This window comes from Netta rufina, assembly GCF_964035555.1.
Source record: "Netta rufina genome assembly, chromosome: 3".
Taxonomy (NCBI): Eukaryota; Metazoa; Chordata; class Aves; order Anseriformes; family Anatidae; genus Netta; species Netta rufina.
Window position 1 is genome coordinate 96,759,049 of NC_140125.1, and position 142,782 is coordinate 96,901,830.

Here is a 142,782-nt window from a genome sequence, read left to right on the forward strand (position 1 = left end):
GGAGCTGTTTGTCAACCAAAACCCCTGGGTCCTTCTCCTCAGGGCTGCTCCCAATCCATTTTCCCCCCAGCCTGTATTTGTGCTTGGGATTGCCCCGGCCCAGATGCAGGACCTTGCACTTGGCCTTGTTGAACCTCATGAGGTTTACAAGGGCCCACCTCTCCAGCCTGTCCAGGTCCCTCTGGATGGCATCCCTTCCTTCCAGCGTGTTGACCACACCACACAGCTTGGAGTCATCGGCAAACTTGCAGAGGGTGCACTCAATTTCACTGCCCATGTTATTGGCAAAGATGTTAAATAGTGCTGGTCCCTCTAAATGCAACATTTAAAGATGAACTCTAGACATGTAATCAGAGGGAACTACTTTATTGTTATTGTTGTATTGCAATAAAATGCAGTTGGATGCTTCCATTTTTTCATTTTTTGTTATCCTCAGAATATCATTGTAAGAAAGGGAAAGGCTTCTGTATCAGTCATGCTGACAGGGTGATGGAAATGCAGAACATGGATTTGACCCACATGTCCCAGGCCTTGGGCACAGACCTTGCCCAGTTTCTTCTGGCTTTCCTCTAAATTTCTGTGTGAAAAGAATTGCAAATCAGACTGAATACAATCAGATGTTTTCATTTTCAACCCCTGACACAAAATCCCCTGCCTTTGGCAGAATGAGGCTATAAACTGTTTCTATGTGCAAGATTATGGGCTGCTTTCTAAAATGTGCTCCTAAATGCATTCTTGTTATTTCTAAACAAAAGAAGTACGTCAAAATGCTGGTGATAGAAAGCACTCCAGCGGAGTAAGGTTTAGGAAATACACTCCAAGTAATTTTATCAAAGATTTTCTTTCCTCTTCGCCTTTGTGAGGTTTACTAGCCAGTGTGTCTGGTACTCATGGAATTTTTTTTCTGTTTCACCTCAGTATAGTCACTTAGGGCTTTTTAAGTTCTTATGGCCAAGGAGTTACAACAGGACTATCTAATCTTTTACTTTATTGCACACAAAATGTAGTCCCTACGGTGTGTCTCGGCCGGGGGTCAGCCTGTCCATGCCAAGGTAGCAGCTGCAGGGTGAGGGTCCAGGAGAGGCAGGGGAGGATGGGGAGGTGATGTTGTATATGTCAGAGAAAAAAATGAAGAAAGCCTGCTGGTGTGAGATTAAAAATGGATGCAATCAGTAATCAAGGCAGAACATAAGTAGGATGTTAATGCTGCACATCTTAAAACCCTAACAATTTGAACCTGACTCTTGTGCAAGCAATGTCCTGAAGACTGGAAAAAAGCAAATGTCATTCCTACCTTTAAGAAGGACAAGAAGTCTGAGGAACTGCGCAGAGGGGAGGCTGGGAGCCAAATGACTGGAAAATTGCTGAGAAAGACTGAGGTCCTGGTGAATACAAAGCTGACCATGAGCCAGAAATGCATCTGTGTGGCAAGAAAGGCTAAGAGCCTTCTCAGGCAGTGTTACCAAGTGGTGCCCATGCCCCTCTGGGTGTCCATGCTTGAGCAGGGGTTGGGCCTGATGGGCTCCAGAGGTCCCTTCCCACCTCAGCCACTCTGTGAGTCAGGGAACAGTTACTCTATCAGACGGAGCTCTTCTCAAGCCAGTTGCAGTCTCCAGATGCTTCTGCCTGAATTAGCCGTGTACCATGTGGCACATCTGAAAAGCCATCCAGCAGCCTGACTTACTAGGGTCACCCCAGGCAGCAGGACACGGCCTTTGTGGCCCTGCAGTCAACAGCAGAAGCAGTCTGAACGCCATAATCATCCTTTGCTCTTCTTCTTGGATTCCTTGATTTCTATGAGCAACACAAGATGATCTTCTGGATGAAGATCAGTCCCTTCGGAGGACAGAGCAAGCCAGGAATGTCTCTGACCAGCTTTTCACACTCAGTTTATTCCTTCTGTTACAAGCTAGTAAATGAAGACGCAAAACTGCCTTGGAGGGCTAGCCTCAGACGCGAGTGTTCCTCATTTCTCAGAACCAGTTATGCCAAGATTCACACTGCAATTCCTCGCATTGTCTGGCAGCTGTATCATCAGTGATGTGACTCAAGTCTTCTGTTACCAAGCATTGCCCAATCTGTTTGCTCTTCTAAAGACAGTCATAAATAATACAAACCACAGCACGAGCAGTGTCCCCTTTTGCTTGTTGCTTTCTGTGCTTGACAGAAACTGTCAGGCAAAGGCCAGAGCCACAGGGCAACTGTGCATCCAGCTCCTTTTTGCTTCTAGAGGAGATAGCAAATGCCTGAAGCAGGATCAGGTCCCTCACCCCCTGTCCCTAAGAACGTGTCCCTACCAGGACATGGTGGGCACCAGCTGGTGGGGCCTTCACCTGCCCCAAACACCAGGTGAGGAGTGGAGGGGCGACCATGTGCTGCTCTCAGCACATCTGCAGCCCCAACCCTGGCTCCTGTGGGACCAGGGGTGGCAGGGTGAGGTGCTGGCATCCCAACCTTACCTGGAGAGTGCTTAGGCAGCACGCAGGCCCTGACTGCAGTGAGTAAAGGCTACCACGTACACAGCTGTGACCAAACTGTGGATACTGTAAACACTAGGCGTTGTGGAAGGCTGTTTGCTAAACGTGCAGTTAAACTTTACACACAGCTGTACTGACAAATGTAAGAAAGCAAGGCTTATCTTCAGCCATAAGAAGTAAATCTCCATATCCATGATTTGCAGGAGAAGCCCTCTCAAAAACATGTCTGCAGGCCCTCCTCTGCTTGGTGAGGCTGCAGCCTCTCAGCAGGGCTGAGATGAGGCATCCTGCTGCAGGCAGCCAGCGCTCAGCCCTCCTCAAGCTTGTCCCTCTGCTTTCCCTGCTCTTGCCCAACTCCTTGATAAAGCACGCAATTTGCTCTTTCCTGTAAAACTTGAACATTCCTGTAAAACCAATGCTTTCTCAAAAAGGTCCCTCCCGGGTGCCAAGGGAGCGCTTTGGTATTTTTAAATGTTTGGTCTCTCAGAAGCCCTGTTCCCGTAAGAGACGAAAACCTCATTATGCAGCACTGAGCTTCAAGTTTTTCTAAATAGATACTTTAAAACACTCCCAGTGAGTACCTGCATCAAACCTGTCTGAACACAGTATAATTGAAACCTTGGTCACATTTATTCATTACCTGGTCAGCAGGTTCAAAAGTTATTGATGAAAACAGTCATACTGACAGCATGACTGGGTAATACTTATTTTTATTTATTTATTTATTTACTTTTGAGGAGGAGGGGAAGAGCTGGCTAAAAAATTGATCTGCTCTCACAGGGCTTGGAATCCAAGCACACGTCAATACCAGTTCACTGAAAAGTGAGTGCAGCAGATATTGCTGCTGCTGCAAGAAGTTGTGATTGTGCAGACAAGCTACATAATGTGGTCTTTTTTTCCATCAAAATACCCACCTCATCTCCATGATGACCATAACGTTACCAGCTGTTATCCCTTCTTAGTACTGTTGCTAGCTAAGTGCAGAAAAGGGAGCAAAAAACTCTCTCACTAAGATCCTTGCTCAGGATCTCCTTTTTCTTTCCAAAAAATGCTAGTCACGGCCCTGCAAATGGCAAAGTGGCATTAGGAATGACAGGTAGTTGAGACAAACTCCCTCTGGAAAACTATTAAGGAAGCAAATGTAATTTCTAATTGCCAGTGACCCAGAAAGTCCTGATTTACCTTATCCTAGCCACGCAGGCTGTTTGCTCTTATTTAGTAGGAGCAGAGCTGGGGGAGTTTGAAACCACCTCCAAGGAGCTCACAGTCCCTGCGTGCAATTGATGGTAGCTGTATAACCACAGCTTAATGCTCCTTCAGTTTTGTAAATAAGTTATTCTCTGTGTCTGGCTCTTGGTCATTCAAGCACTCAAGCCTGCTTGAGGCCTGGATTTCGGGAAAGCTCTTGATCAGAACGAGAGCAAGCTTCGTTCACACACATCTCAGTGCAGGCCAACATCACTTCTAGATCACTTCTACCTGCAAAGTGGGTAGTTTGGGATTGTCAGCCAGGTTCTCCATCATTAACCCCAAAACGCCTCATGACAAAGGCATACAGCCAGTGCCAGGGTGACCAGTCAGCCAGAGTGCCCCAGAGAACAGCCCAGCGCCTTGCACAGCAAGAGACAGAGCGGGACCCATCCCCATGGGCTGTCCCCACAGCTCCAGGGCTGCTCCGTCCCCAGGCCATGGGAGCATGCAGAGATGTGGGTTTTGCATCATTGTGCTTCAACCTACCCTCCACGTCACTATATGGACAATGCCCAAATCAGCAGGCATACTCTGAATACGTCTGCAGCACAAGGGCTCCTGAAAAACTGAAGACTCCTACTTTTGCTCACTTTTTTCAGTCTTTTATCACTTTAAAACCTCTGCAAATAGGTGTGATTTTAGCATAAGACAATCAGAAATGCTGCTGTGTGGAAGCTCAGAGATCACCAGCTGATCATCAGGAAGCCCCATTGTGATTTCTTTGTCCCAGTGAGGGACAGTAATCACATACTATCTGCTGTATGATTTGGGTTTCATAAAAATGTTTCTAAATTAGAGTCCCTTGAAAGGAAAGAAGAAAAACTTGATTCACAGCTTTGCACATACCCAGACAAATATTCATCTTATCATCAGCTTAGTTTTTGCTGTAGTTTTTCAGGTTCTACAAACTTTTTTTTTCTTTTTCTGACCTACCTTCCTTCCTTCCTTCCCTCCTTCCTTCCTTCCTTCCTTCCTTAAGTTTTAAAAAACCACACTCCTTAAAAAGGGAGCAGGTTCCAAAGGAGACTGCTGGCAACAGTTTTGTTGGCTGCTACAAAAGTTAATGCTCCTCCCCCACCCCCCAGCCTCTTTCCTCTTTATTACTACTGGGAAATGTTGCTGACTTTAATATCTGTAAGTTTATTTTTCCCAGACTTTGCTTTCCAGATCACCATCTGTCTAGACACTGTCAATTACTAATATATGTACTCAAGGTGAGTTTAAGGGTATTCAATATTTTCTTCTCCATGTGATTAAATTTCCAGGCAGTACAGAACCAACCCACTACATTTGTGTTTGTCATTTCAGGCAGATGTCACATAATCTAAAACAAATTAAAGACCTTTTCATCGATTTTTGCTGAAACCAGCATAGAGAGGTTGTGGGAAGTACACTGAACTTCAGAGGTCTTCTGGAAGGTTTCAGCTATCTTTGCCTTGGGCATCCCCTTCCTAACAATGCTGAGGTGGAAGAACTACAGTAAAGATGCCTCCTCCCCTAGTTGTCTTGATAGCAAAGTCACCTGTTTGTGGGACCACAGTTCCAGTCAGGAGACAAGGATGCCAGGTTTTAGGGAAAAGAGAAGAAAATGATCCAATATTTTGTCTCCCTCTTTCAAATATGCAACTGCTGGCTGATGAAGGTTAACTTCTCTGTAACCAGTTGTCCAACCCAGGTTAATAAACACTGAAGCGTGAAGTACTGGAGCCAAACCTTAAGTTCTGTGCTCGCCAAGTGGCAGTGTTGAAATTGCACTTCTGTACAACGTACCATCCTTCATCGTTTAAGGATGCTGCCATTTAGCACATCTTCTGCTTTGCTTCCCATTTAGAAGCTGTTCTGGAGTTTGGGAAGCAAATTCAGGACTGAAAACTCCACTCAGATTCAGATACTGAAAATCCCTTAGAGGAGCTGGCTTACCTCTTTATCCCCATTCAGCTCCCTTATCACGGACATCTTACAGTGCAGAAAGGCAAGGAGCTGAACGCCCGGCAGGCTAAACCTACAGCTTGTTACATTTTCTCTTTTTCTGGAATGATCTCAAGTTGCAAGGAAAAAATAAATATTAAGTACCCAAGAACACTTCCAACTGCAGCGTGCCACCTAATGGCCAAACTGTGTGCTGAGAGCAGTAAGGACACACCACACATCCCAAAGCTCTTCTTCCTCATAAACCACCTGCACGGAGGGGTACCACTGCTGGGGTGGAGGTGGGGAATCAAACAAGCACATTCCTTTGCAAAAACAAATAAAGTTAAATTAAATCAGGCAGAATTTCTGTTTTAGCAACTTTTGCTAACATAAAAGCTATATATAAATATATATATGGTTGGTTGTTGAACAGACCTACGTGCTATGCTGTTTCATTCTTTATTTGTGGATTATACTAGTTAATATAATTTATTTACCATCATTTCCAAAGTGAACTTGTGGCCTGTCTTATCACCTTTCTCCACTGGCTCAATGTTTATGGAAAAGCAGTTCCATGTAGCTCTCTACAATTTTGTTGTTTAATACATCATAAAATTATGCATATGCTGTCAACAGTCTTATTAAAAGCAAATGTTCCATATTTTCATTCTGATTTACTCTTTGCATTATATATTACCAGACGTCCTACCAGCTTGTAGACAAGGTATCTTTTATAAAAGAAAGTTGTGACAAGCAATTTTTACATTATTTACTACTGTAGAATCCATCTAGCTATTTTTCTGTTACTGTAATGGAAGTAGAATTAATGAAAATAAATTTATTTGGGGTGTAAATTTAGCCTGGGAACACGCAGAGTTAAGCATTTCTACTTACCTTCTCAGGGGATGATCCATTAATTCAGAAACAAAAATGTGTGAAAAGGTGTCTACACATCTTGGCTCTCCACACTGAAGAATAATTTGCCAGGATTTACTCGTCTCACTTTTCTTAGCTCTGCATCTTACCCAGCTATTCCTCACAGAGCACTCTGAGGCTAAATTATTAAGCGTGCCCCAGAACTATTCGAAAGATGCCGGAATACCTGCAGCTGCTGAGGTAGGAAGGTTGCCAGTCCTGAAATATGTAAGAATATTACCCTCAGAAGCACTTTTTTTTTTTTTTCTTTTTTCTATTCAGAATGTGTGTTCTATTAAAAAAACACACAAGACTACAGTGTAATTTTACCATCTCTTACTGCCTTGAATGAAGAGCACACGGCAGCATGGGTACACCTGGACCCCTTCAAATGGGCTACATTTGCCGTTTCAATGTTGACAAAAGTTTCCAAATATACTGGCATACATTCCAGTGGAAATTTCTTGGGTTTAAAAAAAAATAATAAAATTAAAAAATATATATTCCATTGTATTCTTTCTTTTAAAACCTTGTATAAATGTGTGTTTTTGAAGTTCTGACTGGGTTGGCTCCAGCTTTCTGAGAGGGGAGCTGAGCTCAGCGACTGGAAAGTGTCTGCAGATGATCACAGAATCACAGAATTTCTAGGTTGGAAGAGACCTCAAGATCATCAAGTCCAACCTCTGACCTAACGCTAACAGTCCCCACTAAACCATATCCCTAAGCTCTACATCTAAACATCTTTTGAAGACTTCCAGGGATGGTGACTCCACCACTTCCCTGGGCAGCCTGTTCCAATGCCTAACAACCCTTTCGGTAAAGAAGTTCTTCCTAAGATCCAACCTAAAACTCCCCTGACGCAACTTAAGCCCATTCCCCCTCGTCCTGTCACCAGGCACGTGGGAGAACAGACCAACCCCCACCTCGCTACAGCCTCCCTTGAGGTACCTATAGAGAGCGATAAGGTCGCCCCTGAGCCTCCTCTTCTCCAGGCTGAACAAGCCCAGCTCCCTCAGCCGCTCCTCATAGGACTTGTTCTCCAGGCCCCTCACCAGCTTTGTCGCCCTTCTCTGAACCCGCTCAAGCACCTCGATGTCCTTCTTGTAGCGAGGGGCCCAAAACTGAACACAGTACTCGAGGTGCGGCCTCACCAGAGCCGAGTACAGGGGGACGATCACCTCCCTAGCCCTGCTGGTCACACTGTTCCTGATACAAGCCAGGATGCCGTTGGCCTTCTTGGCCACCTGAGCACACTGCTGGCTCATATTCAGCCGACTATCCACCATCACTCCCAGGTCCTTCTCTGCCTGGCAGCTCTCCAACCACTCATCTCCCAGCCTGTAGCTCTGCTTGGGGTTATTGCGCCCCAGGTGCAGGACCCAGCACTTGGCCTTGTTGAACTTCATGCAGTTGACCTCAGCCCATCGGTGCAGCCTATCCAGATCCTCCTGCAGAGCCTTCCTACCCTCAAGCAGATCGACACACGCACATAGCTTGTTGTCATCTGCAAACTTACTGAGGGTGCACTCGATGCCCTCATCCAGATCATCGATGAAGATATTAAAGAGGACCGGCCCCAGCATCAAGCCCTGGGGAACGCCACTAGTGACCAGCCTCCAACTGGATTTGACTCCATTCACCACGACTCTTTGGGCCCGGCTATCCAGCCAGTTTCTAACCCAACAAAGCGTGCGCCAGTCCAAGCCAAGAGCAGCCAGTTTCTTGAGGAGATTGCTTGCTTAGAGCACTGAATCACTCTCCCTCCTTCTCCCCACCTCTACAGACCAGCATCACACACAAAGGTTTAATTGGCTTTGATTAGACCAAGCCAAATTAGCATGGCATTTGGTCATCCAAGCACCTTCTCCCCACAAAATTTGCTTAGCACTTAGACTGTTTAACTGTACAGTGGGGGTGTGGTCAGAGTGCTCTGGCAGTGCCATAATCTGTTTTACTCCCTGATCTCTGTTAAAGAAAGCAAAAACAGGTTGTGTTTTTAAGTGTAGGCTCATTCCAGTGTAATGCAGAAATTGCACAGACTAAAACAGCTGGCTAAGACTCCACTTTTGCTAGCATGAAGCGAAGGCTCCAGAACATTATTCTACAGAGTTCCTTTATCGGGACCAAGAAGTATTTCCATCAGTAAAATGTTGGGCTGCAAAGACCTCTTCAACAGCACAAAAGGCTGCTTGCTGTCTTCAAGCCAATGCAAAAAAAAAAATAAATAAAAAATAAAATAAAAAAATAAATCAACAGCTCTGAAAATCATGATTCTGTTCCCTTTCGTAGCCCTCCTTCCGTTTATAAGAGGACTTGTCTCACCCCAAAAAAAAGTCTAGGGAAAAAGGACTGCACAAGTGTGTATCCCTGATTCTTTCATTAGAGGTACTAATGTAATTAGCCAAGGACAATTTGCCAGCAGTAAACTAGTTACACCAACTAGTGTCTTTATATGGTAATTAAAAGGACAATAAAACTAAATCGTAAGAACAGAGCCTCTGGCTATTAAAGCCTTGGACTATTAAAAATTCCTACATAGAACAGAGGAAGAACAAACACTCACCCTTCTTTGTTGAAAGAAGTACTATCTTAATAGTCGCATGTGACCAGACAGCAATAGTGTTTGCCGATGGTAAACCATTTTGAAAGACAAACTAGCTCAACTCTTACTGCTAAACGTTAGTCATAGCTCCATCTCACAGGAGGCTCATGTAACTTTCCTGGTGAAGGAGCAATTCACATATACCTTAAATAATTGCCAAGACTTTTGCTGAACCAAGACCTCAGTTTATAGCAGGACCCTAGCTAGTTTCTCCTCTGTGCCCAGAGTATATTTCAAACATACAACAAAGGCAGGAAAAGAAAAAGCTCAGAAACAGCAGAAATCTTGATCTGAAAAGGGCTTTGAATTGAAAGGGAGTTCTACTCCATGGAATTTAGTTACTGGACAAAACTAATAATGAGAACCATCTTCTGATTCTTGTCACAAAAGCTTTCTAAGTTTCTCAGAAGACAGAATCAGATCCATACCACCATCAACAGAAGTGCAGGTAGCTAACATCTTTTCTCAATTACAAATTTGGCAATATTTCATTACTCATCTTCAAAGCATGAAGCCAATGTTCTAAGCAGTTGTGTTTCCCTTTAACAATTACAAGAGTACAATACACTTGTTCTGTTGTATGACATAAGAGTGCAAGTGCAGCCCTGGAGCCTAAGGGCATTGGCCAAAGGGTTGTAGGCAAAGTCTCATCAGTCAGCTACAAAAGACTAGCTCCTTACCCAGAACTCATGTACCTGAAAGCTCCTCTGCTTTTCTGAGAACCTGAAAGTGGCATAATAAGAAGTCATTAAGAGATTAATTCTGTCAGTCTTGCCTAACACGCAGTTCATCCATGGTAACTCCTAAGTAATCATCTTTTATTGTATGAAAATAATGTTTTCTTGGCAAAATAAGAAATTGCAAGGGATTGTGTGTTCAAAATCATGATTTATTGATGTATTTTTAATCGTGTAGCTTCTTGCAAAGATACACTTTATAAATTATGGAACAAGAATAGTTCTTTCCGCAGCTCTTTCAGACTTCAGTCCTCAAGTCCAGGTCTGTATTTCGAAATGAGATGTTCAAAGGCAAATTATGCAAAATGGCTTTAAAAAACTACACTAAAAAGCTTCAGCTCTTTCAGAACCCGAGATACATATGGTAAGCTGTATTACAGTGTCTGCACTACACCCCCAAGCAATATATGCAGGAGAAGCAGCATACGGTACCTGCACCAATCTCAAGGTACACTTCATGATTAGCAGTACACAGCACCTGAACATCTACAGCAGCCTCACAATTTATCTTAGTACAACAAATGCTCAAAGGATTTACAGCATCTGTAGCGAGGTTAGATGAAGGGTTATAGCACATTACAAACACGTTTAAGTGAGGCCTGCTTACCCGTGCAGTCAGACCTTGCCGACGCAGAAGCAGTACACACACAAACATTTCACCACCGCACTGTGACACTTCCCAAGCAGAGCCGCACACCCTGCCAGCTCGGCCTACAGTACAAGAGGACAGCTCGCTGCCCACGTCCTTCTCCCTTTTACGTCCATCCTGTTGAGAAGGCAGGCTCCACTGAACTTGTGTAAAGCTCAAGTTACGTTTAAGACCAGCTGGAATCACTGCATTGGTGGGGATGTACCTCTGCATTTAAACATTATATTCGTGACTGCTTGCCCTGGATTGTTTTTTCCTTAAGGTTGATGTCGACATAATGCCAGATCTTGAAGGCAAACAAAATAAATTTAATTTAAAGAAAACATTTATTTGAAGTTCTTTTAAGTCACACAGCTTAACAAATATAAAACAGCTTCCTCCCCTTCACATGTCAAGCCTTCACCAGAGACCACAAGCACTGTCCTGTGGACAATGAGATTTTTCTATAACAATTCCTTTTGGACAAACCAGTGTCCGGGCAGATGAAGACTCACATTTTAAGCAGACTGATTTATAAAATCTGTTTAAAAAAAATAAAAACTTTGTTATCAAATTCTTGTCACAACATAAAGGTGTTTAAGCTTGATCTCAAAACGAATCCCCAGCCATAATCAAATGGAACATACTGCCTTCAGAAAAAAGAAACAGAAAAAACTACCAACCCCAGAATTTTAAAATGCTCCAAATATATACACATTTATAACTTAAGTGCTCATTAGCTACAACCTTTTATTCATGCAAGAGTTGTGAGAGGAAAAGGCGTTTCTTAGAGCGGCTTTTCTGAGAATGCAGTAAAACTCTTCACTCGTGCAAAGAACAGCGGGGTGTACATCTTGTCAATGTCAAAAGTAGTAACTGCTGTCTCACCAGTCGATCTGCAAAGAGCATTAGAGAAGTTAAATCAGACCCAAGTTGCCATTTAACTCCCTCAATTATGCAGTCAAGTTCCACAGTACAGCACGTGCAAACTACAGCTGGAATGCACGTATCTTTCACACCGCCTTGTTCTGAAAGCACGTGAATGTTGGCTAGGCCACACCATGCAGAACACTTTGCACGGCTGGATTCTGTGGTCTGCAAGCACCAGTGCCCACACAGTGGGTGCAGGGACCCTCACATAGTGGTGTTTATAGCTTGCACGGTCACAGAGGAACAGAGATAGGCCTTAATGAATATAGGCTTTCCACACACTTTTATTGGCATCACAATGAAGTCATTTGAACCATGTGTATGGATCCTTTAAATGGTTACAGTGCTGCAACTCAGCTACTCAGTGCACTTACCATACCACTAAAAAAAGTTATTCAGATCTTGGGATTTCTTAAAGTTCACTACAATACATCAAATCAGGACCAGCTACTGTTTCCAGGACATTTTGTTAAAGCCTCATCAGTCTCAGAGCCTACACATTTTCTGAACCTAAGTTCTGGACAAATTCACGTCACATGTGTTTCTACAATTAAGTATCCTTCTTTGATCTCACTCTGCATTTACTTACTTGTAAGTTATGTGACAAGAATGATGTATCCAAACCAGTTTGTTGAACCTCTGGCGCCCACTGGAGCACAACTGCAGCCCTACATGAAAACTGTGATCTGTTTCTTGTACAGGAACACGACGGAAGTACCTGTATTTGTGGTAGTCAATTGGTTTCTGTGCAAAGAAAAAAGGTTTTGAATTTAGATGGTGATTATAGAAGTTTTCACAGGAAAATAAGAATGGAAGACACCACCCAAACTACATCAACTCGCTGTAGAGTAAGGTAACACTACTAACTCATTTCTTTTCATTTAATGCTGTGCAACATCTACATGCATGGTCAAAAACTGATCTCAGAAATGACCTCTTTCCACCCTTCCCTCCTGTTTGTTACAAACTACCTAACAGCACCTCACATGGCAATTCAGCCTAAAGGGGAGAACCACTGCTCAACTGTGAACCAAATATTTATCTGTCTTAATCAGGATTACTACAGATTCCAGGAAAAAAAGATAGTTCATCACATTTATGTATTTATGTTAAACATTTTAAAACATTCATTTTTCAGTCCTCTGGTGTAATACAAATCTTCGTGAGCCTTAAAATATTCAGTCTGAGACTTATTAAAAAGCCCTCTCCTTAAATTACTTTTCTCTATTCCGTGTTCTACCAACCTCTTCCTTTTTCTTCATTATTACAGCAAATACTTTGGTTTGATTGTCCGTTTCCTGGGAAAGTCGATAATGGCCAAGTAAGATTGCATCCGTTCTGGAAGGTTAAGAGGAGGATAGTGTCAAGGGCAAATAAGTTTGTTGTCCCAAAAGAGTTTTCCACAAATGTCAGTAACAAAAATACAACTATGTATCGTAATCCAGGAGACCTATTTTTATTTGCATTTGGTAAATACCAGGCTCATTCATAGTACGAAACCGAGAAATCATTTTTGGAAGGCTGCTTGTAAATTTTCCCAGATAGAACTGATTAACTTATTGTTACTGTCCTGTCCAGCCTACTGCTAAGTATTTTCAGGTTTCTGGTGAACAGCTCAAGCCTGTTGTGAAGTCCCAAATGATTTTCTGTATTTTTAGTAAGTTCATACAAATATCAAAAAGAAATCAGGCAATAATTTACACAAGTCCCACCAAAAACTTCACTGTCCTTCACAAACACAATCAAGAAAGGGGAGAAAGCAGTTTTTCTCAGTAGTTTTTGTACAACATTACATTTTTACCCTCGTTTTGCTAAGCCCAGATATGGAATTGGACACAAAAGTAAGTAGAAATTGCCAGGGAGAAGCAATAGGGAAATTGTACAGCTAAGTATTTTCTTTCACTAACCTTGTATTTTTAGTCCGTAAGCGAGGAACGATGGATTGAGGATCTTCAGGAGTTGTTAGCATCATAACTTGACCATCTGGAAAGAATCTCAAATACCTGCAAAAATATAAATTACACAATATAAATATAGATTTATTTATTTATTTATTAAATCACTGGATGTTTCACAGAAGGAGATAGCAGAAAAAAAGATCAAAACCCAAAAGGCAGTTTTGAAGATTAAAAGACCAAGTTATGAGGAGTTATGAAGAAGGACAGCAATTTGGGAGCTTCGCCAGCTCTCATTAAAGCAAGGAGGCTATCCTGGAGTCAAAACTGACCTCAAGAAAGTTTTCTCCATTCCCAGCACCCATTGAGAGAAATGCAATAAAATCTTAAGTACAGTGTTAGTATGGAATGGACAATGTCATATGGTCTTTTTCAGGATCTGGGATCTGATTAATTTTTACACTACCCAGATACCATCTTGATGTTTGAGAGACTCTATTAATAGCCATGAGATTCAACAACTTCTATTAAGTTTCCAGCCTCGGAAGAGACAGTGGAGTGGAACAAACTTAGTGAACAGCAGAATGAAGGACAAAAGTAAAATAGCCCGAAGAAACCAATAGCAAGGTATTTACAGTCACTTGAGAAAACTCAGCCTCTGGATTACTTAAAACTGGTTACAAATGAGTTAAAAAAACAGCTCTCGTATAATCACTTGTTTTCCCTTTGCTAAAAGCAATTATTATATCAGAAATGTAAAACAGAAGTGATTTGGGGAATTAAGTTTGTGTATTAGTGTTATTACTGTTGAACTTCTATCCACGTGAAACAGCATAACCAAACATGAAATGTGTTTCTAAGCCCGCCTCTAATTATTGTAACAGGCACTATTTCTTAACACCTGTTCTCAAAAAAATATATATATAGCCTTGCACACAGTAAGAGCTCCACTGGGTTTTACAGGGTGATTAATGTTTGAGATATCAAGGGCTGGATCTAAAGAACTTAAGAGAGAGAAACATTTCACTCACTCATTGTACTACAGTTCTACCTGTAATATTCCACTTGGTGCCATGCTCTATAGAAACCATCAAGAGATTGTTCTCCTTGGCGTATGTACGTTGTCTTGCTGATGTACACACCTACAGGAATGAAGGAAATAAGAATATGAACGAAAATGAAATGCATAAAATATTTAAGATTAAAAATGGTAACCCAAAACTTTTGAGTTTTTGTTACTTAAATACATGGAAGTTTTTGTGTTTGTCCCGTACACCCTCCCTTTATTTTTACAGATATTCTACAGATTCGTACAGATATTCTACAGTTTTCACATGATTTCTGTGGGATTTTGTACATATTCATACAGATCCTTGGCCCACAGAATCACAGAATGGTTGAGGTTGGAAGGGAGCTCTGGAGGGCACCTGCTCCAAACCCTCTGCTCAAGCAAAACCACCCAGAGCTGGTTGCCCAGGACCACGTCCAGGTGGTCCCAACAAATTCAGATCAGGTCTAAGAATGTCAAACACAAACCCCATCTGATTGTTCCTGTCATGGTTACATGCAGTAACAAAAATCTGTTTCCCAAAGTACACCTCACCATCAAATCGAACGCGAGGCCTTTCCAAAAACATTTCCCTCCAAGAGGAATATGGAACAAGCTTATTGCAACTCCTGCCCCACACTTTCAAACAGACTTGGTGCCAGATTTCAGGATCTCTAGTAAAAATAAGAAAAAAGTAAAACTTTTAACTCAAAACTTTCCTGCAAACTTTATCTTTTATGTATCATAGCAACAAATGCCTTTAATTTGGTTTGAATGCAACTGAAATAAACTTTCTTGAGTTACTGTGGCTCATAGAGTACCATAATTTAACATCGTTCATTCCCTTAATTCTGGAGCATTTGAAAACCATTTCCTTTTCCTCGAGAAACCCAAGAACACAATGTAATTTTCAGCCAAGTACAGAAGAGCACTTCAGCAGTCTGGCACTCCTCTGTGTGGCCACGAGGATAATGACAAAACATATGTTCTGGAGACCCTGCAACTCTGACTTTCAAACAAGGCAGAAGAAATAATGCTTTCAGCAACTATTATCACAATTAAGTCATCTAACATACTAATCAGTGGCATTCTCAAGTGCTGATTAGCATTGTGAGGAGCATAACACAGTACTTGCCATGGGAAGAAAATGCAGGACATGGTCCTACATGTAAGATTTAGTGGGCTGCATGAAAAACAAACCAATGAAAGAAAACAAAAAACCTGATCCCTTCAATATTGACAATTTTGTTCTATGAATTTGTCATCCACCTCTACATACTGTTTATATATGCTTGTGCATAAAACAACTTTTTTCTTCCTTAGAGAAGAGAGAAGCTTTACTCTAGATAAATTATCTACAATACCTGGCACAAATGTAAAATCCTCGGCAAACAAGAGATAATTGCTCTAATGATCTTAGGTCCAAGTCACTCGAAACCACCCATCGGAAGATGTACATTAGTACTTCCAAAGGCAACGCTGCGAGTAGAAAACAATTTCTTGTTAGATGGTAATGTGTAAATCAATAGTTTGTCTGTATTTCAGTTACTGACATTCTGACTTTCCACAAAAAAAAAAATAAAAATCTGTTTTTCCACACTGCAGCCAGATACCAGGGAGGCTACCAAGAACAGCCTCCTTTAATAAGGAAGTTACAATATATTAGAAAAAAGTAACAAAATGGGAAAAAAAAAATCAAAAGTTAAGACTCAATTGCATTATGTTAAAACAACAGGATGTAATGTTAGACTACAAATACGAGTACCTGTAAGGTACCAAATTCCACATCTACATTCCACATTCAGTGTCTATAAAGCTGCTTTTTTATTCCAACTGATCTAAAGTGTAACATTACCTCAAAGCATACTGCTTTGGCAAGACAAGATCAGATCACGTTCCATATTGGATAAGACATCCTAAGAACAATGTATCCACTACAAAATTGGTGTCAAGTCGCTCTGTATTTTGTGATACAAGTCCAGTGGCATTATGAAAATGTTATCACATTATAAAACGTTATCACAGAGCATTGTTTAAAAATGTCTTCTAATGTACTACAAGATAATGACAGAATCCTCATCAAAGCTCCACAAGATCATATGAGAGTTTTCCTAGTATTAGAAATTAGTGAGAATGTCCTGAGAATTTTGGTTTCATTTCCTTCTTATAACATTCTGCCTCCCTGTGTTTTCTGTTTCAGTTGTAAATAATCTTGTTTACTGATCTTCTATTGTTAGGGATCGCATTTCATTTATTTTCAACAAGTGCTGCTTTCTGGGGCCTACAGCTTGACCTGCAGCACCACATCCACAAAAGACTCAAGGACTTTCCTCAGTGTAACAGCTAACAGCTTTGAGCGAAATTCAAGAGAAAATAGCTGAGGCATAAAGGCATATTAAACAGTAACTACCTGTAAATACCATGGCAAAGATTGCAGTTTACTAGATTTTTGGCTTTTAGTGTAAAATCAAGCTTCTTAAAAAAAAATGTTGCTGCACTCCCACAAGTGATAACTGATAGAGAATCAGGATAGAGAATCAGATAAAAAACAGGAAATACAGAAATACACATCCTTTCACAGAACAACACCTCTCTTACTTAAGAATTGTAATAGATATGTGTAAACAAAAAGGACAACACAAACCATAAAAAATACATTAAAAAACATACATACATTAGAAATACAAAAATACATTAAAAAGGTTGTAGGTTTAAGGCAAACCCATCCATGAAAAAGTTAGATATAACTAATAAAGTAAATAAAGAGATATTGCGTACATTTCTGTAAAGTTAGCTTTAGAATGGAAAAGGTTTTAATAAAGTGGGAGTGAAGCATTAATAAAAATTCTTCCCCTGAACTCCTGAAGTCCACCTTAACTCATACCTGAGATATGGGTCTGATTAACATCAAGCTCAGGCTGACAAAGTTTGACAGAAGAGTCCTGAAGAGTTAACTGCTGCTGGAAATCTGACAGGAGATCTGCCATTTTGCCATCCTCTTCGTTATCCTCAACACTAGAAAGAGAGAATACCAAAACTTTGATATCGGACATAACAACAGGTGTACTTATCTTTGCACCAATTTGCTGGATCATATTTAAGTTGTATGTTGCAATACGATCCTTTAACAGGCTCATGCTTGCTTGCACAAAGTAACCACAAACTACACAACTCTCCTCCATCTCATCACAAAATACTTTCCTTCTCCTTTATTGGGATACAAAGTTGCTAAACAATCTTACAGTCACTTTTTAGTATCATTTAATTCTACTCCAGACAAGATTAATGGAATGAGCTGAGAATAAAGAGCCCAGTCAGCAACTAGCAGACCTATCAAAGGGTTTTAAAACATATAGAGAGGGGAATTATGTTTGGGCCTGTCGTGACTAAAACCATAGCAAGATGTTACACTGAACAAACCTTCCTTTATTTTGATGACTACAATGGAAAGCTCTAGTACCTACAGGACACACTGTAAATTGTTTTACTCAGATTTCAATACTCCTATGCACTTCATTAGTAAGTTTTCACACTTACCACCTCTTTCCAACTCCGTCACCATCTGGGGACCGTGTATAGGTGATCCTAAACTCTATGTCAGGTACAAGCTGCATGGCTAGACGATAAAACTTGATGGCTGAAAACAAAAGGTGTAATATTTAAATGTGTCTGATGCCTATATTAGCTTACCAAAGCAAACATTTCTTTTCAGAGAGATGACTTTGACTAAAAGTATTGAAAAACATGGGAAGTGTCTTTGCATAGTAAATCCTGATTAATCTAACCTGATTAGGTGTAAACGCATTACAGAAGAAAGACAAATCAAACACTGTCAAAACTAAAAACTTCATATACTCTTCCATAATAACAATTTCTCACATTTCAGCCTTTACAGATTTGCCTTAACCACTAAAAAAAAAAATCAGTCATGGAGTACAAAATTTTACAGTGCATGCTGTAAGTCCTCATTTTGTTTGTTGCATAGGACTTAAAGTTTTTCCAATAAGCCATAAAGCTTTTAAGCATTGATGTCATAAATAACAAAAAAAAAAAAAAATTTAACATAAATTTGATCATAAAACCTAATAAATAAGTTTTAACATAATAACTAAATTTTAACATAAAACCTAATTTGAAAGATGTAGGTATACCTTAAATTCCCAATATAGTACAGACAAATATTCAGACATACATGACATTATATAGGTGAAATCTCACAAAATATTGTTGTATGTTTAAAAAACGTCAACAAGAGACCCAAAAGAAATACATTTTACCATGGAAGCTACAGAAGGCACAGGAAGCCACTCAAAACTCTGAGGATGGGGAACCTGACTGCTTTGAAAGCAGCCTTTTCAAAAAGCAAACAAAAGACTATGGGATGTGAGAGAACTGACAGCTGGGGCTTCATCCAGCACTCAGGAGAAAGTACTTCTGTCTTTAACACTCCAAAGATGCTACAAGCACTGAGTAGAGAAAGAGGCAAAGGAAAAACACCCTCTGTGAAAGAACTGTTACTTAAGCTGCAGCATGGCTTTCTTCTGAGTTAACTCTGTGGATCCTTCTGAAGGCAAGTTCATTGTACATGCATACGTGGTCTTAACACCAGTATTAAAAAAGACTGTGTTTATATGCCTCTTTACATCCCCACATGATTACTCCCACGTGATGATACTAAGGCCAGATGGCCATTCTCCATCAGTTTGGACCTTTAAAAAAGAACCAAACCAAACCATTGGTGAGTTTGGAGCTCAGAACTTGTTACACTAATGAGTCTGAGAAGCCTGAGTTTGGGGCAAGTGTTCGTGTTCCCTTGAGTACTTGTCAGTGCTGGTGACTGACAGCTAGTATCCTGTGGCTGGGGAGGATAAGGAATAGCAGCAGCCTCAGCTGAACAGATCATTCTTAGCTTTAGCATTTAGACTCCAAGCTAGGCTTGTACTGTACTTGAGCACGAAGAAGCTGCCTCACATAACTGCCTCACAAACGTCAGGTATCGGCAGACATCAGAAGCAGGCTTAAAATGTCACTTGGATTCTGGAGAACTGGGCCAGGTCAGCAGATAAAAAGTGTGGTCTGAAAACAGCTGTCCCAACACATGCTCAGTAATTTATCTGTCTGGTGTAGGACCTTGTTTCTCAGGTCTCATATGGATGCACGTGTAGGAACAGTCCTCCCAAACAACAGCTACACGTATCGAGGCCCTGCTTCTCATGATACGGCTGAGCATCACTTGCTGGTGGGAAGTGGAGAATAATTGTTTTCTCCTTTTGATTCTGCGTGCCTTTTTTTTCTTCCCTTTAAGCTAATGCTAATACTTTTATATTTCAAAATACACTCATGTTTTGTCCACAATCTAGAAATCATTTCCTTGATTCTTTCAAGCTTAGATCCGTGATATAACGGTTCCTTTTACAGCAAGGTTGTTTGCTTATCCAAATAATTCTCAAATTACTGTTAGCCTTCAGTTTAAGTTCACTGTACTGTCATCATGCACTCTTTCTCATAAATTAGTAGGTTAAATTATTCTGTAGCAAGGGCACTCACTACAGACTTCCTACTACCTTCATAAAGGGCCCCGTTTTGTTCTTCTTCTACCGCCTTCAGGAAAAGTTCTTTTGCCTGCAGAATAAATTACACAGAACACTTAAGTTGGTTGTAAATACAAGAGCAATGCAATTTGATTTAAAATTATTTTTCATCTTAGCTACTATACTCTACAAAGGAGTAGAAAATAACTCTATGCTTAAAATGATAGAGCATATTCATAAGCGACAAGCCAGAACTGAAATTCCCAAACAACAATCTCTCCAAGTTCTTTAAAAAAAGTTTTAAACAAGTTTAAAAAAAAAAAAAAAAAAAAAAGGAAAAAAGTCCCACCAGCCTGGACCTGGATCACAGCATGGTGCTGGAAGTGTAAGAAGTGAAGAAAGTTAACAAAACTATTCTGACTGGATCACAATCCTCCCACCGTGACCCACTTTTTGCAGGGTTATATAAATTAATTCTTTTCAGTACTTGGACTCCTTTAGAACAGCAGCTGGACTTGTAGCTATGACAATGCTTTGCAAAGCTTTGTAGCTTTACAAAACCAGATAGCTATCCATTCCAAAAGGAGCTGGCGAGATGGAAAAGAACCAAAAAATAGCCTAAGCCCCATCCTAGGAAATAAAAGACACTGATTATTGAAGTAGTATTGAAATACTTAGGAGAAAATTCAATGCTATACTTGGGACAGAAAATAACAACAGAATCACACATTTATTTTTGTACCTTTTCCTCTTTTGCTATCTCCTGTTTCCCTCTGGTATCTGCAGACTTTACTCCAGGTCCTCTTGGCGATGCTCTGCATGGCGGAGTTTCCAACCCACTAGAACTCACACCTGGGGCAAGCTCAAACATCCACTGAGCTCTGAACATCTGGAGCTCTGCCTAAAACACCCAATTAATTCCCACTTAGTATCACATATTCAGACAGTACGTCTTCTAAGCAGAGATTATACAGTACTAACACACAAAAGAATTCCAAATTATGCATTATGCTTCCAAGTCTTAAAAGGTTTCAGTAAGTTCAGGCATGGAGTTAGCAATTGTTTTATAGTAAATTTTTTAAAAAGTGCACGTGCATTTGTTCAACGTCATTCAATAACACAATTGCCTTTATCTGGACTGCCTGCCTCAGAAGAAAAACTGGGATATTCCAAGAAGTGCTGTTAGTAGCATGGTTATGACCTAAAACTCCACAGGAAATATGCTTTTGAGAGATATCATGCATTCTTATTCACACAGAACTATCTTAAGCATGAACTAATTCTTGAAATGAAAATGTAGAAAAGCTCATTTTTGTACATAAGCATACTAAGCTTTATGACAATCAAGGCTGTCATTTAGGTAAAACACATCTGAGGCCTTACATTCCTTTCTGTTTTAAGAACGAAAGCATTATGCTTTGTGAAACAAGACAAGTTACTCTTGCCATGCATTTTTTTCAACATCTTTGAAGTTACACTTTAAGTGTTTCTAGCAGTTGTCAAGACTGCTAGGGAGCACCAACACAAAAAAACAGCAAATGCAAGAAAACATGGTTTTCTATCAGACTGCTTTTATCAACTTTTGCTCCAGCAGAAAGCATCACATTACGCCTGAGCTTAACCCATACAGAAATTGCTGTCTGATTTCTACAGATTTTCAAAGAAATTCCAGATCTGCCACAAACTTCCATCTGTACAGCTACCTGATGGCTGACTAACATCTGGAACACAATGCAAAATTTCACTTTTGGAGGGGCAGGGACATTAAGCACATGTCATATCAACAAATATGTGATACCTAGATGAGTATACAGTGCAGCTGAAATCACAGCAGCGATTAAACAAAATGTTAGCATATACAACATACCTGAAGATTTGCTTCACCAGATCTTTCGTTGTCATCAGTTCTTACCAAGTCAGAGTGACAATCTTCTTCAGCTTCTGCCTAGTAGAGAGTAGTCAGATGTGATTACAGAGTGCAGGTCCCCACAGAACTTTCATAGCACACAACTATCATGGATACACGTTTAAAAAAAAAAAAGACACTCTTCCCACATCTTACCTGTCCATTCCCACTGATCAATCTTAATTGACAAGAAAAATTAATCTTAAATTAACCAGCATTGTTTGCACTTTAACCCATAGAAGATGTTTCTTGCCCTTCAGTGCTATCGATCCATCACAGGCTAGGTATGCATCACTTGAAGGCTCACATCAGCACACTGCCACGATACCCAAATAAAAACACTCAGTGTCCACATCAAAACACAGACCCAAAACTTCATTACACTGAGGTGTAATTCATAGTGATTATTTTCTGATTTCCCCTATCTTTTCATTGTAAAGATAACCAATAGTTTGGATTTGTTTAATACTTAGGAAAGCATGAAAAGACAAGTTCTTAGAGTAACAATAACTACTTTATGAAACTATGGGACAAGAAGGGCAATCTCAAAAACTTACATATTAAAATATGAAGTACCTGCCCTACTGAAAAAGGAGTTAAGAAGCTAGCATGAGAGCTTGATGGCTGGTTTTATTTACAATACTGCTGAGAGATAAGTTAAACAAATAAGACAAAGCTTTTACTGAACTTAACAAGGCCCAACATACCAGTTAGACAGCTAGCTTAAGACCAGAGCTTAAAAACACCCCTCCTTAAAAAAAAAAGGGGGGGGGGGCTTCCCCCATCCTGCTTCAAAAAGGGAAATTTCTCATTGCTAAAATACATTACGACTGTATGGAATCTATGCTAAAATAAAACAAATTCCAAATCACTGACAAGCCACCACAATAACAGCAGCAAGATGCCAGTAAAGAAAAAATCTATAAAGACTGAGACATCTGTTTAAAGTTCTTGCTGCTTCTGAGACATCCCAGTTTTTCTATGATTCTGTGCTGAAATTCACATCTAGCTCTGCAAGTATGTCACACTAAGTGAGATTACGAAGGCAAACCTGGCATTAAGATTACCAGCACCACTTATAGAAGCTTTGCATCCCCCTCCTTCCTCCTGCAGATAGCCCTCACAAACTTAAAATGACATCCTGTAAACTTACTAGTGAGAGTCTTTGGAGTTCTCATAATTAAATCCCTATCTCCTGCACAGTATCAGTGCAGATGTCAAAGCGTTTCTGCATTCAGAAAGTTTATAGAATTTATATAGCATCTGGAAGCTCACAATTAAGCAGAACGCTGGCAAACCTGACAGGCAAAAGTTTAATCTCTTAATGTCTTGGTGACGAGCACATCCCTGGAGTCCAGCTCACAGCACTTGTCCCTGGTTCCTTGAACTACCACAGACTTACTGGGCTGGCTTGTCATCTGTAGACATGCTTTCACTAATACACTGGTTGATTTATCTTTTACAATTCATGATGCAAACAGCATTGCTTGGTTAAAATAGACACTATGTCTGCTCCTAGACGGATTCTTAGGGTTGTGTATTTTAAATTTCTCAAAGGAGGAAGTAGGTAAGCCAGAACATACCAAAGCCTTAAATCTGAGCAAAGAGTAAACTCAGAAACATCATTTTTTTTCACTCTAGAATTTGGTTGCAGGCTGTTAACGTTGTGCAAGTTGCAGCAGACCTATCAGCAGAGTACTTCAGCACACGGGGACTACACCTACGCCGGGCAGAGCCAGGCAGGAACAAGCGAGCCCTGCCACAGATGTCTTGTATCTGCGTTCTTACGGCACGATGTTGGCACAAACAAGGCCCACCTCTGCCTGCACAGAGCACAGAGCCACGAGGCTTCTGGTCTGCAGCTGAGCTTTGTCCAGGCAGCTCTCAGGCTGGGCAGAAGAAGCCTGGTTTTATCTGCAAAATGCAGACTAGGAAAGTTATTTCTAACTAAATCAACACATTATCTCCCTGCGCATAAAGGCACACCCATTAAAAGCTTTAAACTACTAAGTCTGCAAATAAGCTATTTTAAGCCAATAAGAGTCAGAATTATTTAGGTTTTAAAGTTGGCTCAAGTCTAGCTTGTTGCTCCCTTCCAACTCAGGGTACTTTATGATTCTGCCTACTGCTCAAAAACTTGGTTTCAGTAACTTCTCGTGAGTCTTCATTTTCTTCCCCTTGCCTTTGTTTCAACTGCCCTACCTGCTCTTCATTTCCGAGTCAAAAGTCAGCCATGGTTCTGGACCAAGTGCTTCCAAAATACTGTTCAATGCTTCTTAAAACTTCAATGTGCTCTCAATTTCAAATTAAAAAATAAAAATACACCATACTACGGAGACCTACTCCAAAGCCCAGCAGCTGTATAAAAAAAAAAAAAAAAAAGCATTACAGAAGTCTTTATAACCAAAGTTTGGCTCGCATCTTTACTTTTTCTGTGCTGAGTTCACGTCTGTTCTGCAGTCTCTCATCTGACAGGTTTGTCTTCTGGCAGCAGTGGCAGCATAAGCTACCCTCCAAATTTATCTGTAATGCAATTCTTTCACATTGCTGCTGCACAGCTAACTGGACTGGAAAATTTTTCTCTATTAGCAGCCTTTCTGCTCTTTATTTGATCAGTGAAATCCCCATGGTTTTGCTGGTACAAACACATAAACACACCAGTAGAGCAGGCATCACCACTGGCAGACAGCTCCTGAGATCGTACCCGGGGCAGGTTTTGACTTGTAAAAACTGGCTCCTTCCCTGCATTCTGGTAATACTTCAGCTGCAATTACAGCTTCTCAGGTTCACAGGATCCTGCACTGTTACTGCTTAGGAGTTTAAAGGAATCAGGGCTGTTTGTCTCTATGCTATTGGCCTTCCTGGTGCTACAAGTCAGCCGTCCTGTCCTACCTAACGGCGACTCTATCCTGCTTACAAAGTGAGCCATCCTCAGCGCAGGCTGAGCAGCTCGAGCGATTTTTCCGTGAGAAAAGTGGCAGCAAATCACCCAAAAGGTCAACAGGGAGACAGTAAGCACCAGAGCCAGCCTGTGACCTGCGGAAAGAAGCCTGCTGAGTCGATTTGATTCCGATCTGTTCGCAAAGCTTCGCAAAACATTTGCCAAATGCAAAAACCAGCTTATGTGTGTGTGGTTCAGCTTTTACTATTTTGCAATCAACAATTGCGTGCTGCTCTCCCCCGAGCACAACAGCCACCTCCTAGGGGGCTCGGCACCGCAGGTTAGCAAAATAAAGGTAGGAAAAAGAGTTCGAGGCCGGAGAGGGCTGGGAATTGGCGAATAAGCGGGGATGACACTGCAAAACCGCGACCGATGGCCAAGGCTCTTATTGAACTGTAGGGAAACGAGGAGTAGCTCACGGTTACGCCTATGTGCTTGGAGTGATGTTATGCCAGAAAATCGGTGTTTTAGCCAGGGCGGTGAGTTCTGAGGGATATAAAGGGCTCGGGTGTGCACTGACCCGGCGCTGCTGCCGGCAGAGCCGCCCTGACCCAGCCTCCTCGGACCCCAAACCCCCCGGGAGCGGGGTGCCGGCCCCCAAACCACCTCAGGGGCGCCGCCTGACGGGGCGCAGCCCCCGCTCCGCTCCCCCCCGACGCCGCCCGCCGCCCCCTCTCACCATGCTGCCGGCCCTCGGGCGGCTCCGTCCCGTGCCGGGGCTCCGTGCCCCCTTCCCCTCGTCCCGCCTGGTCCCCGCGGGGGGCACTTAGCAGAGTTCTCGGTCGGAGAAGCGCACCACGCAGCGGGAGTCGCGGCGGGCCCTGCGGACGGCAGCCATCTTGCCCGGCGGTGAGGGGCCGGCGGAGCGGCGGCGGCGGCGGGGAGACGCCGCCACACCACACCGACCCGACCCGCCCGCCACAGCGCCACAGCGCCGCCCGCCGCGCGGGCCGCTCTGAGGAGACCGCGCCGCCGCCGCGCTGGGGACTACGAGTCCCAGCGCGCACCGCGGCCCCGCCGCCCTGCTCCCGCACGGAGGGCCGCGCCGCGGAGCTTGCTGGGAAGTGAAGTCCACGCGGGGGCTCCGGCTCCGGCCAGCGCGGAGGCTGCTGGGAAGTGTAGTCCGGCGGCAGCGCCGCGTCCCCGCTGGGCGGCGCCATTTTCTCGGCCAGCGGCCCGGGACCGGGGCCCGGCCCGGCTCCCGCCCGAGGCCGCCGCGGCCCAGCGCCTGCTGCTGCTGCCGGCCGGCAGCGGGGGCCCTGCCCTGCCCTGCGGCCCTTCCCGGGCGGTGGGTGAGTGGGCCGGGCTCGGTAGCGGCTGGCTGACGGCGGGGAGGGGCCTGAAGGCGGTGGTGCCTCCGCCCGCCCGCCTCAGCGAGGAGGTTTTGTCGGGGGGGGGTGTACGTGGCGTGCTCGGTGAGGTACTGCAAAAATGGGTGGAAATCGGGTTTTAAATGTGCGTAACAGCCTTTGTTTTCTTCAGGAAAACACCGCCGGTGTGCGTTTACACGTGAGCCGTTAGCCTCACCCATGAGGAGCCGTGAGGGATGCGCGTGTGGAGCGGGCAGGCAGGTGAGAGCCCAGGCCGGGCGCTGCCGGCAGGTAACGGGGAGGCGCTGTAAGGGAGGGGGCGCAGCGCTCAGACCCGCTGAACCCCTGGGGAAGAGAGCAAGAAGTACCCCGGCTGCCTGCAGGCACGCCCGTGGAGTTGGTGCCCTGGAGCAGCAGGGGCAGTGCTCGCTTTTGGAGCGGACTGGCTGAGGTTTTGGGATCCTCGGTACCACTACAGCGGGTTGGCTGTAACGGGACTTGTAGCTTGGGGCTGCAGGCAGAGCTGTCAGGCTTTTCTCCTGGCTGGGTGTGTCTCTGTGCATCGGGGAGTGAGGGAAGCCTGCCTCTAACAGCAGAAAAGCAGGGTGCTCTGTCACGGGGTTGGACACAAATACACATTTATGCTTATGCGATGTAACAGGGATGACTTAAAGCAGAAATCTCTTTTGAGTAAGTACACCCAGCTCCAGCTGGCTTCACTGAGAGGCATGCATGCCTATAGAAGGAGATTTAACTCCTTTCTATTCTTTTTAGATATTGTTTTAATCTAAGCAGTGTAACTGCTCTGAAGATCAGCCTCTATGTAGCTGCGTGGTCTGGGCATCCAGACCTTTCAGGCTTTTTAAACAAACCTCCTCTTAAATGAGTGCACTTCACTGCAGGATTCCCTGGCACAACAGACTGCCCAGGGGAGGAGCTGCGTGTGCCACGCTCCTGAGCTCCAAGCCCAGCTCGCTTTGTTTTGTAAACCCCAAGCCCCGGGGAAATAACTTTGTGATGTACTTTTAAAACCCAAATGAAGGAGGGTGAAAAGCAGGTAGGACAGAGTTGTTGTTACAGTTGGGGCTGGCAGTCAGGTTGCTTGAGGCCAGATTTTCTTTTTGTTCTTTGTTTCCCGTGTGTGCCTCCTCCTCCTGTCCCCGTGACCCCACTAGAGCCAGCAGGAGCCTGTGGTGCTCAGGAAGGGTAGGATCAGGCCTTCTGCACAGCAGCAGGAAGACTGCAGCCGGGGGACAGCGCTGTGGATGCCTGAGCGGTAACGGGAAAGCAGCTCTCTTCCTGCTGTTTGTTAGCAGTCCCGTGGTTCTGCGTGGCCGCACTGTTTTGCGATTTAAACTCATCTTGGAGATGGCAGCAAGGCCAGTCCCCTGGGGATTATCTTCATGTAATTATACTAAAATCCAGCTGGGCCCTAATCCCTGCTCAGGCTGCCAGCGGGGCTCGCAGACTGCCTTCTCCCCCCTTGGAGCCCTCCCTTTTTCGGGCGCAGCCAGGAACCTTCCTGATGCCTGAGGGGCTTTGGCTGCCCGCAGCCCTGCTGTCTGCCTGCCTTCCCTCACTCCCTTCCTCCTGCCCATGAGGGGAGCCTGTGACTCGTGTCATGATGGCTTTGTAAAGCCTCCAGGGCCCCCTTGTTGCTGATGGAGCCTTCCCCATCACATAGTTTTTCCTTTAATGGGGAACCTCATCACCTCTGCAAACAAAGCAGTAGTCAGAGGGGCTGCATGGATTTAAGCCTGGGTCTTTAAACCACACCTTTCTGTACACGTGCTGCCAATAGTGCCTCGAGATCGTTGCCAGCACGCAGACCAAATCTGGAAAGCCACTTGCTGCTTGTTTGCTCTTGTGTCTCCCAGCTGGGGCAGGAAAAGGGAGCCAGTTTCACTTTCAGTTCCCGGGCGCTGCAGTGCTTCAAACCTGTTAGCTAGAGTGTGGGGAGCTGCAGAGGTAACCCCGCTGTATCCAGATGGGAAGGGGCTTCTTGAAATTAAATTAGTGAAACTCTTCCACTCCAAGATGATTTTGCTGTTTGTATTTACATCCTCAAACAATGTGCATCTGTCTGGATTGCAGACCTAGACTAGGATACTGAGCTTGTGCATCGACATAGTTTGTACATGTCAGAGCTCCACAAACCGTTTGTCAAAGACCTGTGTGCTTTTTTTCAGCGGGACTCCATTTCTGTGAAGTTTTAAGGCTAAGGTTTATTTCATTCAGGTAGTTTAAGGTGAGAGCAGAAGGTGATAAGGACAGAATGTAAATCTTGCAAAGGAAAATAGTTTTGTTTTTTTTTTTTAAACCAGTTTCACTAATAAGCTCAAGAATAAACAATACTGATACAATTAATAAAAAAAAAAAAAAGCATCATTAAGCTTTTGCCTAGTGGATTTTCATACGGGTGGATTTGGGTTTCCATAGGAGTCATGCTAACTTCAGTGCATCCTAGTATGTATTTTAACATGCACACCTCATTTAAATCTTGACTTTTGGACAGTTTTTTCTCTACGGGTTTGTTGCCTCCCTTATATGCTCCAGCAGTATTTCCATTAATTTGTCTGCTTTTGATCACATTCAACAGCAGACCTGGAATTTGAAAGATAGTTTCTTTCAAGTTCTGTGAAGATCAGTGGCTTGAATTTGTATCCCCAGTGAGGAAAAGGCAGTGATGTTCAACACTTTGCCTATTTAGATGTAGAGCTTAGGGATATGGTTTAGTGGGGACTGCTAGCGTTAGGTCAGAGGTTGGACTCGATGATCTTGAGGTCTCTTCCAACCTAGACAATTCTGTGTGTGTGATTCTGTGTGTGATTAAGAGGCAGCAAACAAACGGTAGACATTGATGGCAGCCATTGCAGGTTATTGCTCGCAATGTCCCGTGAGTTTTGGTTAGCTGTGATTGTCAAACATAAGGCAAAGATGCTCTGTAGTCATAGTTCCCAGAAAAGGGACTTGTGGATGGTGAGTCAGGGGAGCTTTACAGTCTACAAAATTGCAAGGCATCACATCTGTTATGATTACAGTTTCAGAACCCTTTCGTGAGGGGAATATGTGCTGAAAAACCCACAAGTCTCATCTGTTTTAGTTCAAAGTTACTGTATAAAATGATCTGTTTGGATATCAACCAGCACTACGTTTTCAGAGGGGGAGACCATCGGAAGCTGTGTTGCTGTTTGACATTGCACTAAGGATCTGAAGAAATGCCTGGGAGCTGAGTTACCATCCAGTCACTGTCCAGCTGAAATAACCAAAGCTTTCTAACCTGGATGCTGAGCATTGCCTAAACATAGCTTTATTCTGTGCTGGAAAAGCACAAATAGAAACTGGTACCCCAAAGTGCCATTCAGTCAGGCTGTGTGTTCCTCGGCAAGCAGTACAAAAGTGGGATTAGGTCTCCAACATAAACTGCTCAGCCGTGGTTCCTTGAGGTAGAGTGTGGGGAGATGCTGGTACTGCCAGAGGGCAGTTCCTCTTGCCAGCTTTACACACTTCCTGGTGTCTTAGGTAGGCAGAGGCAGGCTGTTTCTTTTTCATATGTGATGTGTAAGATTGTCAAGAAGTGTATTGCCATTGTATTTCTTAATTTTTGTTTGTTTGTACCAGTATTAATGGGATTGATAGGTGTAGAAGATGAAAACAAACAATCTTCACAACATCTTGGTATACAGAGTTGTGACTTTGCACTGATGTCAGAACATTTATACAATATAGTCCCATTGCTTTTAAAATCATTGTTTGGCTTGTGAAATGAGGCAAGATGGAGGAGAGAGCTAAGGAAGCCACAAAAAATGTGCAAGTCTCGCTGAAATGCAGGTTACAGAAGGCAAAAGTCACAAGCCAGGAATGTTGCTCTCCTCTGAGAGCTGGACAAAAAAGAAAGCAGGGACCAGACCCTAATTGCAGGGGAACTTTATTTTATACCAAATGTGTGATTAACTTAGATAGAATAGATCCCATTTATTCTAAAGTAACATAAATTTTAGAAAATATCAGCAGCAATTAGATTAAATGAGGGAGTAAGAACTTCCTTGCTTTATTGTCTAACGTTCTGGATTTCATATGAGCAGTGTCAGGACAAACGGTCTGAAAGATAATCTGATGTATCCACTACCAGAGACTGATTGATGCTGAGGGCTACTGTGCAGAAGTGTGTTTGGCCTTACCTGACATGAGTATAATATTTTAAAATATAAGCTATGAGACTTCATCCTCTGCTTTCAGTAATAGCATGTGCCACCAGGGCTGGCTACAACCTCGCTGTGAAGTGCCTCTAGCTGTACGTGAGAGAGTACATGGGGAGCACACTCCACGTAAAGGCTGACTGCTTCTGGAGGGAAACCAAGACAAGTGTTTGTTTACAGGGACAAGTGTTTGTTTACAGGGACAAGTGTTTGCTTACAGGGACTGTTTCTCTGAGGAGGATGGAGTCTGCAAACGAGTGCTCTCGGAAGGGTGCAGAAGTTAAGTGGATTATGTTCTGTGCTTTCAGACCAAAGGCTAAGTCTTGAAAACATGATTCCTGCAACTGTTGACACTGTCCTGAGTGCTCTGTATTTATGCTGCCACAGAAAGAACTGGTTACAGTCGGAGGAGCAACACAAGAACTAAGGACACTAAGGACTGAAATGCGCTTGCAGTTAAAGTATCCTCATCATGAATAGGTACACAACTATCAGACAGCTTGGTGATGGGACCTACGGCTCTGTCCTCCTAGGGAGAAGCATTGAATCTGGGGAGCTAATAGCCATTAAAAAGTAAGTATGTCTGTGTGTTACCTAATGGTGCATGGTCTGGATTTCTCCATTCTGCGATCTGCATCACCTGCTTGTGCTGGTTTAAACACTTCAGGTTCCACACAGCACGCGTGCTTGTTTGAGCCCTGCGTGCTGCTTTAGTACAAGTCCTTGCTATCCTCCGAAGCCCCAGCAGAAACGAGAGAGGAGGAGACATGTAGGCGTACTATAATAGTGCTCAGCTACTCCATGCTGTCAAGCATGTGCTGTGTATTTTAGTTAGAGTATTCTGCAATGCTGGTTGGAAATCTGCAGCCCCTTCCCTGCTGCTTACATGGAGCATACATTTCACGGTCTAATTTCCAGTCTCATGTTAACACTGCAGTGTAATTGGCTTTGTCTTTATATTCTGTTACATACTGGTCATTTCAGCTCAAGTTTTTCTTAAAATTCCTTGAGAAACCCACTTGATTTTTGTCTTCCTTGTCTGCCACTTGAGCAGTGACCTCAGTTTGTAAATGACTTATTTGTCCTGGTTGTGGTGAGAGAGATTGCATGGCAATGAAATCCTTTTCTGAAATACCAGCCGTGACCCAGAGACATACTTGTCAAAGGAGCTTTCACTACAATGTTGCTTTGTATGAATAGTCAGTAGCTGGCTTTAGCAACTTCACAAGTTCTCTGTGCTGAGGATGTTTTTCCTGCACCAAACCTCATCAGAAACACTTCTGATTTTCATTTTGCAACATGATGGAAACTCGAGAGGTTCAGAACAAAACAAAAGATGGAACTGTTTGCTTACGTGCTAATGCCAACCCACTATTAAGAACAGAAGTGGACTGGTGGCTGAAAGAACAAGACAGTAACTGCAGAAACACTGCTTAAGCAAACAAAAAATGTAAAAGCTTTCAAGAAATGAACGCCATGTCAGTATACTTAACATTTTTTAAGCACTGATTTCAAACTGGAAAATTACTACTATAATAGGTAGTGATTTATTAATAAAATCTGCTTTGTACAGTTATATTCTGGATTAGGATACAAAGGATCTGCCACAGTTTCTTCCTGTTAAAGCTTGAAAGGCAAGGCAAGTTTGAAAAGCAATTGGCTTGATAGATGAAACTAGCAAGGGAGTAGTGGACACTGTAAAATGAAGAAATAAAATTTGTTTAAAGATTACAGAGAAATCAAAATATAGAGGAGAGGAGCAGGCAGAATATGATGAAATTAGAGACCCAGGGATGTGATTTAACTTGGTTTTCAGTAGATTTGTTCCAAAACTTAGTCTGACTTGGTTGTAACTGTTGTTGCCCTTGTTCTTCTTACAGTTGGACTCTGCTTCATCACACTGTATACATGAAAGAAAAATAGCATGCCCTGATGTGTTGAAAGGTCTAACATCTTTGCAGAAAGATGCATATGCAAAATAAGGCAATGCTGTGTGAGAGTAATGTTTTAAAATTCCACTAGAGCGTACTTTGTCTAGAGATGTAAAGTTCTTTGACAAAGGAAATAACACCTTATATTTAGATGAAGAAACTGAGTTGCTAAGCTGTAATGAGACTTCTGGATCTAAGATTGTAGCTGATGTTGACCACATATTAATTATTTTTCCCTGTACCATTGTAGAATGAAGAGAAAATTTTATTCCTGGGAGGAATGCATGAACCTTCGAGAGGTTAAGGTACTTGCTTCATTCAATGGCTGACTTAAACATTAAAGAACCCGGTTACGTTTTTGGGTAACACCAAATTCTTTCTACCCCTTTCATCAAAAAGTCTCCCCCAGATTTGCTGTGGAATGTGTCCATACAGTCCTCTTCCCTGGCTTTGCATTTGAACAGGGTGTCTGTAGTCTTTTCAAAATTCTGTAGTCTTACAAAAAATAAAAATAAAAAATTTGGTTGGATGGAGCTGCTGCTTCCTTTCAGTGGGTGGTGAGTGAGTGAGTGGGACAGCTTTCATGTCACAAAACCTGGAGCCGATCAGTGTGTTTTGCAGAGCTTGAGAACACATGCCCTTCACTCAGCTGCAACCTTTATACATGCAGTTGTTTTTTTCTGGATAATTGGTTTGGAGACATAGCATGAAATTCAGACATTAACAAAGCTTTAAGGATATCTTTTAAAGCTCTCCCTTAATTTCTAGGCTTTGCTGTTACTGTTGCAAATGAAAACCTAGGTCACTTTTCTTGCAGTACAATTGTGTTGCTACAAGAATGAATGTAGAGGAGAAAATGTAAAAAGAAGGAAGGATGAAGAACAACAAGAATTTCCAGGGTTTATGTAGCAGCCAATATTTGCAAATCTGGTCTTTATTCTCACAGCTATCTGATTGTTTAAAATGTTAAAGTTTTGAAGCCAAGTCTTTCTGCATCAGTGAACCAGTCTTTCTGTTAGAGTAAGACCCTTTTAAAATCCTGTTTGTATTTTCTCCTTCTAGTCTTTGAAGAAACTAAACCATGCCAATGTAGTAAAGCTGAAAGAAGTTATCAGGGAAAATGATCATCTATACTTTGTGTTTGAATACATGAAGGAAAATCTTTATCAGTTAATGAAAGAAAGGTACGTAACAGCATCACCCACTCCCAGTTGTGTAATGTGCTCATTCTGCTTACTTTTAACATCCCTGTTACTTTTCAAGGGACTTTGGATCATTTGCTTAGGCTTCGGTCACTGTGGCTTAAACTGCTGTTACAGCAGGAGCTGTGGCTTTCACCTTTGAGCATATTTCAAACAGTTTAATGAGAGTTCCCAGTGTCCCTTCTCAGATTAGCCTGACAGATAAGTAGGGCACTCTTCTGAGAGTTAGGAACAGCGAATTTTTAACATCCCTCAGGCTGAGGAGGCATTAAATATAGAAATTTTTATTTCTAGGGAAGTATTCCAGCTGGCAACACTTTTTCTATTAGAGGCAGGTATTACCACCCCTTCTGATAGGGCTTCCTCAAATAAATAAACAAAAAGTGTAGTAATTGGGAATTGCTTCTAGGAATTTTTTGCCTGTTTGTTTTTCTTGAAATTTGTTCTGGCATGTCCAGAGAACACCAATTTTATGTGTCAGTCTTCTCAGCAAAATCTACCTCTTTGATATTTGCTGGAGCATTAATAAAGTCCTAATTTCAGCCTTTGGACCACGATAGGATCCTCCAGAGGATAAGCTGGGGTAAAATAGGTCCCTACTTTGAAATTCTGAACAAGTCATTTTCTTTCTATGGGCTGTAGAAAGCCTGTGGGAGGACAGTGATCTTACTTCATTTAGCCAAATAAGATTGTTGTTATATCTCTGTGAATGCTTTGTAAATGCTTGATTAAAAAATACCTTTTTAAGAGTAGAAATACTTAATATGCATGCACAGGCATAAAACAACTGTCACTAAATTGTGCACGTGTATGTAGATGCTGATTTTTTTAATGAAATGGAATAATGAACCTTGAGAAAATAACTCTTGTGTCTAACAAACCAATTATCTCTAGGAATTATGATAAAATTCTTAGAAATGCTTAATATATTCTACTTCCTTATGAAAACAAAAAGGGCAAATGTCTATAAAGGTATGCAACACATTCTCTCCAGTTTAGCTAGGCCTCAGACTGGTTAGGCATTGCATAAATCAGGCCTTTAAAAATGTGGTTTATTTCCTTAAGTCTTAGTTAAAATAGCCAGCCTTGCTTGAAGAATCTGTAGAGGAAATTTGGTTCTTTTTCTGCTGTAATATAAAAAATAAACAAGAAGTTACGAACAGCTGACTGTAATAGGTGATTTCACTTCCAAAATATGTGGTGATCAGTTTTTTCGAGGAAGCAAGCTCAGGAATTGAATAAGGCCCAGGTCGCCTTCTCCATTCCCTATTAGGGCCTTTCTGTTTAAATATTATTATTTTTTTTGGTCCTCCCCTTCCCCCAAACCATCTCAACCATGTTTTGGCATATACAGTGGCAGCTGGTCCAGGGTTGTTTAATCTTCTCTTGATAAAAGGGACCATCATTAAAAAGCCTCCTATGGCTGATCTTGTCTAAATATTATGAGCAGTGCCTCTTGTTTTCACCGGTAGGAGATTAGACTTCTTTTTTCAGATAGCAGAGGAGAAAGAAGTAGCACCTCAGCTGTTAGATAATAGCAAGGGAAATTAAAAATATAATTTCTATATGCTTTAGAGGAGAGGCTGGAAGAATTACTGAATTAATGTGAACTCTTGTTGTCTTGAGGAATGTGCCTGATAACCTGTTCATGTTAAGGTTTGTTTGGCCAATTTTACATTTTATTTTTTTTAAAATTCACTGTCTCATATAGTCTTAACATAAAATAATATGGCTGTTATACAAATACTGAGCAAGTTGTCTTGGAGCAATAAACTACCCAAATGTGCTTAAAATATAGCTAGTAATTTTATTGTCATTTTTACCTTTTGGCTCATAAAGACAGCATAAGCTAATGTGTGAACTTAATCATTAATGTCTATTTCCTCTGTGGTTTTTTTTTTTTATCCTACAGAAACAAACTGTTTCCTGAGTCTACAGTTAGGAATATTATGTATCAGATCCTGCAAGGACTTGCATTTATCCATAAACATGGTAAGCTGTGTTTTAGCTCTAAACATTTTGAATTAGAGCAATACAGTGTCTGTGTAAGGTTTCTGTTTGTTTTAGTGAATAATAATAACTTTATTAGAGGAATTGGTCAAAAGAATGGCACTAAACTAGAAATTCAGGTTACTGAAAATAGAAGGCAGGTATCTGTGTTTTATAGCTGCCTGATGTTTCAGCTTGGAGGTTTGCTTCATTTCTTTTCTGTAGATTTCTACATTCTCAAACTGGCAGCTGGCCACCTGTAAAACTCATCTGTTGTTCATGGCCATATTCTTGATAGACTTAGAGGTCTTCTGAGGTTGAGAATAAAATAAATGTTATTCTCTTCTTTATTCCCAGGTTACACACAGGTGTCTGTATAAAATACACATTCTCTGTAAGATAGTCTTAATAAAGTCTGAGTAACAAACCGCTTTCATTGTGTGGCTTTGCACTTAATTTTTAGAATGACAGTAAAAGCTAAAGCTGGTGTATTAGCCAGTAGTAACAAGACCTGCTTAACTGATAATAATAAAAAATCTTATTCTCACTCAAAAAAAAAAAAATCTTAATGATTAAGACACCTTCATCACCATGTTTTACTGCCCTCTGCAATTAGACCTGCTAAACACAGTCATGTACAGTGTTGTTGGTCAGCTCTCAGAGTCCTAAAAAAACATCTAAACCACCATTATTTTTACTGATTGTCAAATGCATCACAACCTACCAGAATACCAAAAAAAAATCTAAAAAAAAAAAAAAATGTACTCAGAACTGCTGTATGATACGGTGACGAGTAGTTCAGTGCTTGCTGAGTTAAGTTCTCAGATTACCAAAAAAAAAAAAAAAAAAAAAAGCTTCAAAGTACAGAAAAACCACCTTATATTTTAATTTCTATTGTTTAAAATATCTTTTTGGTAAATGTTTTTGTTAGTTTCATTGCACAATTTCTAGTCTAATTAGAATAAAACTAATATTAAATGGTGTTAGTTTGTTGTTTGTTTGGTTTTCATTTTAAGGACGTGACACTTGAAAGATAGCTACCTAACTAACTAGTCTGAATTATTATAAAATAGTTGATTCGTTTATCCTGTTCTTCAGAGTCTGAGTGAGCAAGCATTATACAGACTAGCTCTGCCAACCATATCAGATTCTGAACTCCATGTTCAGCTATTCAGGCTTCAGCAATAAGACTTAAATCAAAAGAATCCAGGTGGGAAATAAAAGGAACAGCTGGGTGTGACATTGCAATGCACATCAATATTTCATTTGAATTTTAGGGTTCTTTCACAGAGACTTGAAACCCGAAAACCTCCTGTGCATGGGACCAGAACTTGTGAAAATAGCAGACTTTGGCTTAGCTCGAGAAATCAGATCTAGACCTCCTTACACCGATTACGTATCCACGAGATGGTAAGTGCAAGTACTTGTTTATATCGCATGAATCTGCAGGTCGTATAATCAAGCCTTTAGATAAGTAGTGTAAAATCAGTGCAGAATACAATGCCACTTTTGACTCCTCCTCTTTGTGAAACTTCTGTTTAAGTTTGGTGTAATTCAAAAAGCTTCAGTTAGTGCAAGACAGTTTGCAGATGACACCAGAACAAGAACTGAGAGGGACCTGTTAACACAGGTGGTACATGCTAGAAATGCTACATGTCAGGAAGGCAAAAGAGAACTTAGAAGAGCTTATGTAGGTTTTAAATCTTTGTTCTAGGAAAAAAAAAAAAAAGTCTTACAGGAGCTTTTAAGGGATGTTCTCTGTTAACAGAAAAGAATAGCAGAATGGTTTTGTGTATGACTGTGTTTGACTTTTTTTTTATTGTTGGAATTTGTTTCTCTACTTTTTTTCCCCTCGCTCTTACAGGTACAGGGCTCCTGAAGTCCTACTGAGATCCACCAGCTATAGTTCTCCAATAGATATTTGGGCTGTTGGTTGTATAATGGCAGAAGTTTACACGCTGAGGCCTCTCTTCCCAGGTGCCAGTGAAATTGATACTATATTCAAAATTTGCCAGGTGTTGGGGACACCAAAGAAGGTGGGTACAGTGACATTCCACACTGCAATAATAGTAGAGATATTCTACAATTAATAATAATCAATTTACCTTTACTTTATGCTTTATACATAAGTATTCTATTTATATAAGTATTATACTAGAAAAAATGAAGTATAGAGGAGGAGAAATAGAGTGCTGAACAGCAAACAAAGTCATCAGACTGACTGATTTGACATTGAAATTTCCTTATCTTTTGCCTATTGCATATAAAACTATGCCTTAAGAGGATAAAAATTGGAATCATGACAAATGGTCACCTTTATGCCTCTGTCATGATCAGATATAAAGCAAGACTTACCTCCCACTGTAGTTCTGAGGTGAAAATTTCTAGTGAAATCCTTAAAACTTTCTAGAATAGCTGGATGTAGTCTATTCCTGACTGGAGAATATATGCTAGTATATTTAGGCACTATGATATTTTACACTTGAACTTACTTTGTGTTTGGAAATCTCATTCTTTCAGAATGACTGGCCCGAAGGCTACCAACTTTCATCCTCCATGAATTTTCGCTGGCCTCAGTGTGTACCTAACAACCTGAAAACCCTCATACCTAACGCTAGCAGCGAAGCAGTGCAGCTTATGAGAGACATGCTGCAGTGGGACCCCAAAAAGCGGCCAACAGCTAGCCAGGTTTGGTTCTGTTTTCTTTTTCTCATCTCCACATATGACTCTTCTTTCCATCACAAGTCACTTTTTTAGGCAGTCATGTAACAGTTGCTCAGGGATTCTTTTCTCAGAAGGGAAAAGAGCACAAGCCTAGAACGATTTCCAAGACAAAGGGGAGTAATTAAAAGGGAGTAATCAATCTGTTGTGTGCAGCATCAACTGCATGGGCCGTGTCCTCAGTTTACTGTGTGACTGCAGTGTATGTGCACCTGAATTAAGTATAACCTAGTTGCTGTGAATTACAGCGGGTTGAAGGTAGGATGTCTGGATGTGGGAGCGTATAGTATGGTGCTGTGCTTTCTTTCATTGCTGTTGAGATGTGTCACAGAGTTACAGAGTGGTTGAGGTTAGCAGGGACCTCTGGAGGGTCTCTGGTCCAATCCCCCTGCGCAAGCAGGGTCACCTACAGCAGGGTGCCCAGCACCATGTCCAGACAGCTTTCGTGCATCTCCAAGGATGGAGTCTCATCCAGCCTCTCTGTGCCAGTGCTTGGTCACCCTCACAGCACAGAAGTTTCTCCCAGTGTTCAGATGGGAGCTCCTGTGCTCTAGTTTGCGTCCATTGCCTATTGTCCTGTCACTGGGCACTACTAAAGAGTGCCTGGCTCCATCCTCATTTCACCCTCCTTTCAGGTATTTGTAGGCATTGATAAGGTTCCCCCTGAGCCTTTTCTTCAGGCTGAACAGTCCCAGGTGTCTCAGCCTTTCTGAGTATATGTGATGCTCCAGTCCCTTAATCATCTTTGTGGCCCTTTGTTGGTCTTTCTCTTGTACTGGGGAGCTCAGAACCAGACCCAGCACTCCAGGTGTGGCCTCACCTGGGCTGAGTAGAGGGGAAAGATCATTCCCTTGACCTGCTGGTAATGCTCCTAGTGCAGCCTAAGACACTGTTGGCCACCTTTGCAGCAGGAGCCCATTGCTGGCTCACATTCAGCTTGGTGTCCATCAGGACCCCCGGCTCCTTTCCAGCTGGGTGACCCCCAGCACGTACTGGTGCCTGGGCTCATTTCCTCCCCAGGTGCAGCTCTTGGCAGTTCCTCTTGCTGAAATTCATGAGGCTGCTGTCAGAACACTTCTCCAGCACGTCAAGGTGCCTCTTGTAGGACAACTGTGGTGTATCAGCCACTCCTCCCAGATCAGTGACCCCTGGGGTGCACTGACAGCTACTGCTCTCCAACCAGACTTTGTTCCACCGATCAGCACCCTCTGGGCCTAGCCATTCAGCCAGCTTTCAGCTCACCTCACTGTTACCCAATCCATCCAGACCACTGTTGCTTAGAAAAAGCTACCTTATCAAAGCTATTTGAAGGACAGTCTGGGCTTCATTGCACTGTAAATATGTCCCAGTGTGCCGTACATAAACATAGTCCAAATAGTGCATGTACAGCAGTCCTGGTGGTGGTGGTAGCCAGTGGTTTTTAGGTAACAGTGCTGTAGTGATAGTGCCCAAGTAATGGAATACGCAGGGCACCTTCTGAAAGACAGATGTTATTCTGGGTTCAAATCTGATTTGACTTCAATAGAATTGTAGGTGAACCTCTACAATATCAGACCTTCAGTACGAATTCTAATAAAAAGCTTTAAAGTTAATTAAAACATCTTAAAAGTAAAATAGATCAAGAAATCACAGAGGTAATGAAAAGCAAAAATACTGAGTATAACTTGGTATTAAGAGTCACGGACCAATAGTTCTTAGCACCTGTTTTGGAGTAAGTATAAATATGGTGAGAAACCTGAGCTTTTAGCAGTTTTTTTTTTACAGTGAGAGGTCTCTGGGGAGAGAAAATGAGTATACCTGAAACAGCAGGGTGGGCAGAGATGAATTGCCTTTACTGACAGCTCCTTGATTACTTGTAAGGCAGGATAAAGTAATTTTACTAACATATCTTCCAAGAAAGAGAAATGCTAATTTTCATAAGGGATATGTTTATTTCACTGGAGAATGGAAGAGATAGAATATCTCTGGGGTCATTCAAGTCTTGATGGATGAATCTGTGATGACAGTTGCTCATGCCTTTCCACATAGGAATGTTCACATGCACAAAGACAGAGAACAGTGGAACATGCCTCTAGATCACACATTCCTGGTGAAGTATTTACCATTTTGCAGAACCTTTTCCTTTTGTGGAGACTCGCAGGTGATCTGATTACTTGATATCTGTTGAGATTTTTTTTTTGCTGTTGCAGCATATTCTGAGGTGGATTGTGCTCACTAGGGTTTGGTTAGAAAGATGCACCTTCTACTGTTTTCTACCCCAGAAAAGGGGAAATAAAATTTGTACTGTCCCATAGGGCTAGGTAAGTTAGAAACTGGTTTCCTAAGATGGATCCTAACTTCTTCATTATGTTTTAGGCACTCCGATATCCATACTTCCAGGTTGGGCATGCCTTGGGTGTTCAGGACCTGGCAAAACAGAAGGAACTCCATGATAAATCATCTCTGCATATTAAGCCTGTCCCTCCACCACAACCTCCTTCAAAATCCCACGCCCGTATTTCTTCACGAGCATTTCAGCAAAGCCAGGCTTCTCATCATTTGGTCTATCCATATAAGACAGACAACTCTGGGACTGATCACAGTAACTATTTACAGGAAGACAAGTCTAACCAGGTTCTTCTTCCTGCAATTCACAATAAGGTTCCTCAGCAGGTAAAGGTCCATCTAGCATATGGATTTTCCTGAACTGTTTTATTTTTTCTTGCTCTCTTGCGTGGGGTTCTTGTACTGTACTAAAAGTACAGGTAATGTGAATAAAGAACAGCTATGACTCTCTGGTGTAGTTAGTCTGTTGAAATCTAAATCCAATTGCTATAAAACAAGCAAGTTGATTTCTTATTTTAAAGCATTTTACACTTCCCTTTGTTATAAAGGGTGATTTTACATGAGTAAAATGATGTACAGGGGTGTGCATATTAATGTGATTGATGCCAGGGATAAAACTATCAAGCTAAATGGTATTGAATTACGCTGGGGGTCTGTTAGCTTAGTCCATTTAAGTCATCCAGTTTACATAACTAAGACAACCCTTTGGGTTTCTGTACAGGCCATGGAAGACAACGGATTCTTTCAGAGTAAGAACCTGCCATTTATGCTGATTATACAAGGAGAACGGATGCATAAGATAGATGGCTAAACCACTGTGAACACTTCTGATAAACAATTGGTCTTAAGCAGGATCTGTACTGGCAATGTACTGATTCACTCAAGGTTGAAATGTACAAATAACACTTAAATGACTAAGGAGAGGCAAATTTGTATCTGCGCTGTCCCACAAGGAGAATATTTTCTATAAATATGCAGATACAGGCTAGTGGAAACATAAATGTACATATGGTTTTGTGTTCCCAAGATGGGTTAAGGAATACAAATCGTGTATGCGCTAGTTGTTCAGAAGTTGTACAGTGAAAGACAGGTAGAATTGGAAATGAGACCCAAGAAATTTATTCTTCTGTCAATGTAAGATATTTTAATATGGGATGACATGGAGAAGACGAGTAATAAGGTCTACAGGCTGCAGATTGTGTTCTTAGCATCTTTAAAGAAAGACTAGCTTTCTGTTACAGCTCTGCTACCACTCTTGCCCTTTCAGATAGGAAGAAAAGCTGCTTTGGTCCTATCACCTGGTTTGTAGTGTAACTGTCTGGGTTTGTTTCTTTTCAATTATTGTAATAGAAAACATCTGCTGGAACTGAGAACATAAACGGTGAACTTAAACCAAAAGCGAGGCGAAGATGGGGGCATCTTGCTAGAACAGTGAAGAGTTCTGAAGACTGGGATGATTTGGAAGACCTTGATTTTGGCTCTTCTGTCACAAGAGTTGACCTGAAAAACAAAAAGAGGCAGAATGATGAAACTCTTTGTAGGTAAGTTGTTTTTTATTATGTTTGTCTGCTATTTGGTCTTATTTTTGCATAATATTGTTTTTATGCTTTCTGTGGATCTAGAAACATACATCGTGCAGTTTTTTTTCTCTCCTACTGTGTCCTGGCTTCTTGTTGAATGCTGACCTTTCAACTGAAACATCTTCTTTCATGGACAGTCCATCTTTCTGTAGAGTTCCTTGCTCATTTTTCTCCACTGAAAATAATGGTTAAGTCTTTCCAAGTTCATCTTTAAATGTATATTTTCTTTTTTCCATATGAAACATTTCAACATATTTCACACATAGAAACTGTATCACATGACTCTAAGCTGCATTTTCCATGGGTCAGACACAGTAGAGAAAAACTTACTAGGTGATATAAATTGCTTTATTGGTTTTTATATAAGAGAGCTAGAAGTGTACATGTAGATCAGAATTTTAGGGGCACCTGTATGGTTTCAGGCTGAAAATATTCCCTGTTGTCTGTGTGTTTATGCTGTAGCAAACACAATATGAGGAAGTGATTCCTGGAGATGGGATGGAGGAGAGAAGGCCAACTGTGGATAAGCATATGCTATAGGTATTGGACTAAGCATAGCAATTTTTGGGTTATAGATTTGAAAGCATTTTGGACCTGAAGCCTTCGGATGCTGTTGGCTCTGGCAGCAGTGCACCTTCCCACGTTACCTTCCCACGGCAGGACACTCCCACGTTGCGAGTTTCTGCAGCAAAGCAGCACTACCTGAGACATTCTAGGTATCTACCTGGTTAGTATCAAATATTACTTATTTTTCATCCTGTAATTCCAACAATGGTACGAAATACATTAGGCTTTATCCTTTGAATTTGTGGGAGGGGGGGCTATTACTTAAAGAAAACGAGGAGAGGAAGAGCTTTCTTGCTAATATAGTTGGCCAATAATGCCAACTACATTTCAGCAGTCTAGCAACTGAGATAAATCCTGCTTACATGAAGGGGGATAGGATTGCTGACATTTCTCCCTTCTATCACACGCTCTTTTATGCTTTTAAGTGTGGTAGAAAATGTCTGCTAATATGCCAGGCTGTTCCCTGGTTCCCTAAGAAGGATATGACTGATCTTCTAGACTGGAAGAGAAAACGCCCTTAACTTGTCTCATGAATATTCATGGCACCGAACAATTGCTGTAAGATTGTGTATCAGATGGAATGCATGCAAGCCTGCGTAATCAGAGATTTTCAGTGTGGTAATTGTTGTGTTTTTGCCATAGGAGTAAACACGAGGAATAGCTTAGTCTCCACTTCAAGCAAAGAGTCCGTTCCGTCTAATCCCTGGCCCAGTTCCAGTTTGCCTGGGAAAGCTTCAGGTTTGGGAGGAAGTATTAACAGGATAAATTCAGGTAAGATGTCTCTGCAATTCCAAATAGCTGTGTGTTGGGGTCAACCATTTCCAGTACGTTGTCATCTCCAAGGATATTTGCTGCCGGGCCTGTTCTTATGTCCAGTAATGAGACTACATGGAGATTACATGAAACTAAACCATAGTCATTTCTTCTAATGAATCCCTGAAAGGCTGTTTTGAAGTATCACATGCATAGAAGTATGGACAGCTCAGGTGTGTTCAACCTGAAATACTTCACCTAGCCTTTAATTTCCTTTTGCCAGTTTTTGTAAGTCATATTTTCAGGTTTCAGAGTTATTTTAACCAAACTGTTGCTTAAGTGACTGTCACAAGGAAGAAAAATGGTACAAATTGAAATAGCCATACAGACCACTCTTGTTATGTGAATAAAAATCTATTCTTGTGTCTTTTAATTGATGCTGTTTAAAATAGTGGAATAATTGTAGCTTTAAAAAAAATCAGACAAAAAGCCACTTCAATTTTTTTGTCTTCAAGTATCTTTTGACATCTGGTATTTCAGGTATTTAATCCCTATTATTGGATTTGAAGTAATTATTTTGTAGATTTTAACATTAGATTTTACCAGCTATACTTAAACATGTTGACTTTCTAAATTGTACATATTTATTCCCTCTCTAATCTCTCCTGCCTTCATGTTTTCACATGACGTTACAGCTCTGCAGTGTGGTACTTGTTTTGCATATGTTCTTATGAAAACGTTAGATTGAGAAATTTTCTGTTGATTCTTGGTCAAAAAAAATGTTTGGGGCCTTTAGAAGCTCTTAAATAAAAATAAAAACGCCCTTAAAAATTTGGATGTAATTTAATCAGAAGATGATTTTTTTTTAATTTAAGATGGAAGATGTAAATAGATAAACTATGTGAGAACCAGTATATATGTAGCACATCGCTCCTTTCTGGCTCTTCTACAAGCTTTTGATTCTTTTGTAGCTACATAGGATATCATTAGGTTTTTCCCTTTTTTCCTTATTACCATAATTTCCCACAATATGCTGTGCCATGGCTGTACTGCTCTATTACACTATAGGAATATGTGCCATGGATCTGTACATGCTAACGTGTTTAGTGTTCAGCTGTGGTATAAGTCTAGAGGGTTTTATTTATAACTATTGTTCCAGTTCTTAAAGGTTATCTAAAGGGGTCAGTCAAATCTGTTCTTGCTCATATTAAGGACAATTTTGGTGTCTGACTTGCCAGATTTGGAACACAAATCTGTCACAGGTTATTAAATGGCACTCTTACTGGCTTTAGTAGAAGCTTTGGGTAGTATCAGGGCCCCAGACTCCCTGCATCCAGCTTAGAAATCAAGTGACTACACTCATAAAACAAAGTTACTGAAAGCCACAGTAATTCCAACTGAACTGTTGGATCTTGAAAGTTTTGAGAAACCTTGAAAAAATGTGCTAGTTTATTTCTAAAGCTGGGATGTCAGGGAGAAGCAGAAGTAGCCTTTCCAGGAGTGCAATTTGTACCTGTTTTTGTCTTTAATGCAGTCTGATGCTGACACTCTTCTGAACACAGACATACAAAGAATGCGTGGATTTCTGTCTTCAGCAAAGTTGCTGTTTCCATCAGTCCACGATCAGCCTTGATCTCAAATATGGCTCATCTGTTCACACATCTATCATCTGCTGGTGGTACAGGAGATCAATTGTATTGACCTCCAACGTTTCTTGCCATTTCTTTCAGGTCCCATAGGATCAAGTGGTCTAAGTAGTGGTTATATCCCTTCGTTTCTGAAGAAGGAAGTAGGCTCTGCTGGGCAGAGGGTTCGGTTAGCACCAATTGCAGATCCATCTTCTAGTAAGTATAGTGCCAACATTGTCTCAGTCCCTTGTTCGTTACTCTGTGCTGCATACGTGCAGTACTAAGTTACATATCTTTGCTTTGCTTTGTAAATATTTGAGTGACTGGAACAAATAGTTCATAATCTTCCTGAACTTCATATGGAGAAGGTTTATTTTTTGGTGTATGAATTACGTGTTTTTATCCACAGCTGTTAACCAGTAAGCATATTGCAATGGATCCTAGAGTCTGGTGTGAAAGCTGGCACAGAATTCACGCTTGTCAAATCCAAGACATAAATACCCCTTGTACGATAAGGGTTTAGGGATTGGATCTGCTGGTGTTTCACATCATTTTTTGAATAGAATTTGCTGATGCTTGTTTCCTCAAGAAATGATAGACCCGCATCCAGTTGTTTTCCGATGTGGACAGCTACTCACCAAACCTTTATCTCCTGGTGTTTTCTTTTGCCCCTTAGATTATGCTTCTCCGAAGTCGGTAAGACCCCATCCTGGACGGCCCTCATTCAATTCCCCTTCAAAAAGCACACCAAGGTTAATGCCTCTCCCGCCACCAGCTCAGCCGATCCACGGCCGCGTTGACTGGTCTGCAAAGTACGGTGCTAACCGGTGACACGTGGAAAAACTTCCTGAACCAGTGTATATTTCCCATGAAATGGTGACTAACACGAGACAATTTTATATTGTTTTGTATACCTGTAAATTTAAAAGATCTTCTATGGTTGAGACCTTTTTGAAGGCATTTTTTTTAACTTTTATTTGTATTAATTTGGATGCAATCTTGTACTTTTTTTTGTATGAAATTGTTTTGTTATATAATTGGGTCCAGTTATTTTCATAACAAAATCATTTTGTATATATGGTTGAGGGGTCTTGGCATTTTTATATGATAAATTTTTATATAAAACTTTTTTAAAATTTAACTTTTCCTTTATTGGATTCAACTTTTTTATAAAAGTGGGTTTTAAAAAAAAAGAAGCAAAGTGGTGCAATATTGCAGTGGAAGAGAAGTAGTGAGGAAGGGGCATTCATTAGATATTGTTGGAAATTGATGTGCTAAATGAGGCTTTATAATTTCAGCAGTGCCACATCCTGATGCCATGCTGTTGTGGTTGTACACTCATTTGCTTTGTATTGACATCAATGAGTAGGAATGAGTAACAGTCTAAACTCTCCTTTGCATTCACTGAGAGACTGCTGGAAGTCAGTGGGAAGCTTTGTTGTTGTTGTAGTATTTATTTTTACCTTTACAAGGTTTCTGTTGGGCTGCTGTCCAGCTTTCCAGTCCCATTCTTTTGCTTTTACCAAATCTTGGTAGTCTTCTTTACTAAAGGGTATTTGGTAGATTTGTTTTCTGATGCTTGTTTGTCCTGTTTCAAAGTTACCTCGTGGTGTTGTTCACTATGAAATAGAATGTGGACCTACCTCTGTTAAATTCATGTAAATGTTTCCTAATGACTTCTAAGGAGAGAAAGTAGATTCTGCTTTTTTGTCATTGTTGGGAATATAAGATGCAAAGACAGATTTAAGACAGTATTGACAATTACAAAGCTAGTTTCACAGTAACAAAGTATTAGTGAGATACCAGCAGCAGCAGAGTTTAAGGAAACAGTATCTATTCCGTTGACTTAATTTTTATAACTGTTTTAAATCACTTCTGGGAAAAACATAAATCTGGAGCAAATGAATCAATTTAAGCTTCAGTTCTGCTTTTCAGTAGGACTTCACTGCAAAGTGAAGAGTATGTCCTCTGTTCTGTAAGTTAGGCCCCCAGGCTCTCCTGGGAAAAACTGTGACCTTACCTCATCCTACTAAAAAACATTCTAAAATTGTGATTGATTTCACTGAAAGCATTTAACTCAGTTTATAGGAGAGAATGAATGAGCGGGTTATAGACAAAGGAGAATAGCCTCATAGCCTGGGTTATTTCTGCACTGGAAAGGAGTGCCAGAGTTCAGCCAGCAGCAAAAGGTTCGTTCTGGTCACCGTCAGCATTTGGGTGTCACTGCAGCTCCTTCCACAGAAGATTATCCCTGTGGATAAAACAGTGCTGTGGGAGAACATCTTTTACAGCTGTGCTTTGGAAAAGCACCGTCAAAGCTGAAGTGTGCTGTGAAAACACATCTTCCTGCAGAAGTGTGCAGAAATGCTTAGCTCTGGGAAACCTCACCTGAACTCATTTTATGAACAGGTCGGGCAGATCTTAAATTTGGGAGACTAAGATCCTCAGAGCAGGTACGGTTCTGGGCATCTGGCCATCTGAAGGAGGCGAAGTGCTAGTGTGTGAGTGCAGTCCTCCCTGTGGGGTCTGCCTGCACCCACAAGGGGCACCCGCTGCGGACTGGAGGCTGGTGGCATCCCCTGGCACCTTCAGTTCTTTCCGTGGAGAACATGCGGGACTCAGGAAACAGGACCCTAGAGTAGGCTGCTGGCTCAGTGCTACGGGGGGGACCGTGAGGGACACTGGTCACTGTTTGCTTTAACAAACTCAGCCCACAGTGAGACAGTACAAGGCAAAAAAGGAGCAGAAGGCATTATAGAGGTATACATATAAGACTTATATGTGCCACGGACATGTCCAGCTACCCTAATTACTTGGTACGAACAAGTACTAACAGTGATGCCAATGTGTAGCAGTGCCCTAAAGCAGCCATTCCAACTCTGGAGCACACGCTGGTGTTGTCTTGGCTGAGTGGAAAGGGAAATATGTATATTTGTGTTAGAACTGGAAAGATAGTTGTTTCTCTTGTTGGAAAGAAATACCTGTATTTATGTCTAGATATCATTTAATTTATTTTATCGCTGAATAATCAGTTCAAGAGAAAATACCCTAAATCTGTCCTAAATATCCTTAGACCTAAGTAGGCGATTTCAATAGTCTGTTTCATGCATATAATTCCTATTAATGGAAGCAGGAGACAAGTCACAAGAACAGGCTGTTGAGGCTTGGATTCATCCTACCTAACCACTGGTGCCTAAGCGTGAGCTGATTCTCTAAACCAGAGGTAAGTGAGAATCACTCACAAGAAACTCAGCTCGCCTGAGAAGTTAATAGCCCCCTGGATACGCCCGGGTCTCTTGCCGCTGACGATGGGGACTACTTAGCATGCTTAACATGGTACACGGCGAATCTGGACCTGGCCGGTAATCTCTGAATTTTTATCAGCCCAGCCCTGCAGCGGTGAACCTGAATATGGCATTCAGGTTTTGGTCAGCCCAGCAAAAATATTAGAAAAATAGTATTACATTTTTCTTGGCACAACTCCCCCTTTCCTGAAAGAAAAAAGCCATTGTTTTTGAGGGGAAAAAAAGCTAATAATTTTTGTCATTTCTGAATGACTTCTAGTTTTAACTTAGTTGGATGGGAAAATTGTGAAGTATTAGCATATTGGCAGCACTCTTGTAGCCTTCACTCAAGCAAATTCCTACAGATGCTGGAGAATGTTCTTTCTGAGTAAGGACTGACTTGGCTGAGCAGTATATCACGCTGTGCTCTCACCATGCAGCACAGGTGGAAAAGATGTTAGTCTGTTTGTTACACTGAAATCTGGGCAAGCAGCACATCTGAGAATTTATCGTATGTAGCCTACTACTTTGTGTCTTAACGTTTAGCAGCATCTTTGTGCAAAATGTTGCTCGAATTCTGCTGTCTACTTTTTCTCTGCCTTATGCATAGCGTGTAATGGCCGTTGGAAATAAAGGAGCCTGACAGTAGATCGTTCACCTCTGTAATCCAGGTTTTGATAAATCTTGTGTGAGTGCCATGATGTTAGCCAAAAAAAACTTCACCAATTCCATGGTATTTCCATGTCTAATAAGGCTGTTGTTGTGAGTAGGTTCTTCCAGAAGGAGAGAAGAACGTTTCTGAGCTTCTGTGGAAGAGGAATTGTGGAATTGTTGATGTGAATACGATCTTAAAGAAGTAATGGTTCTTGTTCCTTCAGTGTTTTTGTTCAAAACTGTTGCAAACGTTTTCTTTCCCTCTGTGTCAAGTCTCCTGCCCAGAATAAAGTTACTATCGAAGAAATATGGACTGACTAGTGTCTTTTATCTTCTACTGAGTTTGTAATAACAGCACTTTATTTTTTTAAATAAGCCTTCCATTTGGTGCCTTCTCAGATGGGTACTGCCTCTTTGTAGCTGTGTCCTGGTTTTGGCTAAGACAGAGTTAATTTTCCTCCTAGTATCTGGTAGGGTGCCGTGTTTCAGATTAGGATGATAATAATGTTGATAACACACTGATGTTTTAATTGTTGCAGAGCAGTGCTACACTAAGCCAAGGACTTGTCAGCTCCTCACTCTGTCCTGCCAAGGGGCAGGCTGGGGGTGCAGCAGGAGCTGGGAGGGGACAGACCCAGGACAGCTGATCCAAACTGGCCAAAGGGGTATTCCATACCATCTGGCTTCATGCTGAACAATATATAGGGGTGGCTAGTCGGGGTGGAGGGGCCAGACTGCTCGGGGTTAGGCTGGGCATCGATCAGTGGGTGGTGAGCAATCACATTGTGCATCACTTGTTTGTACACATAATTATAATAGTACTGTTAATAATAATTAGTAGTATTTTCCTTTCTTTTCTGTCCCAATAAACTGTCTTTATCTCAAGCCACAGGCTTTCACTTCTTTTCCAATTCTCCCCCATCCTGCTGAGGGGGAGAGGGGGAGTGAAAGGCTGTGTGGTGCTGAGCTGCCAGCTGGGTTAAACCACAACAAGCTGCAATACGCCAAAAGCGTTGAATGAATCTAATCTCTTGGTCCAACTTGGTGTGGTAGTTCTGCTTGAGTGGGCAGCCAAGCTCCACCACAGCCGCTCTCTCACTCCCCCTCCTCAAAGAGGAACGGGGAGAAAATACGATGGAAAGGACTCAAAGGTTGAGATAAGGACAAGGAGATCACGCAGTATTTATTGTAACGGGCAAAACAGACTCAGCATAGGGAGACAGTAAGATTTATTGCTTATTACTAACAAGCTAGAGAAGTGAGAAACAAAGGAAAGAAACCAAAAGCACATTCCCCCCCCCATCCACCCTCTTCCACCTCCTCCCCCCGAGCGGCACAGGGGAATGGGAGTTATGGTCAGTCTACAGCGCTTCTTCTCTGCCGCTCCTTCTCAGTCACTCTCGTCCCCTGTGCTGTGGGGTCCCTCCCACGGGATGCAGTCCTTGATGAACTGATCCGGCGTGGGCTTCCCACAGGCAGCAGCTCTTCCAGAACTGCTCCAGATATGAGTCCGTACCACGGGGTCCATCCTTCAGGAGAAAACTGCTCCAACCTGGCTCCCCTACGGGCAGCAGCTCCTGCCAGGTCACCTGCTCCTGCATGGTCTCCTCTCCACGGGCTGCAGGTCTGGCCCGGAATCTGCTCTGGCGGGGGTCTTCCACAGGCGGCAGCCTGCGTCGGTGCAGGGCCACCTGCTCCACCGTGGTCTCCTCCACGGGCTGCAGCGTGGAACCCTGCTCCACCGTGGTACTCCATGGGCTGCAGGGGGACATCCTGCTTCACCATGGTCCGCACCACAGGCCGCAGGGGACTTCTGCTCCGGCGCCTGGAGCACCTCTCCCCCTCCTTCTTCACTGACCTTGGCACCTGCAAGGCTGTTCCTCACTCCTCTCACTCTCCCAGCTGCTGTGTGGCGCAACATTTTTCCCTGTCTTAAATATGCTCTCACAGAGTCACAAAAAAACATCCCTTATTGGCTCAGCTCTGGTCAGCAGTGGGGCCCTTACCAAACATGGGGCAGCTTCTAGATCCTTCTCACAGAAACCATCGCTATGGCCCCCTGCTACCAAAACCTTGCCACGTAAACCCACTACACTTGGATGCTAAATCTGAAATTAAGTGCAACACTGAATTAAAATAGATGTGTTAATCTCTTAGAAGGATGTACTTGTTCTTATTGTAAGCGTCATCTCTCCTCTCCTGCTGCCTTTCAGGGTGGTAGAAGTACCTTGGTCAGTAAGTTATATATCCAACTATTCTGCTGACTTGGAGCGGACTTGAACTGTATGGGGGCAGAATTAGATGTGATGGTGAGAACTGACTGGAAAATAGGGGTGCAAGTGCCAATACTTGATTTTGTGTGTAAAGGGGGGGGTGTAAGGATTCATAGGTGACAGGTGGGAGCAGGTATGAAGTAAGCAGGGCCTGTAGGGGTGTAAACTTAATATTTAGGGTTCTCCATTCTGTGAAAAATATATATTAGGGAACTTCCTTGCCCCGTGAGGGGATTGCTTGTCGGTCCCGTCGCAAAACAATGGCAGACTGCCCCATGCAGTGCCTCACTTGGATGTGTCTGCAGTCTTGGAAGCTTGACTACCCTACGTTCTCCTACAAATGGACCTTGAGCTTGTTTGGAGGTTCTAGCAGGGGAGCGCAGCTACCGTATACCCTTGACCGATGAACGGTACGCCTCTATCGGGGAAGGTCGTCCTCTTCGACCGAGCGCGCAGCTTCGGGAGGGACGCACATGGAGCGGTGAGGGAGGAAGGGGACACCCGCCTAGCCAGCCAGATCAGCCGAATCAACCCTGGCGATCAATGGGGTGACAGATGTCGCAGCCAGATCGCCCTCACATCCAGAACTACAGGAGGGCCCAAAGCCTATTTAAGGCTCCATATAGCCGTTCTTTTTAGGTTACGGTGAGGAAATTTGAGGATGAAAATTCGATGATACAGACAGCAGAAACATTCTCTCGTCATTACTTCTGCCTAAACACGTCTTTTCCAGGATGTCTATAAACGCTTTAACGTTTTCCCTCAATCCTCGTTCCTCCCACAGGCCTTTGCGGTTTATGCAAATCACCTCCGCCCTATTGGCTCCTGTCTCTCTCGGCACCGCCTGGCGGGCAGGCTGGGCTCGGCTCAGCTCAGCTCAGTTCAGCTCCCCTCAGGCAGGCGGCGGCCGCCATTTTGTGTCCTCGCGTTGCGGTGAGCAGGGGGCGAGGGGCAGGAGCGCGTTGCTGCCGCGCTGCGGTTCCCCCAGTCCTGGTTTTTGGGAGCTCCTCTGTGGAGACAGGCGCTGGGCTCGGTGTGGGGAGCTGGGGGTCTCCTCTCCTCACAGGTAACCAGCGATAGGACCAGAGGGAATGGCCTCAGGTTGCGCCAGGGGAGGTTCAGGTTGGAAATGAGGAGACATTTCTGCTCAGAAAGAGCAGGCAGGCACTGGGACGGGTTGCCCAGGGAGGTGGTGGAGGCACCGTCCCTGGGGGTGTTCAAGGCAAGGCTGGACGTGGTGCTTAGGGACGTGGTTCAGTGGATGATGGTGGTGGTGGTAGGGGGATGGTTGGACCAGATGATCTTGGAGGTCTTCTCCAACCTTAATGATTCTTTGGTTCAGTGAGGTTGGCCTGCTTCAAGCATGGCTCGGAAGGGCACTCTGAACAAAATGCTCTAATATTTCTCTTTGTTTTTTTAAATACCTCAGCATATAATAATCACCTTGGCTGCCTTCTTTTAGTGCATCTAACTGTCTTGCAAGCCATTTCCATTCGTGGAAAACCATCCTTTTTGCCTTCTTGGCGCATCTTGGTGCAGTCTGCCTGCACCTCGTGTTGCTCGTTGTTTTCATCAGCCTCTTCTCCTGATGCTCAGGTAGGTGCTGGGCTCATCCCGCTGCTGCTCCGTGAGACGTGGTGACTGACACAGGCTCTGCTGCACAGCTCCATGCCAAGCGGAGGCCCCTCAGCAGGCATGAAGGGCCAAACAACCTTGCTCATTTGTATTCCTGTCAGCAGCAGCCTTTATTTTGTGATTTTGTATCCTTTTTTTTTTTTTTTTTTTTTTTCTCACCTTCTTGCCTGGTGCTGCATCTGTGTTCAAGATCTGTTAGAGGTTGCTTTTTTTTTCCACCCCTCTGCTTCTGAAGGAGTGCTTGCAATGTTGAGAACTGGCGGTCAGTGCTCGCATGCCAAAAGGCTGCTTTCCAGGACTGATTCAACTGCTGCTTAAGGTGACAAGGCATCTCCCTGCAAAGGAAAAACAGCCCTCAGCTGCAGCAAGGAGTTACTATTTCAGATCTGTGCATATGCGGTGCTAGTATGATGAAATTCAATGCTCCCTTGGCTTATGGCTGTGCAGTGGAATCCAGTTCCTTCTGCAACCAAAATGCATCTATCCTAGAAGTAACAAGTAATTGCCTCCTTTATGGAGACATGGAAGTACTACAGTTCTGCTTGCAAAGCATGGTGTATCTGATAAACTGAAAACTGTAAAGTTACACTTATCAATAAGATTTATTAATAGAAAGAAATGAGACCAGTAGAAAAATAAATAGTACAGCAGTCTGAATCTAAGTATTTCAGTCTGGGTTATTACAGAAGAATCTGGTCTTTATCTATAAATCTGTTTAATTTTGTTACTACTTGTATAGAATCGCATACCCTGGATCACCACAGCTAGAAAGACAAGTGAGAGGTTTTGAAACCGTGTTTTCATGCTTCATGTGTAGAATGAATGTTTAGATACTTACGGTATCCTTCAATATAAGGACTTAAAAACCCTATCTGCTCCCTTTTGTCCCCTCTGGTTGAAACATGGCTTTTAGTGGCAATGGATTGAGTAGCTCTAGTGCTAAAACTTTCACTTTTTAAGAGTTTTAGTGATTTCTTCAGTGGTGACTTTATTTTTCTCTCTGGTTATCTCCTGATTAACAACTTGATGCTTACTTTTTCTGAGTTTGGGGGGGGGGAGGTGAAGACAGCTATGAAATAACTGTGACTTGACTGTGCTGCAATGAAACCAAATCAGTTTAATAATTTCAATAAGGTTTCCAGTCTGAAGTTAACTTAAATTGTTGTCCTGTGAGTGACCTGTAAACCATTATTCAATAGCCATCAGTATTTTGAATCATTATTGATGTATTTCTTATAAATATTTTAGGTAACAGGAAACCTGAAGTCATGGCTGGAAAACCCAAACTTTACTACTTTGATGGAAGAGGCAAAATGGAGTCCATTCGCTGGTTGTTAGCTGCAGCCGGGGTTGAGGTTTGTTTCACCATTTTAACCTTAAGCTGTGTATTTTAAGCTCGTCAGAACACTGGTCGTTAACCAAATGAGAAAAACTATCCCAAGATGCAATAGTAAATAAGTATTGGTTATTCAGCATGATTAAATGCTATTACTTCAGGTGCACAAAAATATGGCAAGTTACGTGTCTTCTGAGACACTGCAAGCCAGGCTCTTGCTTAATGCAAGAACGCTTAATTAAGCCTTCTGTTGCTCACCCAGTGCTACTGAGCTGAACAATAGATGTGTTCCTGGCATAACGAGTATAATCCGTGCCAAGTAAAACAGCAACAAATTTGCATCAAATTTGCAACAAATTTGCATTCCAGTCTGTCTGTTTTGAGCTGGATGCTCATACAGGGATTTTTATTTTTTCATTCAGCTGGCTGCATCCTTCAAAATGAGCTGCAGCATGAAACGTGTTTTGTCCTGCTTGCTTCATGTGGATAGATTTAACAGCTTATCTTAGCCTATGTGATCCCACTTACTCTAGTTGAACATCCGTGCTGTATTTGTGTGCCTAACTTTCTGGGTTTCCCCTGCTGTAGCAAATCTTAATTATTAACACACATCACGCGCATTCATAGAGAGGCTGACTGAGGAAGAACCCTTGGGAGTTCATGTCGAGGCTTCTCGTGCTTGGTAAGCTCAATCGCTTTCTAGTCTTTACGGATTACATTGACTATAATGGTACCTTAGACATGTATGGCACACGTACATGTAAATGTCCAGCTTTGGTGCCTTAATCTTGAACTGAAATCCTCTGTAATTACCAGCCATCCTCAACCGTACCGAATATAATTACATCACTCTGATCACAGGCAATGCTGTGTCTTTTGGTTTCTTATCTAGTGAATAATTCATCTTTAGGTGTCCTAAATATGCTTCTGCACTAATCTTCCTGCTTGGCATAATACTTTAACATTATTTTGTAAAAGCTTTGTTTTAACTTTCTAATAATTTGTTCCCTTGTAGCTCCTAAATCAAAATAACACACAGCTGAGCTTTTTTTCCACATGTCAGGAAGCATTTTAAGGACAGCCTAGTCCATGTTGTTGACTGTCTCAAGTTAAATTGCCTGTTCAATACCAAATAAACCATCCTCACTCCAAGTCTTAATGCCAGTTTTTCTACTAGGGCTGCCTTTAGCAGCATTTGTCAGGTATGATAGACCAAGAAGTTTTGCCAGTGCTTCTGCCCCTTGCATTTTCTCCCTTAGAGTTATGTCTGGAATGTAGGGACCAAGATTTGTATTCTCTTCCTTGATAAGCACTATCCAGATCTGAAGTTTGTCTGTCCTAGAAATGTGAGAAGGTGTTTGTTTCCTGTTCTTCCTTATTCGCTTGTTTGTTTTTTTTTCAGTTTGAAGAGGAGTTTTTGGAAACACGAGAACAGTATGAGAAGCTCCTGCAAAGTGAGTGCATATAAAACCTCAAAAGAGGTATGAGCAGGCTTTACATAGTCTCAGAGAAGATGTTTAAAGACTGTGGGACTGACTTCCCACACAGCAGAGATTTTTTTCAGACTGATACTTTTTTTTAAATTACTTTTCTTCCCCATGTGTGGATATCTGTCCACACTGAGAACTGAATGTCTTTCCAACTTGTGGAATTTCACAGTGATTTGCAAAAGCTTATCCTAAAACTTCATTAAGTATCCTGATATAGCTTAAGATAGTGGTAATGAGGGTGAAATTTTGGGATTTAAAATTTGCTTCAACTGTGTTTTTAAGTAATGTATTGCTTTCCCTTTCTTCAGGTGGATCCCTGCTGTTCCAGCAAGTTCCCCTGGTGGAGATCGATGGGATGAAGATGGTGCAGACCAGAGCCATCCTCAACTACATAGCAGCAAAGTACAACCTCTACGGAAAGGACCTGAAGGAGAGAGCCCTGTACTGTGACTGTTCTTCTTGGATGTGTTACAGTAACTTAGATATGTGTAGAATTAATGGGGTAGTTGCGCACACAATCGCCGATGCGCTTCAGTGATTTACAACTTGCAGTGAGACTGACAAGCTGCAGTTCAGTGCAACCCAACTGATTTGTTTTGAGTAGATTATCTTTACATAAAAAAAAAAAAGCTTGGTGTGTGGGTAAGTTGTGCTCTAGTAAAACATTAGTACAGCTTGCCACAGGAATTCACGAACTGGCTGGGGTGTAAATATTGAACTACTTATGTAAACTGAAAACGTTTTGGAAAGCAGTGGTTATTTTTTTTAGCTTTTCTGTTTGCAAAATAAGACCTGGAAGTGATGTTATCTGTAGTTGGATGGTGTTCCTCAGCATTGTAAGAAGTTTACTTTTTAGGTCTTCAGGAATTGGAGAAAGTGCATCTAAAAGCTACCAAAAGATTTCTGGTTTCATGTGAAACTAAATTTAGGTCTTAACGCTGTGTCCGTGAAGGAAAAAGATGTGTTTGGGATATCTCAGTGGCCTTTAAATGCCCATTTCCTACTGTTTCCCAGATAAAGGAAAATTAAAGGTTAACTAGTAAGGAATCCAACTTCAATGGGTAAAATACCACAGAACTGTGAGTAGTTAAGTGAATTGGCTGGAGCTGGTTCAGGAAAGTAACAAGAAAAATAACCTGGAGCATGAGTCGTAGTTTACCAGCTTCTTTCTGGTGTTAATGAGCCATCACCTACAGCTTTAATTTCTTGAATACCTCTTCCTGCAGACAGAATCCTCTTCCATCAAGTTATATATTTAGTCTGGGACCTATTCTTTCTGTTCATCAGAAGATAGAATTCAGATGTATTTGTTGATTTGTTCTTGAGGGCAGTGCTTTGAGCAGGGTTTACTGCGATTAGCCCAGGCTGAAGTACTTCAGGTAACTGGTCTCCTGTAGTGTAGAAATGCAGTTTTGGAAAACCAGAGGGGTGAAGCTGGTACATGTTAAACCTTGCAGGAATATCTGATAGTGTCTCATTGTATTTAATAGTGCAAATAACATAACTTACTGGCTTGGCTCTGGCCAGTGGAGGGCCTCTTTGGAGCTGGCTCTGATCTGACACGTGGCAGCTGCTGGGCTGTGCTCACAGAGGCCACCCCTGCAGCCCCCTGCTACCAAAACCTTGCCATGTAAACCCAACATGCATCTACTTTTTAACCAGAAAAATAGTTTGTATGATGGGGGAGGGGGGGGTTCAACTTTTACAATTACAGTGCAGATCTGTCATTATGGAGGTGCCTTTTTATTTACATGTGTGCTTTTTTGTTTGTTTGTTTGTTTGTTTTAAGGATTGATATGTATGTTGGGGGAACTGAGGACCTTATGGGCTTTATTTTGATGTTCCCATTCTTATCGGCTGAGGATAAAGAGAAACAACGTGCCTTTATAGTTCAGAAGGCCACCAGCAGGTACTTCCCAGTATATGAAAAGGTATGTCGTAGGATCCCTTCCTTCTGCTGTTCTGGAAGGGCACCAGCAGGAACACTGTGTGTTTTACAAGAAGCAGGGGAAATAGGAAGGTTTTAGCCCAGTACTGTAAACTGGACATCGTCCTGTCACCAGGCTGGACAGATGAGAGGGAGGTCAGAGCAGTGGAAGAGAACTGGGGGTGGGCTAAATGTAGAAATTTCTGGATGAGGTCTTGTGGTTTGAGCAACATCACCACTGACGCTGAAAGATCCAAGTACCCCTTTGATCCAGTGAATGTGTAAACGATGATTATATGCAGTTGAAATTGCAGCTTCCTGCTTTTAGGAGAACAAACTATGTAACCTACATTGCAAAGGAGATGCAATTTTAAAATAGCTAATTGTCAACTTTGTTTAACATCTCAACTATATATTTATGTTATTTATTTATTTAACCACAATAGTAAGCAGTTATTACCACAGTTTGTAAACCAGTTTTGGAGATGCCTCAGTGTTTTAAGTTTCCCCAGGCGGATGTAGGAGGCACAGAAGTCTTCTAATCTGAACGTCCTGCTACGTAAGCCATACTGGGATCTTGTTTTTTTTCTGGCTGATCCCAGTTTTCCCACTGAAGCTGTAACCAAATGCGGAAAAAGTCAAGATTTATTAGGCTGGAAAGGGGAGAAAACCAAGGAGGGATCTAACCCTGTAGTCCAGTACATGGGGTTACCCAGGGCTATAGGATGGAAAAAAAGGATGGGTAAGAGAAACAGTGGGATTCTAGATTACTGCTGAGAGGGCTGCTTGTGGATAAATGGTTGGTGATTGTAGGCCCTGAGCTCACATCTCCTGCACTAACAGTATCCCTAGGGGCTGGGGAGAAAAAGGTGAAAAGGAGGCTGTAAGTACAGCCAGAGGAGGTGTGCCTGAGTATTTTGTAAACATCAACCACAGCTGCTTATCCACATCTGAACACTTTCATTCATGGTGCTTCCAGGTTCTGAAAGACCATGGGCAGGACTTCCTTGTTGGCAACAGTTTTAGCTGGGCAGATGTTCATCTTCTTGAAGCCATTTTAATGGTAGAAGAGAAGAAGTCGGACGTTCTCTCGAGCTTTCCTCAGTTGCAGGTAACTTACATTAACAGTACTCTCATATGGATGGAAATATAATAAAAGATATTTCTGTTATGTGTGGACAATTACATAAGACAGGAATGTTTGTCACTCCTCTTATATTGTAGTCTTGCTCTGCTTGCTTTAGGAAGAAACTCCTAATAGGATTCATCCACAGAATGTATAATTTTCTAGAGTAATTCTCATACAGACATGAAGAAAATCACCTTCTGTTTGTGTTGTTTTTTTTGTTTGTTTGTTTTGTTTTTTTTGTATCCTCTCAACAGCTCTGTGATGCCTGAAACGGAAAATATTTTCTAGACCAGAAACTGATTTGAATAAAGCTTACATCTGAAATTACATCTGAAACCACAGATAACTGTTTCCACTTCAACCTATATCAGTACAAGATGGAGGGCTGTCTTACTATTTAAAATAATGAGTTTGGAGTGAGGGAGGATAAACTATCTGCGGCTAAAACCATATTTCTTGTCTTGCCTTCTCATGCTGCTTTTTAAAGGATGTTAATGACTTCCATTAGGAAGACTGAGATGAATACAGGCACATCTCTTACCAGTATTTCCTTTGCTGATGAAACAGTTCTGGACATTTATCATTTGTAGTTTCTCCAGCAGCAGCAGACAGTATCTGCTTAATGCTTTCTGTAAATATTGCCCTCTTCAGTTAAATCCTCTGCTTCCACAAATGAGTTTAACAGTTTTTATTTTCTTGTGTTAACTTTTTTTTTTTTTTTTAACTAGCATGTACTTACTGTTTACCTTTTAGGCATTTAAAAGAAGGATAAGCAGCGTCCCCACAATCAAGAAGTTTCTAGAGCCTGGAAGCCAGAGAAAACCTGTTCCTGATGATAAATATGTGGAGACTGTGAGGAAAGTTCTCCGCATGTATTATGATATAAAAGCGAATTAGTGTGCCTGTCTAAAGCAACATCTATGCTTGGTGGAAGAAAACTGTGAGAGCATACAATTAAACTGCACAGGGAAGGTGAAGATACATTTAAAAAGAGTTTCAGTGAACAATATCGTGTGTTCTCTCATACAAAGTACAGTATGCAGTTTTTTTTAAATTGCACTTCACTAATAACCTGTGTTCTTTCCTTCATTCTTCTTGAGATTTTTCTGGTAATTTTAAGCAATTGAAATGGCAGCAGGCTTGCTGTCTTCCTGGAAGCTCACTGGAAGAGGGGAAAGCAAAAGAGAAGGAAATGTGAGTTGCTGACTGACAGCTCCAGCATGTTATACTGGCTCCAAGGATTTTGCTGAAATCCAGATCAGATTTTTATATGATTGGTCCAGATTCAGGTCTTTGCTGTTTTTACCTTCACTTTAGTAAAATGAAAGAAGTGGTTTTGAAAGAAAGTAGGAGGGATGTGTTTCTCTTGCCAGTTCTATTGAACATTACTGATTTGTCTGTAATACCAGCATTGTGCCTTCATAGCTAAGTTGCATTTCTATTACTGAATTAAGAAATAAAATGACTACCAGCTGTCATATGTGTATAACTGGTATATCTAGAGGGCCTGTTCTAATCAAATAAACTTGTTATTCATATGCATTACTGTTGTGTTGTCTTATGAGTGAAAGTTGAGGTTGGTAGACTTTATCATATATGCAGAATGTATCCTCAAGAACTTCTTTACTGAAAGGGTTGTTAGGCATTGGAACAGGCTGCCCAGGGAAGTGGTGGAGTCACCATCCCTGGAAGTCTTTAAAAGACGTTTAGATGTAGAGCTTAGGGATATGGTTTAGTGGGGACTGCTAGCGTTAGGTCAGAGGTTGGACTTGATGATCTCGAGGTCTCTTCCAACCTAGAAATTCTGTGATTCTGTGATTCAAAGACTTGATTTGAAGGGGGTCCTTGTTAACCTGTGTAGCCCATGAAAAAACATTTCATTTGCATTTTTAAACCAAGGAAAGGAGATAAAAAGGGAAGGTAGTAAACCATTACACAGAGCTGGTATAATTCCTGTCCAAGCTTTAATGACTCCCATACTCAAAATGTTATTTCTTTTCCTCTTTCTATTAGTTTTTTTCAGTACATCGTTTCAGCAGATGAGCTTACAAAGGAATGGCAAATGTTTTTAATCAAATAAATAAATGGCACATGCACTTTGAAAAGCTGCTCATAAGGTGTTATCTTGGGGCTTCTCCATCCCTAATGTCATTGTTTAAGTCCTGGCTATATACTGAGAAACAGGATGTTTCTTGACCTTGTAATGCAGTGAATGCTCTTAAAAAATGTCTGATGAATGAATTGCCCAGTTGAGAGCATGTCAATCTCCCAGCTTCAAAGCGACTGAAGTTCTCAGCACTGTGAATGGTTTCCTCTCATTACAAGAATACAGGATTTATCTGTCACCTGCTTTCCTAATGTCAATTGCAATTACAGTTTAATCTCAGATTGGTTTAATAAGGAAATTTGGAAAACCCTATAGTTGTCAATCTCCATCCCTTTGCTGAACTTTTTCTCCACAACCTGCAGCAAGGTGTGGTGTGATGCTGAATGAATGTTCCACACGTGGGGATGCAGAAGAAATGTGTGTCTGTCTGTTTGTGTTTGTCAGCTCAAAACCTGGTAGGCTGTAGCCGTGTCTGTCAGCAAAGAGTATGGCACAGTAACAGTGAGGTTGAACAGAAGGACAGTCAGTACTGCAAACTTGGCATCAGTGCTGTGTGGGTTTGGGGGTGGGGTTGCTTGAGTGGTTGTGGTGACTTAGTGCTGTTTAGACTGCACTCTGAAAGCACAATTGTCAGTTAAATTTCACCCAGCAGAGATCCATTTTGTGCAGTTCAAGATCACAATGCAGTGAGAGCCAAAGTACAGTCAAGAAATGCACTTTAAAAGCGTTCTCCTGTTCTAGGTCTCTAATGTGGATACACCCTGATCTGGCCCAGCTTGTGGGTTATTTCCTGGTATTTTAGTAAGTCTCAGTTTATTCTGTGAGAGAGGGTTAATGAGAACTTGCATTCTTTTTGTGTTTATATATGAATTAGTGTGTACCCCTCCATATAACACAACCTCCACTTACACTGTCATCAAAGGGCTGCATGGTGTGACACAGGCACTACTGGGGACTTGTGTCCTTCTGGAACAGCTGACACAGGACATCCGAGGTGTCACTAGGTGCTTGTGCAGAAAATCAAATCAAACCCAACTGATAAACACTTCAAAGCAGCAGAAGAAAAGCAGCCCCCTGGCCAGTGATTGTATGCTTTAGAATGAGCTGAATCATATCTTACTTGCTATTTTTTTGTCAAGAAAATTAGTAGTGCTGGGCAAGGGTCTGCTTTTGCTCCTCATCACTGGAAGGAATAGGTAATAATTCTAAGGATGGTGTGTTTCTTATCTGGATATTTCCACACAGGTTTGTCAGTTTAGTCTTTAGCCTCCACAGAGTGACAGGTCTATAGATTATTATTGTGATCTTCCAAATTTAGGGCAAACTAGGGAGATCAGTTCGATCTAAGTCTTTCGTAAACCTAGTGAGAAGTAGAGAGGTCTTAAAGGCTATCCATCTGCAGGAGTTTCCTAATAGCCGAAGAAGTATAAAATCCCTCCGTATGAGTATCCTCGAGTCCTTGTACAGGGCTCTAGCAGTGATACTTCGGTCTTTAGCAGACTTTGATAATGCTTTCAAGACACATCAGAGTACTTCAGTTCTGTTACCAGCCTTCAGGACAGTACTAGCAAGCAAAGGAAACATACAGATGCTTGTTATCATCTCCCCTGTTTCCCAGTGCTGCTGGCCCAATACCTCTTGCACAATGCACGGTGATCCTAAGAATAATTTCACTCTGAACTGTCCCAAAGCACTTAAGTGCTTGACAGTTCTGATGCATTTTGCAAGGACTTAGGTTTGCTTTCAACCCTTGCTCTGGCAAGACTTATATATACAAAGCAGCTTGCAGCATCATTCTGATAGCCAGGCAGAAGCTGTGCTTAGTGGAAGTAAGCACGGTGGTCCTACACAACCTGTTTGGGTTAAAAACATTGGCCATCAGTGGAATTACAAGTCCATTCCCAATGAAAGCAGTAGGAAAATTCTCACTGAAGGAAGGAGCAAAGGAAGAGGAGGAAAGGCCATGTGGGTTACTGGGACCTGCTGGTTGCCTCGGCGTGAACACTTGTGTGCATTGGCCACTGCTTTGAGGTTCAGGAGGGGGTAGGTTCGTATTTTGGGGGTCCTAGGTAGGATCTGAGCATCAGCTGCATGTTCCTGCTTGGGCATGGGCACAGAGAAGCCCTCAGAGGACCGCTGGGGCTTACACTCACCTTGGCAATGAGTTGTAGGAAAGCTGAGACAGGAACATGCTATTTGGCTTTATTTCTCTCATTGCTGATGCACAGCCCCAGCAGGGACATCTGGCACGAATTAAGTCAATCCCCTGTAGAAATACAATTCAAAAAGCTTGTCTTTGTGGAAGATGCCAAAGACAGCTGGCAAGCTACTGCTGCTGCAAGGTGGGAAGCTGGAGAGTAGTGTTTAGTGGGTGCCACCAGGCATCTTTTAAATAAGGAGTTGAGCAACCTGTTTGTTTATTATTAAAATGGTAACTCAAGAATTGTAAAGTCCAAGGTGTCTGCATATTCATGGAAACACAGAAAACATTTTTGTGTGATTAGTAGCAGTTGAAACAGAATCTCTTAACCTTTGCAAAGTGTTCATAAACACATCCTGAGTGTGACGTGGGTTTTTTGAGGATATCACTTCCCTAAAGAGGGAAGAGGACAACAGCATAGGATACTGCTCAGCCACAATCTCTCTCCCATGCTAACCAGTGTTTTATTGTTTACACCGTGCTTAAGGTCCTGCTCCTAGCGAAGGGTCTTCTATACCCTGTTTGCTCTGGGGGAAAATTTCTGCCCTAGGCAACTACTGGTTGTTGTACTAGCCGAATTTCAACAACACAAAAGGCATTGAATTAACCTGATGTTACTTTTCCTCTGTCCCTAGATGGAGCCCTGCTCTTTCAGCAAGTGCCCATGGTGGAGATGTAGAACGAAGATGGTGCGGCCCTGAACCATCCCCAGCAGCACAGCAGGAAAAGTACAACCTCTGTGGGAAAGACCTAAATGAGACATAGCCTGGGACAGTAACTCTAGAATTAAAAGCACCAGGTGCTTGATTTTGAACGATGACTACTTTTGTAGTCAGTAGAAAGAAATAGTTATCTCCAGATGGCAAGTTACCTGAATTGTAAGGCATGGTTAACCTCTTCCAGGATATGACTGGAAGCATCTGCAAGGCCCCTAAGAGTACGGAGCAGAAATCAGATATATATATACACACCTCCAGCAGCCCCTCCAGGTTTTGACCAAGTCATTGCAAAACTTTCTTCTTCTTGGTTTAAAATGTCTCATGCTGCAACTTCTGTTGCAGTCCTCTCCCATCCTTTCAGCATGCTTCTCTGAGAAGAGTCTGTTCCTGCCCTCTCTGTAACTAAACGTTAGATAGTTCAACACAGTTATACCCTTGGAACTTTGCAATTTGACATTTTATGTAAAATTTTATTTATGTCATTTTATGGAACTGAAAGAAAAATTAACAAAGTTTGCAGAAGATAAAGAAGAAAAGTGACAAGAGGGAAGAAATGTGAGATTTGGTGACCTGAATCAGTAGTACGTACACTGAGAATTAATAAAAAATGCTGTAGCTTCCAATTCTTTCTGTTGCTTGCCCTACTTTCCATTTCAGAACAATTTCTACACTGCAGCAGAACCCTTCAAACTCACATGTGGAAAGGTCACCCGAGAGTAGATGGAATGGAAATATTACCTTCCTGCTGGCAAGAGGCAGAAGGAGCTTAACCTTATCCTTCAGCCTGATACTCCCAAGCTTAGCCCACGATCCCAGCTGTGCCAGCCCTACTCAGATACACATTAGTTCATCTATTTATGAATATAGATGAACTCTGTATATACTCATACATAGATGAACTAATGCGTATCCACCCCCTTTGTCAAGGAAGTAACTACCTTATTGAACTATTAGTCAGCAGATTTGCTGCAGGAAGTCTTTACTCTCGGGATGACCTTTTGGTCAATCATTTCTGATAAAGTTTGTCTAAGAAGGGCTTGCATGGCAACAGCATTGCAATGAAAGGCGTATCTCTCACACGTTGCAAAGTATCCCATTGTTTAAGTTCTCACATGCCCACACAACATAAAAAGAAAAAGGTGCAACATTAGTGTGTGTATCTTAACCTTAATTAAACAAGCACATTGTTTATTTTTCTAGTGCCATGGTACCTTCTTGCTCATTGTAACAGATATAAGTATGAAGTCGTACAGGCTTGAGGCTGGAGAAAGTACTTCTGTTGGATCTAGAAATTGTTTTTGTACTAGGAAAGGGACAGACGTCACAGGTTGCATGGTGTCCTGGTCCTTGAAGCAAGAGGCACACCTTTTCAAACTAGACTATTGAAGACAAATGTATATGTTTGAGCCTCAAAGACTGATCTGTCTTTTCTGGCCATTCCTATGAGAAAAACTAGGAATCTTTGCATTCAGCTACAACACTAAGGCAGCTAGTGCTGATTTTATTGCTGAGGGTGTCCACAGGAGACACCTTGTAGACATGAAACACATGGATGGAAATGTCTGGACAGTAGTTTTTAAATCATTTATGGATTTAATGGCCTATGGAAAGGTTTAATCTACAGAAGGATTCATACATCTTTTTATGTAATGTTACACAATTATACTGGTTAGTTATGTACTTGGCTATCATAACCAAACTCTGTTTGGAGGTAAGTCAATAAAAAATACTCTCCTAATACACATTCCTAGTAATAAAAAACTTTATCCTAATATAGATTCCTATGTTTGCCATGGAACAGAATAGTTCGGTCGGAAGGGACCTTGAAAGATCACCTAGTCCAACTTTGTACCAGCCTTGGGAGACACATTGAAACATAACCTCACCTCTATAACATGAGTGTATTTACACTGTTTTACTTGCTACAGATTTATCACCTTGTATATAAAGGTTATACACAGCATCACCCTGGTTCTCAAGTACTCCAAAGCCTTTTTTCAATATTCCTGACCAGGGATGCAGAAATAATCCTGAAATGTGGGTTTAGGTCATGAATATTTCCATCAACTCTGTATTTAATGATTCAGTTTTGCTCAGTTTTTAAATTCTTAGAAATTATTTTCCTCTTGAATCAAGCTAGTCACAATTTTTATGTCTATCACTACTGAAAAGTGGGTCACTTTCTTGAATTATATTACTACCTGCATCAAGAGGTGAGCTCTTTAATGGTCAGGCAGAAGGTGACAGACCACCTCCCCATAGACACAAAATGGACAGACAGAAGAGATGGATGTCCATTTTCCTGTTTTGAAACACAAGAGTAAGCCTTCCAGATGATAATCCGAGCTAAAAGTCTTACCGGATGGAGCGCTTCCAACAATGACCTGTATTTCAACTGTAAATACCTCCTTTTGGTATGTTTGCATGTCCGATAGAAAACAGCAGGGCAGCAGGGTTTTTACTGTGTTGTCAGAATTTAAGAGACTGGGGACTGAATCAAACCTACCAAGACCCAAAATCTCTTTGCAGTCAATGGAGAAGAGCAGAAGTGGATCCTGAATCACATTCATTAATTCGTTAATGAGACCCATCATTAGCTGTACAAGAAGGTAGGAATTTCCCAGCCCCAGGCACTAAATAGCCTGAGTGCAAGGTATCTTCCATTCCAAAGGTGAGTGCAATGTGCTCATTCATACTTCCTTGTGCTCACTCCTTACTTTTAGAATCTTAATTCTGCTTTGGGTACATTCCCTAGGTACACTGTCGGAAGTCAAAGAGAAGGATTTTGCCCATGTTGTCCTTTGCCAAAATAATCAGGTTTTTCCTGTTTATATACAACACCTACTTTACAAGGTGGGTAAAGGTAAAGTACTTTAATAATCTTTTAGCTGAGACTGGAATATGCTGATATATACGAAAATTTCTCCCACTTTCTGTAGATTCCTTGGAATTCTTTGAAGTTCCTTTTTGGAAACCAGCTCACCTGGGCAGAAATCCAACTGATGAAACAATCCTGACGGCAGAAGTGAAAACATCCACATTATCTCCAAATTTTCTTTGCTACAGGTAATTAAATCAAATAGTAAGACAGTCATATTCATTCCAAGCTTTGTGGAAGAGAAGTTAAAATGCTTTGGCAGCTCCTTGCTGGAATGCAGAACTAATAGAGAGAGCATCGGGAAACACAGTCTATAAAGTATGCACAGAGAATATAAAATAATAGTAATAATAAGTAAAAGCAGAGCTGAGAAATATATGTGAGAAGTGAATTATGGTCCCATGTGTTTAAAAATAAAGAAACAAACAAAACTATTATATAAATTATTTTTTATCTTTGTGGTTCCAGTGAGAGAGGGAGAGTGGTTTTCATATTCCCTGTCTTATAAGTGGAATCAGACACTCAAATTAAAAGCAGCAAAATACAAGCAGAAAAAAAGGCAACAGTTTCACACTAGGACTGTGGAAATCATTGTTAGAGGATATCATTGAGGTCAGGAACTTGAAAGGATAAAAGTGATATCAAGTATATAGTAATTAGTGCTGTGGAATCTTGGAAGAAATCATGAACTTTCAGGTGTTAAGCAGCTCTCTAGCTCTGAAAGATTAAATTCTGAAAGGCAGACTATCCCAGTACTGATAACTCCTTTACACCTTCCATTGCTGGAGCACCTCTCCTATGAAGAAAGGCTGAGAGAGCTGGGGATGTTCAGCCTGGACAAAAGAAGGCTCTGGGGAGACCTCATTGCTGCCCTTCAGTACTTAAAGGAGTCTTATAAAAAAGATAGAGGAGGACCCTTTACTTGGGTAGATAATGATAGGACAAGTGGGTATGGTCTTAAACTAAAAATTAAGAGATTTAGAATAGACATTAGGAGGAAATTCTTCATTGTCAGGGTAGTGAGGCACTGGAACAGATTGCCCAGAGAGGTTGTGGATGCCCCATCCCTGGAAGTGTTCAAGGCAGGCTGGATGGGGCTTTGGGCAACCTGATCTAGTGGGTGGCATCCCTGCCCATGGCAGGGGGCTTGGAACTAGCTTTCAGGTCTCTTCCAACCCGAGCCATTCTATGAATCTGTGATTCTATGACTTGTACCACCTGACTTGTACCTACTTTTCTCTGAGGTTGTATCATTTGCTTTTAGGAAACTGCTCCCTCCCAGTTTTGAACCACCACTTGATGAGGCTTATTTCACAAGTCTTGGCTTGTCATTAGAACTTTTCCCATCCTTCTTCTTAGAAGTTGAATTGTTTCCAATTTTAGGCTTTTAAAGCAAGTGAAAGCAACATTGCCACAATTAAAAATTTCCTCCAACCTGACAAGAAGGTCACCACAAGATGAAGAAGCTGCAGCATTAACACACAGAATTTTCAATAGGAAATGAAGCCAAGTTCCATCTGCGGTCATTTTTCAGCCCCTTTTCCTAGTTGAACTTTTTTTTTTTTTTTAATTGTTATTTATATTTTTTTTCTAGATTTGTATGATATTGTACATGCAACAGGGGCAAAACAATATCATATTGAGTTTACATTTCTCAAACTGTTAAATGTATCTGCAAGACAGGTAAATGCAGAGGTAGAAGTTTACTCATAAATATCATTAAAACACACATATCTTACAATTTTGAAGATGACACAAAACACCAAATAAAGATTACCTTAAAAGTCAGACAGTTGTAGATTGTATAAATAATGTGTCATTGAATCTTTCTGTGCTGATGGATGATGGTAGAAGAGTCTAAGGAAATGAGATAATATTTGGCTTTGAAGAGAAACTAAGGTTAAAATATGTATAAAGAATGCTGGGTCTTATGAAAATTCTGATGATCTCCAGGGAAACACTAACTTCAATAAAAACAAAGCTGTTTTATAAGAGAAGAAATTGTCTTTGTTGTCGATGAAATCTGTTTCTCCTTATATGAGTTGTATAAATAAATCTGGTTTTATAAAGACAATGACCAAAGCAAATAAAAAAATATGTCTCATGGGATAAGGGCTGCTTTTAAATATTTTCAAATAATCATTTTTATCTTTTATTGAAAACATATTCTTGTCCAGCTTGATCAACATCAGATAAAAACAGGACTGAAAGTTCTGTCTTACGTCCCAGCATCCCCTTCTGAAGACAGATTCTTTAAACCTAAACTAGATTATTACCTGTTCCTAAATAGATAATTGTAACAATGCACATAAACTGGGAGTCTTCCCAGTACGTGCCAGAAACCATACAGAGGACACATACACTTACACAAGTTACAAGTTGAAATAAGTCGTTATAATACCTGACTTATTTAAGATAAATATTTCACAATATGGATTAGAGTTACTTTTCAGTTGGCTTTAAAGCCTTGATATTGCATATCTCATGCTTACGTAATAAGCCTTTTGCCCATGCTGAGGTACTTAGATCAATAGTCAATAAGTGCTAAAGGGTCCAAATAGTAACATTCTATAAACTGACATGCCTTAAACTTATTTTAAAGTATTACAAATTGATAGCTAGATATCTCTGTAGATTATGCTCCTTTGGGGCATGTGCGTAACTGGTATTTAGGTTGGCCCCTGGCGTTGCACAGAGTTGTAAGCCACGTAAGGCATGTTTCCCTGCCCGCTAGCTTGTAGCCTACCCTCATGTTGTCCTCACTGTCCTCGTTCCTGGGTGCATCACTAAATGTCGCTCTAGGTTCTGTCCAGACCCCCTCAAACAATCAGTCTGTGTTATTTGTCAATGTCCGTGCTGGTCACATTGCTCCAGGAGAGTTCTCAGACCTTGCAGCCCTTGGCATGGTGGAGCTCAAGTCCCTACAACCAATCTGTCAGGTGGCTGCACCTGAACTGGTTATTGGAAATGACCTATGAAGCCTACGCTTCCCCACCCATGGTGCTTGAATGCCATGTGGGATAGCACTAGATGGCACAGGTCAACGCTGTTTTAGGAAATTTTTGCTATATGGAGAGGCACGTGCCAGTGCTGGCTGGAGTCTGTGCGCTGGCCTCGCTTTGTCTGCTAGCATAAATCTCGTCTCTGGCTCTGCATTTAAGCTCTCCTTGCCAGCAGCGCCATGGGCGTAACTCGGGGTTAGGATTTCTGTTCTCAGACTTTTCTGTGCCGGTGGCCTGGACAGGTGCCAAACAGCTTGCAGAGATATGCAGGAAGGCAAACGTGGGCTTGGCTGACCTTGTACTTGGGAGCTCGGTAAAGCTTCCAGGACAGACCCAGAGCAGTCACTGGAGGGTTACTTTATGAAAAGTTGGCAAGTCTGGGTTTGCGTGACACAGGGATTGTTCTAGGTACTCACATGGACTATAATTTTTTATCAAGGCATTGTGCTTCACTCTAAGAGCTTGATCGGAAGCAAAGGGAGAATCTGCAAGCCCTCTTGCTTAAATCTCCCATGGCATTTAGCTGTATATGCTGTCTTCACCTCTGGCAGGATGCTGCTGGAAGCAGCTACGGTCCCCCTGGCCAGCTGCAGGGTGGCTTGTGAGGACCACAGGCAAGTTCCTTTAGAGAAGTCTTTGGACTTCTCCAAGCTACATCACAATGAAATGTGTCCACAGAGCACAGTGGGAACTTGACATGTTGAGGTACGGTATGTGTATTATTTAAAATCTGCCTATGCCCAACCCAAGATCATTTAAGTGGTACCTGGGCTCCATGCCAGCTGCTTCAATACTCACAGGTGTGGCTTACCAAATGTTTTATAAAAGAAACTCGTTTTCTTTTCTACTCTAGAGGTTCATAGAACAGCTATTCAAGTTACATATGAAAGCAACCTCATAGGCAACAGATATAGATGTCAAAGGAGCTTTAGAAATTACACTATGAAAGGCTGTGCTGAAAGCAAAATAAAAAGAGAACAATGGACCACTTCTTCTTGGCCATCAGGCCCTCTTGCTGCCCTTGTTAGCACTGGAGACTGCAGAAAGGACAAGGAAGACTTGCATGCTTTGGTCACTGTTCCTGAACCAACCCTTGCACTCAGGTACTTGCTGTTACCAGAAACCTCAAAAGCAGGAATAGATTAATCTTGATGTAGTGCTGCCATCGCAGACAGGTATGAACATGTATGTACGACCTATACTCAGGAATTTTCTGGAGGAAGCTAACTGGGTTTGACATGGAAGCAATGCAGAAGCACACATTTAAGGCTGTGCTTTATTCACTAGATGATGAACCTTAAAGAGAGAATTAGGCATGAGGAAGAGCCATACAGTTGTATTTTGCATACACCATCAATCTATAGAAGCCTGTAATGAATTTCCAAGAAGCCTGTGGTGAATCTGCATCCTGTGGAAGAGACTGACAGCAACTTCCAGGCAGGGAAACCATCACAAAACCATAAATGTGAGGAAAAAATAAAATAGCAGCTTTTGGGGGATTTCCTCCAGATAGTTAGCTAGAGATTTTTGTCCTGAGATTCTCCATCTTGAGGTGCTGTGTTGGTACAGTTGTGGCTTTAGACTGATAAACATAGTTTTGATAACAGTGTGGGTTTTATGAACAGATCTTCAGATTATCTGTGCTAATATCTAATGCAGGTGTAAAGTAATGCCCAACATCCAATGCTAGCCTACACTAGAGGACCTGATAGTTGGTGTCAAAATCCTGTTTCCCATCTGCCAGACCACCTTTTATCTGTTCACATCCACTTTTAGTCATTTCATATGACATCTAGATAGCAAAGCTGAGGCAGTCATATCTCACTGAAACAGCACAGGAAAATCATAGTTTATTTCATCTCTAACTGGGCATTTGCCACATACACTCAATTTGCAAAATAATGCTATCACCTTAAGACATGTTTCAGTTCTGACACAAGCTGCTTATCTATTTTTTTATACCAAGTTATCACTAAGCACTGGCAAACTGTATTTTGAAGTATTTGGGCATTGTTATCCCATACTTCGTGTATATTTTCTGGGCTAGACAGCACAGAAAATAAAATACTAGGTTACTGTTAAGTAGTGAGATAGGCCTAGAAACTTTACTGGTTACTTTTAAGTAGTTACTGTTACCCTAAATGAGATCCAGAAAAATCTTTGTTCTCAATGTTTTGAAGTGTTTAGCTCCTGTGTGTAAGGCACTGGGGTAAAACACCCCAAAGCCTCCAAGAGAGGAGCCTGACTAAATGGCCACAAGAAACTCTGCAACTACCCCATGGTATAGGCAAATCAGCAAACTGCAAAAGAAATAGATTCTCTGCCTTGGACGGCAGTTTTCAGACACGTACCCCTTTAAGCTCTGTGGAGCCAGTTTTACGGCAATGGGAGAGTTTTGTCTGCAATTGGGTATGGCTGGAAACTCCCCAGGGGTAGGAGGAGCTCCAGAGATAAACCAGGGAGGGAAGGCGCCTGCGTTCAGCAGAGGCTAAGCTCAGAAGGTAAGTCCTAACATCAAAACTATTTCCTTTAAGTGCTTAAGGTACTATTTCTAGTGAAGCTCCTTCCAGGTATTTTAGAGCAACTGTTGAGGTAACATAGGTTAAGCTGGGAGCTGCAGGGCTGAGAAAGCAGCCCTGTGGTGTAGTTCAGAGCTGAGTAAAGCAGGATATAAACCACAGAGGGAGGGAGTAGGACGTAAATATGGCATTTAGACAAAAGCAGCAAACGTGTACATAGATATATCCATTTGCTTTTGGACTTGAAGTGATTTGTGGGTTTCCACTGAGGTGATGCCGAGAGCTTGACTGAACCTACAGTTTCTTGCCAAGCATCATGCTGACTTTTCAGGAAACCAGGGAGCTCCAGCAAGTCTGGAGTGCTATCCACACATCTCAAGCATCACTAGACACATAGGAATAGCCAGCTGAACTGAGCACTCAGGTCAAGACTCAGCTCCAGATCCAGGCACTGAAATGTAGGTGCCTGTATGAGCTAGATGTGTCAGCTACATGTCAGTTACACCTCCTTTTCTAGTCAGTGGAGACACACTCAGTGGATCTAAAGATTCAGAAGACTACCTGAAAAACAAGTATTTTTTTCTATGTCAGAAGTTTAAGACAGTTAATATCCACTTACGGATGATAGTTGTTATTTATTCTTAAAATATTTTAAGTTGATGACAGGTTTTTATTGTCCATTTGTAGTTTTTCTTTTCGCATAATTTATTTGTTACATAGAATTTCTTGTTCATGTAAAATGATAGAAACGTTACCTAGGGCTTTGCACTCCCTCTGCTTTCGTTACGAAAACAACAGATGATTTTCCAAGCTGATTATGTTTCGTATACTTGGTATTGCAGAAACTTTGACTTTGATAGTTAAAGGAAAAGTTCTATTTGCTGTAAATTTCTGCACATCACAGGTTGGGGCAATGTGTGCAGAAATGATATGGGTGTGATGTTTTTGATAAGCATGGTAATGAAGAGGCACTAGGTCAGCAGCCTTGAACTACAGAGCTAAGTTGCACTGTCATGTAGTAAATGCAATTCACACAACATGTGCAGAAAATGATGGAGCTGCTGTTTTACAGGTAAAGCACTGCAAGCAGCAGCTGTTTGCATCCTGAAACTGGAGGTGATGTCTCTTCTGTGTCTGTTTGGGTCATGTCAAAGTCACCCAAACTATCCTTGTTTTTTGTAGAGATAGAACTTAATTCTTAACAGGAATGCTCAAGGGAGAACTCTCAGTCTGATTGCTCTTTGAAATCAAGTTTTGGCAAAGTATGTTCTAAACACACTTTATTTTAAGAACACTTTAAAAAGAGGTGTAAAAGAGAACTTTGCTAGAGCATACTGAGCCTGACTGGAGACATGGGGACATATTACTTGGGGGCAGTGGGACATGTTATGTGGACGCAATCATGACAGTGCCGCAGACCTGGTATTGCAGCTTCAGATGGTAGCTCTGGGAGGACTGGGATCATTGGTAAGAGCTTCTGTTTGCTGGTTTGTTTGCCTTCTTTTTTAATTTTTTTTTTAAATCAGGCACTCTACTCTTTGGTTTCTGAGACATTTGGACATGCTTAAGTTACCCATTTTTAGGCTTTTTTTCTCCCAGTCATTAGTGTATGATACTAACATGTTTGTGAAGGGGAATGCTAGTCCCATTTTTGAGAAATTAGGGCAAGAAAATGTGAGCTTCTGCGAGCGTCTCTCAGAGAGTGGCCCAAGTCCCTGGGGCACACAATGCTCTGGTGCCCTGGGGGATACCTGGGAGGCACCTGAAGCCTGCAGCCAGGCTCCACGTCTGGTTTTGAGGGAGACCATGAGCAATAAAGGAATAGGCTGTGATCGTTCAAGGGGAGCACCAAGGAAGTTCAGCCTGTTTCATGGAATAAAGAGAAGATTAATGATTCATTTAATCACTATGATTATAATGATCCTGTATCAAGAAAGAAGTGGATGGCAGGTGAAGCTTTGTAAGGCTCTCTGACATCTGGCAAACAAAGCTAGACAAATTCCAGCCTAGCAATAAAACATCTTGTGCTTCTTTTCAGTGGAGCTATGGCAGTGAGGGTAACTGAATAACTTACCCCGGGGATGTGGCAGGATTTTCACTGACGTTGCATAACTGTCTTGTAATGAAGCAAGCTTTCCCCAGTAGCTCAGGATCCATAGCACTTGTTTAAGCATGTCTGTGTTTGCATCATAAAAAAAAAAATTCTTCCTAGCAGCACTGGGAAAGGCTTTACCAGTCTGTACATCTTTGCTTTCTTAGCATAGACTATGTCACATCCCTGGTGCATCTTTCATTTGTTTATTTTATGGGCAATTTCAGCAGGCATAGTGAAAATAAAAGGCTTTTTTTTTTTTTTTTTCACTAAAATAATGGTGCTTATACCAGCTTTATGAGATATTTGTTTTCAGCTTCATATTTTCCAGGGATCCAGAAGCTCAGCAGCATGTCAGGGAAGCCCAGGCTCACCTACATTAATGGAAGGGGACGAATGGAGTCGATCCGATGGCTGCTGGCAGCAGCCGGCGTGGAGGTTAGTTGGCACTTGGCACCTTGTTCCAGGCTGATGTTTCCAACTGGACACTGCATGGAACAATTTAACATGCACACAGAGTGTAAGTGACCACAGGAGGGTGGCAAAATTTAGTTGGCCAGTGGCACTGCATGTTTTGGACCTACTGTGATCAGTAGCTGGTATTTGGGATGCAAACTCCGTGGAGCTTACAGCTTTATAGAGTCCGACAAAGTAATCATAATGGATAAAATTGGGGAATGTTTTAAAGACCCTTAATTAATCTGAGTTTTCCAGTTGTATATTAAAAACAAAAAAAGGTGTTGTTGACTTGCATGCTCTGGGGGTGGTGTTGGCTGGTTTTACCCTGTGCTTCCCTTGGCACTGGCTGCAACCTGTATTCCTCCTGTAGATGCCTGTGCTCTGTTTCTACATGTGCTTTGATTATTTCTGCACCAGTGCACTCAGGCAGAAGTGGCCAGGCCCTTACACTTCTCCTGACTGAGGGAATGGGTGGGGAATCCTCAGGGCATGTGCAGCTGAAGACCCAGCTCATCATGCCCGGCTTGGTTGGGTTGTGCTGCTCATGGCTACATGCACTCACAGAAGAAACTTTGAAGTACAGCCATGTAAAGTTCTTTTCTCTTCTTTTCCAGTTTGAAGAAAACTTTGTGGAAACAAAAGAACAGTTAGAAAAGTTAATCAAAGGTAAGAATATGATACCTGAGGCTTTGTCTGTCAAAAAAATTGCTCCAATTTAGCTAAATCTGTGGTTTAAAATTGCATTATGTAAGCCAATGCAAAACTCTAGGTGCACACCTAGTGCACTGAAATGCTAGTTTTGTGTAATCTGCTCTTTGCAGTGCTAAATAACTCCTATAAGCTAGAAGTTCCAGCTTCTATGACTATGTTTTTAGTAGTACACTGAGCACAGACAGCAAATGTTCCTATGTACAACTTGGTTATCTGTTCTGTTGGAATGTAGCATGGGTCCTCGGCACACAGCATGTACTGAGGCAGCTCCTGGGACCTGGCCAGGCGCATCTCCAAGATGTCCTTTAGCTGTGATCAGCATATTGTGTAGGCAGAAAGCTGAATTGAGTGAGTATGACCGCTCTGCACCAGCTGGCCTGAGGTATTGTAGAGTTGACTGGTAAAAATGGTGTGTATGATCCCATCCTATGTAGGATCTGAATCCTGGGGAGGTGGAAAGAGAGTGAAAGGCTTGCATGGCACCAAAATTCCTAGGAAATAGTTTTCTTTTGTACTAGATTCTGTGTGAACACACCAGTGAGAGTCCTTACATTGCACACCCTCATGCAAACAACAGGGAGGAAACACGGATGTCTAAGATGGGGCTTGACATGGCAATAAGGTATCAGGCCAGCTGAGCAGGATGTGCCTGAGCCATGAAGCTTCCCCCAGATAAAAAGATACAGGGAGACAGAAGAAAGACCTGCAGGAAATCTGACGTGGTCAAAGCAGCAAGCCAGAAAGGAGACCAGTTCCCAAACACCAGTGCATAGCCCCTGCCGCTGCCCTTCAGACTTGGTCAGATGAAACCCAACAGCAAAACCCCCTGCAGCCACCCTGGAAGGAGAAGACCTTGCTGCCTGCGTGGGGAAGGAGTGGGGACTGTGAGGGGCACTACAGAGTGATCCTGTCCTATGGTTTTCCTGCTGCCCAAAACATTTTACAGAAACCTCCCAGCACACCAGAGAGGCATCAGGCTGAACTTGCCCAGACGTACTAAGACACCTGGAAAATGACTTGGCTGTGCTCTGGCTGTCTGCTCAGAAAGGGGAAGCTGTGTTTAAAGAAGAGCTGAGAGCAAAGCTAAAATGAACAAAGCAACCCAACAAAAGTGGTGTCAGTAAGATCAGAATTACAGCTGCAGGTCCATCTGGCTGGGAATCTGGTCATGTGGGAGAGCCATGCATTGTGCAGACAAGAGAGCTGTAAATACGGTATCTCAGGTACTGAAAGCCCAAATCTGAATTTCCTTCTTGGGCATACCTAATCCAGATGGGGTGGTATAATCCTGCGTATAGTATGCAAGCCTATCCATAGCCAGAGAGGAGAATTAAGTGGCAATGAAAAGGACAGGGAAATACTATAAAGAAGATCAAGAGCCTCTGCATGTATGTATATTGAGCTTAAGAACCTGAGAACACAAAGGAAAAGGCAGGCTTTGGTATGATGAGCTGGAGAAAGACAAATATTAGTCAACCTGATAAAGGACTGCTGGCATGTTGCCAGCTGTGCAAGGCAGGGCTGAATGTGAATAACCCTCCACTGCCTCTCCCTCTCTTTTTTTTTTGCCTCTTTCTGCCAATACACCTTTGCCCGGGGCGTGCTGTGCTCAGGCACCACCGCGCTGTTACAATGGTCCAGGAGCAACTTTGGCCCATGGCAGCTGATGGTCTGAGCAGTTCCACAGCACTGTGAAGGTTTCAGCCTGGGCCAGAGGCTGTTTCCAGCATGCAGTCTGCAGCCAGCCAGCTGCCTTGGAGGCTGAGAGGTCAGGAACATCCTCCTGGCAAGACCCATACCCGCTGCCCTGACGGCAACTAGCTTGGCTCAACCTGCTTGGCCACAGGTTGCCCAAGTTGTTACCCCAGTGTACACTGCTGTTCTGTGACAGATTGGTCTAGATGATTCTTTTTTTTGTCTGGTTGCTCACAGACAGCACAATACCATCAGCAAAATGACTGGCAAACTGCTTTAAGTCCTGCAAAAATATTCTGTGCAGTGCTTATGTGAAGTGGTCATCATTGCCAGGTTAGGAGAAGCAGTCTGCTGCTGGTCATAAGAGAGAAATCTTCGTTTCTGTAGATAAAAAAAACAAACAAACTGGGCGTTCACTTTTCTCACACTTGCTACATCACACCTTTTGTCAAAGGACAAAGTCAGATTTTATTATCCACTTGGTGCATCTTCCTGCTGAAAAGTACTCTTGCCTAGCTGCTGTTTTTCCTATTCCATAGTGCTTGCACTAGATGGGGGCCTTTTTTCCTCAGTCTGTAGAAGTGTGTTCTGGATACAATAACGTATGATCCATTTGTGAATGTTTCTGAGAAACAAACACAGGCTATTCCTTGCCATAGAGGGAACCTCTAAACTGCAAATAGTATAGAATGAGTGAAGAAAGTTTATCTATTTGAGGCTAGCAAAGCATTTCAGTAGCTCTATGGAGAAAAAAGTAGGCAAAAGTGCCTACGAAAGTAAATTCTTTTACTATAAAGAAATGTGCAATGAATAGATTAAGATCAAGCAATTAAAATCAATGATTAACTTCCAGCAGTACAAAGTGACAGCTGCCTACTCGAATTTGGAGTTTTGATCTGATTTTAACAAGGCAGGGTTGTTCTTTGGATGCCCTGACCGGGTAAATGGAGCAGGGAGTATCTCCAAAGACAAGGAATTAGTCTAGCAGAAAACTGGTCAGGAAAGACTGGCTTTGCTGTGCTGAACCTTTATGGCAGCTGAGCTCTTGATGCTGTCTCGCTGGAGGACCAGCCAAACTCCTTTCAGCACCAGGAGAAAAGGGGACTACCAGGGCAGGGGCAGGAGGGACGGTGGTCTTTATGTCCTGCCACAAACTTATCTGTATTCAAAATAATTGAACTCTTTTTAATTTTTTTTTTTTTGAAGTTCAGATTTGACACAGCTCTTTATTCTCCTCTGATCCCTTGGGCTGCAACTGCTGGCTGAGTCTTTTCCTGCCAGCAGGGCCAGGGTCCAGCAGTGCAGAGGAGCAGGCGCTGCCAGTTCCCATCAGCCAGCGAGGCTCTGGCAGAGCTGCAAAGCGAGGGGCCCAGCTGCACTGCGATGACCCAGCTACACAACTCTGATGCCTATTAGCAGCACTTGATCTTTCCCACAATGTTTAATTACTGCGTGGTTTTTTAGAGTAAGGGCAAGGCATTAATGATTTACACTGCAGAGGAAATGCATTCTTCTGTAAAGCTGGAAGTCCAGGAGGAACTAACAAGGTTTCCTTCACCTTTCTGCCCTAGGTGGAGACCTGCTGTTCCAGCAAGTGCCCATGGTGGAGATTGATGGGATGAAGATGGTGCAGACCAGAGCCATCCTCAGCTACATAGCAGGGAAATACAACCTCTATGGGAAGGACCTGAAGGAGAGAGCCCTGTACTGTAACAATTCCTTTCACTTAATGAACAATCTGTTATTTGATAGCTGCATTACATAGAACAGATGTAATCCTGTAAATCCAGTAGAAAAGCGTGAGAAAGGCTAACACAATAAAGAACAGGGTCTCTAGCCTTTGTTAAGTTTCAACCAAAGCTTCTGAAATCCTGTTGAACAAAAATATGGTTTTAGTCCTTTCAGTTCGTATTTGTATTGGCTGTGAAAACTGGCACTGTAGTGGTGATACACAATTCCTGTAAGTTGCCTTAGTTAATTGGAAAGCAGATGAAATAACTCCTATGCTCTTGTCTATTGTCTTCCTCCAATAGGATCGACATGTATGTGGAAGGAATAACAGATCTGATGCAAATGGTTATGATGTTTCCTTTCTCTCCAGCTGAGGCAAAGGCAAAAAATCTTGCCTCAATTGAAGAGAAGGCAACAAAGAGATACTTCCCAGTCTTTGAAAAGGTAAGTGACGGTGAGGATGTGTGTATAAATCTTGTACTTGCAATTATCAAAAAGTTCCCCAAAAATAAGAACACACTTGTAATGCAGGTTAGATCTGATCACTTGGCTTTACTGGCTCTCACAAAGAAGGGAAAATGCTACAGCAAATTTTCTGTTTATCTTGTGTTGTCAGGGCTGTAATATTTGAACAGTTACAAAGCAAAGAAAGCAAAATGTTTGCAGCTTACACAGCAAATATTTTCACTGAAGTAAAAGCAAGCATGTATGATTTTTTTTTTCCTTGAGATAAAAGTTCTGTTCTATTTTTTCATAGCACATCTCTCTGTTGTTCTTAATATTATTTGGAGCACTTTCATTAGAAGAATGGAGAAATCCCTTGGAAATAAATCAGAGAGACAAAAACACCATGATATTAGGACTCCTTTAGTAAAAAAAAAAAAAAAAACAGTCCTAGATTTCTGCACATCCCACTTTCAGAGACAACAAACCAAACCCATATGACTCAGGCATCTGGCAACATTTTTCACTTTTGTAACATTCATCTAGCTTTGATGGAAAACAATAATAAAGGCTGAACATCTTAGAAGGTCTTATGACTATAATAACTTGCTCCCAAAGGCAAAGATTCTCTTCGGTTAGCTATTGTAATTTTGCATTTTTAAGTTTGCTTCCTGGACATTGGACATAACCTGAAATGAAATATCTAAATGGCCATTTTATAAGTTCTCTGAGTTACTCTTTAATTCCTCTATTATTTCTAATCCCATGACTCTTAATAGCCTACTCGAGTCTGTGGTTTTGTCCATTTTTCCCACACCTTTTATCATTTGTCATTACCAAGTGACCCAAGTTTGTAATTTGTATACTACAAGATTTTTCTCCAACAATGGTGCAGACTTAGGCTCACAGGTTTCCACCTAAAAACTGAAATTTCAGTTACAGTTGCTGTTCAGCTCTACAGCTGTGCCATGAGACTTAGCTGCCAGGCATGGTATCTCCAGTTCTCATCTGCAACCCATCTTCTCTTGTATTCTACAGATTTTGAAACAACACGGCCAAGACTTTCTTGTGGGGAACCGACTCAGCTGGGCAGATGTTCAGCTATTGGAAGCCATTTTAGCAGTGGAGGAGAAAGTACCTGCTGTGCTTTCTGGGTTTCCTCAGCTGCAGGTAATCTTGTCACTGAACATGCCTGAATTCAGGAACCGTGCAGTACAAAGACCTCAAAACTTTAATTTTGGGACAATCCTGAAGTGATCATCTCTCCATTCTATGTAAATCAATTCTGTGGGCTCTCCAACAGGCTATCCCTGGCTATGTTTGTTTAATATGGAACACAGCAGATTTAGCTGACTCATTGCAAGACACTGTGCCCCTGCCTAACCGTGTTAAGGGTTACCTCTTGGAGGGATATTCCCTTTGGTGTATGCTTTCTCAATAGAATTAATGTCGATCTGAGGGGATCACTGATATAAGCTGCCCTGTCTTCATTTTCCTGCTTCCTGCCTGTAGATACTGTCCAATACTAGATAACAGATTAAGGCTGCGATATAGATTGACATGTTAGAGTACAGTGCAGTGTGTCATTTTTCTGTACTAGCTGAAATTGCAAACTTGGGTTCCTATTAACCTCGCCACTTCTGACTTCTACAGTATGAATAGGAGCTCAAGCCCTGGCATTATCCAGCATTTTCTTTCAAAAATCAACTCAATATCATCAAGAATGAATTCTCTGCTTTGTGCCATATACAAAGTATGAAACCAAGCAGAAGTAAGACACTTTTGCTGTGAGATTTGACAAGAAATGAGAAGCTTCCAGATATGCAGCATGCTGTAGAACTCAGTGAATGGGTAAACCTGCGGGAATCATAAAGAGTTGAGATTGGAAAAATCAAATACTGTTCAGTAGTTCACCCTTGTGCCTGTAATCTTGGTAAATTAAGCAGTGCAGGCAATCAGGCAAAGCAAATATGGGTTGACGATTCTGATGTTGAGGTCATTCTTCTTTGTGCTTGGAAACTGTTAACCTGAAGGATGCACTCAAAGACTTTGGCTTTAATCCCCTTAACAAAAGAAAGAGTGCAGCATCAGACTACAGCAGCTAGGTTTTCTGCTTGGAACTGATAAGGAAAAGGTGTCAGGACAGGGAGGAGGGGAATGGAAAGAAGGTGAATGTTTTTATTTTTTTTTCCCCAAATCTCAACCCTAATAGTTTAAGTCTGAATTTTGTGTGACAGAATGAAGTGCTTCAGCCACAAAGTGGGCAGCAACATGTGCCGTACTACAACCTGTATGTCGTTTTTTGGGCCTCAGGAATTGTAGCCTCTATCTCCCATCTTTTGGGAAAATTATCTTAGCCACCAGGCATGGTCACAGTCCTGCTGAAGCCTTAGTTGTAAGGGATTCCTTCACCGCCAGTAGAGAAAAGTTGCTAAAATTGATGTTCACTTACTTGGTAAGTTTTACTTTCTTGCTTCTTGCATTCCCCTTTATCTTTCCTGTGCTTGCAAGGAAGAGGAAATTATGTTCATACATCTACCAACAAGAAATGGCTATTACTCTGAAGCTCCTCTCCCTTAGCTCCACTGTTCGAGTTGGTTCTTGTGTATGTAAGATTTCTCAGCTAATGATGGGATCTCCAGCTACCCAAAGTCTCCTTCAGAGAGTCTTCTCAGACAGTCTGTACAGTAAGAGGTCTCAGGAAGCTTGACTTAACACAGGCCTCTCTTGTCACCTCGGATGTCCGAGTCTGCCTTAATCACTGTTGTAGCCTCCAGACACTACCCCATCAGGGATCAGGTCTCCCCAAAGGCATGTGTTACAGCTCCATGTTGCGAGGACATTTGTTGTCGACGGAAGGAAGACACAGACGCTCAATATGAGTGATCAGTGAACTTCGATTTATTGGATAGCTCAGTTGTCTTTTATCTAATTCAATATAATTAGCTCATACATATTGCAAAAGCTAAGCTCATGATTGGTTAGTGCATTTCTCTATTTTATCAGCTAGTTTCTCACTCCCATCAACTGAAATAACACAGTTAGTACTTTCCCAAACCACCAACAGATATCGTGTCCTTGTGCCTGATTAGCTCCCAGACGTTACGTACTTTCTCAGACTCATATGAGCTGCGTTCGATACTTTTTTAGCTCGTGACCTCCTAGTTGCTCAACATTCACATGACTTACTTCACTTAACCATTCCTCCACAGCTCCATGTATAGTTTTGTCTACATTATGGTGCAACACGTAGTATAAGAAGCCTCTAGTGGACAAATGAGATGAGCCAAAGATGCCTCCAGCTATTTCACCTTCACCCATCCAATCCCAGAAGGGCTGGAACAGTGTGACAACAGTGGCCATGCTAGATGTAAACAGAGCTCAGATACCTGTGTAATGTGGTAAATGTGGAAATCACATTGTTATCATATCTAGCAATGAAAAGAAAAAGGACATGAACTTGGTTAGTACATGGGCCTTTAAAACTAATCCCTGATGCCCCAGGTTTTTGCCTTTGGTTTCTTTCAGGCAGCAGAGTTTTAGATATTGTCTGCTCCAACACTGCTTTTGCTGGTAAGAGCAGGCTTTTTGCAGGTCCTTCTCCTGTTAGGCAAAAGGAGACTGCTTAGATCTGCACTCTAAATGACTGCTAGGATCTCTTCTATCAGCAGGGGGAAGTAGTTGTCCTGTGTCCTCTGCAAGGAGCACTCTTTGCTGCTGGATTAGTTGAGATTTATCTCTCTTGCTTTTATTTTTTAGGCCTTTAAAACAAAAATGAGCAACGTGCCTACAATTAAGAAGTTCCTGCAGCCTGGCAGTGCAAGGAAGCCCCCACCAGATGAGAAATATGTGGCACTTGTGATGTCGATTTTTAATCTAAGCTGAATGCCTTGTTGCTTTTCCCGGTATTTCGGGCCTCGCTGAAGGTAACAACAACAAAACCGACACCCTTAAAGGAAATAGGAAGCTCAGTAAAATAGTATTGTACTTACTACCAATGGTAAAAATAAATAAAAATAAATAAAACCTGACATTCTTATTACTCTGACAATGTGACAGCAGATTTCTTTATTGGTATCTAATGCTTGGCAAAACATGAAAACAAAGGAGTATAGAAGCAAAGAACCATTTGCCAGGGTAGGGAAGCTTATTCCGTTGGAAAAAAAGACTGATATGGTGTTAGTTTGACAGGCTGTAACTTGTTAAATAAAATATTTTTCAGTACGAAAATAGGCTTCAGAATAAGAACTATTAAAAAGAAGAAAGAGCTGAAGATTTGCTGAATCACTTATCCTTTAAAAAATAGACTAGCTTAAACAGCAATTTGGGTGACTCCTTATGTTGAACTATTTTTACAGCATTGTGTAAATGAGACTTATAAATTAATACTAGTTTCATCTACTATTACCAAAGCCAAATCTCTGTGGTATGCTCCTCAGGTACTTCCTGTGCCCTGTCACCATCCCACTTACTGTCACAAACAAAGTCAAAATTTCTTCTCCTCTTCCAGAAGCTGTACTGCATTTGCATGTTCTGGTGCAGTTCAGATTGACCCTCCCTTGCTTTGAGTGTCCCCTCTTGGCTCTCAGAAATTGCAAACTGCTCTTTTCATGTCATGCTTGAACAATTTTAGCCCCTAACTCTAAAATCTATCCCTGCATTCAACTGCCACCAAGCCTTGTAAGCACCTCAGAGATAAGTGCAGGTATATATGAGCAAGTATTCAAGGCTTGGAAGAAGTGAGGGAAGTGGGGTCAGGGAGCAGGCAGGTTTCAGGGCTAGGACAACTCAGGTGCATTAAAAATGCAATAACATTGCCTAAATTTTGCTTATTATTAATCTCCCCTCTCACAGGTAATTTCACTAATCATTTAGTGAGTTGTGCTCATTATCTCTATCCTCAAAAACTGCTTAAGGTTTCTTGGAATGTGACTTTGGTCCAATGTGATCAATGAAGAATGTCCCACCCAAAAGATTCCCTGGTCTGGTATTAGGGTCAGAGGCTTAGGCTGAAGAGATGCATGGCTTTTACCCTGGATGGCTTCTCCAAATCCTGAGCTATAGGGCCTGACAGTGGTAACTGTCGTGGGATAGGGCTGGCATTGACACCTGGCTCCAAAAATACTGGTCGTCCTACCTGGTGGTGACTACCTAACCCTATGGGAATCGCAGGAGGCCTTGGAGGAGCCTTCTGGCTGCTCAGAGGGCTGGATTTTACAGGGAAGGTACCTGAAATTGTTAGTAGTTAGTAATGTCAGGGGTGCACCTGTGTGGCTGAGGTGCTGTGGTGCACGTTGCCACTTCACGCCACCAGGCATACAATGATAGAGTCATCTAGGTTGGAAAAGACCTTCAAGATCATGAAGTCCAACATCAACGTGACCTACCAAGTTCCATCACTAACCAATGACTTTTATTGTCCCTACAATAAAGCTACTGCACTTGGGCCTGTGCCCAGAGACCTCCTCCCCAGTGAACTCCAACCTAAAACAAAAGCACTTGGGCTTACAAACATTCACAGCTGAAAAAAAAATAATGCTGTGAGGTGGGGCCTGATGTGGCAGGGCAGCACCTCCACAGAGGGAATCTCCAGCGGATGTGCCCAGCCTGCAGCCCTGTGGCAGCTTGTGCCGGTCCCCGATGCAGTGGCCTTGGCCAACTTTTAGCCCCAGCAAACTCATCAGCCCCACAGAACTAATATAACATCTCTCAGAAATGAGTCTTAAAATGGAAAATTAAAAATTGAAAATGAAAATTATAAAATAAAATATTCAGTAGCAAAACCTGATGTTTAATATCACCACAACAAAAGTGTAAAAAAGAAAGAAAATTACAAAATATTTGGAAAATGATATGATAGAAAACAAGAATGGACTTTGTTTGCAGATGGCTTGTGTTCCCTCCATGCTCCCCCAGGTAGCAGAAACTACACGCTCTCTTCAGAGTGGTGCCACTGTGTGTAGCTGTGGTCTCTTCCTCAGCAGAGACAGGCAACTCAAAATTTTTGTTTCCCGCAAGTATTGCAGTAATCAACAGTAACAGAATCACAGCTAAAATCAGTTGTTGAATTAAGCATGCACTTCTCTGTGCTGCTGGAGTAATAAAAATCTGTTTCCACTCACCTGCTGCTCCCCATCAGCTCCTCTTTGTGTTAGCAGTAGAACAGAAGGACAATTGCTTCTGTGAGGGTACAGCAAGACGAAGTGGGGTTTTTAACAGAATATGCTCTGCATTTTGTCAGAGGCAACTTATCTTTTACTGACATGTCTAGTACAATTCTATAGCCTGGGGCTATGACCTGCAAACACCAAAACTCTTGTTGTTTTTTTTCAGTACTTCTTCATCTGAGGCCAAGGCTGTGCCTAATTACAGTTATATCTCAGTCAGTGCTAGCAAATTGTGCACTCAAGTGCACCTGTAGGCATAAAGAGAAGTCAAGTAGAATATGTCCTTATGTGAGTTATTCATGTGTGTGTGTAAGGTGGGGCCATCCTGTAAAATTTTATTACTATTGTAAGAAGGATTTAAAATCATAATTATAATAAAGCATGTCCCTTAGTGCTGTCAAGCCTATAGGTAAGTTAAGCAAGAGAGTGAATTTCCTGAAAATAATTGTGCAGGAAAAACTCTTAACACACCTTATTTGCAGCTTAATTCTGTAAGAGATGTGCACCTGTAAATAAAATCGCATATTCCACAGAGGTGAGCTGGCTGGTACAGGACGTGAGTTGGTTTAAAGCAGTGTGGGGCAGAGGGCACAAGCAGTTCAAGGAGCCATAAGGACATTATGGGCTCCATGGAGCAGGGGGCTGGGGACACTGTCAGGAGCAGGCAGACAAATGCAGAGTTGCTGTACCTGGTGCAGAAGTCTTTTTCTCTGTGCCCATTTTGGGTTTCAAAACAGAACTGGTATTTCCCATCAGTTCTCTACTGTTATACTCCTGACTCCCGAGGGAAGAGCTAGCAGCTAGGTGGGTGATGTCTCTCCCTCTGGGATAGTGGGGACTTGTAGGGCACATGGTGACATGGTTCACCTTCAGCCATGAGAGATCTGGGAGCAGAGCTCTGATGTTTTGTATTGTGTTACTGCTTGGAGGAATAGTTGTAAAGGAAATTAATCTCCTCACCCCTGATTTCAGCATCATTACCAGCACTGTTCTGAGAAAGCCTTGAGTTTCTATAAATATTAGGATCCCTTCTGTGATGTCTGGAGGAAAGCTGAGAAGATATGAGGAAAGATGATGCTAAGGAGAGGGTTTTCAGCTACTAAATATTCTGGAAATCCAAAAATTGCCTGGTTATTAATGACATGCTACTTTCTCTTTTTAAATTCTCTTTTCATGGGGGGAGAACCACATCCCCTGAGGAGAACGGTGCAGAGGTTGGAAGTGTGAAGGGGAAAATAAGAAAAAATTCTAGATGATGATGACAGCTTGGAAATTGCCAAGAAGACACAATCTAAAGGCTGCAAACCAAGCAGGAGAGAGAAAGGGAGCAAGCTAGAGGGAACTTGAAGAAAATCTCAAAGCAGCGGATGTGCTTCCCAGGAGCTTAGTGTGCTGTTAACGTGCAGAGATCTATAAAAGCAACGGCGAGCAGGTAATACCCTGGGGATATCTTGCAGATAATGGCAATGCTATCTTTTGTAAACAACATGTCCCTGGGTTTATAAGATAGGCTGGTTGTGTACCTGTCCAGCCTGGTTCAGTGTGTGTAACTCAGCGTGGAGAAATGTTTTATGGGACACGATGAAGTGCACCAAACACATGCAGCACTGGTTTGGAAAAACAACAATCAAGTGTTTTAAATCATATGAAACTCCAGAGCTGCCCTTTATATTCACAGCAAGGCAGGGCTGGGCATATCTCTGCAGGTCTTATTAGTCCCGGCTGAGGCTCCCTTCTCTACAAGCCCTCTTTCCCCTGTTAATTCAGTAAGACACAACAGTCTGTGTGTGCATCTATCTCCCTTACATTTTACATATTGGCTCATAATTTTAAACATAGCTCCAACTCAAACTAATGTAAGTCTGACATGTTTTATGTAGAGAGGAAAATCCACAAAGCTTGATGACAAAATATTTCTATGCTTTGTCAGGAAATTTTTAGGTTGGATATTAGGAAAAACTTCTTTACTGAAAGGGTTGTTAGGCGTTGGAATGGGCTGCCCAGGGAAGTGGCTGAGTCACCATCCCTGGAGGTCTTTAAAAGACGTTTAGATGTAGAGCTCAGTGACATGGTTTAGTGGAGGACTTGTTAGTGTTAGGTCAGAGGTTGGACTAGGTGATCTTAGATGTCTCTTCCAACATAGACTATTCTGTGATTCTGTGATTCTGTGAAATCAGTATGATGTCTGGAAAAAAAAAAAAAAAAAGAAAAAGATTATTATATATATTTATTTATGTCTCATTGTTTTGAAAGAAGACACCAAATGGGAGCTGCTGATGGCCAGCAGCAGCAGCAGCTGTGGTGAATGTTCACTCCTAAATCATCGGGGTATATCTGAGGTGTCCCCTAGCCTTAACTCCTGGGTCATCAATCTGAACCCAGAAGATCAGATGCCATCAGGCATGCAAGATAGAAATCCATCTACCTTTTGAGTGCATACTGCTGGCTTTGGCTTGGATACCAGCTGTGGCTCAAGTGCTTGGTGAGGGACACCTCCTGCCTGGATGCAGACAAATTTAAAGGAGGCTAGACAGATGGACTATATGTAAGTGTCTACAAGGCTAGGTGAGATGAGTTTTACCCCAGTTGTCTACACTGTGATTAACTTTGATGCTCAAATTCATGTTTTCTTACCTTGCATTCTTTTAATACAGTGGGATTAAAGCCATGTAGGAGTAGTCACTAGACCTGCTGGGATATTTCCTACAGTTCTGGGCTTTGTCAAAGCCAGGTTTGCAAAAGAATGGGCAGCACTCTACCTAAGACTGAGTTGGCATGTGTGCACACTTCACCAGCCACACCTCGGTGCACAGGTCTGCGCAGAGAAACCTTCAATCTCCTGCATTATCCCAGGTTCTGGGTGATAAGTCATATTTGTCCAACAATGCTGGAGACACATCACTTAGCGTGTAAAAAAAAAAAAGCTAAAAGCAAATGTCAGCACTTCCAGAAGCCTAGAAGGGAAAGTGGTAATTTCTTAAGCAAAATATTCTTATGCAGAGTTCTGTTTCATTACAAAACAGGAACAAATTACGAGCAAAATGTGGGTGACTCGTGGTAGGCTTCCACTGCTGTCATCTGGGGCTCTCTGAGGCATGGTCAGAGCTGCAGAACACCCTGCAGGGCCGGCACCTGGCCTCACCGGAGCAGCAGCAGGAGGCTGGTGGATGCCCTGGGACACACACTGCAATGTGCACACCTCAACTAAGCACCTCCTAAAAGACAAAACTGGGATGTGGTGACCATTTTCATGACTCTTCCTTCTGTTCTAGCTCTCAATAATTCTGCTTATTTATTGTCAAACATGGACCATGTTGGTCTAAACAGGCACCAGTGGTGGAAATTGGTGGGGTGATCATTTTCAGCCATACAGCAGCAAAGTATATCTGCAGGGAGGACCTGAACAAGAGACCTGTACTGCAACAACTCACTTATTTGTTTGACTGCAGTTATAACCCTCTCTGTGTAACACAAGACGAATATCCGGGCTCGCAGTCAGACTCAGGGTGATTCAGCAGATTTTCACATAGCACGACAGCTTGCATGTGATACCTATAGTAGTTTTAGCCAGATAGATTAGACAGCAGGACAGGGCAAAGGAGTTCATGCTGTGTTGACTCTTTGGAGTCAACAGAGTTCTCAAAAGGAAACAGGAGATTACTCTTCTGATTCCAACCTCTGCTGCCTCATCAGTCACCAGCTACATCCTTTTTCACCAGGTCAAATCCAGAGAAATACCTTTGACAGAAACAGAAAAAAGAACACTTCTATGTCCAGGCATGAAATTCATCAGAAAAAGTGTCCTTAAGAAATATCCCCCATCACTAAAGGAAGGGAAGGACAGTTATGAAGGATTTAAGCAGAATTACCCAATACAACATGCATAAAGATGTACAAAACTATGAAATCATAAAGAATTTAAATAAAATTTTGATTGCTATTACAGCATCTTTTTAAATCTTGGAAGCTTTTTGGCAGCTCTGATTATTTTTAGCTAGCAGACTGTCAAACAATGAAATTAGGAAGCACACAATTTCTGTCACCATAGTTTTCCCAAACAATCATGACCTCTCGTGAGTCTTACATTAGTGCACCATCAGCATTAGTCAGGATTTTTTTTCCTTTAGATGAGAAGTGATTAGACTTAGTTGTTTTAATTAGCTTAAGAAATAGGAATTTCACAACAGCAGAGAAGTGTCTGTAATTCTCTTTGTAGGAGGGGCTAAAACCTTTATAATCACACGGCAAAGCTACTGAGAGCTTAGAGAGGGATATACTCCGTACAAGGTAAGCTTTTGGGATTTTGGCATGCATGGGGAATTAGTGCACTTGACACGAAAGTCAGTGAATTGATTTTGTGGATTAAAGTCCTGAATGTGCTTTACTAACTTGGTTATGTGCATCAGATATTTAGTTATTAATCAACTGCTTTCTAGGTACACAGACTCAAGAAAGAGCAATTTAGATTTCAGATGTGTGAATGAAGTGCTTCCTATTTTAGGGAAGATGTCACGCTCCTTACAAGGGGTATATGTTTTGTTGTACCCATTTGCTTTTTGCTGCTGTTAACGCTCCAGCTTTGTTGTTGACATGGTGTTAATAAACGTGATGTGAGTATGAACTGGGCACTGCCTGCAGGTTCACTACATTTGCTGTGCACTGGTTCTGAATGGGGTAGATGCCGTGTGTCTGGGGACAGTTGTTGCTTTAAACTCCTGCAAGAGCTGGGGTTGAACTGAGCAGATATTTTACTCTGTCTCTGTCTGTAGTGACAGCCAGTTTTATGTTACCAAATTAAAAATTAAATTCCATGCCTTCAGGCACTTGCCTGAAGAAATGAGAGGAGTGGAGACTGTTGTGAATGAAACTGAATGCATACATGTGGGGGAAAAAGCCTTCCTGTCACTTTATAGGGGAGCCTAATGGCTACTGGAGAAACTAGGGCAATCATTCACCTGATATTGTCTGCCTGATTAAATAGTAAACTGTATCCTGAATTAAGGCCAAAACAAATAGAGCAGTGCATATCACAGTCCCTGCTCTTTGGTCAGAACAAAAGACTTTGGCCTGGATGTGGTCTTTGACTTGCATGGTCTCTGACATGATCTGGTCACTCTCGGTTCACAGTTCTGCTCCACTAACCTGCACATATAAAAGACATCTCAAGGCAAAATCATGCAGTGCAACCTCTCAGTGTATTCTAACTTTTATCTCCTCTGCTGATTTGATGACAGACCTGGATCATCGAGCACTGGTTTCTAACAACAATTTTGACCAATGCTTGAGAACCAGTTAGAGACTCAAGGACAGTGTTCTGAACCTTCTTCATTTTAGTTCTTACTTCTTTATTGTAGGTAGTAGGAAATCAGACACGTGGAAACATGTCTGGGAAACCAAGGCTGCACTATGTCAATGCACGTGGCCGAATGGAACCCATACGGTGGCTACTGGCAGCGGCTGGAGTTGAGGTTTGTCTATAGTTTTTATACTTCTTATACTAAAAGCATGCGGTAAATATGCATTTTTAATGATCAAAAATGAGACTGAGCAGCAGTTTCAAGTTCTGCACTTAGTGCACAGCAGTGACCAAGCAAACGATGACCACTAACACACCCTTAGCAGGGGACAAGTTGCTGTTTCACTTCCAGGCATCTTGTGCCAAGTCTGCTTTTAACGCTATAAGTGCATCTCCCATGTAGCCACTGAAACAAAACATTTAAAACCACAGCAGCAGAACTTGGTTTCCTAAGCACTGATTACAGCAGTCAAGCACTTTGACTTCTGAAGGCCTCTAGTTAAATCCCCATGTCCAAAACAGCATATATATTATGACTATTACAACGTTGCTTGCTCCTGAAGTACTGTGTATTATAAAACACCCATTAATTGTTTGTATCTGTAATGATTTCTGATATCAAAATGGAGAGGGAGTGTGGGGATCTGTGAGTTTTAAGAGCTGTGTTTTTTTCATCACTGCGATGAGCTGCATGGAGCACATGGTCTCTTCATGCCTGCTTTGGTCAGCTTATGGTAAAGGAACTCTAACATGGCTGTACTGTTGCAGTGCAAATTTACCTGTCCCCCTCCCTGCAACATCTCTTGCCAGCCCCAAGAACAGAAGAGTCATGGTGGTGGTTTGCTCAGAAGATAGGGCTTTGTGCCTTCTGGTCACCCCAGGGTTAGCCAAAATCTTGCATGCACACAACTATGAAACATGGAGGTGAAGGATGAGGAGAGTAAGGCAAAGGCAAAACATATATTTTTAAACCTGATTTACTTTTTAAAGAAAAAAAATATATTTTTTTTTAAGAAAAAAAAGTTTTGTTTTGTTTTGTTTTTTTAAAAGAAAATTCCCAACAGCGCAGCTGTTTGAACCCTCATTGTCTCTTGACAAGCAGAACTTAAAACATGCAGTAACAACATAACTTTTCTTCTTTATTCTCTGAAGTTTGAAGAAGCCTTTCTGGAAACAAAGGATGACCTGAAAAAGTTGCAGACAAGTAAGTTTCCTTCACTTTTTAATTAGATAATAATAATTAGAATTGTTTGTCTTAGGACACCTAAGGAAACTTATGTCTCTTCAAAGGATAATGTAGACTGGATTGAACAGGTGGTATCACAGATGCCCACTGCAGTGAGCATCTCCTCTGGAGCCTGGCCCATGTCCAGGAGGCTTTTGAAGATCTCCAAGGAGGAGACTCCACAGCCTCTCTGGGCAGCCTGTGCCAGTGCTCAGTCACCTGCACAGTAAAGATGTGCTTCCTGATGTTCAGGTGGGCACTCCTGTGTTTCAGTTTGTACCCACTGCCTCTTGCCATATGATAATACATTTTTTGTAATCAGATCATCTTGAAATTCATTAGCATTTTAGGTTGCCTACAAAGCTGTTGTTTTATAATCTGTATGAAACCAGAGTTCCGTATTTCTGAGTTTAACATGTACTTCTGACATGTACTTGTTTCCTGAGGCAACTGTTCAACTTGCTATCTTTAGCTTCCATCTTTGTGGGACTGATTCTCATATTTCCTCCAAAGGAAAAGACATGTCTGTGCTCAGCTAATCCAGTCCACTCGGCTTTTCAAAGAAATCTGAGCTTGGGTTGGCATTTGCAGCCCCACTGTCCTTCAGGAACAATGAATTTATTCCCCCCTCTGCCACCTGCTAGCTTTCAAAAAGCACAGCAGTATTTTGAGGCATGAGCATAAAAGAAGATAACTTTAATAGCAAACTTTCTGTGCATGCCTACCTTGCAGCGGATACAAAGATGGACACGGTTGGTCAGTTAGCTGAGTCAGGAAATGTGATTCCATGAAACAAATACTCTGACATGCTGCTATGAGCAGTTTCTGGCAGTATTTTGACTTCTTCCTTCCTAGAAAGAGCTTTCTGCAGACTAGTAAGGGACTTACACAGCTACGATCTCACACCAAGAAGTATTTGGCTCTTGCTGGAATCATATGAAACTCCATTCATTATTCCCTGCTTCAGGCCTATCTGTACAGGTGTTTGTTTCTGTATAATGTCAATATAGTAGTCACAAAGATAAATATTAGCATGTATATTAACGTTATACATTGACAAACCCTTAAATAGTCCAGGTTTCCAAAATACTTAATAGCACATAACAAAAACTGGCTCATTGTGGGTCAGATCCTTCAGTCCTTCCTATCTGTATTAACCACATAAATAAATAAATAAATAAATAAATAAATAATATGAGTTAGGGCCATGCAGTGCGGGACTTGCCTTTTTCACTGGCTACTGAAAGTTCTGCATTTGGGTCCTTCATCAGAGGTGAATAGACTTCAGGAAGCTGACTGCTATAATAGTCAGTTATTAACATTTCACTAATGGTTCTTGGCTTCATTGGAAGCTACTTCCACACCATGAGAATGAGAAGGTGTACCACAAATCAAAAATAACATGGGCTGGTTCCTTTCCCACATATCTACTGATGGTGCTCATTCAGAGACTAAATATCTCCTTGTCTCGTCCCCTTTTCCCCAGATGGAGACCTGCTGTTCCAGCAAGTGCCCATGGTGGAGATCGATGGGATGAAGATGGTGCAGACCAGGGCCATCCTCAACTACATTGCAGGGAAATACAATCTCTATGGGAAAGACCTGAAGGAGAGAGCACTGTAATGTACCAGTACTACCTTTGTTTGTCAGACTGCAGCCCATGCTACCTCTCTGTGTAACACACGAATATCCCCGGTCACATTTAGACTCGGGGAGATTCAGCAGGTTTTCATGTAGCATGTGTTGAATGTGACTGTTGGTGATGACTACAGTAAGAGTAACCATATAGATAAGATAGGCAGAATGGTGCAAGGGAGTTTGTGAAGAACAGAGGTCAATGAAAAGACCAGAAATCAATCAGAGGTCAATGAAAAGAACAGAGGTCATCAGAAAAATAACCGTCAGTACTATAGGGGAGCCATGTTTTTACCTCAAATATTTGTAAATGTTTCAAGTTGATCAGCCCAGGTAAACACATTTCAAGATAATTGTTAGAAATTGTACAGACTCGCTGTTTAAAAGAACATCTGATTTGATTTTTAACATAGGTTTAGATAACACATATGCCAATTCTGTATTGAGTGGTTTGAAAAAAGTTAATGTAGTGAAGTATCATCCCTGGTGAAAAATTAAGAAGCACAGCCCTATAGTTTTGCAGTTATGTCAGTTCCTTTTGTGCTACTCAGACCTCTCCTGTGTTTGAATTGACCAACTGGATTTATTCCTTTCCAGAATTGATATGTATGTGGAAGGATTAGCAGATCTGAATGAGTTAATCTCGAGCAATTTCTTCCAACCAGCGGATAAAAAGGAAGAACATCTCGCTAGTGTTATGGACAAGGCCGCAAACAGATACTTCCCGGTCTATGAGAAGGTATGTGGCAAAGATGTAACAGCATAATTAATACTATTTTCTTGAAACTCTGTCCCTGATCTACGCAAACAATTTTTATTCAGGAAAACAGAAAGGACAAATTACCACTTAAATATAAATTCCATGGTTTTGCTGGGAGTAGGACAAGACTCCACAGAGGGGACAGAAGATGTTACAAATCTGGGAGATATGCAGAGCTGCAACAGCCCAGGACACAGTGAAATCCCCAGCTGTCTATATCAGTTGTTGCAGACAGAAGTCCTGATAGCATTGGCTTTTATATGAAATTTCCTTCTGAAGTACAAGACCCTCTGACCATTAGAAGCACTGCACCACACATACAGAACAAGCATTAGAGGTCCATCAGTAAAAAAGGAGGATGGCTAAGTTGGGTGGGTGTTGGAGAACCTGAGGCACAGTACCCCCAGTGCAATATTAACAAAATCAAAGCAGAAACAGGTGAGAAGTAAGGGAGCTACCCATAATTTGAAAAAGTCCAAGATTCTCTTTCTGTGCCCTGTGCTGAGTTCGAGCAACTTGCAAATACTGTGCAGTGATGGTTGTTTTCCATGAAGCTTAGCCTTCAATGCAGCAGCTCTAATTACAAGAGCTACAGAAGTGAAGGCAAGAGGGGTAGACCTGAACTGTCAGGAAAAAAATGAAGAAGAGAAAGGACTGATGTATAATGCCTAGGATGACACTGTGGTCAAATTATCTGTTTGTACTACAGATGTTCTTATTGTGCTTCCTTGCTTCAAGGATAACTCCACGCAGTGTAGGACCTTACTATGAAGATATATTTAATCACACACTTACAAATTACATCTGTTTCTGGTCATTGTTCCTTGTTTTTAGGTTTTGAAAGGCCATGGACAAGACTTTCTTGTTGGCAACAAGCTTAGCAGAGCAGATGTGCAGTTACTTGAAACTATTTTATTGGTAGAAGAGTCCAAGCCTGATATACTTGCCAAATTTCCTCTCTTGCAGGTAATTAGACAATTTTAATGGAAGATAAAGCAGAACCATTGATTTAAACTGGCTGATAAATATGGGGGAGCGGGAGGGTAAGGAAAGAAGGGTTATTTGATTTTTATCTTATTTTTAACAAGCAATTTTAGCCAGCCAGAAATATTGATAGTTATTGCGGCCTTCTGTCACTAGAGCCACCAGGGCACTTAAAGGGATAATACGATGAAGCTGATGATTCTACGTTAGAATCATAGAATGATAAAATATCTTCCTGAGTTGGAAGGAATCCACAAGGATCATTGAATCCAACTCCTGGCTCCACACAGGAACACCCAAAAATCTGACCATATGCCATTGTCCAAATGCTTCTTGAGCTCTAGCAGGCTCGGTGCCACGACCACTGCTCTGGGGAGCCTGTCTTAGTGCCCGACCACCCTCTCAGTGAAGATGCTTTTCCTGATACCCAACTTAAAACTCCCCTGTCCCAGTTTCATGCCATTCCCTCGGGTCCTGTTGCTGTCCCCAGAGAGCAGAGCTCAACGCCTGCCCCTTCTCTCCCCTCGTGAGGGAGCTGCAGGCTGCCATGAGACTTCCCCCAGCCTGCTCTGCTCTGGGCTGAACAAACCGAGGGACCTCATACATCTTCCCCTCTAGACCTTACACCATTTTGGTTGCCCTCCTTTGGATGCTTTCTAATAGTTTTATGTCCTTTTTACACTGTGGTGCCTCAAACAGCACACGGTACTCCAGGTGAGGCTGCACAAGTGCAGAGCAGAGCAGGGCAATCCCTTCCCTCAACTGGCTAGCAGTGCTGTGCTTGATGCACCCCAGGACCCCTTTTGGCTGGCAGGGCACACTGCTGTCTGATGCTTAGCTTGCCATTGACCAGAAGCCTCAGATCCCTTTCCATGGGGCTGCCCTCCAGCCTCAACAGGTCTTCCTAATTTGCTATCATTAGCAAACTTGCTTAGGTAGTATGCATTTGAGTCCTGTGTCCTGATGATTTATAAAAATGTTGAAGAGAAATGGGCCTAAAACGAAGCCCAGGGGAACCCCACTAGTGATTGGCCACCAGCCTCATGTGACCACATTTACTATAATCCTTTACTATAATCTGCAGGATCAACCTGTGATGTTACTTTTACAGCATGGGTAGCATCTAAATGTCTGACAGTTACCATCATTCTTAAGTATAGTGCTGTTTTATTTTTGTTTTGTAGAGTTTTAAAGCAAAAACAAGCAATATCCCCAACATAAAGAAATTCCTGCAGCCTGGCAGCCAGAGGAAACAACCCATCCAAGAAAAAGATATACCAAGACTGATGCAAATTTTCCATTGAGCAGCAACCCAAACCCACAGAAACTCTATTTCATTTTCTCTGTATTTGCTGAGAATAGAAAAGTAAAACTAGTGAAAATGGTTAGTTTTTTTGATTACTCTTCAGCCTACTGCAGACACATTCAAAGTGAATCTACAACAACACACCAGGAAATAAAATCATTAACTGAACTAGGGGCTACACCGCATGAAACAAATTGTCTAAAATACTTAAGAGATTACCTGAAATAAAGTCTCACTATTTACATTTTAAAAAGTATGTTCAATGACTTCTTGCTGCTACTTATATACTGAAGGGGTCCCTTGTTCCTTCTGGCAACCGTAGTGTTGCTGGAATAGGAAGGGGGCTTAGCCCAAACAGTGGGCAATGTGCCCTTCCTGGGAAAAGCCAAGCGAAGCCTGCAGATTCTGGCTTTATGGAGATGAAATGTTTGGATTCAGCTTTCTTCTGAACTTAATATTCCTTGTCTTGGAGTATGTTGGGATCAGCGGTCCTACCGCACTTCTGTGTTGTCACTAGCTGTTCAAACTCTTGTATGGTAGCTTCACCAACATCTCCTTTAACAGACAGCCTGCTGTAGCAGCTAAGAGCACTTTGCACACATTTGATGGAAAGATGATTGCTTGTAGCCAGCTGTGAAGTTGGAAAACTATTATCAACAGAGGAAGGAGGGCTCTGGCTGGTGTCAGAATCATAAAATCATACAGGCTGGAAAAGACTTCCAAGATCATCTGGTCCAACCACCCCCCTACCACCAACATCACCCACTAAACCATGTCCCTGTGCTACCAGGACTTTGGCATTTGGAATTCTGTTTTGACTGATGTTAATTCATATTAAACTCGGTTATGAACTGTGCATTGCAATCACTGAAATCCAGGCTAGCAAGAAAGCTGAATACATAAACAGGCATTCTCTACATCAACCTGTTGTATGCAGCTGCCAACACCCTAAAAACAATTGCTCTGGCACTGCCAGCCTGAGATTGCAGCCTCTGAGCAATAAAACTCTTGCTATCTCTCACCTACTGACTTTTGAAGTAAAACACCAGACACCTGAAAACACAGGTTTCTGCACAAGCGTAACAGAGAGCCTCTGCCCCCCTGCAGCAGAAGCGTCCCACCCTCCTCCGGAGCCCATCCCCTCGGCTGCAGGGGCGGAGCAGCGGGGTCTGGATTGGGCTCAGGATCGGGCCCAGGACTGGGAGAGTGATCGGGAAAGGGATCGGGATCAGTCGGTGCAGCGGAGGCTCGGTGCGGAGGGTAGGGGTGGCGGTGGGCTGGGGGGACCAGGGTGGGGGGACGTGAGCCCGGTTTGGGGTCAGAGGCAGAGGCGGGGTCGAGGGGTCCGCTGCTCGGTAGGGTGGGCAGAGAGCACAGAGCTGCTGCTCTTCATGGATAAGTTTTAAAATCTCCAGGGGTGATTCGTCTTTCGCCTCTTGCGAGTGTCTCTTCCAGCTTGGGTGGTGGGAGGAATACTTCTCCATGCCGAGTGTTTGGCCTGGAGCCCAGTAGAAACCCCACACTGGTAAGCAATTATGGTCTTCTGACAGCCTGCAGAGCGAGTCGGGCACAGCGTTAGGAGGTTGAGCTGTGCGGGAGCTGTGTGCAAGGAGCCAGGCCTTGCAAGGAGCTGCCTGGGGGACACGTCAAGCTAGGAAGAAAGTTTAAGATCGGGCAGGTTACGAACATATGCTAAAGTTCGCTTATTTGCTTCACACTGGAAGGCCAGTGCATGAATTGTTTGGGACAAAATAACTTTATTTAAAAACAAACAAACAAATAAACCAAAATCAGAGATCGCAGCGGTAGCTGTCACTCTGGCACCTGCTTAGCTGAAGCCTGAGGAAGGTCTCGTGCACTAGGACATCTAGAAGGTTAAGGATTTCTCTTCAAGTCCATTATTATTCAAAAAATAATTTACCAACCTTGCTCCTGTTTCGTGACTCATTTGTTTCTCAGAGGAATGCTTGTTGCAGTGCAGTAACAGAATCACTGCAGTACTTTGCCACCACAAGGAAATGTTCAGCCTAAACCCCAAAGCAGTGCAATTTCTGGAAGACCTAAGCTTTTTCTCAGCTGCACAAAAGACTCAGCCCTAAGCCAGCCCCAGAAAGGAAATGTGATGGGCAAGTACAGCTTATGTTGATACTAGGACTTTTTTAGAACTTTTTCTTGCTGACATATCATCAGCTGTTCAGCTTTTCTTTCTTTTTTTTTTTTTTTCTTTTTTTTTTTGGAGTGAGGCACTGAGCTGACACTGGCAAGCAAGATGGATGTTTTTTTACTAGCTCTTCCTCTGCTTTGAGTTCAGGGAACTTTGTTCTTTCTGCTTAAGCAAGCCTGTCTTTGCAGTGTATTTCTCACATTTACTCCAAATGCTGGAGGTGGGAGTCCTTGTCCAGTGCTTGTCCAGACTGTGAAGGGTCCAAGTGCAGCTCTCCTCTCAGATGGAGTGGAGTTGATACTCCCTGAGCATGAAGGAATTAAGTATTTTTGAAGTACCAAAGTTTGAGAGCTTTTCATGTGGTGTAGTGTAACTCATGTGCTTATGGGAACTAGAAATGTAGTGTAGGGCATGTAGGGAAGGTGGTTGTAATAAGGCACTTCTCTAAATGCCTTGTCTATGCACTCTGTTCCTGTTCAGGTATTAGTTAGGTATCTGGCAGCTGTAGACTGATGAAAACTAAACATAAGACATAATCAAGTCTTCATTATCAAGTACATTTTTATGTTAAAGGAGAACTTTTCTGGAAGAGACTGAGGTGTCTGTGAATACAGGTATTGCCAGGGCTGGGTGTAAGCTGAGCAGAGGTTTTGAGGAGCATATTTTGGACTGGGGTGCCACAGTTTTGCAAAGCAATGGCTGTTCCTTACAGGGCATGTTGAAGGTACCACCCAACACAAGGGAGTTCAGTGGAGAAGACCTGACATGCAGTCTCCCCACTCACTGTTATACTGTTCATTTGTGCATCTTCATTGACAGCTTTGGTATTGTGGCCAGGGTTTCTACTTTGTGGCTCAGATGAGTGCTGTAAAGTCTGTACTCGAGTAATTGAACATGTCTGTAAAGAGATGAAACCTTGGTTTAATGATGAAACACTCTGCTAATCAGTCTGTGAGTTTGTCCTATTACCAAATCTGTTTTTATCTTCTGGTGATAAGAGTACAGTGATAACTTTGTTTTCTGCACCAGACAAGCTCCCCTTGGCTGCCAGGTTCAAACTACAGCATGTGAGTGTACCTGGTGTTAGTGAGACTTTGGAAGAACAATGTTTAATCCCCATGCCATTATCTGGTGGCCTTGCTGCTGGGAGCATTGATCAGGCTTTATCTATCCAATGGAGATCGTGGTCTCATTTGTTTGGTTTCAGCCTTAATTTTAAGTTTTCAGAGCCAGCAGGATATACATCCCTGTTTGAGTTTAACTGTTATCCATAAGATTGGAACAGGTCTTGAAGTCAGTCCATGTGCCCAATAATGGATATACTATGATTTGGCTAATGGTCAAAACAACTAGCTAAATATGGATATTAGCAGGCATGGTGGAATATATCTTGCTGTTATAAGCTCGTGCTTGTAAAGGCACAGCAACATAGAGGCCTGAAACTTCATAATGAGAGAGGTAAAAGTAAATGGCTATCCTAAACTCTATGTTCTCGCAAGCAGTTTCACATAGTACATTTTCTAGTCTGATATGACTTGGATGCTGTCACAAAACCCAACACCTACTGAATAGATTGAATCACTGTGAGGTTATTCTGTCACGATTCCATGTTGAATTGCTGCATGTTCTTCTGGTGATGTGCCCTAATGTTTTTTTTCTTCCACTAAATCCACAGGAACCTTGGTTGCATCAAGCCTGAATATCTAGGACTTGATTGCCCTTCTAGTTTCACATTCACCCAACTGTATTTAGTCGTTTGGAATGGATCATTTTATATACAAATAAAAATAATAATAAAAAAATAAACTATTTCATATATCTTCTTGAATCTGTCAGAAAGAACAACTCTGAAATCATGGCGGGGAAACCTAAGCTGCACTATACCTGTGGAAGGGGGAAAATGGAGTCAATCCGATGGCTGTTAGCAGCAGCTGGGGTTGAGGTTTGTACCTTTTTTAAACATTCATTATTTTAATAAAGTGATCTGATTAATCTGTGATTAAAATATGGATTCTGTTTTGGAAAGATTTTCAATGTACGTCTCTGCTTAGAGATATGCACAACATCACATTGTGATGCAGAATGCTTAGATTCAGTGACATACTCATACTGCATTTAAGATATTCTTTGATTTTAATATACAAAAATAATAAATTATTCATTTTTGAAACATACTTTATGCCGTCAAGATCTTAAATCACTGCTTATACTGTTTATAAGGTTTTCTGAATGCAAATTCTGAATTCCCCATGTCTTATGATTGGTCTCCACTGAAAGATCATGCATACCACATGAAGAACTTAGTGCAATCTCCAAACAAAGTGGTTTTCTTTTGTTGGTCAGGACCTGACTCGGATAAATCAGCAAAGCTGCCCTGAAGCCACTGGAGGGCTATCTTAGATTTGCATCAGCTGAAAGCTGTCCTAAGGCATCTTAATTTCTACATTCACTTTTTTGTTTGAATATAGTGGTTTGAAACTATTTTCTCAGAAACTTTCTATATTCCATTGGAAATGAATGTCTTTTTTAATGGTGCTTATTCATTGTGAGTGTTGCTGACAGAGAAGCTGAAGATCACGAGTGCTGAGGAAGCAGAGATCTTGCCCTCAATGAATTGTCCTCTTCATTTAAAAAGTAAAAAACCAAACCAAACCAAACCAAACCAACAACAACAAAAACATATATACAACAGCAGGGGGAAAGAGAGGGGTAAATACTGTGTATGAGAGGCATAACTTGTTAAAAATTTCAGAGTCCAGCTACCAGACTCCCTGCCACTTTCCCATTGTCTTTGAAGTTACACAATGGTGTTTTCTGTCTTTGCTTTTCAGTTTGAGGAACAATTCATAGAAAAAAATGAACACCTAGAAAAACTACGCAAAGGTGAGTCTGTAAACAGTCCCCTAAACGTAAGCTCACACCAATATAACAAAAGGAGTACTTCTTCTGACTTTGTTAGCCTGAAGTGAGATTTCTGTAAGATCTCCAGTGTGATGTGACCTGTAAAGAGGTTTGAGAGACCTGGTTGCATTGCAGAAGCTTTAGATTGCTCAGCATTAGAAATGTCTTGGTATGCTACAGATAATCTTTCTCAGAATTAACGTAGTACTACAGCTGCATGAGAAGTTTGCTTCTTTTGTCTCCAGATGGAGACCTGCTGTTCCAGCAAGTGCCCATGGTGGAGATCGATGGGATGAAGATGGTGCAGACCAGAGCCATCCTCAGCTACATAGCAGGGAAATACAACCTCTATGGGAAGGACCTGAAGGAGAGAGCCTGGTATGGTAACTGTACACACCATCTTCACTCATACTTTTCCACTTTTTTTAACATACAAGAAAAAAGTATTGCTTTGAAATGTCTGCATGTAGACATGCAAATAATCTGCTAGCACTTAGTCCCTTCAGATCCAGGGGCTGGGTAAGCAGCCTGTGATTGAGAAATGATTGTTTGTTGTCAACATAATGAGAAAGTTATGCCTGCTTTCAGGCTCATTTGAACTCACAGAGCAGAAGTGGTTTAAGTTGCTGGGCAACTGGAGGACCGTAAGGCAATTGTAATGGCTAAGGTTGCTTTTCGGTGGGTTTATTTTTTTTAGATGGAAAACAGTAGGGAAAACTACAGCTGCCTGGAGAAACTGAAGTGCTTTGAAAACAAAAATAAAGAAATGCTCAGTGACTTAATATCCCTGAAAGTTGAACCATTTGTTTCATAATATTCCTTTACCGTGTAAACTGTGGATACTTTTCGTTGTCAAAAGAACTAATGAAAAACTAAAAGTCATCACTCTTAAATAAATAAATCATGGAGAATGAAGTCCTTAACCTAATTGACTGCCACTGACAGTGAAAGGTTTATTCGGTAAAAATGGAGAGACAGCTCCAGAGATAGTGTTATTATGGTTATTATGGACAGTAATATCTCATCTGGAGTACTGCGTTCAGCTCTGGAGCCCCCAGCGTAAGAAAGACGTGGACCTATTCGAGGTGGTCTGGAGGAGGGCCACGAGGATGATCAGAGGGCTGGATAAGGGGTAATAGCTTTAAACTAAAAGATGGTAGGTTTAGATTAGATATAAGGAAAAGAACTGTTCGCCATGAGGGTGGTGAGGCCCTGGCACAGGTTGCCCAGAGAAGCTGTGGATGCCCCATCCCTGGAGGTGTTCAAGACCAGGCTGGGTGGGGCTTTGGGCAACCTGGGCTGGTGGGAGGTTTCCCTGCCCATGGCAGGGGGGTTGGAACTGGGTGTTCTTTAAGGCCCTTCCAACCCAAACCCTTCTGTGATTTAAACTGGCAATTGGCAGCCATTTGCTGTCTGAATCCTTTTCTGATCAGACCTCAAAACTATTTTCTCCTGTAGAGTGGTTTGCATACGTGTTCTTTTCTCCCACAGCATAGATAAATAGAATATCAGTGGAAAACAATGTGAACTCTACTTTGCATCAGCTGTAGTGTAGTTTATACTGTGTTGCAGACACTGTGGGTCTGTTTATAAAGATCTGTGCTTTGGAAGAAAGAAACCTGAGCTGGAATCAAAATGGAAGAACAAGAAAATGAACCAGTGTCTTACGCTGAATTCACTAATAAGCATAATACTCAGTGATCCATTCAGCATTGTTGTTTCAGAAAAATAACCAACATGGAATGTTCACATGATCAATGCTAAATTAAAATGTTTCAGGATTGATATGTATGTGGAAGGAACAACAGACCTGATGGGAATGATCATGCAGCTCCCTTTGCAGTCAGCCGAGATGAGAGAAAAGAATCTTGCCTTAATCATTGAACGAGCTAAGACCAGATACTTTCCTGTTTATGAAAAGGTAAGTGATGAATCAGCATGAGTCCACATAGCAGCCTCCCCATATAATCTAAAGGCAGGTTGTGACACATCACCTGGGGCTGTGTGATGGAAATTGCATTCAGGAATGGGAAAAGAAGGCCACGAAATAATACTGGGCTGATCTCAATACTGAGCATCTTTGCTGTCCTTAAGACTCCTCAGAGGGCATATTCTACTTGTTATGAGCAAAGACTGGACTTAGGTTATTTACATCTAGCTTAGTAACTGGTAGCTTACAGCATTTTGCACAAATGTCCCATTTAAATACCTGTGCCAGCCTTCAGAACTTACTTTCTAAAAGCGTACACACTCTTGCTGTTGAAAGTTAAATCTAACTGTGCATTATAATTAGTGACCTAATTCTGTGATCTTTCTCAAACCCATTGCTTTTGTAGAATTCACCTACAGATTATTATTGTCCTTTTCTAAATCGCTTTTAGGGCATCCTTAGGCATGCAACAAATAGGTTCTGCAAACAGGATGCATCTAGCTTAAAAGCATTAAAGCAATTATCTACTGGCTGGCACACACTAAGGAGGTGGCCTCTGATGAGCCACGAGGTAAAGCATTAGTATGCTTACTGCACTCGTGAAGCACATGAAGAGCCCCTCTTGGCTATGCAAGAGCTGGTCAGGAAGGGAAGAATTCTCCGCTGCTCCCCGGAACATAGCCTTGGTGTTGCCATTTCCTACCAACTTGCTGTTTGTTTTGTGTTTTGTTTTTCCATTTAGAATCTCTTATTTTTGTGTGTGTGTTTATTAACATTTTACCTTTTTGAATTCAGCTAGCGATGATTCCCATCTCACTTTCCTGCTCCTGTTTGCACCCTACACGACGGTGCTGTGCAGACTTTCTCACAGCCCTTTCTCACCGTGTAGTGGTTTCCTCCAAGTCTGTGCCAAGGGTACACAGCTGCATTGGTTCAGAGCTGGGGTGGGTGCCTGGCTCAATCCCTCATTCCCTAGGAGGAATATGGGGAGAGGCTATAGAGGAGATCAGGGATATATGGGGGTTTCAAGAGCAAATTCGTCATGGGATCTGCTACTAAGAGCTAGCTCTGGGAAATCAGAATTATTTTGGAGGGTTGTTTATACAACTTTCTGGGACACAGAAATATGCCCTTTTTCTAATGTCTTTGCTCCTGCATGAAAACATCTGGCATCTATTTGGGAAATTTCTAATTTGTGTCACATGGAACAAACCACATTGTCTGTTACTTCATGTACCATTCAAAACAAACAAACAGAAAAACAGGACTTGGTGCAGCTTTGTGTGCGTCTTTATCAGAGCCTTAGGTTGTGCACGCAAAACGCACAGAAGCTGCCCTGTGATGAGACTGCACATCAACTACATAAGCCAGCGCTCCTGTAACCACACAGCTGCATTTCCACACCTGTGGAATACTGTGCTGGGAGAGACTGATCGCACACAGCAATCTTTCAAAGATTTGAGGTCTGGTAACATAAAGAAAAATTGCTAAAAAAAAAAAAAAGGCAAAATTACATTACATTATTCTCCAAACCTGTGCCTACTTGCCACAGGCAATTGTTATGGTATATCTGGTGTGTGTGCCTAGTGGGGGAAAGTCTTTAAAATAGTCCTTATTCACTGGTGTTAGACACAGCTAAACTTTGCATGATTTTTAACCTAGCTAATTTCATCAGAATGATTAATAACTTTCCTTCTGTACCGGCTGCTTAAGCAGTACATTGATTCATTGATTTGGCAGGCTTTGCAGTCCATACATTACACTGTCCTGACAGTAAAACCTCTGTAGCTAAAAGTAATGAAGGAATTGGCTCTGGGGACACAGGCTGGTGCCCTAGTCTCAGTGCATGCTTCCTAGTGGAGTGTAGCATCAGCGCAGTGTAGGCACAGATGTGTTTTCTTCTGCTTCAAGGGTGGTAATCTTCAAGAGGAGGGTAAGCTGGAGAGCTGGTAACTGCTTTGAATTGCTGTGCAGCAACATTCGCTGCAAAGTGTGTGTTACAGCTGCTAGTAGCTTTGCAGGACTGTGGTTCTGGCATCAGCAGGCTGCCAAGAGAATCCTTCAGTACAGGATGAAGGGTGCAAAGGCTGCGTTCCTTGGCTCCTGACCTACTTCAGACTGTAACCAGAAGTCTCACATTTGGCTGAAAACAACCAAGCAACTCCTCCACTCCACAGGCATTCATAGTTTTTTTTCTAAGATTTTGAACTGGGGCATTCACTAGTTTTGAAAATAGCTCATTGTTAGGGTGTAGCAGCAGCAGTTCAGGCTGTGCTGCCAAATATGAGGCTCTGGAGATTTCCCTGGTTGACTGCTGAATAATATTCTGCTGCTTCCTGCGGGGACAGTTTAACCATCTGGGAATTTAGGGGCTGTTTCTTCTTTTTTATTTTATTTTTATCGAAGTACATTACAGCTAAGCTGTCTTAACTACCTCTTCCAATTACTCCAGTCCTGCTTCTCTTCTGTGATTTGAGTCTTTCTTGTGGGACAGCAACCTGGGGTGACAGGTTAGAGTGAGTGATAAGCCCACATACACTGAAACATGAGTTCTGGTTCCATATTTTTTGTCATGAGAATACCTACTTTCTATCTTCGTAAGTCCTCGTATGGATTTGCTGTGCTGTGTATTTTTGTAGAAATCTGTCTGTAATAAAACATCTAGCTAAAATGATTGCATCCTTATTATTATTCATTTTTTCATTATTCATTATATTCATTATTCATTCATATTATTGTTCATGTTTTGTAGGCCTTAAAAGACCACGGTCATGATTATCTTGTTGGCAACAAATTTAGCTGGGCAGACATCCATCTGCTGGAAGCCATTCTAATGGTAGAAGAATGTAAGCCAGATATACTGTCTGCATTCCCTCAGCTACAGGTTAGTGATCATCTCATCTCAACACAGAACGTAACAAGCAAATTTCACGGCCCAGGTCTGAAAGCTAATTGATGTTTTTTGAAGCGTTGTGCTACATTGCTGGTAGCTCTCTGATCTACCACTGACTGTAACAAGCTGAACCCACTCACAGTGCTGCCCCCAGAGCTGCTGGGGGCTCACCTTTCTCCAGCTCTGCAGCCCACAGTTGTTCTCAGCTGGGAGGAATTCACTTACCATAAGATCACAGAATTATTAAGGTGGAAAAGACCTCTAATATCATCTAGTCCAACATTTAACCTAGTACTGAAGTACACCTCTAAACCATGCTACCAAGTTCTGCACCTACATGTCTCTTGAAAACTTCCAGGGATGGTGGACTCAATTGCTTCCCTGGACAGCCTGTTCTAGCACCACACAATGCTTTCAGTAAAGAAACTCCTCCTAATATCCAACCTAATATCCTACCGACTCTACCAATTCAGGCCTGCCACTGCTGCTTCCATGTCTTCAAGCACAGCAGTGAGCATCAGGAGGGGAGGTCCACAGCTTGTTACGTCTGCAGTTCCCATCCTTCTGCTTTTGCCAGCAAAGTTACATTTGGAAGAAATCATATACAATTACAGAATCTGTTGTGTTCCTTTTTTCTTGTCTTTTGTGGTGTTTAATATAATTTATATATATATGTATATAAAGTTAAAAATGCAGAGTGTTGAGCAGGCTATAAGTACCAATAACTTTCTCTGCTAAATAGGTATGGCTGAGAAGTAAAAAATCCAAGTCATCTGATTTTTAAGCTATAAAGGATTATAATATCCTCGCTCTCACTGGCTTTCTTGCTTCTTGTTACAGGCTTTTAAAGGAAGAATAAGCAACATTCCAACAATCAAAAAATTCTTGCAGCCTGGCAGCCAGAGGAAGCCACCAGCAGATGACAAGTATATTGCTAATGTGAGGAAAATATTCAATATCTAATTATGTGGCTGCTGAAGATAACACAACTATAGCATATTACCTGAGCTGTGCCTTATAAGTGCAAACTGTGTAGATGTATTCTGTGGCTGTAGTATTAATCTTTGAAAGAGAAGATAGTTTAGACTGGGATAAAAGGCTGTAGGACATGTTGATTTTACAAGGTAGTATTTTATTACCACCAGTTTTTACTACCACCAGCTATATGAAATAAAATATGCTAATATTCTATGTTTACTTAATTGCAATATTTCCAAAATTCAGTGTCCCCATGCTCTTTTTATTTGCTGTCTGTACTTTTAGAGCTACAGTTAAAAGCTATATAAATAACAAATATAAATTAGAACTCGTGATTTATGGGTGAAAGCAAGAAACTATTTTAATCCTCACATGAATCTCTTAGAAGAGATTTTGTTTCACTGAAAGATCAAAGTACATTTGTCTAATTAGTCCCATGTAGTTTTCATCCGTGCTACTTACACCCTTGCTCCTCCTCTTGTTGCTTGGCTGGATTGCCCCAGCGGGGAAAATGCTGCTCGACTTCGGTAAGATTTCATTTTCCCCAGTTACTTCTAAAGTAAAGAGAACTCTCAAGAGAACTGTGAGGCTGCTTACCTTTTCTGTAAAAGAGTTTATGAATGCTTTAAGCACTGTTGGGATAAAACTTGTTTCAGATTCTTTACCCTAATTTCACAGGAGCCATCACTGTCACAAATAGTACCGTAAACAATTCCTTCCTTTTTTTTTTTTTTCTTTCTCGGTAGGACTCAGACTGGTGAGGCAGAGAAGCCAGTGTAGAGACAGTGTTAGCCCAGCAGTTACCTCTTTTTCTGACTTGTTTAGGAGCCACATATTGTACCTCAGGTACAAACTGGAACAACCCCCTCACCTAGTCACTACCCACATTAGCTCCCAGCACTTTTTTATTTAGATCACCTGCTAGCTGGCAGCAGCAGTTTGAGCTGCTGCACCTCTGTTCCAAAGCAATGCAATAGTTACTGAACCCCTGCAGGGTCTGACACAGGGCATCGCCTCTGCATGCTGTGAGTGCTTGTGGTGGTGTTCCCTCCCCAACCACCCGCTTAAGCAGAGCATCTGGCCTAAGCAGGTAACATCATTGGCAGTCCTGATGGATGTCTGGTCGTGATGGCTGTATCCTGGATTCAGGAGAGACAGAAGACAAATAGCCAAGGGCTAATTTGAGCAGTGCATCCCCCTCCCAACTATAGTGCTGGCCAAATTAAGAAGGAAGTCCAACTCAAGCTCAATTTGGAACAAACTAACACCTGAATGCAAATATGACCAAGAGTCAATCATCTCATCTTATAAACAGTGAGCAATCCGAGAGCCTTTTGAGCTCTCCTGGCACAGCAGGGACACCTCCCAGGGTTACTTCTGCAGATTGAGAAGACCGTTATTGCCACAGGTTGGCTGTTAAGCAGACTGGGAAAGTAACAGCATGCTAACGTGCTGTAATGGCGCTTTGTGATCAAACTTTACACTGGCTAAGTAGCATAAAGGGTTTGTGTAATGCATATAAACCTTTAGACATAAGCTGTTGACCAAGTCTGGGACTAGAAGTGGATTCAGCCACACCTCTCTAGGCTCCTTTCCTCTTCAGCTCATGGAATTTAGAAAGCAATGGGGTCCACTCTGAACCTCCAGACTAAACGGGATGGCCTCCTTGATGTAAAATCGCCTAACCCAGTTCCTCACATAGTCTCTATGTAGCGTATGATGTCTTTCATTTAGTGTCTTTGAGTTGTATATAGCGTCTTTTACATAGTGTGCAACTAAGTGTATCGTCCAGCTATAATCAGGTGTACCTCGACATATGTTAAATCATATCAATAAACCATATTGCTACTTCTCTTTTCTGAGTGACGTGCACATCATTTCTTCCTGCGGCAATGCTCAATCCCCTATGGACACAAATCCCCTAGGGATACAGGACACTTGCTGAGATCACTGCTTACTTGGGCTGCACAGAAATTTAGGCAAAAGCTTCTGGATTACAGTTGGGCTTGGAGTCTAGCCCCTGTCCCCACGGGGTAATTCTGAGAATGTATGAATGGCTCAACTCTGTAGATGCTAAAAAATATAAAATCTTCTTACACTGAGGATCTAGCAGGCAACTGCAGGATGGTGTCCACATTTCAGCAGTAGGTTGCCAAAACTTTTTTAGTAGAGCTTAATGTAAGGTGGGACTCTTCTGTATCTACAGACAAATATCCAAATCAGCATTGGTCACCTAAGTTTGTAATTACAGTACATAACAGTTCAATTCCCCTGACCTGTCTTAAAGTTATAATTCAGGATTAAAAAAAAACAAACACATTTTACCTGTCTCGCTGCCATTGCACGTACCAAGGCCCCAAACTGAAATCCATAATACACCAGCTCAATCACCTGTAAGCCTTCCAACACCCAGAGGTGACTGGTACCAGCATTTGTTAGCAAAAGATTCAGAGGTGGGGGGTGACGTTGGCATTTTTTGTTGTTGTTGTTGTTTATTTTTTGGTCAGATATTCCTTAGACATTTGAGCTGCTCATACCTTGTCTCCACCTAGGCCCCAGCCAAGAATAACAAGCTTGGTGTTCCGATGGATTTGTGCAGCATTAAGATGTGATGTCTGTGCTTAGAGATAGGTGGCCTTTATAATATTATAATAATGTTTATAATATATACTCATTTTTATATAAGCATAAATATATAAAAGTATATATACTTATTTTTATATAAGTATATATATATTTGTAATGCTATATATATATAATAAAAGGGACACTAAACCACGTCCCTTAATGCCACAGTGGCACGTGGTACGCTACATACAACTGAGAGAAGCTTTGAACTTTTTGTTTTATTTGAACACTGATAAAAATTTTTACACTTAGAATTAGTGGAAGAAGATGCACGTGTTTGAAAGGAATGTAGGTTTTCCAGTGTTAGACAGTACAGGCACACGTCTTTATTGATTACTAACTGACAATACGATTAGGATGGATTATTTAATTACAGAAGTTACAAATTTATGGTTCAGAACAATTTATCTTTTTAACATAATGAGATATTTATGTGTATGTTATCTCAGAGATACAGTGCAAGACAAATGCAATTTCCTTGGGTGCTCAGCACCTCTGAAAGCTATCAAACTTACAGGTATAGATCCCTTGAGTTAACAGATTGCTTAAATGGAAGATCAAAACACGTCATCAACAAAACATTTGTTTCAGTTTTTTAAAAAACTTGCTAAATACCAGCAAGTGCCAACAATTAAATTACAGGTACAGATTTTTTACAGAAAAGATAAATGTAAATTAAGATTTGTGTTCAAACTCGTCTTTCAAGTACGGAGAGCCTGCCTCTTTGTTAGGTGGGTGTGACAGTCATACTTCGATTCTCAAGTTGCTAAATTCTCCTACATCAGCATAAAAACAAGCCTCAAAATCATCAGAAGGCTGTAAAAACAAAGCACAACAAAGCCTATAAGTATGGCTGTGCACAAACAATGAAAGTCATCATAAAATAAGAGCACATTTACAAATATCTGACACTAGAGCCTCTAGTAAGCAAATTTTCACAATGTCTCAATCTAGAGCTCAGTGTCCACTGAAACAGTCTGCTTGAAAAGAGATCTACAACAGAAAATAATATTTTCCAGTTTAAGTCCCAATTCAAAACTTTTGCATCTTGACAATTTGCATCCGATTTTTTCCTCCCTGTATGCATTACAAATAAATCAGTTAATGGAGTTACATTAAGTCTGGTGACAAAGAAGTGACAGTCATTCTTCCTTCAAAAAACAGTTTCTGACTTAGAGTTGAAAAAAAATTACATTATTCACTCATAGGGGGGAAAAAAAAAGGTTCCAACTTTCTCCAATACAGAGTGTTAAGTTTTTCAGAATACCAAAATAAACAGCAGCAGTAGAGAAATCAGGATGGTTAGTAATATAATTTGCAGTAATACTGACCAAAGTGATTAGGACAGCTCAAAAACATCTCAGTTTTAGCAGGTGCTGAGCTTCCAGTACTTTTGAATGCAGTACTTCTACATCAAAGTGTGTTTTTTTTTTCTTTCTTTTTTTTTTTTTTTTTAAGATGTTAAGATGTTGTATGACGTTTGATGTCTGGCTTTATGCATGTCTGTTTGGAAACACGGAGGCTTACCTCAGGTTCTTTGAAAAGCCTTATTGATACACATTAATATTTAATTGCAGATATCTCCTTTCTCTGCTGAGAAAGCCTGTTTCTGATGTATCTGCCTCATGAGATGAAAGAACTGTTTAGTGGAAACGGGAGTGAGACCTCTAAACTCATTTCACTTAGTTTTCACAGTTTCTGGTAACAGTAACCTCTACTGACACTGGCTTGAACTGGATGTTGGGTGACAACTATTTGAAAATCAGTGAAATCTTTACATTAAGATCCTCAATAGATGCTTACCTCAGGCATGCTACCAGTCCGGCTGGCATTAATTTCTTGGACCTCTTGAACCTCATTCCCATGATAATGGTCAAAAGAAAAGCTGAAACTGTAAAGACAAGTCAATATATTTATGTTCTCATTTTTCCCAGTGGACTATTCAGGAATATGGAGAGTTATCAAAGGCCATTGCTATGTTTTGATATGAGATGCAGTTTAATAAAATATTAGACCAGAGAAAAAAGTCTATAAAAACATTCCCGCTTTTCCAAAATTCTCTAGCTGGACCTCCTTTAGCTGCAAATAGTGTTTCCAGGTGCAGCAGAATGCTAAATCCACTAAAGATACTAAGCAAGTCCGTCAGACAGTGAAGTGTATCCCTCCATATCTACATTTATGGGGCTACAAATGAAGTATATGAAGAATCCTCATTGTAACACTAACATTTATGCTGAGTTACAGGTACAATGTCTCATAAATCCTACCACCCTAGACCAATGCAACTATTTTTCTTAGTAGCTGTTCCAGCAGCTAGAGCATTCAACTTTATCTGATTTCTTTTTTAGAATGCTCACTCATATTTACTAAGCCTTAAAAACTAGATTGGTAGCTTTGCTACTTATTTTTGCTACAGAATATGGCCATCTCCTTCGCTACAAGGAAGCCTTCCTCTTGTCCTTCCCAGTAACAAGAGGTAGACAGCCCAAGAGGGCATCGGATGCAGTGTTAGCAGCAGAGAACAAACATCATGAAAGGAATTATATCATCTTCCTGGAGCTCTTCTACCTAAAAACAGAGGTAGCAATGAACTGCAACCAGGCATGGGGATTTCAAATTGAATTAAGGACTACAGAGTGCTACATAAATGAGAAGATTAATAAGAACAGATAAAACTGCAAAGGTAGCTAGCTAAATTAAAGAACCATCACCTGAAATGCTTCCTAGAAGTGGGCAGAGAGGCAGCACGGGCAGCTATGATTTATCACTCTTGCAGCTGAAGTAATGACAGTTGCATAAATCTCTTTCATTTTTATGGAGCAGTTAAACCATCTTGCTAAGTCTCTTCCAGCTCCACTATCTCCTCCTGTGAACAGAGCTGTGCTCACAGTAGCCAAGAATCAGTTTTTAACTCATTCTAACATTATACGACAAGCTTTGCCAGCTACACACATCTTAGAAAATTCTACCAGCTAAGCATGTGCGCTCATTAAGGGCACCCTGCTCCATTATCCCTTTCTCTTATTTTCTGGTCCCATAGTCTTGATCCTCTCAGGAATGTCTGAAGAGCAGACTGTTCCACAGCATGTGTCTCATCTAGAGCCCTGAGTATATTTACAGTTAATTAGAAGCTATAAAGCATGTCTAGCCTGTAATGTTCTTTCTTCCAGTTACTAATATTCGGCTTTGCAAATGTGCTGGCGATTTTTTAAGAAGTTCGTCTTTTAAACCTGATTTTCAAAAGTGCAAGACATTCACTATTTCAGCTGAAATCAAAGAAATTCAATAGATAAAGCCAAATTCAACTCAGTAAATCAGACCCAGAAATTCAGTATGTCAGATACAACAAGTTGCATTCTCAATAGCACGAACTGTTGCATACTGAATTTCTACACCTACTGCAATCATATAAACTTTCATTAAAGTATTCCAGAAAGCACAGACTTCATTTCACAGGAGTGGAAAAATGCTTGAAAAAATTATCTATAAAACAACTAAAGAAATTGGCTTCCAGTCTGTATGCCACATACTCTTTGCAGATAGGAGAAGTTACAAGAATATTGTAGGACAACTTACAAGAAATTAAAATACTAAAATACTACTTACATTATTGTATGAGACTCTTGAGTAGGTGAAAAGTACTATGGATAACTATAATTTTGCAGGGAGATTTCTTTTAAAATGTCCAAACCTTTTACAGGTTGGGGTACTAGTTTCATTCTATACTGCAATTCAATTTACCCTACTGGTTGCTGTGTTCAGAGTGGTCGATTTCTTCCATGCATTTAATTTTCCTCTTGCATTTGTGTTCTAGTTGCTTTGGGCACTTCAGGAGGTTAAGTGTAAGTGAAAACGCTCTGCTTTTCTTTTAACAGTCTCTGTTCTTTTTACTCTACGTATTAAGAACTTTCTAGTGCAGATGTAGTAAACTCTATCTAATCTGCATTGCTATAATGCCTATTAAATTAGCACTACATATTTCTCCAGTGGACAGAAAGTCCTCCCATGCCTACGGTTACATGAACTGCTCACCACTAACAATATTTATCTGATGTTCATAAGCAGATTAGTAGAAAGTTTATATTATTCCTTTTAAAATCAGAGGACTGGGAAACAAGCAACATCTAGCAAAAATTGTTTTCTCTTCCGCTAATTCTGTATCCAAATTCATGTTTCACTGACCCATGTAAGTACAATACTGGATGATGCTTAAAAGCGTGTCACAATGAATGATTACAAATTCATGTAGACTTAAGGTGTTGTCTTCACTACAAAAAAGATTTACTTCTTTTTTTTTTTTTTTTTAAACTGTGGGACAAGTAATATGTACAAGATCACGACTGCAAAACTAGAATATCCAATTTTAGAACACTGAGGAGAAGATCAGATATGCTATGACCACCTTTGCTAAAAACCCAGTTGGTGTGAATGCACTTTGCTAGTAATGCTATTCAACTTTGTTTTGAAATGGAAGTTGTTATAGCTATGGTTGGTTTAAAGCATAAAGCCAGCAGAAACACTCTACTGTAAGTTCTGACTACGGTCAGAAAAAGTGATTGTGGGCTCACTCAATCTGGCTTAAATGTATCTTAACTATATTTTTGCATGGGAAACCACAGCCTCACCATCAGTACTAAACCCATGAGTGACACGAGCTCCCAATAACTCCTATTGCAAATTGGTTACGTGAGGTGAATGCCGTACCCCTTACAGACTGTAGTTCCTTGCCTCCATGTGGGTTTCATGGCAAGCTTTCTAGGATGGCAACTACTGCATAGCTTGTACCCTGCCTTTCTTGGCAGAAGAAAACCACTGTGTCAACTCTTTCTTTGAGAGTCGAGGAAATGCTGCATTATGCAAGACCAGATCCCGCACCACCTTTGCTTCTCAAAACAAACTCTAATCTGTATCTCTAGTGAGATAATAATACTGAGATAATAACGCAGATATCTCTAATGAGAAATCTCTTCCATGTTTCCCAGCTGGATTTCACAATATGTACAGCGTTACGTAACCACCTAATAAGAGGAGGCACTGCCAGGTGGTAGCGCACACCTGTTGGTTTTGTGCGAATGACCTGCCTTATCTTGCAAACAGTTCCACATTTGAGCTCTTGAATTCTGCAAGCTAAGCTAAAGTGTCTAACTCTATTTAAAAATTAACGTTTAAACGCACACATGGTCACAGGCACTTCAGTGACCTCTTTTTTTTTTTTTTTTTTAACTGGAGTAAAACACTTACACAATGATATCTTCACATTTTTCGGATCACGTGTCACACAGTAAGCTCCATAACCAGCCACAGAGCCAAAGGTAAGACCAGCAGCTAAAGAGATTTTACTACCTGCAAGAAAACATTCAAATGTTATTTCTCCATACAATGTCTTGAAGCTCAGTCTGTACACAGTAACTCTTGACACAGCATTATCCAAATATTTTAAAAACAGAGTTGCTTCTGCCACTGTGCAGCCAATTCACCCTGTGCAAATAGAGAGGCAGTATTTATGTAACCCTTCTTACTCATTTTCTTGCATAGCAATGAGGAATAAAACACAGCTTTTTAAATTAACTTGACATCTTCCTACAGTGCTATTATAAAACTGGTTCATAAAGTTTAGAGTTTCAGTAATATACTTTGGTTTCTGAATAGGCATTTTACGTGGTACCACATGATAAAAGAGTAGAATCAGCACAGCTGGCAATATCTGGATTAATCTGATCCCAAAATGATTATAAAGGAGGAATCCAGAACCCCAGATATCATATAGCTCCCAGTCCTGTTATATTGAATGTTATTAATCAAGAATCTACAGGAAAACGGAAATCATTACCAAGAAAAAAATCATATTTGCCACAAGGACTGACCGACTAGTAAAAAGAGAAGAGAACAAGTGAATGGGATATTCAGTGAGTGCAGATGGGAGCAAGGAAAAGAAAAGACAAAACAAAACAAAACACAAGTGTTTTCAAAAAGTCAAGATATAAAACAATGTCTCTAGGACCAAAGCATGCACAAACTATGCAGGGAAACAGTGATCCCGGATCCCAAGAATCATGACGGATACCACCAGCTGGGTACCAGCTCCTGGTGCAATGCCATGGTGAACAAGAGTGATGTGCTGCTGGGGCATGCTCTTTGCGGGACAGCTAACAGGCAGCGACCCTGGAGCTCAGGCTGCCTGTCCTCAGTACCACTGCGACCTCTGCTGGGATGCTGTGCTCAGCTCAGGAAGGACGCCGCTAGCTGGACCAGTTCATAGAAAGCACTATAAAAAGGACTTGAACACAGGAAATGTGCACATGATAATCTAAAGCCTACATGTTTACCTTAGAATGAAAACTAACATCGTTAAAAATTCAAGACATAATTAACCACCAGATGAGAATAAGCAAATAAAAGGTTTTCTCCCTGGTGTGCATCTGGAAATCTCAAAATCAATCCAGGATGATTTTCCTCTGAAGAAAACAAATTTTAATCAACGATAATCTACTCTGTTTAAGACAGAAATGATTAAAGGAAATGAAAAGGCCCAAAATATAACGAGTGTCAAAAATAACATGACAGCAGCTTTTTGCCCTGCAAACAAACTCATTAGTTAGATAAACAGAAAAAAGTGACCATTTAAGCTGACCCAAGTAAATTCCATGAGATTCGGTTAATTTATAGCAGTGCAGGCTGGATTTAAGATACAGATGTGTTCACTACAGGAAACGTTTCATGCCTTTCACCATTTCTTTTTCATAAAGTGTATCAGAGAAGAAACTCAGACTGCCAAATCTCAGTGTACCAGTATTTACCTTTACAAGTATATGAATTTACCTTTGCGAGTATATCCTACAACACCTCCAACAGCAAGCAGTGCAGCATATGCAAATCCAATCCAGTCAATAGCCATGGTCCCAACCCTGGAGGAAAAACATATTGAAACTGAAGACAAACAAGTTCCTTCCTCCTAGTAAAATAATCATTATTTAAAGTGTTCTAACACTACACTCTTATAAGTTGTGTTTGATTATTGTGTTACTACTGTGTCAAAACATTTAAAGGATGAAGGTGTGTCTGTTAGCTGTTGTATCATCTTTGCACAAACTGATGCTCTTCCTTACAGCTCAGTATAACATATACAGTTAGGTATAACATATTTCTATCAGGCTGTTCCCAGACAAAAACAAAACAAAACAAAAAACATATTCAAGCAATAAGCTTGACACTACCCCAAGTATCAGATTTGTTACACATGTGCTGCATGGTTGATCTGGACATAGATGTGCTGAGTGCACAGCTTAGTGCTCTCTCAACCACGATGTATGTAGCGTACTCCAAGCGTACTCACAGGCCCTACAACACCAGCATGAAATGGGAAGTTTTCAGAGCCTACCCAAAGTTTCCAGACAGTTCACACAGGCCGTTTAGGGGATGTTTTATATATATATATATGTGTGTGTGTGCGTGCATGTATGTGTATGTATGTATAAATATATATACATACACATATACAAAAGCATTATCCTATCTGTCTATGTCTTTTGTTATACCTTTTAGATTATGACACCTGGTCTGAAGCTGGCCTTCTGTTCTCCAGAAGCACGTTTAAGTCCCTGTACCACTGACTCCTTTGGTTCCTAAATCAAAGAATTATTAAGGTTGGAGAAAACCTCCAAGATCTTCTGGTCCAACCATTCTCCTACCACCAGTGTCACCCACTAAGCCATGTCCCTAAGCACCATGTCCAACCTTTCCTTAAACACCCCCAGGGACGGTGACCCCACCACCTCCCTAGACAACTCGTCCCAGTGCCTGACTGCTCTTTCTGAGCAGAAATGTCTCCTCATTTCCAACCTGAACTTCCCCTGGTGCAACTTGAGGCCATTCCCTCTACTCCTATCACTGGTTACCTGTGAGGAGACCCGCAGCTCCCCACACCTTCCTCTCAGGTAGTTGCAGAGAGCAATGAGGTCTCCCCTGAGCCTCCTCTTCCCCAGACTGAACAACCCCAGCTCCCTCAGCTGTGCCTCACAGCACTAAAGCCCCGAGGGGCAGTGGCTGGCAGGTGCTGAAGCAGCCCCACAGCCCTCACCCTGCTGCTGCCTGGCCCCTGCCCAGCTCCCCAGCCCGGGGACAGGTCCCGGCAGGAGCTGGGCTCTCCAGCAGCCCTGGTGGAAGGGAGCCATCCCACCTTGATCGTGTCGAGCACCTCACAGGACCTGCAGCAGCTCTAAAAACTAACCCTTTTTCACAGGTGGCACTTAAACCGACCTTCGAACGACTGAAAAACATGATGTGTCACGCACAGCACCCACGGGAAGGCCCCACTGTTCCCTTCCTTCTCCCACATCAATCTCAGTGCACCCTTCTTTCCACCCGGGGAACCGTGTCTGGTGTTAAGACGGCAGCAGGAAAACTCACACACTCATCATTTCATGCCAAGCTTTTAATATCACAACAAGCAACTCCGAACGAGCCCTATATTGTCCATAACCCCCTGGGGAACGAAGACGCAGGGTTGCACCAGGACCCGACCAGAGCCTGGCTTCCACCCACCCCCTTGCTGCACCCTCGCTCCCCGTGGCCCCAGCCCCCGGCCCTGCCTGGCTCCTCGCTGCAGCCCTGCCCGGCGCCGGGCCTCGGCCTCCCCAGCCCCAAGCTCCGAGCTCCCGCTGGCGGCGGCGGCTCCCCCGCGGCAGCCCCGGTGCCGCTGCGGGCAGCGAGGAGCCGCCTGCGGGGCAGCCCCCGGCCGCAGCAGGGAGGCGGCGGAGCCCCCCCTCGCCGCCCGCTCGCCCCCCGGCCGCTCTCCCCGTACCTCGTCCCGCCGCCCTCCGCCCTCCCTCCGCTCCGCTCCGCCCCGCCTTCCCCGCTGCCGGCGGGCGGCGTGAGGCGCTGCGGGGTGCCCCCGGCTCCCTCCTCGCTGCCCCTTCCCCGGTTTGTGCCCCTCGGCGGGGCCGAGGAGGAGCGAGGAGGAGCGAAGGGGCTGGAGGGCGCCTGCCGCCATCATGGCGGCGGGACCTGGCTGCGCTATGGCGCGGCCATGAAGGGGGAGCGGTGTTTTGGGGGAGTTTGGCCGAAACGGGGAGGAAAAAAGAAATGTGGGGACAAAGCTGGGGTGACATGGAGGGCAGCGGGGCTCTGCGCCCCTCAGCGGCAGCCCCCGGTTCTGGGGGAAGTCCTGCTGCTTGGTGGAAGTCCTCGTCCTGCCCTCGGGCTGTGTGCGCTCCAGTGGCAGCGAGAAGCATCTGGGGTTTAATTTGGGATTTTAAGTCTGAAACCCCCCTCAGAGCCACCCTGCGGCCCGGCACGGAGGCTGGTCCCTGCTGTGCCCGCAGCCCTTCACACAGGGCTGTTCCTCCCTGTGTTAATTGCCCAAGCCAGCCCTGGTCTCTGGCCTGCATCCTTACAAGTGGAGTGCTGTCTGCATGCAGACACGCAGGCAGGATGCTGATGTTGTTTGTTTGTCCAGGGAAACCGGCAGACCTAGACCCCGAGACTGATGCTACACATGTAGCTCATTTATGAAGCCGTTTGACGTGGTTATTCTAGCGGATTCCCTCCTCATATGCTGGCCTTGTTTGTTGGAGCCATTCCACTACGGGCTATTTTTGTACATTTTTTTCTCATCCCCCTCAATATTCCTTTAACTTTATCTCAAACAGGCTGTTCTCGACTGGTGCGGGACGTGTCCTTCAGCTCAGGGGTGCCTGTCTCTGACATTCCCCCCGCTTCCCATTGTTCCTGCGAGCAGGCCGAACGTAAGCATGGCCACAGGGAGAGACGCACAATGCCATGTAATCGGACTTGGATACCTGCCTTCTTCAGGGGTCATTTCAGAATCCCTGCCAAAACCTTGTTTTTCCTTTAGATGTCTTTGCTTAAAGGTGTGGGAGTTTTCCGCTCCAAAGAGTTCGCTGGAAAGTGAATCAGTACTCTCATTAGGGTTAACGTACTTAATTTCCACTACTAACGTTCCATTTGTTTTTTCTGTTAGCGTTTAATTGTTGGGACACAAACCCACTCCATGCGAGCTGTCCAAGTCTGTCTGCTCAGTGGAAAACAGAACCGTTCTCCTTATCTCACGAGTGTCTGTGGGAAGGAAGAGGAAAGGTACAGCGACTTTGGAAAACAAGCACAGGACACTTGAGGGCAGGACGGCTCCAAAATGCAAACCAAAAGAGGATTTGTGAAGCTGAGGTCCGGATAGCTTGGATTTCTTTATGATGTATTCTGAGACTTGCGGCCCTTGAAAAGCACAGCAAAATAAACAGTGGATTAAACTAGTGGAGTAAAATCATATAGTTCTGTCTGAGGTGGCTCCAAAGAGGAACAAATGCAGTGTCTCTTGGCACCTACAGGATAATGACCAGTTGTGGTTACTGATTCAATGACACTCCTCACTGAAGACTGGATAGCCCAGAAGTCTGGGCTAAATTTGAATGCTCATAATTACACTCTGCTTGTTATGTTCTCCTACACTTTCAATTATGAAATGTAGTTGGTATTGTTTTCCCTAAGCTGTTACTTAAACTACTGTCTGTTGTGAAACCATTCCCTCTCCTGGGGGAGGTTTTTAGTGGGAGGAGAATTCGTTCAATTAGTTTGTTGGTAACATGGCAAATCATACCCCGCAGTCCTAACAGTGAGGTATAACAGAGCTTGCAGCAAAGCTAGTGTTAAAGTTGCTCAGCACTTTCTATTCTCATTTTCAGTTGTTCCTAACTGCCAGTTTGAGCTGAAATTTCCCCTGTTGGGTGTCTACTTCCAGCTGTTTTATTTTAGCTTGTTTTGGTTATTTTGTTTTATGTTATGATTTGTTTGCTTTGTTTTTGGAGAGTTCCATTTACAAGAGCTGAGCCAACTACAAGGATGAATTTAGGGGAGAATACACGTTTTTGTCCATTATAAACAGAACTGTTTCATTGAACAGTTTCTAGCATCTCTCTGGTTTGGAAAAGCAGCTTTCATTTTTTGCTTTAATTTCAGGGGTATGCTTTTCATCTTCATGAAAATGAGACCCGAAGAGAGAAAGGGATAAATATATTGACAGGAAGCTTCTCAATATTTTACAGGCAGTGCCCAGAAGTTTCCATCTTTATTGATAGTATGATGCCTTTTTTAGGCCCATCTTCATTCATGTCCAAATGTATATACTCTCTTCAGAGAAAGGCTGCACTTCTGTCTTGATTTACAAGTGTTTTGTATAAAACAAGAAGAGTAGAAGGGCTTGGGCTGAAATGTAACAGCTCATCTCCTTCTCCTTGAACGTTTTTGCTCGGCTACCTGTTGTTAGGGTACTGGCAGAAAGGATCACACACAAGACCCATCTCCTGCTATAAGCTGCTTATAGCTTTTGCTGATCTTCCTATATTAACACTGAAGACTGTTTGTAAGTAAGGTTTAATGCTAACTGGCTGATGTAGTTGCCAAGCCTCTCTCCATCACATTTGAAAAGTCCTGGCAGTCAGGTGAAGTCCCTGGTGACTAGAAAAAAGGGGAACATCACTCCCATTTTTAGAAAGGGTAGAAAAGAGGATCAGGGGAACTAACGACTGGTAAGCCTCATGTCTGCGCCCAGAAAGATCATGGAAAAGATCCTCCTGGAAGCAATATCAAGGCACAAGTGAGACAAGGAGGTGATCCAAGACAGCCAGCATGGCTTCACCAAGGGCAAATCATGCCTGACCGATCTGGTGGCCTTCTGTGATGGGGTGACTGCATCAGTTGACAAGGGAAGATTGATCGATGTCATCTACCTGCACTTCCATAAGGCCTTTAACATAGACCCACATGACATCCTGATCTCCAGATTGGAGAGGGTTGGATTTGGTGGGTGGACCATTCAGTGGATAAGGAATTGGCTTGAAGGCCGTACCCAGAGAGTGGTGGTCAATGGCTCCATGCCCAGGTGGAGGCTGGTGGCGAGTGGTGTCCCTCAGGGGCCTGTCCTGGGATCGGTACTGTTTAATATCTTCATCAATGACATAGACAGTGGGACCAAGTGGAGCTGGTGCTCTAATTTAAAGGCTCGCTGCTGCCAAAAGGGCCTCTTCGTTTCCAATTCTCCATTCCCGTCCCTTATTTTATGCAATAAAGGTACATGTCCACGTGGACCCTGCAGGCTGACAATATCCAGCAGGATTTTATGGTGACAGCTCTGGAGTTATTGGGTTCTAGCTACCTTTAGTACCGGAGGGATTAAGGAGGACAAAATGGAAGAATGTGATTGTGATACACGAGGATTTGGCAGAGTATGTGTAAAAAAAAAAAAGGTTTCTGCCCACCAGGCATGGTCAAAGGGCTGTAGCAGGGGTTAAGAGTGAGTGATCCAGCTGCCTTGGGTTCTCATCGGCGCAGAGGTTTGCTTTTCCCGACCGAGTTCTCAAAAGCCGATAGAATGTGTCTCCTGAAGAAATGGGGATTTTTCCCTTCAGCGCCTCGGGAATCCTGGATTTAAATAAACCCAGATTAGGACCACTAGCTGTGCTGTGCTTCTGTCCCACGTTTCCCATCTTTCTTAATAGATATGTGGATTTAAGAGTCGTTCAGGAAGTCGGAGTGAAACCCCACGGGATTTCAGACTCATTTGAAGCGGCTTGTTTGTCATTGTGTGTTGTTTTTAGCTGGCTGAAAGCAACTCGTGAAGATGAAAGTTTCTTGGGAGGGAGGAGGGAAATGTGTGCGTGCGTGTGCTCTCAGACCCCTCTGGCAGTATTTGTGGTCCTGTGGTAGAAATCAGGTCTCTGATGCCTCTCACCACTGTGTGCTTGGTACAGGAGGGGCTGTTTGCAGCTTCACACACTGAGAGACAAATTTGCCAGACAACAGCTTGCCTGAGCCCACAGGCACAGGATCGCTCGCCCTTCCCAATTCTAGCAGGAGCACCAAGGCATATTTAAAACTGTATATGCCTCAAGGCAGCTTCTTTGAGCTGTGAAATAGCCTGAAGGTAGGAAAGTTTTAGGATGGAAGTTAGTATCTGCATTCCCTGTCCTTACTCTTTCCTAGACATCAGTTGATGGACACTGTTCGAGCTCTACTTTTGCTCAAGTCCACTATAGACAATTTAGTGGTCTTTTGAACAGGTATACCCAAATCATAGACATCGTTCAGATCATTCTCACACCAAAACAGAAAGGAAAGGAAAATACATCTCTCCCAAAGGGAAGAGCTCCGCGAGATCCTGGCCTTTACGGGGTGCACAGACAGTGGCTCGAGCTGTGATTTCGCAATAACCGAAGTTATTTCAGTCGCTGGCTTCCACATTCTCGGTCCCTCCCATGAACCAGCTTTGGCACTCAGTGAACTCTGTGCCAAGCAATGATAAATCATCAGGAAACTGGAAAAGGGCATCGCTTACTGCTGACATTTCTGCTCTGTCATTGCAGTTGTGGAGGTCCCTGGGATCCTTGCTCATGCATGGAAGAGGGGAGTGCAAGGCTGATGGACTGTCCTGCCCAAACCCACGTGCCATGCTCTCAGGGGGCAAATAGGAGGGGGCACTCTGCAGCAAGGGTTTCAATTTTGAGAGGGTGGCTATGATCAGGATTTACAAAATGAAGGCAGTGGGTAGGGTGAATGCACATTGTTATTCTCCAAGTTCTGCAGCACTAGAATTGGGGGCACTTATTGAAACCAGTAGCAGATTGCTTTAGAAAAGACAGAAGGAAATACTTTTTATGTGGCAGGTTGTTAACTTGAGGAATTTACTGCTAGCAGAGGTTTTTGGGAGCAGATAGGTCAGCAGACTGAAAAAGAAGCTGAATTAAATGGACTACAGGTTCATAAAGAGATACTCAAGGAACGAGTAGGGATGTGCTCTCTAGCATCACTAATGCAGTGGTTGTGGATGCTGGAGGAGAACAAGGGACATGCATAAAGTGGGCAGGCTTGCATGGTCTTTTTTAGTAGCATCTCCTGTAACTGGAGGAATGATACTGGTGATAGCTGGACGTTGGTCTGACCCACCAGGGCATCCCTCATGTTCTGTACAGGGCCCTGACATTGTGTTCAGAGGCACATGAGCAAAAATGTAATGTTGGTAGGAGACTTAGTATTTCATTTTGTTTTCAAAGGTAACATCTCAGGGTTCTCTTACCTCGGTGAAACCTGATGTTTAGACCACCACCACTGCCTTGTACCCTGTTGACGAACAAGTAGTTTTAGGACAACCCACGTGCTATTAGCATTTAGAAAGGGCCCCTTGAACTAAACTGTAGCCCTCCTGATGTTGCCTTACTCTCCTGGGATCCTCCTGCTCTGTCTGCACTGAACTTGATGAAGTTGTCCCAGGAAAGATGTCTTAAGCTGTCAAAGAATTTTCCCCTAGGATACCCGTGCGTTTTGGATATATTATTTGGGAGTCCTCTACTGGAAAAGATCTAGTGCAGCTGAAGGAGAGAGAGTGCCAGATTAGACACATTTCTAGGCATGAATCCCAACCTTTATTTTTATGAGTATTTCTTCTGCCTTTAGCTAATCACGTTAACATGGGGAGTATTGCTTACACAAGTACTACTGAGAAAAAGTGGTGAGCAGCCGTGGGCCCTCAAAGCAATGTTCTTGTTCCTCTGCTTTCCCAGTGAGATTCTGACCCTGTTTCCTCTTCAGAGATCATTAGAGCTGGGACATCCAGGAAGGAGGACCACCCACTGCTCAGCAGCCTCCAGGAACAATTTCCAACCCGTTTGCTAGACCTATCAGGAGTAATATTTTTAACAGTTCAAGCATTTTCCTCCTCCTCCCAAAGCTCGTCCCACACTTAGCTACACCAGGGTCTATTAGGCAGTCCTATATTTCATGCTTGATTGGGTGCGGAGCCAGATCTTTGGTCTCTGGTGAGGATTTTTTAGCTGCTCCTCCAGTGCGGATGAGCCAGAAGCCTTCCTAAGCCATGTGGTGAAGGAGTCCCTGGTGGGCGTAAGGCTGGTATCTCATGGTGCTTCTCATCAGGCAGCGTGGGCTGGGATACGTCTCCTGCCAAGCCAGGCCTGGAGAAGCACAGCTTAGGGCGACCTCGGGGATCTTGCCTTATAAAAGCAGTAATCTAATTTGAGAAAAAGAGGAAAAAGCTGTCTTCATCTTTGTGGGGCTAATACCCGAGGGAGCACCATTGTGGGTGCAAAGGGAGGATTATAAACATCAGACAGTAGAAGGGGTTTACATGTCTGCTTTTATGAGCAATTGTTCAAGTATGGAAAAAATGAAGTAATTTTCATTTGTACACCTAAAAGGAGAAGCCAAGTTAAGACATTTGCATAAATCAGCCCCAAAATATGGATATATGGGAAAAATTATGCCAACAATACTGTGACTTAAACTCCAGATTTCAAGCCAGACATCTATGAAGGAAGAAATATTCCATGGACAAATATTGTATTCCTGCCATCTTTCTGACCACAGAGTTACACTCATTATGGCAAAGCTGTAATTACAGCATTGTGAACATAACGTTGCAGACAATGGCTTGTCAGTATTTTTCCACTATAAACCCTCATGTGAGGTTTGTAATTTTGTGAAATGCAATTATCTTTGGCTGGGATACCCAGCTATAATCTGAGCCAAGAAATTGATTTTTTTTTTTTGGTTGTTGTTTCCTTTACCGAGTTGTTCAAAATTTGTTGTTCAATAAGAGTTGGAGCCTTCCTGGTTAGGCAACATCCATACTGCAAGGATGCACAGAGGTTTTGCTGTCGCTGCTGGTGCTTCCATGCTGTGCTATATTCGGGGCCGTCCACACTTTGGACCAAACTGTCTGTGCTTGCACTGGCGCAGTCTGGGAAAATCAGGACAGCAGGGTTATAGCAAATTAGTACTGACTAGCATATCCAGGCATGCACAGCAAAACAGGCTTTGGGGAATACTGGGGTATGTTATTACAGCTATGGAAGGAAGGAGAATTGGCCAGGCCGATTAAATGGGTACAACTGAAAAGATTTGTCGTCTTACAGAAAAAAAGGAAGTTCTGAATTATGTAAAAAAAAAAAAAAAAGAAAAAAAAAAAAGTTATATGATTACTGAAACTCTGCAACATGGAAAAACCACTCACACTGCTAGGTTCTGATTTTTCAATTTTTCAGCAGGACTTAACTAAGGCTGACTCTCATCTCTGTCAGATTGTGGTAACTGAGCCCCAAGTCCAGCCCGGTTTATTCTTTTCACAGATAGCTCAAAGGGAAAACAAGGTGGCAACTCTGAGTGCTGGCTGAAGTGTAATGACATGTTTAAGAGTTACAAAAGCTCGCCATGTAGCATCAGTGTGTAAATACACGGGAAATAGGTGAGAAATAACCAGATGTGTAATGCCTGACTTCAAAATAATTATTTTGAGGCAAATATTGCACGCAGATCTCATCTTATGAGATCTCATCTGTGCTTAGAGGTGAATCACTGAACATGAATTTGTTCTTTATCTGAATTTATTCAGTATCAGTGCTCTGGAAGAAAACATAAGCCCCCCCTTCCCTCCTGTTAAGAGATTTCACACTTTTATATTTCTTTTCAGCCTGACTCCAACTTTGTGTCAAGTCTCTTTGTAAATCCCTGATGACTGTTTCATCTGGCTGATGGTTATCTTCTGTAACACGATCAGTTTGGGCAAATGCTGACCAGGCAGTTTGGTGTGTGCAGTCCACACACTTTGGACACATCTTTATCATCACAGTTGTCATTGCATTGGCTATTTGCAAAGGGGGACTGTGCATCCCTACTGGGTCCATAGCAAAGTCCATAGCCATCCTCGGGAGGTACAGCAAGGGACAAGGCCAAGCAGCTGGCTCCAGCCACACAAGTGATGCTGCTCAAACCAGAAAGGGCTTTGATATTCATCCCATGTGCCTGGAAGTAATAAGTGGACAAGCAAACCTACTTCCAGACTCCATTCAGGCTCCAGCATCCCAAAATAAAATTAAAGTTTGCTTTACTAAATGTCGTTTGAACACCTAGTATGATTCTCAATAAAGGGATCATCAATGAGACAGAAGCAGCAAATTGGATCATTGGAAAAACTCAGTAGAGCAGCCATCCGGGCCCGGTGCTTTACTGGATGGTGAAGAATTTACATTTCACGCTCCCACAGTTTACATTTTCCGAGGTAATACAGACGTTTGGATCACTTTAGTTTTTGGACGTTTTACATAAAATGAAGAGCTGAGATTGAAACTGGACCTGGAGTCAGGAAATAACCAGACTGTGTACAACATAGTGAAGCGCTAACAAATGCCACGTGTTACATGATTAATTTAGTATCGATGCCAGTTATGGATTTGGTTTGTCAGCAGTTGGCCTGGGTTTTGTGGTGGCTGGCCAACAGCGTAACTAATGATTTGATCTATAACAGAGTCCTCAGCTTTTGGGAATGGAAGTGAGATGCATTGATAATGTAACGTATTAAGCGTACACAAAGCTGTTAGCTCTAGAAAGGATAAGTTCTGGGGTCTTAATTTAGCTGACGAATCGCCTTTTCTCACAGCACGGTGCAATTTGTGGTGGTCTGAACAGTGTGGGATCGAGCTATGTGGCTGCTATTGTTTCAGCATGTTTTCAGGGTGCATTTTTGAATTGCAGATAGACATGCAAGGAAAATTCTGGGTGACACCATAAATACAGCTGTGAAACACGGCACCACTCGTGCCTCTGAGTCAGTCTCTCATCACTGCTCTTGGCACATCAGCACCAGGGAAGGGCCGTCTGTCAGAGGTGGCTGACAATGGAGGCACTGACCATCTGTAGGTGTTTTGGACCTCTTTACTTTTTTTTCAAGCTGAAGGATAATCCAGTGACATAAGGTATAGTCCTCTGTGTTTATTTTCCTCTATTTTTGTCAAGGGAATACAGTGTTCTTGGTCTTCTGTCTTTCACTTTTGTGTCCTACCCCTTTATAAAATCACAGAGTCATTAAGGTTGGAAAAGACCTCCAAGATCATCTGGTCCAACCATCCCCCTATGACCAGTGTCACCCACTAAACCATGTCCCCAAGCACCACATCCAACCTTTCCTTAAACACTCCCAGGGACGGTGACACCACCACTGCCCTGGACAACCCGTCCCAGTGCCTGACTGCTTTTTCTGAGAAGAAATGTCTCCCAGTTTCCAAGCTGAATGTCACAGACTTACTTCCCCCCATCTTTGCAGTTCACTGTTGGCTGAAATGACCCCTCATAAATCTCTGTAAATTGGAGATTTTTCAAAAGACGTGCTATGTAAATTACAGGCCACTATTACAGCTGGAGCTAAAATGCAAGGAGAAGGTTTCCCTAAAGCCTTAGGATTTTGTGTGGTCTATAATGGACTTCAGATCTAGTTTTTACCTTGCAAAAGGCAATGAATGTTGTATTCCCTTGCTCTCTTATCATCATGGTATAAATCATTTGGTGAATGTGAAAGCCAGCTCTGTTTCAGAGAAGAGATGCACAGATGTGTAAAGGTACTGTGCCCTCAGATTTCAGGAATGTGTAAATCTGGAGTTGGTTAATAGTAAATAATACTGTGCACCATTTCTAGGGTTAAACTCTTAATTGCATTAAGAAATTAAAAGAGATTTTTAATTGTTACTTATACATTGAACAGTTGAATTTTACACACACACGTTTCCATTTAAACATTTACTGGGTGTGTCAGTGTGAAGGAAACCAGCTCTTACACACACTCGTGTGTGCACACACAAACAGGAGAAGTTTGGCTTCTTCCAGAAAGATACAGAGAATATATATATATATATATATATACGTATATATGTATATATGTATATATACGTATATATATATATATAAAAATCAAAATTAATTCCCACAGTGTTTGAAGTACAATGAAATATGAAACTAGAACTTTATAATCCAACCTAAGCAAATTTTCTGAACATAAGTTGGAGACATGGATTTGACAGATGGACCACTCGGTGGGTAAGGAATTGGCTGGGTGGTTGCACTCAAAGAGTTGCGGTCAACGTCTCAATGTCCAAGTGGAGATCAGTAACGAGTGGTGTTCCTCAGGGGTCAGTACTGGGACTAGTACTGTTTAACATCTTTGTCAGTGACATGCACAGTGGGATCAAGTGCACCCTCACCAAGTTTGCCGATGACACCAAGCTGTGTGGTGTGGTCGACATGCTGGAGGGAAGGGATGCCATCCAGAGGGAGCTGGACAGGCTGGAGAGATGGACCTGTGTGAACCTCATGAGGTTCAACAAGGTCAAGTGCAAGGTCCTGCATATGGGCCAGGGCAATCCCAAACACAAACACAGGCTGGGTGGAGAATGGATTGAGAACAGCCCTAAGGAGAAGGACCCTTAGGGTGTTGGTTGATGATAAGCTCGACATGAGCCGGCAATGTGAGCTTGCAGCCCAGAAAGCCAACCGTATCCTGGGCTACATCAAAAGAAGTGTGGCCAGCAGGGCGAGGGAGGTGATTGTCCCCTCTGTTCCACTTACATGAGAATTCACTTGGAGTTAATGTGTTCAGCTCTGGGACCCCCAGCACAAGAAGGGCATGGATGTAGTCCAGAGTAGGGCCATGAAGATGATTAAGGGGATGGAGCACATCTCCTGTCCAGACAGGCTGAGGGAGTTGGGGTTGTTCAGCCTGGAGAAGAGAAAGCTCCAGGGAGACCTTACAGTGGCCTGCCAGTACCTCAAGGGGGCCTGCAGGAAAGCTTGTGAGGGACTCTTTGTCAGGTATTGTAGTGATAGGGCAAGGAGTAATGGCTTTAAAATAAAAGAGGGAAGATCTAGGTTAAATATTCAGAAGAAATTCTTCACTTGGAGGGTGGTGAGGCCCTGACACAGGTTGCCCAGAGAAGCTGTGGATGCCCCATCCCTGGAGGTGCTCAAGGCCAGGCTGGATGGGGCTTTGGGCAACCTGGGCTGGTGGGAGGTGTCCCAGCCCATGGCAGGGGGTTGGAACTAGACGGTCTTTAAGGTCCCTTCCAACCAAGCTGTTCAATGATTCCATGATTCTCTGACTGTCAAACCCTTTACGATGGTATCTGAGCAGTTCTTGAGTATTATATTGCCTTACAGAAATTACTGTTGTCTGACAGATTCCTATGGCTCTTCTCTGGCTCCAAGGGAAGGAGCTTGCAGTACTCATTTTTAGGGTTTGTTTGGAGGCTTTATGGAGGGAGGTAACAGTAAAGTTGCTTGAGAACCACAGACTATACAAAATGCTTTGATTTCTAGCACTGACATGGTGTTCCTAATCAGATTCATGCTTCTATAACTGCATCTATGTTATCTCTGATTCATCATCATGTTTTGTGATTATAAGCATCTAACCTCAGCCCAGTCTGTTAAAAGATCAGGGCATCTGAATTTCCTCTTTTGTAGCTTTACATAGAGTGACATTTGAGCTGCTTCTGTGGTTTTGAGGAGAAAACTAAGGAAGAAAATTCTCACTCTTGTTTTTGTTTATGATTTCAGTCTCTTTTTGAGAAAAGGTCTAATGCACCCACATTTATTTGTAACTCAAGGTTCCTCATTCCTATTTTTGAGGCTCACTTTTCATATATTTTATAGAAGACGGATGTTACTAGCACAGAACAGTGTGGTTGTTATCTATTATACCATGATATATTTACTGAGAAAATTTTAATAAATAAACCACAGGCTCGAACCTCTGAACCCTTCTAAACCAGCTGATTCCCATGAGGGGTTCAGGAGTTTTTATGGACGGATACTCTGTTCTCATGAGAATTTTATTAGAGCTCATAGACTCAAGACTGACTTACAAGAGAATTTATGAGGTTACATGGGAACTATCACATCTTTCATTCCAACACCCTATGAGTTTATAAAATGAAGCCTTCCTTAATTTTTTATTAAATAGAAGAGTTTTAATGCAACTTTAATAAACTATCTAATGTTATCAATAATTTCTCACAGTCAACACAGCTGGTTAATTTTACCAGCTTTTTAGTGTTCATTTTATCCTGCTTTAGAGAGTTGTGTAAAAGGTTTAATTAAAAAAAAAAAAAAGGCAATGGAGGTCATAAGCTACTAAATACATCAAAGAATGCTTGTCAAGATGGGTAACAGGAAAGGCAAATAGTGTCCACTATATATATGCTTAGCCTCTATAGTGTTTACTCTCTTGAATATTCTCTAAAATTCCTCTTGCTGTTTTGTTTAAATTTAGAACAATGTTTGTAGTTTGAAGTTCTGTAGCTGCTCATTATCCCACTTGAAATTTAACTTAAAATGTTATTTTGAATCATGTAGTTCAGCTGGAAAGCTGCCCAAGCCAAGAACTGAGGTCTCTGGTAGTGAACTACAGAGGAAGTGGTCTAAGCAAGACTCCCTTCTGGGGATATTCCAACATTTCATTACATTGTGTGTACTAATGAGTAGAGCAAAGGACTGAGAGCCAGGAAGGGCAGAGTTTTAATCAAATGACTCATGATATGGCCTTCAGCAAAATAAGTGACCTTGTAATTCAGCCATCTTAGCTATAATAGTGGGTAAAAACGGGCTCTGGGTAGTGTGCAGGCAGAGATACAGATGTGCCTCTTTCAGCTGCATTCATGGTCTGCAACCTTTTTTCCTCAGCTTTGGAATAGACACTGAGGGCTGACAGAGGGTCTCCCTTCAGCTGCTCCAGAGAAGCTCAAATCAACGTTGGCTTGTGTTCTTCCTTCAGTATGAGCTTTTAAAACTGTCAGGTATGTGATGGAAGTCCCAGGTCAGGCCTTCACCTGTGAGTGATCAAATCTGGTGATCAGGTCTCAGGAAGAGCAGGTACAAGGAGGATGAAAACACATGCTTTGGATAGTGTCTTCAAATCCAATGTATTCCTGGTGCAGTTTGCCTGGCCAGGTGGAGCTGGAAGACTGATTGGGGCTGCACAGTCTGGGACACTGAAGCCCAATGTTCTTTAATTGGTACACGAAGTGCATCAGGTTTCTGTATAGTACTGAGAATGCTGGCTTGGCCATCATCCCGATCTACTGTGGTTGTTCAACATGTCACGGGCCTTGTTATAAATTAAGGGTAGATGTTTGGTTCTCAGCCAGCTCTGATGTAGTTAAGAGCAGCCACCTGCTGCTGCTGCTGCTGCTTCCTGCAGTTCCAGCTGCATGTGCTGGTCCCTACATCTGCACAGAGCATGGCCCCCAACTCCACCTGGGGACCTTTGGGCTCTCAGTGGTGTGTGAAAGCATTTACCTGTGCCTGAGTTTTTTTTGGATGGAAGGTGCCTTGTAACAAGAGGAGCTGCGTATGCTATTTCTATATCTTAGGGCCTGAACAAGTAACAGGACTGTCTCACTTTACCAAATCTAGAGCCACACCTTTTATTTCAGTCCTACATTGCACATCTACCAGACTGTCCTTCAGAAATGGGAGGAAGAAAACCCAGTGGGATTTGACTGCCAACATGATCACTTTTCTTCCCTGGAAGTCCTGTTTGTGATGGCCAAGCACATGGAGTCAAAATATCCTTGGTTTTAAATCCACCGACTTAACAGAACTGCATTTTTATGACAACTGTTCAAGCATATGGAAAACATAATAAATGTGTCTCGTGTCTCTAATCTTTACTATCTTGGGACAGGAAGGAATGGGCAAGTTAGATACTGTACTGCCTTTGTTAAGTCAATTGGTCTATGTGTTTTCAGATATTTATGCACAACAGGTTGACCAAGCCTGTTGTGCTTCAGAGAGCAAGTATCCCTGAGCTAACATTTCACTGATCCTGTGAAGATTAAAGTGGAGGAAATAACATACAAACAGGACCACAAATCATTTAAGTTATTTAATAAGAGAAAAACACTACATTGCCTGAAAACCAAACAGGAAAGGCTCTTTGTTGAAATTATCAAGGTGACCACATAGCCAGATATAATTCCTATGCTCATTTTTTATATCATACGTACATGCACAATTTGTTTCTCTTCTGTTTGACACTTTGTGGTCACCATGGAAGTTTTTTCTTATTCTGTTTTGGTTCATGTAAGCACAGCAGTTTGAGGCTGGGTTGCTGAAGTTATGCATCAGTAAAGAAGAAAATGTAAAAACATTTTCAGATTTCCATGACGTTAGGGAAGAAAAAGCTTTGAAGGTACAGGGAACTTATGAGCTCAGCTCCTGGCACTTGTAGCAGAAGTTGCATGCTTTCAACCATCTCATCTCCTCCACAATAGATAATTAACATATGGGTGATTTTCCATTTGCTTACAGATTTACGCTGTGTCCTGCTTGGTTCCCCATGCAGTGCCTAGCCATTCCTATGACATAACGTTTTCCCAATATAAACAATGACCAATCAATGTCTGTCCATATATTTCCATCCAAGACACATCCCTGTAAAATAAATATGAATTTAGTCAGTGGTCCTTGGTACAATGTCAGGCCTCTGATGGATTAATGAAAACATTCTGGTTTTCTTTTATTCTTTAACAAGAACTTGATGTTTGTCTCTTTTCATCAGCCCATAGCATAACATGAACAGAGAGGTTTGTTTTGTACGTCTGAGCAACCATCAGGTTCTCATTGGAAGACATCCCTAACAATACTGTAAACTGTTAGGAATGGGGGAATGACAGTTTTCATGGGGATTTTTGCTGCCTCTGGCAAATAAAACCTATTCACCTCCCAACAGATATTCACATCAGTGGTTATCTGTATCCTTTTCCTGCCAGCCAGCACCCTAGTGGAGGGAGTGGATACTGAGCCCATACAACTGCCCTACTTTGTGCTCCAAAAAAATATTTCAGGCTCTAGTGAGAGTGTGTTTCTACAAACGTGCTGGCCTGTGAGGTGTGCCTGCTGACACAGAGGCACGCAGTTATTACCCTGCGAGGGCTTCCCTCCTCCCCTGCTGCCCATATGCCAGCCCTGACTACCAGCTTCTTAGGCTGCATCCATCACTAGCTATAAATGTTTAGTATCTTAGAGTTGTTTTTAAATACAGGGAGCTAGATTTTATTACTGCAAGCTGGTTAAGAGTTCTGGTTTCATTCTGGACTGAAGAATACTTAAAAATTTGCATCTGAATGGGAAAATGTGATAAGTAGAGGCTGGCAATCTGTTTCTGAGGCTGATAAGACTGGGTCATTCTTGTGTATCTAAATCTGCTCCACTGTTTTATTGATTTTCTAGTAAGAAATGATTCGATCTTTGTCCAATCTGGCAGTGATGAATCTCTGTCCTAATCTAAGATTCTGGTGCCCTGTTTAGCCACTCTGTTTTCTCGTTAGTAAGAAAGGCACAGTTTTTTTCTTTTCTACCAATCCACAAGAATAAAAAAGCCAAAGATCTTTGAAGTACGCTACTGAGCTCAAGCTGAGATAAGAGTTGCTCTGAGCATCTTTTCTATGTGGGAAACTTCAAATGAAAAAAAAAGAGGAAATTCTAAAAGAATGTTCTCTAATGATGTATTTCCATTTGGAGTTTGAATTAAAAGAATGGGAGAAGGAGCCTCCTTTCATTGAGATAATTGATGTCATGGACCAGCACAGAAATATTTTGGAAACTTCAGCCATTTGCCTTCACAGCCAAAGAAAGAAAACCGAAGGGAACTGTTGCTTTCCCAATTGTGGAAAGTGCAGGAGTGCAACACAAACACGCTTTTTCCATCTTCATTTTAATTGTTCTTTATAGGTTAAGCTTCTTTCCATAGTGTGCAAAACAGTCAAGAAATTTGAACTCTAGGTCATGGAAGAAACACTCATGGATATTTCCAGAGTGTGTCTTCTTTGTTTGCTACTTTAGAGTATCATTTACATTTTAAAATTTCCCACCCTTAGGACAATTACTTTGCAGGAAGTCAGTTTCATCAAATGTACTTAAAGTTTATAAAATGTTCGTTAGTTACATTTAAAAATGTAGTGTGAGAAAATGTGTTTCTATTGGAAATGCCATGTTATTCATCTGTCTTTTCAGGCATGTTTTTGTTGGCATTTTCATCTATGTTTGGCCTCATTTTTAATGAACTTTTAACTGCTAAGTAGTGGTTACTGGGACACAAAAGCAAAAGTAGTTAAAGTTCCTTAGAGCCAACGAGAATGGACAGAAGTACTGCTCAGCATTTTACACAGTGAGCTGTGGAACAATGAGCTATAATTATCTCCTGTTAAAAACAGCAAAATAAGAAATATGCCAATCTAGATTTGAAGTTGGCAGCAGTTCAAAAGGTTGAGAGAATGACAAATTATGGAAATTCACCACTGCATTATTTTTCCTTCCATGCCTTTTTTTTTTTTTTTTTTGTCTGAGTGCAGGTGCTCAAAATTAATCTGTTCCAGAAGCTCCATCTTCCATCCCTTCATCAATAATAGCGGTAGCGTGAAGCCAACGAGAGGCTTAAAAAGATGGTGGTTGTTATTCTAGGCACCAGGCAAAATACATGTACATCAGTACATACATTTAAATACCTGTGAGGAACGAGGAAGCATTAGCATCACCATTTTACAGAAGGGGAATTAAAATACAAAGACAGCACATGTATGGCTTGTCTCACAGACTTGAGCTGCTTGCAGCTTAGATGTTTAATATTGGACTATTTGCTTGGGCTCCTTCCTTGGTGGAGACAAGGAAGCCCTCACTGATTTTATCCCATCTGTATCAGAGTGGGGGGAATGCCTTGCATAAGGCTCTTGCTCTTTCTCTCTTTCCTCTGAACATAAGGGTAGCCAAAGGTGAAAATTATTCCAACAAACTCCTCCATTAGTGATAATGATCAAAACGAGCATAACTAAAGCTGCAGACCTTCATGAACCGATATTGATTAGTCACAGAAACAGATTGCCAAACCTTTGCTTATCACGTTTATGTACACTTTTAAGCATCCTTTAGTCCAGAAAGACACTGGCTGGATGTTTGGGATCAGCAGGTAGTGGCTGGTGGTTTTTACCACTTGGAGGTCAGTAACGAGTGGGGTACTCCAGGGCCTTTCCTCTTTAATATCTTCATCAATGACCTGGAGGAGGTGAAGGAAAGCACTCCCAACAGATTTACAGATGACTCCAAAGTGGGGTGGTGCAAACCAGATGGTACACTCAAGGGCAGGAGTGCCATTCAGAGTGACCTAGGCAGGCTGGAGAAATAGGCCAACAGGAACACATGGTCCTGGTAGTTGTGCTCCTGTGCCTGGGTTACTGAATGCTCTGTTTAGTTTCACCCACCCTTCTACAGAATAGTTGTAGGAGAACAGGGGAAGATGCAGAGAAGAACACTGTGAGGAAGGACTGAATTGTCTAGGTTCTGCAACATGAGGGGTTGCTGGATCTGGGTGCTCTGCAGGCCAATGAAGTGACCAATATTGAGGAGAAGCTAAAAAAAGAATGATTAGTCACTGTTTCTTGGAATACAAGAAGTAGAGAGCACTCAACAAAATGATTGAGCAGCAAGTTTAAAAACAAACAAAACTTGTCCATGAGTATATAATAACATTGTGAAAGATTTTGTGGAGGCTAAAACTACCGGTGGATTCAAGAAGTGATTAGATGAGTTAATGGAAAATATATCTGTTGGTATGCAGGGATTTGGATGAAATTCTCACCTCAGGAAGATCCTAAATTGCTGTTTGCTGGAGGTCAAGAAGACATATTGGGAGAAAGTTCAGCCTACACATGGTCATTGTTGTGCTCCTGTGCATCTGTTGCTGGCCACTGTAGAGGGGAATCCTCTGCTGGATGTGCTGGATGCTGGCTACAAGCTGCTCCTGCTCACTGATCATGGTGGATGAAATGGGCGTGTAAAGGAAGAGACTGCACAAGATCTCAGGGTAAAGGAAGCCATGTGAGAGAAAGGCCTGGGAATTAGGAAGACACTTTTTTTTTTTTTTTTTTTCACCTGGGGCTGCTGGATAGAAGAAGGGCAGCAGCTCTCTATTTAAAGGGAGATTTTAGCCATGGTTTTTGACAAGACTAAAACTGCAGTGCTCTGTGTAACCCACCTTTAATGAGGATTGGGTTTCATTGTATTTGGAGACTTATTGAGGTACACATGGGGAAATCCTACCTGCCATCCAATATCTTTAAAATGTCTCAGCAGGGTGGCATTCTCCTAAGCAAGTCCATTAAATGATTAGATGGCCACCTTATGTTCAAAGACAAGTGCCGTGTTTATACAACTGTATTTCCTCTCCAACAAGCTGGGTACACATCTACTTTTATTATCTCTGTATTGCCACCAACATCCGTATTTGGAGCTTTGTCTTTGATCCGCTTTGATGCGTTTATCGGGGCTGATGCCCTTAGCTGAGCTCACAAACACAGCTGCAACCAGACAACACAGGAATTTTACCTCAGGGAGAAAACAGAAGTATTTGGCATGTAGGTGGCAGCTCTCCAGCTGTGGCCTCCTCATTTTATGCCTGCCTCTGACTGCTACTCTGTGCTTGTGTAGAGCAGGGCTGTGCTGCAAACACCTTGACTAGCAGTTGCAGTAGTACTGTACACCAAGCAGCGAGCACGATGTTGCTATTTGACCTTTCTTATTACATGAGCTTTGCAACCTCGGGACACAGAGTTATTGCAACTGGTTACCTCTAAAACTGAGGTTTACATGGGTGTCTCTGTGTTATACTGCAGTCCATACAGCAGATATCCCCAAGTGTGTGTAGAGCTTTCCCTTAGTGCTGGCAACGGTGTGCTTGTCATGGCCATAGTGAGAATACTTCACAGTTGGAAGAGTAAATGGTGATACTGCAGTATCCAAAATAACTAGAGAGAGGAAGACAAAATATACTATTTATTGCTAGTCACTATTCATTAACATAATGAGTCCCTGAAAGCTTGTGATTTTCCATTGTCAGTTAACTTGCTCAATTTATTCTTCTCTAAACAAAAAGTGTCTGGCAGATGAGAGAAAAATTGACTTCTATCCCAGGCTTTACCCCCACGCAGTGGTACCATGTAAAATAAGTACCTTGGATACATTGAGATTCAGGTCCAGACAAAAAGAGAACATAGACAAGATTTAGATATGTCAATGTGAAGTTACAATTCTGAAAATTACTCTTTCTGTGCCCTTAACTTTGGAAGAGTAAATGGGATGGTAGCTTTATTGATTTTAAAGCATTACCTATGTACGTGTGCACCTACAAGCACAAACGCATATAAAAACACACATAACTGCAAGCACAAACACATGTACACAAACACATGTACACACACACACACACATATATACGTGAAACAGAGGTGAATAAGCAAAGCCTTGGCAAGTTTTAGCTCTTAGCATTTGGCTCACCAAGAGCAGGAGCAGAAAGCGAGGGTCCCTTCCACATCAGCTCCAGTTTGCTCCTTGTGGTATGCCCTGGCATGGGCAGAGCTTCTCACAGTGATGAGAAGTAGCTGCTTTTCCTTGAGAAACTCATGAAAGGAAGAGATGATACTGTGAAAAAGGGAATTTTATATGAGGAGAATGCAATATTAAAGCAGAGGTCCAGGAAGTGAGAGACCCTTACTCATGTGCTTCCTACAGCTACCCATCATGAGAGGAAGATGACTTTCCTGCTCAAGTTGTGCCACAGGACGGGCCATCATTGACAGGAATCCAATAAAGAAAAAAAGTAATAAAACAAGCAAAAAAGGCACACAACTGTGAAGTCCAGATATATTAACACTGACTTACTGGGGGAAGAATCCCAGCTGAGGTCTCAGATCCCAGGAGCATGTCCGTATTTTACACAAACACATTAGTGTTAGTTGGAATTGATCTGTTGTGCTTGAAGTATATCCACCTTATTTAAAAGCAAACTTTCATCTCTCCTCCATTTTCCATTTTTAAGATTTAAAATGTATCAGACCTTTGTGAGATGTCAAGCTCATTACAAACTGCCTAATGAGACAATGCATAGACAGAGGGAAGAGGAGAGTTAAAGATAAAATGCTGCTTTTCTGCGTGTTTGACCCCATGCTGAGCTGTAACTTTTTGCGTCTTGCTTTAATCTTTGCTTGGTATCTCACTTGTTATTGTAACTCTGCCTAATTTTTCTCTCCATCCTTTTTTTTTTTTCTTTCTTTCTTTTTGCTATTTCTACATATAAATACAAAAAGCACAGCAGTGAGCATTAAAAACAGCGAGATCAGGATTACTTCAGTTGGCTAACAGCAGGGATGAATTTTCTCCCTTGCCATAGGCTGAGCAAAGGGGAAAGGAGATGAGAGGAATGGATTTCTTTAAAGTAATCAAATGCAGACATCTCATATCCATGCAGCTTTTAAATCAAGACCACTGGGCTTATCTGCCCGCTTTCTCTCCTTGTCCATTGCTGTCTTTGTCCATTGCTCTCATGGTCAGTGCTTTGGTTTTCTGGAGACATACTTGAAGTCATGTTGAAGTGATTGAGAGATGGTTTTCTTGGTACAAGTGGTTGATTAGGAAATTAATACCAGAGGCCTTGTTCTTTGTGATTTACACATTGCTTTGGGAAGCAGAAATGAAACTTTACCAAAGTTTTCAAAAACTTTGGAACTTTTTCGTTTCCAAAAATTGCACGGAGGCATTGTAAATCTGGCAGCAGTGGAGTTTCACAACTTGAAATGAACAACAGCAGTGAGTTAGGCCCTGAAGCTTAATGAAGTACGTAGGAGAGAGAGAGCGAGAGCCCTTTGTATGCAAGCCGGGAACCCACTGCCGTGGCAGTCAGTGGAAGTCAGATCAAAAGGCTGTTTGAAAACCCTGGCTTTCAGAAGCAAAGATGGGAAACAACATCTTTCTTTTCTAGCTCTGGAGCTGGGAGATAGAGGAAACAATAGCTATTGTATGGATGGAGCGTTATTTGAATCCTCCCTGCTACCTCTGTGCACCTGATCAAACAGTCCACAGTTGAAAGGCTGATGGAGCATCGGGCTTCCTGCCTGATAGGAGCGTGATAAAAATCACCGCAGCTGGAACATCTAACAGCACTGAGCATAGTGAAAAACAGAACCCAGGGAGGAAAAGCGAGACAGCACAAAAAGAGTCCTGGGCTGGGACCTGGTCGATCAGGCTTCAGGGAAAGACCAAGGTGAGGAGGGAAGACCACTTGTCACCAGGGACTGCAAATACACCTGGGATGGGCTCTACATGAGCACTAATAAAGAAGACACACTTCCAACCTCACCTTTCCTTTAATAAGATCCTATCTTACTACACTGGTATGCAAACCCCATGCACCCCTCTCCTATTAACAACCTGTTCTCAGTTCAGGATCTCACTCTCCTACCTCCTTCTGTGGGCTCCCTAACTCATATCCCAACCTCCCATCTTTCTTCATTAGGTTTATCTCACCTCTCTCCACTTCACCCGTATTTTCCCCTATCAGTTCATGTTTTCTGCTTTCTCTGTCTCGTCCCTTCTGCAGCCTGCACATCGCTGGGCTCCCATCAGGAGCTGTGATGGAGTAGGGTGGAGAACAAGGGTCTGTCAGTTCCCAAGGGTTGGTCTACATGGAGAGACCCACCAAACAACTCAGAGAGCCACCTCTACACAAACCTATGCAAATCTTGTAATATTTTTCCTCTGTAAAAAGACAAACAAGAGAAGACATTACCTTCCCGGAGGCACTTGGCCATGGGCAGCCCCCAGGGACCTAGGCTGCCAGGCTGCAGGAGTGAGGTGCTGGGGGACTGCTGGCTGGGGCATGGGATGTAGCTTCAACTGATGGAGGGAGGGGAAATGGCAAGGACGTGCACAGAGATGGGTGAAAAGCTTGTGGCAAAACTGCAAGGCGCAGCTCAGCCAGCACATACAGACTTGACAGTTCTGGACAATGAAATGTAAGTCTTAAACATTCCTGTTATGAAAAATATATCCATTATAAAGTGCAAAGGAGTAATTTATTTCACTAAAAGAGATGACAATTCCATTTAAGAGACGGACTATTCATATGCCTGTTATAATCTGCTCGAGGTAAAATAAATAAAATTACTCTATGTTCACTGGGAATGCTGTCAAGACAACTTTTAGTGCAGCTGTTTTGAGAAATTTGTAATATCATGCAATTTGTAAAGACGTGACTTAATACACTTCCACATTTTAGCCACTTTCGCTAAACCCTTTAGCCAGGCACAGAGCAATTTTTTTTTTTTTTTTTTTTTTTTTTCTCAGCAATTTCAACGTTTGCAGCAATTCTGGCTGTGTGTTAGGAGCAGTGTGAAGTGCACAGGGAGGTCCCCACTAATTCCTGTCACCACCGGGGACAGCTGTGCCCTTGTCTCTTATAGACAGCTGTGCCTTGGTCTATTCTCCCATGTGCCCGGTGACAGGACGAGGGGGAATGGGCTAAAGTTGTACCAGAAGAGGTTTAGTTTGGATATTAGGAAGAACTTCTTTACTGAAAGGGTTGTTAGGCATTGGAACGGGCTGCCCAGAAGTGGTTGAGTCACCATCCCTGGAGGTCTTTAAAGGACGTTTAGATGTAGAGCTTAGGGATATGGTTTAGTGGAGGACTTGTTAGTGTTAAGTCAGAGGTTGGGCTAGGTGATCTTGGAGGTCTCTTCCAACCTAGATGATTCTGCATCTCCCCAGCATCCAGGGGCTCTCCGAGATCCAAGGCATGGTCCTTCTTTTTGTTGTTTCGTTGTTCTTTTGTTTTTTGTTTTGTTTTGATTTTTAAATTAGTGTATGGGAGAGAACCTTTGGGCACTTGTGAAATTGTCCTTTAACTGGAGCCAGAAAAGAACGGCCTTATGTAGATGGGGACTGAAGAAACAGTGAGGTGATACGTTCGTCCTTGTGGCCTGGGGCCTTTGAAAGGGTTCTGGAAGACATAAAGAGCTCTGAACACAACTAATGGGAATTATATAGGATGAACGTGTTGTGGATATTAAATCGTTGTGACTAAATAAAGATGGATTAGATGCAGCTTTTTATGACTGCACAGGAAGAACTGCTGCTTGGAGGCCTTCCCCTCCTTGCCGTCATGCTGCTCACAGCAGTACCAGGCCTGCGAGTTCAGCTGTCGGGAAGGTGATGGAAATAGCTGGCAGCCTGGCCCACACACTCCTTGTTACTAGAGCTGGCCATTTAATTTTGCTCTCACATTTCCTTCTGCACATTCTGGCAATTAAGAGGCCGTCCTGCTGACCTGAGTACAAGCCAGGGAATAAACAAAGCTGATGCGAGGTGCTGCTGTGCTGTACAAACTGCCTCGCACCAGGGACTGGACTGAGAGTGCAGCTTTCATAAATAGAAATCATCTCCCCATTCCAAATACTTCTCTGTCTTCAAAAAAAATGTAAAAATAAAAATGCGTCAGCAGATTCACCGAACGAAGGGACAGATGTTCACTGCCCAGATAACATGGGAAAAAGAAGAACTTGTTGTCTGGCTGCTGGGGAACAAGGGAACAGGGAGGCAGGTTGCACAGCAGGAGTGTCCCTTGGCATCTGTAGCCCCAAATCCACTCCTGGTGCCTACTGTGGGACTGTGGCTAGTGGAGGAACACACTGTCCTTCAGCAAGGAAGCTGGAAAGTCGTGCAGGCAAGCTGATGGATGCTTGCTTGGCTCCAGAAAGCTCAGGTGCTTTTATGGAGTGCCTGCAGGTCCTCTGCTGCTCCTGGGTGTAGCAAATCCATACTCCTGGCAGAGTTTGCCCTGTGAAGCATCTGTATCTACCCTAATCATTATCTTAGGCTTTCCTTTCCTCATTTTGCCACTTTGTACTGTCTGGGTCCTGATCTCTTCCAAATTTTGCTAGTGATAGTGAGACCATACAGAGAAGATTAAAGAAATGCAGTTATTTTA

The 142,782-nt window shown here is 42.2% G+C and overlaps 5 protein-coding genes across 8 annotated transcripts; 3 read left to right on the forward strand and 2 right to left on the reverse strand.

The window, feature by feature from the left end:
- Positions 1-10,024: 10,024 nt before the first annotated feature.
- On the reverse strand, positions 10,025-25,712 carry FBXO9 (F-box protein 9). The gene is made up of 13 exons (XM_084283335.1): positions 25,452-25,712; positions 21,793-21,870; positions 20,668-20,826; positions 19,959-20,016; positions 17,932-18,031; positions 17,279-17,409; positions 15,759-15,873; positions 14,950-15,068; positions 14,398-14,488; positions 13,359-13,454; positions 12,696-12,789; positions 12,041-12,195; positions 10,025-11,417 (listed from the first exon to the last, which is right to left on the reverse strand). The coding sequence occupies exons 1-13, from the start codon at positions 25,452-25,454 to the stop codon at positions 11,309-11,311; spliced, it is 1,308 nt and encodes a 435-aa protein (XP_084139461.1). The 5' UTR covers positions 25,455-25,712; the 3' UTR covers positions 10,025-11,308.
- Positions 25,713-25,931: 219 nt separating this feature from the next.
- On the forward strand, positions 25,932-49,194 carry CILK1 (ciliogenesis associated kinase 1). Of its 3 annotated transcripts, none has more exons than XM_084283977.1 (15): positions 25,932-26,064; positions 26,255-26,343; positions 30,590-30,854; positions 32,463-32,517; positions 33,275-33,396; positions 35,327-35,406; positions 36,681-36,813; positions 37,268-37,439; positions 37,924-38,091; positions 40,480-40,776; positions 41,800-41,990; positions 42,605-42,756; positions 43,239-43,367; positions 45,080-45,193; positions 45,654-49,194. In XM_084283977.1, the coding sequence occupies exons 3-15, from the start codon at positions 30,754-30,756 to the stop codon at positions 45,806-45,808; spliced, it is 1,869 nt and encodes a 622-aa protein (XP_084140103.1). In that variant the 5' UTR covers positions 25,932-26,064; positions 26,255-26,343; positions 30,590-30,753; the 3' UTR covers positions 45,809-49,194. The 3 variants fall into 3 exon arrangements, with proteins under 3 accessions (XP_084140103.1, XP_084140104.1, XP_084140105.1); XM_084283978.1 differs by having other exon boundaries at positions 30,669-30,854; XM_084283979.1 differs by lacking the exon at positions 25,932-26,064 and having other exon boundaries at positions 26,219-26,343; positions 30,669-30,854.
- A 2,847-nt stretch (positions 49,195-52,041) lies between these two features.
- Positions 52,042-83,313, forward strand: LOC311208047 (uncharacterized protein). The gene is made up of 17 exons (XM_084284464.1): positions 52,042-52,121; positions 54,072-54,178; positions 55,562-55,613; positions 55,958-56,090; positions 57,439-57,580; positions 58,556-58,687; positions 59,459-59,601; positions 63,041-63,154; positions 63,648-63,751; positions 66,671-66,797; positions 72,042-72,112; positions 74,539-74,660; positions 75,296-75,347; positions 78,659-78,791; positions 79,121-79,262; positions 80,301-80,432; positions 83,022-83,313. The coding sequence occupies exons 2-17, from the start codon at positions 54,092-54,094 to the stop codon at positions 83,145-83,147; spliced, it is 1,812 nt and encodes a 603-aa protein (XP_084140590.1). The 5' UTR covers positions 52,042-52,121; positions 54,072-54,091; the 3' UTR covers positions 83,148-83,313.
- Positions 83,314-86,728: 3,415 nt separating this feature from the next.
- On the forward strand, positions 86,729-109,344 carry LOC311208048 (uncharacterized protein). Its single transcript, XM_084284465.1, has 15 exons — positions 86,729-86,861; positions 89,646-89,716; positions 90,784-90,897; positions 91,878-91,929; positions 93,437-93,569; positions 94,183-94,324; positions 95,180-95,311; positions 96,514-96,617; positions 97,845-97,886; positions 100,636-100,741; positions 101,631-101,682; positions 101,946-102,078; positions 103,480-103,621; positions 106,383-106,514; positions 107,364-109,344. Exons 3-15 carry the CDS (start codon positions 90,811-90,813, stop codon positions 107,484-107,486), a joined length of 1,380 nt encoding a protein of 459 aa, XP_084140591.1. The 5' UTR covers positions 86,729-86,861; positions 89,646-89,716; positions 90,784-90,810; the 3' UTR covers positions 107,487-109,344.
- A 1,099-nt stretch (positions 109,345-110,443) lies between these two features.
- TMEM14A (transmembrane protein 14A) lies at positions 110,444-118,943 on the reverse strand. Of its 2 annotated transcripts, none has more exons than XM_084285176.1 (5): positions 118,930-118,943; positions 116,949-117,034; positions 115,371-115,472; positions 111,933-112,020; positions 110,444-110,945 (listed from the first exon to the last, which is right to left on the reverse strand). In XM_084285176.1, the coding sequence occupies exons 2-5, from the start codon at positions 117,022-117,024 to the stop codon at positions 110,906-110,908; spliced, it is 306 nt and encodes a 101-aa protein (XP_084141302.1). In that variant the 5' UTR covers positions 117,025-117,034; positions 118,930-118,943; the 3' UTR covers positions 110,444-110,905. The 2 variants fall into 2 exon arrangements, with proteins under 2 accessions (XP_084141302.1, XP_084141303.1); XM_084285177.1 differs by lacking the exon at positions 118,930-118,943 and adding an exon at positions 117,665-117,746.
- Positions 118,944-142,782: the final 23,839 nt, after the last annotated feature.

Bases quoted from the DNA above. Each gene is read 5' to 3' on its own strand.
- FBXO9 (XM_084283335.1), bottom strand. The intron at 18,032-19,958 runs GTAGTAGGAAGT...TTTTGTTTTCAG, and splicing joins AAACGGGGCCCTTTATGAAG to CCATCAAGTTTTATCGTCTA. The intron at 12,196-12,695 runs GTTGGTAGAACA...TTCTTTGCACAG, and splicing joins TAATGAAGAAAAAGGAAGAG to AAACCAATTGACTACCACAA.
- CILK1 (XM_084283977.1), top strand. From the start codon at position 30,754: ATGAATAGGTACACAACTATCAGACAGCTTGGTGATGGGACCTACGGC. The intron at 35,407-36,680 runs GTAAGCTGTGTT...TTTGAATTTTAG, and splicing joins TGCATTTATCCATAAACATG to GGTTCTTTCACAGAGACTTG. The intron at 36,814-37,267 runs GTAAGTGCAAGT...TCGCTCTTACAG, and splicing joins GATTACGTATCCACGAGATG to GTACAGGGCTCCTGAAGTCC.
- LOC311208047 (XM_084284464.1), top strand. From the start codon at position 54,092: ATGGCTGGAAAACCCAAACTTTACTACTTTGATGGAAGAGGCAAAATG. The intron at 66,798-72,041 runs GTAATTAAATCA...GAAACTCCCCAG, and splicing joins CCAAATTTTCTTTGCTACAG to GGGTAGGAGGAGCTCCAGAG. The intron at 72,113-74,538 runs GTAAGTCCTAAC...ATTTGTTTTCAG, and splicing joins GCAGAGGCTAAGCTCAGAAG to CTTCATATTTTCCAGGGATC.
- LOC311208048 (XM_084284465.1), top strand. From the start codon at position 90,811: ATGTCTGGGAAACCAAGGCTGCACTATGTCAATGCACGTGGCCGAATG. The intron at 97,887-100,635 runs GTGCGGAGGGTA...TGAATCTGTCAG, and splicing joins GTCGGTGCAGCGGAGGCTCG to AAAGAACAACTCTGAAATCA. The intron at 106,515-107,363 runs GTTAGTGATCAT...TTCTTGTTACAG, and splicing joins CTGCATTCCCTCAGCTACAG to GCTTTTAAAGGAAGAATAAG.
- TMEM14A (XM_084285176.1), bottom strand. From the start codon at position 117,024: ATGGCTATTGACTGGATTGGATTTGCATATGCTGCACTGCTTGCTGTT. The intron at 115,473-116,948 runs GTAAATTCATAT...GTTTTCTTGCAG, and splicing joins TGTAGGATATACTCGCAAAG to GTAGTAAAATCTCTTTAGCT. The intron at 112,021-115,370 runs GTAAGTGTTTTA...TTGTCTTTACAG, and splicing joins AAATGTGAAGATATCATTGT to TTTCAGCTTTTCTTTTGACC.